At 40.5% G+C, this 144,179-nt stretch overlaps 1 protein-coding gene across 1 annotated transcript; it reads right to left on the bottom strand.

Moving 5' to 3' along the window:
* Positions 1–25,336: 25,336 nt before the first annotated feature.
* LOC124722272 (glutaryl-CoA dehydrogenase, mitochondrial-like) lies at positions 25,337–68,839 on the bottom strand. Its single transcript, XM_047247459.1, has 6 exons — positions 68,826–68,839; positions 67,798–68,017; positions 49,541–49,770; positions 40,631–40,791; positions 40,423–40,545; positions 25,337–25,399 (listed from the first exon to the last, which is right to left on the bottom strand). Exons 1-5 carry the CDS (start codon positions 68,837–68,839, stop codon positions 40,481–40,483), a joined length of 690 nt encoding a protein of 229 aa, XP_047103415.1. The 3' UTR covers positions 25,337–25,399; positions 40,423–40,480.
* Between the last annotated feature and the right edge of the window lie 75,340 nt (positions 68,840–144,179).

Genomic DNA, 144,179 nt, shown 5'->3' on the forward strand with positions numbered 1-144,179 from the left:
TACATATAGGTATGTACATATACAATGGTGATAGAATAGCGTACACAAGGGCAGTGCATTGGCCCAGATGTCATAAATTAACAGACTTTCAACGCGGAATGGTAAATGGAGCTAGACGCATGGGACACTCCATTTCGGAAACCGTTAAGGAATTCAATATGCCGAGATCCACAGTGTCAAGAGTGTGGCGAAAATACAAAATTTCAGGCGGGAAGTACGACGATCTTCTGCGTTATGACAGTGCAGCAAAATTTTGTGCAAGCTGGTGGTGGCCCCGTATTGGTGTGGGCTGTGTTCTCATGGAATGGACTGGGTCCTCTGGTCCAACTGAACCGATCATTGCCTGATTATTGTTATATTCTGTTACTGGGAGACCATTTACAGCCTACATCCAGCCATCCTGATTCAGGTTTTCCGTGATTTCCATAAATCGCTTCAGGCAGATGTCGGGGTGGTTCCTTTGAAAGAGCATAGCCGACTTCCTTCCCTACCCTTCCCTAATCTGATGGGACCGATGACCTCACTGTTTGGTCCCCTCTCCCAAAACAACCAACCAACCATTTACAGCCATTCATGAACATCATGTTCCTAAACAGCGAGGGAATCTTTATTAACGACAATACGCCGTGCCACCAGGCCGCAGTTGATCGCGACTGGTTTGAAGAACGTTCTGGACAATTCGATCGAATGATTTGGCCACCCAGATCACCTGACATGAATCCCATCGAACATTTATGGGACATAAGTGAGAGGTCAGTTCGAGCAGAAAATTCAGCGCCGGCAACACTTTCGCAAATATGGATGGCTATAGTGGCAGCACGGCACAGTATTTCTGCAGAGGACTTCCAACGACTTAAAAGGAGGTCTGACACGATATTAGGAGGTATCCCATGATTTTTGTCACCTTAATGTATAATGATTGCAGGTTGTAGTGGAAAATAGCAATGACACGGAAGCAAGCGCCTCTTCGTGATCACATCTGTTGGACTCTAGACAACTGCAAAACCATGGCCTGGTTAGGTGAGTCCCGATTTCAGTTGGTAAGAGCTGATGGCAAGGTTCGGGAGTAGCGAAGACACCTCGAAGCCATAGACCCAAGCGGCCAACAAGCGCTGTGAAAGCTGGTGGTAGCTCCAAAAAGGTGTGGGGTGTGTTTACATGGAATGGACTGGTTTCTCAGGTTGAAATGAATCGCTCATTGACTGGAAAGGCTATGTTCGGCTACTTGAAGACCATTTGCAACCATTCATGGAACTTCATGTTCCCTAACAATGAAGGAATTCTTATGATGACAGCGTGCTATGTCACCAGGCCGCAGTTGTTCACGATTGGTCTGAAAAAACTTCTGGGCAATTTGTGCGAATGATTTGGTCACACAGATGACCCGACATGAATCCCATCGATCATTTGTGGGACATAATCAAGAGGTCAGTTCGTGCACAAAATCCTGCATCGGAAACACTTTCGCAATTATGGACGGATATAGAGACAGCGTGGCTCAATTTTTCTGCAGGGACTTCCAACGACTCCTTCAGTCCATGTGACGTCGAGTTGCTGCACTATGCCTGGAAAAAGGAGGTCCGACACGATATTAGGAGGTATCCCGTGACTTTTGTCAGCTCAGTGTACGTAACATTACGTTTATTTAACCTCATAGACATTTGTGTGTGGTATACTCATACACTGAAGAGAGTAGGTCGAAGAGTATTCAATTAAGCATTTAAGGTTCAAAATGGTTCAAATGGCTCTGAGCACTATGGGACTTAACATCTGTGGTCATCAGTCCCCTAGAACTTAGAACTACTTAAACCTAACTAACCTAACATGCCCGAGGCAGGATTCGAATCTGCGACCGTACCGGTCACGCGGTTCCAGACTGAAGCGCCTAGAACCGCACGGCCACACCGGCCGGGAAGCATTTAAGGCATTGCAAACATACACCAACTACTGATGAGCTAGTTTGTTAATACTACTTACATATTAACATTTCACATAACGACGAACACAAGATGCATCCATTATGCAACATTAATAATTCAATTAGATACAGGTCGCATTTTATGATTACTGTATAACATTAATGGAAACACAGACAGACACACTTCAGTCTAACCAACTCTGAAAGTTATTAGGTAGTGATCTTACAGATAACATAATCATGACATGCAGTGTCAATTAAAACTAAATTATTTTTTTATTCCCACGTGGATGCGTATCAACATTTGGTACATAGTTCAATATTTATTATAAGTGATTATAATCATTAGTTTTGACAGTTCTGGTACCTTGTCTGTTTAACATAATACTTATTTATAGTTGTATAGTATATTACAGAAAAGGACGTTTATGTGCTACCATACCATTTACTGTTCCTGATCTTTGTCATGAAAAGTTATGTAACTATGGATGATTCGTAAATAACACAGTCAGTGCGCCCGTTAGAGGTAACCAATAGTCATAGATATCTACATTACAAAAATTGTGAGAACACGTGGTGCCCTGACCAATTCTTTCTTTTATGCTCATAGTATCAACTATATCTATATTAACATGTCATTATTTATAAATCACAATGATATATAGTACAGAAACAACACGTAGACTATTAAGAAAATGGAAATGGAAATGAACGTATGGCATCGTTGGCCGGGAGGCCCCAATCGGGGAAGTTCGGCCGCCAAGTGCAAGTCTTATTTCAGTCGACGCCACGTTGGGCGGCTTACACGCCGTTGATGAGGATGAAATGATGATGAGGACAACACAAGACCCAGTCCCCGGGCGGAGAAAATCTCCAACCCGGCCGGGAATCGAACCCGGGCCCGCTTGTATGGGATGCGAGCACGTTACCACCCAGGTAAGCAGGCGGACATTATGTTAATGTCACAAAGACAGCTGTCATACATTGGCAGTCTGGAGGTTTAGTAAAAAATGTGATGATCTGTAAACCTCTGTATGCATTTGGTACAGCTGTGTATTGCATAATGTAGTTCTTAATATTTATCAGTAGTGTTTCCCGAAAATAACGTCATCTTCCCTCCTAGGATTCCCATTTGAGTTCACTAAGCATCTGCGTAAGACTCGCGTGTTGATCCATCCTACCAGTAACAAATCTAGCAGCCCACCCCTGAATTGCTTCGATGTCTTCCTTCAGTCAGAACTGGTGGAAATCCCGAACACTCGAGCAGTTCTTAACTATGGGTCACAGTACAGCTCTATACGCAGTCTCCCTTACAAGTGAACCACATATTCTTAAAATTCTCCCAGTAATCCGAAGTCGACCATTCGCCTTCCCTACTACCGTCATGACGTTCTAGTGTCATTCAATGTCGCTTTGCAACGTTACACCTAGATATTTAATCGACGCGACTGTGTCAGACAGCACACTACTAACACTGTATTCGGACGTTAAGGGATTGTTTTTCCTACTCATCTGCATTAGCTTACAATTTCCTACATTTAGCGCAAAATGCCATTCATAACACCAACTAGAAATTTGGTCTAAATCATCTTTTTCCCTCCTACAGTCACTCAACCTTCCCGCACATCACAGCCTCATCAACAAACAGCCGCAGATTACTACTCACACTGTCCGCCATATCATTTACGTATATAGAGAATAAGAGCGATCCTATCACACTTTAAAAAAAATAAAAATAAAAAAATGGCTCTGAGCACTATGGGACTTAACTTCTAAGGTCAACAGTCCCCTAGAACTTAGAACTACTTAAACCTAACTAACCTAAGGACATCACAAACACCCATGCCCGATGCAGGATTCGAACCTGCAACCGTAGCGGTCGCGCGGTTCCAGACTGTAGCGCCTAGAACCGCTCGGCCACCCTGGTCGTATTATCACACTTCCCTGGGAGACTCTTGTTGATACAGTTGTCTCTGATGAACACTCGCCGTCGAGGACAATGTACTGGATTCTGTTAGTTAAGAAGTCTTCGAGCCACCCACGTATCTGGGAACCTATTCTGTAAGCCCGTACCTTCGTCAACCGTCTGCTATGGGGCATCGTGTCAAACGCTTTCCGGAAATCTGGGAATATGGAATCTGCCTGTTGCCCTTCATTCATGCTTCGCAGGATATCATGAACTGAGTTCCCCACAAGTGATACTTTCTAAATCCGTGCTTGTTTGTGGCCAGAAGCTTTTCCGTCTCAAGAAAATTTATTATATTCGAATTGAGACTATGTTCAATAGTACTGCAGCAGACCGAGGTTAAGGACATTGGTCTGTAACTTTTTTGCAGGTCTGTTCTTTTACCCTCCTTATATACAGGAAGCATCTGTGGTTTCTTCCAGTCGTTTGGGACTTTGCGCTGGGCGACACATTAGCGATAAATGCAAGCTAAGTAAGGGGAAATTGCCGTGGAGTACTCTTTGTAAAATCGAATTGGGGCTCCATCGGACCTGGTGGTTATTGGTTTTCAACACTTCCAGCTGCTTCTCAACGCCAGGGATGCCTATTTCTATACCCCCATATTGGAGTATGTGCGACGGTCAAAAGACGGTATGTTTGTACGAGCTTCCTTCGTGACTGATTTCTTAAATGAGAATTTTAAAACTTGAGCTTTCTTTTTGCTGACTTCTATTGCCCTACAAGACTGCTCAATAAGTGACTGTATGGAAGGATTCGGCCTGCTTCGCGGTTTTTCGTAGGTTCGGGATTTTCTCTGATTCTCAGGAAGATCTTTTGCTAAGTTATAACGGTGGTAATAGTTGAATGCTTCGCTCGTCGTTTTTTCGTCCAAATTAGATGCTACCAGTGTAAATACATCTAATAAAAAAATATGAATCGAAAGAAGGAAGTGCTATTTTCTTTAGCGAATATCTTTCAGTAAGCACATACTCAACTTAGATACTTAGGTATCAGTAGGTCACAAAAGTCACTCAGAAGTTAAGTCCCATAGTGCTCAGAGCCATTTGAACAAAAGTCACGCACGCAATACTTCACACCGAGCGAGGTGGCGCAGTGGTTAACACACTGGATTTGCATTCAGGTGGATGACGGTTCAAGCCTGCGTCCGGCCATCCTGATTTAGATTTTCCGCCCTTTCTTAAATCACTTCAAGTAAATGCCGGGATGGTTCCTTTGGAAGGTCAAGGCCGATTTCCTTCCCCATCTTGCCGTAACACGAGTTCGTGCTCCGTCTTCACAAAGACTTAAAATCACTTACTTTAGTTCAAAAAGGGGTCCACTACTCAGGAACACTCATCTTCAATAATTTGCCAGCAAACATAAAAAATTTAGTTACAAATAAAGATCAGTTTAAAAGGAGCCTGAAAGACTTACTAGTGGCCAACTCCGTCTACTCCATTGACGAATTTTTTAATAGAAATAAATGATGTATTGTGTATATTCATACTATTAGTATTGTTATTTCAGCAAAAAAAAAAAAAAAAAAAAAAAAATTGAAATGTTCCACATCCACGAGGATCTCCTCAGCATGGATCTATGGAACGAAAAACTAATCTAATCTAATCTAATCTCTAATGACCTCGCTGTCGACGGGACATCAAACATTAATCTCCTCCTCCTCCACAATATTTCAGATTTACATGCCATTTCACCTAGAAATAAAAATAATATATGACCCCTCCTTTAGTGTGTTTGTTTTGATGTACTGATCACTGAAAGGATCATAGCTCTCTATAACTGCATTCGTTCCCTATCCCCGTTGTGTATTCGGTGAACATATCACTTAATGGGATTGCTGAAGTGGATGGGGGGGAACTCAGCTGATTGGAACGGCGCAAGAATGTTGTCAGCAGTGTTATTACTCGACGTTTACCATAGTTGAAAGTGAGCAGTGATGCATGAATGTGGTTTATTTAGAATATTATGAGGCGTAAAAGCATAGTGAATACAGTGAAAAAATGACCAATATTCGTAAGTTTTTGTACCTCATAAACGAATAAAAGCCGAAAATGAGCGTGAGGGAATCGAAAATTATATTACCTGCGACGAAATATCAAAAGACAAGGGCGAGCCAGACTCAGATATATCTATTAAAAATTCCAGTTATTGCACTTATGAAGGAAATACAGACATAGCCAGTACTTCTACTGGCTTCAGGTGCTTTGATGGACGGGATAGTAGTCTCCTGGTCAATATTTCCGACGTCAGAAATAATGTTGAAAGAAAAGGTTGATGATTCCCTGAAGTATAACGTTATATTGAATCCATTGTCACCTGACGAAATTATAATTTCAGGAATGATGTAGACAGCATAACTAGATTTTTTCGGTACGGCTGCCTGTCATTATACCCATGGTTAGTTTATTCTAGCTCAGTTAAGGTTGTGTCCTTCCGGCCACGTATAACGCATGGCAGTTATCAAAAGGTTTCACGCATCTGCAAAAAGTGCATATCAGTTCCAAATGGCATAAACGTGCAGCTGAAAACTCAAAAAAAATTGTTAACGTCATGTCAAACAAAACTAAGGGTGCAGAAGAAATCACGAAAGAGAATGTTACAAAATTAGTACAGACTGATTGTGCTAGCATTAAATCAATTGTTTCTTGCATACTGTTCTGTGCATTACATGATTTGTCTTTAAGAGGGAAAATAAAATTCAAATTCTGTTTCTAAAGATTTATTGCAGTTTACAGTTAAGTCAGGCAGTGGCAGATTAATGAAATTTCGTTGGTGAGAGCGGTTTCCTAGAAGAGAAAGAAAATCCAGGGTTCCTTCCCCTGAAAGCGTATGGAAAAAACTTCAAAAACTGCTATTTTAAGTAGTTTTTATTATTAACAACATCGAAGAAATTCTAAAATGTGCTTTGTCGTAGACCAACAGGTTTTTAATTCCTTGGAATGTGTAGCATTCACATCTTTCTTCTTACTTCTACACATATATATCATTGTTAACATGAAAACCTATTTTGTCAATTAAGAGCTGCTAAGCCAATTAAAAGATACGAAATTCAGATTAGAATGAAATACTCTTAAATTTATAGTTTTTGATATGTTCACAATTACATTTTTGCCAGTTTAGTTCAGAAATATATACAGGGTGGTCCATTGATAGTGACCGGGCCAAATATCTCACGAAATAAGCATCAAACGAAAAAACTACAAGGAACGAAACTCGTCTAGCTTGAAGGGGGAAACCAGATGGCGCTATGGTTGGCCCGCTAGATGCCGCTGTCATAGGTCAAACGGATATCAACTGCGTTTTTTTTTAATAGGAACCCCCATTTTTATTACATATTCGTGTAGCTCGTAAATAAATACGAATGTTTTAGTTGGACCACTTTTTTCGCTTTGTGATAGATGGCGCTGTAATAGTCACAAACGTATAAGTACGTGGTATCACGTAACATTCCGCCAGTGTGGTCGGTATTTGCTTCGGGTTACATTACCCGTGTTAAAATGGACCGTTTACCGATTGCGGAAAAGGTCGATATCGTGTTGATGTATGGCTGGCTATTGTGATCAAAATGCCCAACGGGCGTGTGCTATGTATGCTGCTCGGTATCCTGGACGACATCATCCAAGTGTCCGGACCGTTCGCCGGATAGTTACGTCATTTGAGGAAACAGGAAGTGTTCAGCCACATGTGAAACGTCAACCACGACCTGCAACAAATGATGATGCCAAAGTAGGTGTTTTATCTGCTGTCGCGGCTAATCCGCGCATCAGTAGCAGACAAATTGCGCGAGAATCGAGAATCTCAAAAACGTCGGTGTTGAGAATGCTACATCAACATCGACTGCACCCGTACCATATTTCTACGAACCAGGAATTCCATGGTTACGACTTTGAACGTCGTGTACAGTTCTCCCACTGGGCACAAGAGAAATTACGGGACGATGACAAATTTTTCGCACGCGTTCTATTTAGCGACGAAGCGTCATTCACCGACAGCGGTAACGTAAACCGACATAATATGCACTATTGGGCAACGGAAAATCCACAATGGCTGCGATAAGTGGAACATCAGCGACCTTGGCGGGTTAATGTATAGTGCGGCATTATGGGGAAGGATAATTGGCCCCCATTTTATCGATGGCAATCTAAATGGTGCAATGTATGCTGATTTCCTACGTAATGTTCTAAGGATGTTACTACAAGATGTTTCACTGCATGACAGAATGGCGATGTACTTCCAATATGATGGATGTCCGGCACACAGCTCGCGTGCGGTTGAAGCGGTATTGAATAGTATATTTCATGACAGGTGGATTGGGCGTCGAAGCACCATACCATGGCCTGCACGTTCACCGTATCTGACGTCCCCGGATTTCTTATGTGGAGAAAGTTGCAGGATATTTGCTGTCGTGATCCGCCGACAACGCCTGACAACATGCGTCAGCGCATTGTCAATGCATGTGCGAACATTACGGAAGGCGAAGTACTCGCTGTTGAGAGGAATGGTTCAAATGGCTCTGAGCACTATGGGACTTAACATCTATGGTCATCAGTCCGCTAGAATTTAGAACTACTTAAACCTAACTAACCTAAGGACATCACACAACACCCAGTCATCACGAGGCAGAGAAAATCCCTGACCCCGCCGTGTTGAGAGGAATGTCGTTACACGTATTGCAGGTAAATAAGTATCGTAGAAACATAAAAGACAATTATTTTCACAGCATCGAGCAAATCATACAGATGCTGAATTTTTACATTTGCTACTGTACCATTACAATATGAACCCAACAGGACTGATCTGGGGCCAAGTTGCGGGATTTGGCCCGAGAAGTAACAAGACTAAGCTGTCAGACGTACTGGAACTAACGCACGCAGCTTTTTCGCGTCACTGCCGAACGCTTGCGGGATATAGAAGGGCTCGTCATAAAAGTAGAGAAAATGCTGCGCCTGGTTGGCTTCGTGGATTCTGTTGTTGATAGGCTCGTTGTCAACGCAGCAGGTGACACTTCCAGAACTGAAATGCTGAGAGATTACCAGACGACTGACTGTAGGTAATACCTTCAGTGGCTTCAATATTTAACTATACGGTGAAATCCTTCAATACTCTCTGACGTTACACACAACTTATGCAGAAAAATTGCCCTGCGGCTAAGTCAGGAATTTTCATCATTCTTGTTTTTAATTACAACAGTACGTTAGCTGAAAGAGGATAACCTGTTGCGGTTTTCGTCTAGTCGTCTAAGGAACGTATAGTGTGAGATTTGCAGTGTATTATTTCATTCTGCTTAAAATTAAATGACATTCGAAGCTGTATTGCTTCTCTGCTCGTCCCTTTTTACGTGTGAACTGCACCTGAGCACGTCACTGCAGGTTAACTGTACCACCTGACGGGTAAGTCGATGTGCTCGTAATGCACAGCACAAAAGTACCCTCATTATCGCACTTGACAGTACTCGAGACAGCTTGGCTGCAGTCCCACGTGAAACGGAAGTCCAAAGAGATTCCAGCAAACGTGAAAGAAAACATAGTGCTATGTGTTGTGTCTAGACAAGACAGCCTAGACACAATGAGAGGAAGCCGAAAGGCACGCGCTGAAACTCACGCAGGCTGGCGTGAGGTCTGAAACAGGATACGTAATGAATGCCATAAAGAAAAGTGCGTAGCTTCGGGAATACTTAACTTTAATCCATAATTGTAGAACATCGCTCTTGATGATACATGCTTCATATAATAAATTATGAAAGCTATGGCGCCTTGCTAGGTCGTAGCAAATGTAGCTGAAGGCTATTCTAACTATCGTCTCGGCAAATGAGAGCGTATTTGTCAGTGAACCTTTCCTTGCAAAGTCGGCTGTACAACTGGGACGAGTGCTAAGACGTGTCTCTAGACCTGCCGTGTGGCGGCGCTCGGTCTGCAATCACTGACAGTGGCGACACGCGGGTCCGACGTATACTAGCGGACCGCGGCCGATTTAAAAGGCTACCACCTAGCAAGTGTGGTGTCTGGCGGTGACACCACACTATGTTTCATCAGTTTTATTCTTATGATGAACGGATAATACATATATGAGTATCCCAGTTGCAAAAGCGGCTAAGTCAGTTTTAAAAGATTTTTGGGAAAAGCAAAAAAAAAAAAAAAAAAAAAAAACGTAGCCCTGCTCTCACAGCAGTACTACAACGGTAGTTAATATCTAAATAAAAAAAAGAGAGAATCATAGCGACCACATCATAAATGTCTCTATATTCCTACATTAACCCCTTATTAGTATTTTTATGTAAAAATTTGTACTTACCCCGTTTTGCAACCGAATGGGCCAGTTAGCTGCTTCTGCAACACCATCGGCGGCCATGATGGAATGCAGTCGGTTGCAAGACCGGCCGAAATATTAATTCCGGTGTTTATCTGGCTATGCCGGTAAGAATGGTAGACTACGGTAGTTTACTAAAATAATGCGAAAGGAAGAAAATTAAACGAACAAAGTGCTGAAATACTGTTTTATTTTAGATATTTAAAAAGATTGAAACCTTTACAAAAAAAAAGAACTAAACACGAACTACTACAAGGTACAATATTAACATCACATAGATTTAGTCACTGAATTCAGTCTTAACACCTGTCATGAAAATGAGAAATCTTTGGAAACAAATCTTGGAGAAATGAAATACTGCAAAGAAACGATCACAAGGTAAAATGAAGTGTACAGCGCTTAAGCTAAGTTCGGGGAATCGTCATGTAAGAGCTCAAAATTAAGTCATTCGTCCTCGTCGTTTTGACATTCGTCTGTTTCCATGATCTGCTGCTGCTCAAAAACATCAGTGTAGAATTTTAACTTTTCCTCCTCGGGCCATGTCTCTCCCCAGTGTAGTTTTAAGAGCCGCTCGACGTCTGTAATTTTAGCTTTTTTTCAATGGGACGCCTTTTGGAATCTCAGGAAGAATTTCTTTCGTGATACGTTTGCCTCTTTTAATAATTGAAGAATGCTTCTCCTTGCACAAGACATAATTTTCTGTTTGTTGCCTTCGTGATGATAACTATCTTCGACTTTTGAAACTGGAAGTGCCAGGATTCAGGAGCTTTGATGACGTCAGTGGCGATCTTCCTCCAGTCTCTCACTTTGCACTCGTCCAACCCCAAATGCACCACTGTGCCGAATTTTTCCATTATGCCGACGTATACTGCAAGGCTTCGATTACGCTCAATTTTGAAAATTTTCTCTCCATGTTTCCAAAAACTGTATCAGGGTGTATAAAATAATAACCGACGATCGTGAACCAAACTTCAACGCTCTCTACGTGTACTGGAGCAGCGTACAGGAACCAGTACATCAACATCCCAATCACTGTTGTATTCTTGTTTTGCCCGCCGCATCCATCCGAAAAGAGGTGTAATTTGGTGACACCATGCAAATTGGAGTTAAGCAATTAATGATGAAGAGGTGAAGCAATCTGATTCGACCCTTTACAAATTAGTTCCCCAGCCAAACATACGAGGTCACATTGTCTTTCGTCTGACTGCTCGTAGAGGAACCTCGGCAAACCGTGAAATTATATAAGTACATCTGTCTGGAATAATAAGCCGCCTGAACTGGGACTTTTGGAAGGACTAAATTTTTCTAGTAGTCGTAACTTAAAATTAGTTGACCTTCGATGTCGTCCTTCAGCCTTTCATAAAAAACATCGTTCCGAACTTTGTGAGCTGTAAGCAGATGTTCCAAATTTTTCTTTTCCTTTGGCCGATTTTCCAAGTAAATCATGCTTTGTAAGGACGAGCATGTAGAGCATGTGTCAATAGAAAGTGCTCCGAAGTCAATATTTAAATTATTGTAGAATATTGTCCGGTAGTAGTCATACTTTACGTCCAGACCATGATATTTGTCACAGAACATTTCCAACATTATTTTTACATTTAATTCACTGGACAAACATTGGCGATGTAGCATTTTCCCTCTAGAATAGTGACTTTCGATCGGCTTGAATTGTTCAATGTGTCTGACAACTGCATTTTTCCTATCTTCGCACAGCTTCGTTCTTCTGTCACATCCTTTTCTTTCAGCGGTTGCAGGTGAGGAATTGTTCATTATACTCTGACAAATTTTGTTGAGTCTCATTTTTTTATCTGCAAAATCCCATGAAAGCCGCTCTGCAAACCCTGATGTTTATAGAAACTCCTTCACTTTTTTGGGAGCACAAACTCTGTAATTAGTTGCTTTCTTGATACTTTGTCTGCTGTAGGCTTAGAATCTTAGATGCTCGAGGAGATGACACAGTGACATGCTGTCGAATGTAATTGTTCTGCCATTCTTGGTTATTTTGTTCGTAAAAGTTTTGATAGGTCCGTCTTACGTCCTGCATAGTTAGTTCTTTACATTTCAGCTTTCCAGCAGGATGTTTACAGTTTGAGATATGTGGAAACCCTTTTGGTTGGTACCTACAGATAAATGAAACTGAAAGCCAACTGATAGTAGTTTTATTTCAATGCAATCAGAATTTCGGTGTTTCTATTTCCAAATACGTTGAATTTACAAGAAATGTGTTCCAGAAAAGGTTAGGTAATGTTGCCAGGGCATTAATTTCAACAACATAAAATTGTAACGAATATTTGAATATTACTCTAAGCAGTGGTCTTTCTTACCTCTTTCTTTTCTTGACGATTCGTTTCCATTGGTTTACATTCCGTCTTCTCTTTCTAGAAGTAGAGTTTCTCGTGGCATCTCCTCACTCATCATTAACGCTAATATCAGCTCTATTGTCGTCGGGTTCGTCGAAATGTACTACAATAGTAGAAATTTCCTCTTCATTATCCCTGTCCATTTCGAACTGTGCTACAATGAAACTGCCTACAAAGTCGTTTTAAAATACACAGTGGACCGAGTGTGCTGGTAGGTATTTCTATCGTATAACAATGCCTTTTCGCACTTATAGCAATGGAAGCAAAAACATATGAGAATCTAGAATGAGATTTTCACTCTGCAGCGGAGTGTGCGCTGATATGAAACTTCCTGGCAGATTAAAACTGTGTGCCCGACCGAGACTCGAACTCGGGACCTTTGCCTTTCGCTGGCAGAAGTAAGGCTGTGAGTACCGGACGTCAGTCGTGCTTCGGTAGCTCTGATGGTAGAGCCCTTGCCCGCGAAAGGCAAAGGTCCCGAGTTCGAGTCTCGGTCGGGCACACAGTTTTAATCTGCCAGGAAGTTTCATATCAGCGCACACTCCGCTGCAGAGTGAAAATCTCATTCTGGAAACATCCCCCAGGCTGTGGCTAAGCCGTGTCTCCGCAATATCCTTTCTTTCAGGAGTGCTAGTTCTGCAGGGTTCGCAGGAGAGCTTCTGTAAAGTTTGGAAGGTAGGAGACGAGGTACTGGCAGAAGTAAGGCTGTGGGTACCGGGCGTGAGTCGTGCTTCGGTAGCTCAGATGGTAGAGCCCTTGCCCGCGAAAGCCAAAGGTCCCGAGTTCGAGTCTCGGTCGGGCACACAGTTTTAATCTGCCAGGAAGTTTCATATGAGAATCTACCCAGTACTGCCAACCCAAACGTTTTAGTCACAAATGGTTCAAATGGCTCTGAGCACTATGGGACTTAACTTCTAAGGTCATCAGTCCCCTAGAACTTAGAACTACTTAAACCTTACTAACCTAAGGACATCACACACATCCATGCCTGAGGCAGTATTCGAACCTGCGGCCGTAGCGGTCGCGCGGTGCCTGACTGAAGCGCCTAAAACCGCTCGGCCACTCCGGCCGGCAAACATTTTAGTCACATGTAGCTAAAAATCGGAACTTTTTAAAAGTTTTACGTGTGAGAAGATAATATGCCCGGGTCACCAACAGCACCCTTTGTCGGCAGCCATTATCCCATTAAGACTGCCTCTTATGTAACCGAATAGGATTTGGCCGCTTTTGCAACCTAACGTGTAGAAAACATAGCCGCCTTTGCACCCGTACGCGATTTTCGCACATTTTAAAATACTTAGGACCGTTTTTGAAGCCTGATCGATACATTATTACATAGTCCGTGAAAACCTGTACAAGAAAGTGCCTCTAACTCAATTTTCGATGCTTTTGCAACTGGGCTACTCGTATAAAGGGTGATCACCTAAAACCTGTACCGCAAATATTGCGGAAATGGAAAGTGCTACTGATGCGCTGTTCTCACAGAATGGATTGGTAATAGGAGGTTCGTATTGTTAGCCAATAAACAGGTCTTAATAATAATTCGAAAGAGTATTTTTTGTGCAAGCATAGGTTTTTTTAAGTGGGACAATGGCTGTGGGTATTAACATATTAAAAGTAAGGTAAACTAGGATGTCACTGGTGTTTGTTGCAAGATTCTAGTGCGAGTCGCTTAACGAGATATCGTATTTTGAAAAATTCCCACACTGATACTTGTTTGTGCGATTCAGCTTGCATAGTTGCTAGGTATGATGTTGTTATGTTCCCTTACAGTGTACTTGTGCGTTCCTTGAATGCACTGCGACTTGCTAGTCAGTCAGTGTGTGTCAATCCAAGTGTGAGTGGACGATGGTATTTACCAATGCAGAAAAAGCCGCCATGCTCATGGTGTATGGGGAGTGTGGGATGAATGCAGTTCGTTCTTGTACAGTGTATGCGGCAAGAATCATCTCTGGAATTATTTATCAACCTCTTCAACCAGTTACGTGGAAGTTGTACACTACTGGCCATTAAAATTGCTACACCACGAAGATGACGTGCCACAGACGCGAAATTTAACCGACAGGAAGAAGATGCTGTGACATGCAAATGATTAGCTTTTCAGAGCATTGACACAAGGTTGGCGCCGGTGGCGACACATACAACGTGTTAACATGATGAACGTTTTCAACCGATTTCTCATACACAAACAGCAGATGAGCGGCGTTGTCTGGTGAAAAGCTGTTGTGATGCCTTGTGTAAGGAGGAGAAATGCTTACCATCACGTTTCCGACTTTGAAAAAGGTCGGATTGTAGCCTGCGGTTTATCGTATCGCGACATTGCTGCTCGCGTTGGTCCAGATCCAATGACTGTTAGCAGAATATGGAATCGGTGGGTTCAAGAGGCTATTATGGAACGCCGTGCTGGATCCTAACGGCCTCATATCACTAGCAGTCGAAATGACAGGCATCTTATCCGCATGGCTGTAACGGATCGTGCAGCCACGTCTCGATCCCTGAATCAACAGATGGGGAAGTTTGCTAGGCAACAACCATCTGCACGAACAGTTCGACGACGTTTGCAGCAGCATGGACTACCAGATCGGAGACCATGGCTGCGGTTACCCTTGACGCTGCATCACAGACAGGAGCGCCTGCGATGGTGTACTCAACGACGAACCTGGGTACACGAATGGTAAAACGACATTTTTTCAGATGAATCCAGGTTCTGTTTACAGCATCATGATGGTCGCATCCGTGTTTGGCGACATCGCGGTGAACGCACATTGGAAGCGTGTATTCGTCATCGCCATACTGGCGTATGACCCGGCATAACGGTATGGGGTGTCATTGGTTACACGTCTCGGTCACCTGTTGTTCACATTGACGGCACTTTGAACAGTGGACGTTACATTTCAGATGTGTTACGACCCGTGGCTCTCCCCGCCATTCGATCCCTGCGAAACCCTACATTTCAGTAGGATAATGCACGACCGCATGTTGCAGGTCCTGTACGGGCCTTTCTGGATACAGAAAATGTTCGACTGCTGCCCTGGCCAGCGCATTTTCCAGATCTCTCACCAACTGAAAACGTCTGGTCAATGGTGACCGAGCAAATGGCTCATCACAATACGCCAGTCACTACTCTTGATGAACTGTGGTATCGTGTTGAAGCTGCATGGGCAGCTGTACCTGTACACGCCATTCAAGCTCTGTTTCACTCAATGCCCAGGCGTATCACGGCCGTTATTACGGCCAGAGGCGGTTGTTTTGGGTACTGATTTCTCATGATCTATGCACCCAAATTGAGTGAAAATGTAATCACATGTTAGTTCTAGTATAATATATTTGCCCAATGAATACCCGTTTATCATCTGCATTTCTTCTTGGTGTAGCAATCTTAATGGCCAGTAGTGTAGTATAACCACTAGACAATGTAACAGAAAGAAACAGGTGATGACAGAAGAGGGGGAAATTAATGTTCTTGCTGCTGTTGCGGTTGATCCGCACGTTGGCTACCACTCAATCGCACGAGGAAGTGGCAAGAGTCAGGCAAGTGTCCTACGCACTCTCCCTTGATATAGGTTCTCTCTATCAAGAGGTGCGCGGAAACGATGATGAGAATCGTGTCAACTTCTGTACAGGGGCATTAAGACAGGATACTCCAGATGTATCAGTATCTTGTTTAGTGATGAACTCAAAGTTACCAATCATGGAAAGGTAAACTGACGAAACTTGCGCTACTGGTCTATTGACAATCTCCACTAGCTTCGTCAGGTGGAACGTAAACGTGTGGTGTGGGATAATGAACCATGAGCACATTGGCTCGATTTTCATAGATGGAACACTGAAAGCACATAAGTGTTGCAGCCTCCTAACAGACCATGTCCCACGGATGATAGAAGATATTCCACTGCAGACTAGAAGGAACCTGTGGTACCATGTGATGACGGTCCAGCCCATAGTGCACGAAGTACTACAGCATGTCTTCACAAATTGTTTCCAGGTCACTGGGTTGGACGTAGAGGACTTGTGCCTCGGCCGGCCCATTCCCCGGATTTGATGCCTGTAGACTTTTTTCTGTGGGGAAAGCTGAAAGACGCTATCTAAAAGGACATACCAGTTACACACAATGATATGCAACAACATATTACTACAGCCTGCTTGGACATCTCCGCTGAAATGCTAGCATGTGTGCAGAAGTAGTTACATACCAGACTGGAAGTGTGTATTGCCGCTGCCAGTGGTCATTTTGAACACAGCCTGTGATGGCCAGTTGTCTCATTACTGGTCATAATCCACATACCTAGTGTATGCACTTGTGTTGTTCTTTAGTGTGTGCTACCACTGGCATTGTACAAGAGTCAAGAGTTGTAACTTTTCGAAATACGATATTTCGTAAACGACTCACTAGAATCCTGCAAAAGAAACACCACTGACATTCTAATTTACCCTTCTTTTAGATCCTTAATCTCAATAGGCACTGTTCCATTTAAAAAGTGTATGTTTGCACAAAAAATACAATCTCTAAGAATTATTACAATCTGTTCATTGGCTAACAATACGAGCCCCTGATTACCAACCTATTCTGTGAAAACTGCACGTCAATAGCACTTTCCATTTCAACAATATTTGTGGTGCAAGTTTTAGGTATTTCGCCCCGTATACTATCGTATGTTGTGGGTCAGAGCAAACACGATTTAGTTTCGCCAGAAATCAATTTGAAAACTGATGTTGAAGTTTGGGGTAGTGATTCAGAATTGTTAAGTGAGGGAAATTTTTCCATATGAAATTCTTAATTGCAGGAAAAAATTATTAATTGAGAGAATAGGGCCTATGATAGGACCAACTGAACATAACGGGAAAATGCAAAATCTGGAAATGTAAAAACTGGTTTTACTGTGAAGTAATTATATTGTTAGTTTATATGTGTTTATAGCATTGACGAGGTACTAAAACGGCGTTGTGACGACCCGAGCAGATAACAATGTACTCAAAATGTCAAAAATCATGTTTATGTGGAAAATATTTTCCTCCTACTGACAAAAGAACCAGGGGTCACCTTGAGGTACATGGTGCACAACCACGCATGGGCAGCACAAAGTGGTCTACCGGCCTTATCGCTTCACACAGTTACCAATTGACTCATGCGGCCATCGTGGCGGCTGGTCTTGCTTTTAGTCAGAGCTGTTTCCACGAAGAGGTTTTTATGGTAAGAAAGTTCTTTGGTAATATCTTCAAGCTGTACTGTGCAATCACTGATACTCCCAGAGAAATACAGTCTGCTGCTCTTACAATTGCCAATTCTGCACAAGCACAGATTGAGGTTTGATCTTGGAGGGGGGGTAAAAAGTGCAAAGTGCGTGGCTTGCTGTCTCTGCAGACACTCCCCCCCCCCCCCCAATTCCCTTCCGAAACTCATCTTGCATAAGCCACTTTTAATGTGCCACATATGTCTGTGATTTTAATAACAATAAAATATAGTAATGTCTTTAAAGTAATAATAATAATAATAATACACTCTACAATAAAACAAAAAAAGACCCACCCTGAAGAATTATCTGAATGGGACAGAAATTTGTAGACATGATATAACGTACAGACAAATAAATTATTGCAATTTTAGATAAACTGGATGATTTATTCAACGGCAAGAACTTCACAAATTGAGCAAGTCAATAATGCATTGGTCTACCTCTGGAACTTATGCAAGCAGTTATTCAGCTTGGGATTGATTGACAGGGCTGAAGGATGTCCTCCTGAAGAATATCGTGTCAAATTGTGTCCAATTGGTGCATTAGAATGTCACAATCCAAAATGGTTAGAGGGCCCTGCCCGTAATGCTCCAAATGTTCTCAACTGGGGAGAGATTTGACCACCTTGTCGGCCAAGGTAGCCTTTGCCAAGCATGAAGATGAGCAGTAGAAACTCTTGTCATGTGCGGGCAGGTATTATCTTGCTGAAATGTAAGCCCAACATGGCTTAAAGTGACAGTCAAGTTAGTATCAGGTGCCCTGATGAACAGACCATTTGGAGGCCGCTGCAGCACTTTCAGGTTTATTCTTATTTTATAAGACCTCTGTTAACATAATTTGGCGAGAACAAACAGTACTGTTCTGCAATACTGAACATACAGCCAGTGTTACACAGATTCAAAAACATTGTGTCATTTGTTGCAGTATACAGAAGTCACAGCTGCACTCCATCTCAGTGGTAAAATCATGGCTAATCATGCTCATATAATTGGCTTTGCAGGAAGCCAGAACATTTTGTTTGCGATCATACCTTTGGCAACATTAAAAATTGTCTATAAAAAAAAAGCAGAAATCTTCAAGTATCCTGTTCTGTTTCTTTGGTATTTTTCATAAGACAAGCCTTTGTTTATGGAAGGAATTTTACCAATTTACCTCTAGTTTTGGTAAATTTTTGTATGTCAGAAGCAGTACTCAAATGTGATAAGCTGTTGAAGAGGTAAAGGTAAGAATGTTCATAGTCCTGCACACAACAATAATGTTCCTTAAGTTTCAAGTCAAATAAGTAACTTAAAAATAGGTATAAAAATAAACTTCTTAAGCATTGTGCATTGTAATACATTATTTATTACATATTCAGAAATAAAAAATTGCATTTAACACATGGAACATGAACAGTTAATTACAAAACAAAAAGACATCAGGACTTTGACTGTTTCTGCCAGCTGTGGAGCATAATTAATTGACAGGTCATCAACATTCTTAATGTCATCTTCATCTCCTCATCCAAACCTTGGGCAGGAACCAGTGAATCACAGAATTCTTGAGGATTGGGATTGGTCAAGATTGGTTTTAAATGTAGTAGATTCTTGAATTTTGCAGGTTTAAGGGGCAGTTTGCCATTGTAAAGTTCTCTCAGTATGTTTAGATCACTTTGATTGTTACACTTTCTTGTTTTCTGTGCCTTGATTCTCAGCAAAAACAGCTTTCAAATAGTTTTAAAAGTAGTTTGTCTTGTGAAGCACCAATCTTGCCTCCTTTTGGTCAACTTTAAATTTCTAATTGGTGGTGTTGCCACAAGGCACTTTTTAACATAAAACACACATAAAAAGTCTGTCTAAGTTTCAAATTTGATGTCTATGGCACAAATGATGTTAGTGAAAGGTCATGGTTTGATTCTGGTATTTCTGATGACATCCCTCCAGTCATCGGATGTCTCAGTGTAAGATTTCGCATTGACAAGACCTTTCATATAACAGTGGCCTCTTATAGCGAAAACTACTTTTACAGATGTACGTTGTTTCTGTGCATGAGCTGTGTAGTGCAGAAAATGCATAACCATGAAATTCTTGTTCTGACTTGCATTTGAGTTGGGAAAAAAGAATGATGTGTTTTACTATTGGGCTGAGATTGTTCTCATCATATGTCCTCTTCCAGGTGGCACTTTCATCATACATGTAAAATACTGAAGTTTAGTCTGATGATACGTGTATATTAAAAGTTATGAAATTCAGTTGACGATGACTGTATACATCAGGTGTGGTTACATTAAGAGTAGGCAGATTCTTTTTTTAATCAACAATAATTGCCTCAATTTCTTCATGTTTTCCGGATTCTTATAGCAGTTTCTTTTGACTGAATAAAACTTCACACTTCTCACCATATGATCTTGTCTTTTCTTTGCCACAAAGCCTTCTTAGCCTTAAACGGTATTATAAATTGCCATGTAGAGACTTTAAAGAAACACTCTGAAATCTGTGGCTCTCAGATAGATGGTTGAAGTAAATATAAAACCAAATAAAATCAACTGTGTGAATAAACTAAATCCATTTTTTTTCCTTCATGAAATCTACGAGAGGAAGTCATCTTTGTAAGTAAGGTAGGTCCTGGGCTAATGAGGCATGTTCTACAGTAGTATCAGTAATGACACTGATACCTATGATTTCAATCAATTACAACTGTATGTGTCTTTTTCAGGGTATCCAAAAATAAATATTGAAGTTTCCATCAAAAATTTCTTGGAAAGTTGTTGAACCACCAGTATGTTCTTTGTTAGACTCAGTATATATTACATATAGTTTGGCTTCATCTAGCCCTTCAGGTAAGCACACTCTTGATGTATCCTTTAAAGAATAGTGATATTTCCTTCCTCTCATAGATTTCATGAAGGAAAAAAAATGGATTTAGTTTACCCACACAGTTGATTTTAGTTGGTTTTATATTTACTTCAACCATCTATCTGAGAGTCACAGATTTCAGAGAAGTGTTTCTTTAAAGTCTCTACATGGCAATTTATAATACCGTGTAAGGCTAAGAAGGCTTTGTGGCAAATGGTTACATCTGGCAATAAATCACTACCATAAACATGTGCACGTGCCTGATAACAATAAGACACACAATCACTTGCCACTGCATCATACTTTCTGTTGCACCACTGCTGAACTGGAACAATTGTGATCAGTTCACTCAAATACTGAGTCTGTTTGTTGCAACACCCAAGTTTGTTTACGTTAGATATAATGTGTGGAGTGCCACTATGAGGACATGACCGAGCACCTTAAGATTTTGCATGAACCGAGGACTGGCAGCCACGTAACACGAGAAAATGTGAAAAGTGTTAATATGTAGTAAAAACCTAAGAAAATGTCCCGTTTCCGTCATTTACTATCGAATCGACCTGACACCAGATCGTCTCATTGGTCGCTTTTCTCTCTGAAATGGTTACATTTATCGTCTGCAAGCCCTTGTCGCATGCTGCGGTATGCGGAGACACTACAAGCAGCACAGTAGAACACAGAAGACGCATCTAAGTTGATGCAATCGGCCAGTAAGAAGAACAACATTTCAAGTTTTAGTTATCGATTATTGATTTCCATTTTCATGGAAAATTGTACTGAAATGCAGGAGGATCTGCAGTGAATTGACGCATGGTGCAGGGAATGGCAATTGAATATCAATGTAGACAAGTGTAATGTGCTGTGAATACATAGAAAGATAGATCCCTTATCATTTAACTACAAAATAGCAGGTCAGCAACTGGAAGCAGTTAATTCCATAAATTATCTGGGAGTACGCATTAGGAATGATTTAAAATGGAATGATCATATAAAGTTGATCGTTGGTAAAGCAAATGCCAGACTGAGATTCATTGGAAGAATCCTAAGGAAATGCAATCCGAAAATACACTCCTGGAAATTGAAATAAGAACACCGTGAATTCATTGTCCCAGGAAGGGGAAACTTTATTGACACATTCCTGGGGTCAGATACATCACATGATCACACTGACAGAACCACAGGCACATAGACACAGGCAACAGAGCATGCACAATGTCGGCACTAGTACTATGTATATCCACCTTTCGCAGCATTGCAGGCTGCTATTCTCCCATGGAGACGATCGTAGAGATGCTGGATGTAGTCCTGTGGAACGGCTTGCCATGCCATTTCCACCTGGCGCCTCAGTCGGACCAGCGTTCGTGCTGGACGTGCAGACCGCATGAGACCACGCTTCATCCAGTCCCAAACATGCTCAATGGGGGACAGATCCGGAGATCTTGCTGGCCAGGGTAGTTGACTTCCACCTTCTAGAGCACGTTGGGTGGCACGGGATACATGCGGACGTGCATTGTCCTGTTGGAACAGGAAGTTCCCTTGCCGGTCTAGGAATGGTAGAACGATGGGTTCGATGACGGTTTAGATGTACCATGCACTATTCAGTGTCCCCTCGACGATCACCAGTGGTGTACGGCCAGTGTAGGAGATCGCTCCCCACACCATGATGCCAGGTGTTGGCCCTGTGTGCCTCGGTCGTATGCAGTCCTGATTGTGGCGCTCACCTGCACGGTGCCAAACACGCATACGACCATCATTGGCACCAAGGCAGAAGCGACTCTCATCGCTGAAGACGACACGTCTCCATTCGTCCCTCCATTCACGCCTGTCGCGACACCACTGGAGGCGGGCTGCACGATGTTGGGGCGTGAGCGGAAGACGGCCTAACGGTGTGCGGGACCGTAGCCCAGCTTCATGGAGACGGTTGCGAATGGTTCTCGCCGATACCCCAGGAGCAACAGTGTCCCTAATTTGCTGGGAAGTGGTGGTGTGGTCCCCTACGGCACTGCGTAGGATCCTACGGTCTTGGCGTGCATCCGTGCGTCGTTGCGGTCCGGTCCCAGGTCGACGGGCACGTGCACCTTCCGCCGACCACTGGTGACAACATCGATGTACTGTGGAGACCTCACGCCCCACATGTTGAGCAATTCGGCGGTATGTCCACCCGGCCTCCCGCATGCCCACTATATGCCCTAACCCAAAGTCCGTCAACTGCACATACGGTTCACGTCCACGCTGTCGCGGCATGCTACCAGTGTTAAAGACTGCGATGGAGCTCCGTATGCCACGGCAAACTGGCTGACACTGACGGCGGTGGTGCACAAATGCTGCGCAGCTAGCACCAGTCGACGGCCAACACCGCGGTTCCTGGTGTGTCCGCTGTGCCGTGCGTGTGATCATTGCTTGTACAGTCCTCTCGCAGTGTCCGGAGCAAGTATGGTGGGTCTGACACACCGGTGTCAATGTGTTCTTTTTTCCATTTCCAGGAGTGTACAAAGGAAGTAGGTTACAGTACGCTTGTTTGCCCACTGCTTGAATACTGCTCAGCAGTGTGGGATCCATACCAGATAGGGTTGATAGAAGAGATAGAGAAGATCCAACGGAGAGCAGCGCACTTCGTTACAGGATCATTTAGTAATCGCGAAAGCGTTATGGAGATGATAGATAAACTCCAGTGGAAGACGCTGCAGGAGAGACGCTCAGTAGCTCGGTACGGGCTTTTGTTGAAGTTTCAAGAACATACCTTCAGCAAAGAGTCAAGCAGTATATTTCTCCCTCCTACGTATATCTCGCGAAGAGACTATGAGGATAAAATCAGAGAGATTAGAGCCAACACAGAAGCATACTGACAATCCTTCTTTCCACGAACAATATGAGACTGGAATAGAAGGAAGAACCGATAGAAGTACTCAAGGTACCCTCCGCCACACACCGTCAGGTGGCTTGCGGAGTATGGATGAAAGATGTAGATGTAGAAGGTGACAGAGACTCCATGAGTTGTAATACAGCTAGGAGAAGCTGGATGTTCTTTCTGCAATATTGCAGAAAGACTTGGCAGGAATGTAGCCACTTTGCATGACTGTTGGTAGTGGTGCTCACAAGAATGTAAGGTCGCATGAAGACCGGGTTCTAGACGGTCATGTCACCCTCCAAGAGGGAACATGTTTCGCACATCATACTGCATCTGCAGCTACAATTTGAGCAGCAGTTGGCACCACAGTGACACAATGAACTGTTACGTATCGTTTACTTCAAGGACAGCTTCACACGAGATGCCCTGTAGCATGCATTCCACTGACCCCAATCACTGTCATTTTTGACTTCAGTTCCATTAAGCAAGAGGTCATTGGAGGACATGGTGGAGGTCTGGTTCTGCCTTGGTGCCAGTGATGGCTATGTGTTGGTTAGGAGGAGGTCAGTTGAGGATCTGCAGCCAACCTGCCTGCGTGCTAGACATACTGGACCTACACCTGAAGTTAGGATCTGGGGTGCAATTTTGTATGACAGCAGGAGCACTCTCATTGTTATATTATGCATCCTGACTGCAAATTTGTTTATCAGTCTGGTGATTTGACCTGTTGTGCTGCCATTCATGAACAGCATTGCAGGGGGTGTTTCCTGAAAGGATAACACTCAACTACATACCTTGTCATTGCACAACATGTTCTACAGAGTGTCAAAATGTTGCCTTGGCCTGCTTAATGACCAGGTCTGTCTCCAATTGAGCACACATAGGACATGATCGGATGAGAACTCCAGCAGCATCCACAAACAGGATTAACCATCATTTACAGCATCATCCACAAACAGCATTAACCATCCCTGCATTGACCAAACAAGTGCAACAGGCGTGTAACTCCACCCCACAAACTGACATCCGGTACCTGTACAACACAATGCATGCATGTTTGTATGCAACATTCTGGCTGTTATAGTGGTTACCAGCACTTCACATTTGCAATGGCTTATCTCACACTTACGTGAACCTGTGATCTTTCAATGTTAATATAAGTCTCTTAGTATCATAGTCATTTTACCAGAACAGTTTTTCTCTGTGACTGTTTCTCTAGAAAGCAAAACAGGCGTACACTATTATTGCATATAATACTGAGGTAAATGTTTAGAAATCACTCCTTTTCTCTTCTTCATATCTTTCAGGCAACTATTGCAATATTACCATATTGTCAACATGCATGTGTGGGCATTTTGACTGTTACCTCTTACACCAATCACAAAGTAACTACTGGTGTTACCTTTCATTTCTTAATGATGTAATTAACTGTGTGTGTCATGTTGATAAATATAAAACAAAACTAGGTCCCAGCTCTCTGGCAGAAACGTGGCATCTTTTTGACAATATTCAAGCTTTCATTTCAACAGAGTCATATAATAATATAGAATAAAATTTTTAATATGATGTTTTTGGTATTGCACTTTATTGAGTAAAAATAAAAATTATTTATTAACAAATGCATCATGAAAGCATTTTTAGTTCATACAATACCACAGCAACTTTGGTGTACAGAAAATATCATAATCTGCAGTCTTCAGTATTAGATTCATAGTTACAGACTAGATGTTAATTACTTAAAGCTACAGGACACTCATTATTCCAAAACTTGTGCACAAATGTCTGTGTTGCATCTTCTGATACTATGCTCCATGTGTATTGCATACCTGTACACTGATTTTTAGACAGTATGGATTCTCACTGTAGTTTTTTCCATGTTGGAGGACGATCACAAACTTTCACCATTCATGACACAAATTGGCACTTTTGGTACAACCTAAAATAAAAGAGTATTTATCAAGAGTGTTTCCAAACTGCTTACATTTATATGCAGTACACTGACACTAATAAATTTTGTTCAAAATATTAGATATTTCATTGAGTTTGATCCTCCTAGTTGTGTCTCTAACAGAAATATGACTTTCAAATAATAAACTTTCTTCCAGACAATGTAACTGCCATATAAGAAACAATATTATATTATTAATACTGTGGAGAGGCCAGAAAAATGTGGTTCCAGAAGAGGGGCAGCAGCCTCTTTAGTAGTTGCAGGGGAAACAATCTGCATGATTGACTGATCTGTTACAATAATGTCAGACAATATGGTCTTGCTGTGCTGGTACTGTGAATAGCTGAAAGCAAGGGGGAAACTATAGCCATTACTTCTCCCAAGAACATGCAACTCTACCATATAGTTAAATGATGATGGGATCCTCTTGCATAAAATATTCCGGAGGCAAAACAATTTCCCATTTGGATCTCTAGGTGGGGACTACTAAGGAGAATGTCATCATTAGGAAAAACAAAACTGGCATTCTACGGATTGGAGCATGCAGTGTTAGATCCCTCAACTGGGTAGGTAGATTATAAAATTTAAAAAAAAGGAAATGCTTAGGTTGAAGTTAGATGGGATGGGGATTAGTGAAGTTTGGTAGCAGGATAAAGAGAACTTCTGGTCAGGTGAGTACACTGTCATCAATAAAAAATCAAATAGGGATAATGCAGGTGTAGGTCTAATAATGAATAAGAAAATATGAGGGTTGCCCAGAAAGTAGTGCACCACATTTTTTTCTTCAACAATCCTTTATTGAAGATAACAAGAATTACACACATGAAAGAATGGTGTTTCATCTACATACCCTATTTTTCCACGTAATCTCCATCCCATCCTATGGCCTTCCTCAAGCGCGAAACAAGGGCGTGTATGCCCTGTCAGTACCAATCCGGGTCCTGGTGGTGGAGCCAATGCTTCACTGTGTGAATCACCTCCTCATCAGCAAAATGTCTTCACAAATGGCATTCTTTAATGGCCCAAACAAGTGGAAGTCCAAGGGGGCTAGGCTAGGTGTGTCAGGTGTGACAGACACTGCTGCAAATAATGGAGCTCCACCAAATCACCTTCTGACGACCTCACCCTCCATGCCCAGCAACTAACTGTACTTCTGTTGACAGCATATGCTCCATAGACTGTGCACAAGCATTTGTGAATATTCACCACAGTTTCTTTCTCTGCAGTGAGAAATTCAATGATGGCATGTTGCTGTAACATGCATCTCCTACAGATGCCATTTTGAAACTGTCCTGCGGCTACACTATCTGTCAGAAGTGACAGAATCTTGACGCGCTCTCTCTCTCTCAGGAGACTTCAAATAATACATATGGAATATTCTGCATTTGTAGCATTGTTTTTGGCTGAGAAAAAAAAATTGGTGCTTTATTTTCTGGGCGACCCTCATAGCAATGTGGGTAAGCTACTATGCGCAGCACAGTGAACACATTATTATACACAGGATAGGCATAAAGCCAACACCCACAACAATAGTACAAGTTCATATGCGAACTGGCTCTGCCGATAATGAGGAGGGTGAAACAATGTATGATCAGACAGAATAAATTATTCAGACACTTATGGGAGAGAAAAATTTAATTGTGATGGGTGACTGGAATTCAGCAGTAGGTAGAGGAAGAGAAGGGAAAATAGTAGGAAAATATGGACTGGGGGAAAGGAACAAAAAAGTAATCTGCGTGGTAAAATTTTGCTCAGAGCATATTTTAATCATCATCAATACTTGGCTCAAGAATCAACAATCATGGAAGACACCTGAGATAATGGGAAGTTTCAGATGATTACATAACAGCAAGACAGAGATTTTTGGAACCAGATTTTAAACTGTAAGACATTTGCAGAGCAGCTGTGGACTCTGACCATAACTTATCGGTCATGAACTGTGGATAAAACAGAAGAATAGATTGCAAGAACAATGGAAATGAACACGGTAGAAGACAAATTGATAGCTTGAGAGATGAAATAGTGAAGGCAGCAGAGGGTCTAATAGGTAAAAAGACCAGGCCTGCAGAAATCCTTGGACATCACAGGAGATACTAAATTTAACTCATGAAAGAAGAAAATATAAAAATTCAACAAATGAAGTGCCAAAAGAGAATACAAATGTCTAAAACATGCAATTCACAAAAGTACAAAATGGCTAAGCAGAATGATAGAGGAAAAACGTAAGTCTATAGAAGCATGTATAACTAGGGGGAAGATAGGTACCACCCACAGAAAAATTAAAGAGGCCTTTGAAGAAAAGAAAACTAGCTGTATCGCTATCAAGAGATCAGATAGCAATCCAGTACCAAGCAAAGAACAGAAAGGTAGAAGGAGTATATAGAGGGTCTGTCCATGAGAGATGTACTTGAGGGCAATGTTATAGATATCAAAGAAGACGTGGACGAAGATGAGATGGAAGATATGACACTGTCAGAAGAATTTGACAGAACACCAAAAGACCTAAGGAGTTGACAACGTTCTGTCATAACTACTAATAGCATTGGGAGAACCAGCCATTACAAAGCCCTTCCATCTGGTTTGCAAGATGTACGAGACAGGCAAAATACCCTCAGACTTCAAATAATAAATCTAATTCCACAGAAAGCAGGTGCAGACAGGTGTGAATATTACTGAACTATCAGTTTAATAAGTCATGGTTGCAAAATACTAACATGAATTATTTACATAAGAATGAAAAAAAACTGGTAGAAGCTGACCTCGGAGAAGATAGGTTTGGGTTTTGGAAAACATTGGAACATGTGAGGCAATATTGACCCAACAACCTATCTTAGGTCTTGTAAATAGGTTGAGGAAACGGAAACCCATGTTTACAGCTTGTGTAAATTCAGAGAAGGCTTTTGACAATGTTGACTGGAACACACTCTTTGACATTCTGAAGGTGACAGGAGTAAACTAAAGGGAGTGAAGGATTATATGGAACTTATACAGATATCTCAGTTATAATAGACCAAGGGCATGAAAGGGAAGCAGTGGTTGAGAAAGGAGTGAGACATTGAGAAAGGAGTGAGACAGGGTTGTAGCATATCCACAATGTTACTCAATGAAACTTTTATTTTAGCAATTGCCGGGGCGGGAGCTGCAGTCACTGAATGTGCTGCACTCTAGGTGACTGTTATTCTATGAATACTTACCTCTCTTGTGCACAGAAAATAATGGTGTTTCTTCAAACCACAGTAAATACTCACTTGCAGAAATAACAACTGTTTAAAATTGACCACTGCATATATCTTCAAAGGAAAAGGAACCAATAATGAAACGTTCTCTGAATGTGCACCACACCTTTTCACTGCTAATACAAAGGTATTTCCACAATTAATCAAGCTATATGTATACACATTTCAATTACTTGAAAAGTGTATCTCATCTGCCTGCATGACATTTGTTTGATTGGTTGATTGATTTGGGGGAGGGAACAAACAGCGACGTCATCAGTCCCATGCATGACATTTATGTCCATCCATATTATTTTCCATTTGTTGTGTGTTGGCCTGATGCAGCTAAGTTTATTGCAGGTCACTCTAAACAGTATGTATTGTCAAAGTTTTTCATCATCGTTATCACTGAGAAACATGGCACCACACCCTCTCAGCTACTGTTCAAAAACAGTATGAACAATAATGGAAATTCATAAACTGTGAGTTACCTTATTACATTATGGTATGGGAAGATTTCAACTTACTAACTATAGGCTGGAAAACTCTATAATGATTATGGCAAGCAATAACAACAGGGATTTGTGTGATATTGTTATGAATCCTTATCGAAAATTTACCTTGAACAATTAGTAAGGGAAGTGACTTATAAGGGGAAATGTCTTAAATCTAGTTACAAATTGGTCATAACATTTTAATTTAGTTAACATAAAGCAGAGAATCAAAGCTGATATAGCAGTTATAGCATCACCACCATGAGTGTTATTAGATAGGTTAAGAAAGGCAGATAGATATTTCTCATTAATAAATGTGACAAGAAACAGATTTCAGATTATCTGAGCAGACAACATGAAACATTAATCATTCTGCTGTTAGCTGCCCTAAATGGTTGGTATTCCACAATTTTCACTCTTATAAACGACATAAATTGATGTTACAGTATTCATCTGTGGCATGCTAGTGTAGAATATGTGACAAATTCAGCTAAGTAAAAAGACCCAAACATTGCACATGTTAATTTAAATATGTAAACTAACTTTCAGTTTTTCCATGGTGTGAGACCACGTCATGTGTCAGGTAAAACTGATGCAGAATTCTAGAAATATTTTATTGTTTGTATTAAGGCTTGTGTGTATCATAATATATTGTGTATCTTCAAACATCTGTGAGTGCTGCAAAAGATCTGTACTACAATGTCAATTGCAAACTACATTCTGGCAGCAGAACCCATCATTTAGACAACCACTGCCTCCTGATTTCAGTTGGTACACGTGTGATAAATGATACATTTTTCAGAATTTTTGGAAGCTCTGAGTACTGTGTGTAACATATTTGACAATAAATCAATGGTTTTGAGCTATAGTTGTGTACTCTGCAAACTTTAGCAGCAATATATTTTTGGAAAATCATTTCCCCACATGAATCTGTTAATGAAGATGATTTCAACAGAAGTTTGAGACAAAGTAATCTTCAACAATTCACTGATATTTAACAAAAGCCACTTTCTTGGGTGTTGAAACTTCATATCTTAAAAAGGAACTTGGAGGCCTTGTAGGGTAATAAATCACGAAACTAAAAAATCCAAGATTAGTTTAAAGTTACTTGTTTATTGTTCAACAAAAACAATCAGTTTTTGAAAAAATAATTTAAATTTAATTGGATAAATAAAAAAAATCTACTCACCAAGAGGTGGCAGAACACACACATAAAAGAAAATTGTAATTAAGCAAGCTTTTAGAACCAGTGGCTCCTTCTTCGAGCAGAAGGATTGAAGGGGAAGAAAGAGGGGTGAAGGAAAAGGACTGGAGAGGTCTAGGAAAAGGGGTAGATTTTGGGAAAGTCACCCAGAACCGCAGATCAGGGGAGACTTACCGCACAAGATGAGAAGGAAAGACTGATTGTTGGGGACTGCATCAGATGATATTTGAAAACCTGAGACCTTAAAGGTGGAACACAGGGTAATATGCAAGACAGAGATTACTGCTTACACATCATGCACGAGTTAATAAGAGCAAAAAGATAAGTACATTGTATGTAAAAGATGTGGGAGGGGGTGGTGAAAAATAGATATGTAAGACAATGAAAGATGTAGAAAACTAAAGTGGAGTGAAGAGAAGAGTAGTTACTGTGAAGAAATACTGGGATGGAAGAAGTTAACATATATTAAGGCCAGATGGTTCGCGAGAACCAAGGACATGTTGTAGTGCTAGTTCCCACTTGCAGAGTTCTGAGAAACTGGTGTCTGGGGAAAGAGTACAGATGGCATGTGTGGTGAAACAGACTCCGAGGTCATGGTTATCATGTTGTAGAGCATGCTCTGCAACAGGATATTGCATGCTCCCAATATACACCCTCTGCCTATGCCCATTCATCCTAATTGATAATCTGGTGGTTGTCATGCAGATATAAAAGGCCAAACAGTGTTTACATACCAGCTGGTACAAGACATGTCATTTCACAGGTGGCTCTCCCTTTGATAGTATATCTTTTGCCAGTTACAGGGCTGCTATAGGTGGTGGTAGGAGGGTGCATATGGCAAGTCTTGCAGTGAGGACGGTCACTGGGCTAGGAGCCATAGGGTAGGGAGATGGGTGCAGACGGAGCACAGGACCCGACAAGAATATTGCAGAGATTGGGAGGGCAACAAAAAGCTGTTCTAGATGTGATGGGTACAATTTCAGACAGAATGAATCTAATTTCATGGTATGTTTTTAGGAAGTCATGGCCCTGTTGAAGTAGCTGATTACACATTAAAGACCAGGATAATACTGAGTCACCAGTGGTGTGCTTCAAAGCTGTTTTTACAGTGATCAGCAATACCAGGATTGGATGGGATGGCCCAGGAAATATGCTTTTGAACTTGGCTGGTGGGGTAATTAAGTGCAGTGAAGGCTGAGGTGAAATTCTTGGTGTATTGCTCTAAAGAGTTTGCATCTGAACAAATACATTTGTCTCAAATGTCAAAGCTGTATGGGAGGGAACATTTGACATGTCAAGGCAAACGTATTTGTTCAGATGCAGACTCTTTACAGCAATACACCACCAGTCTCACCTCAGCCTTCACTGCACGTAATTACTTCACCAGCCTAGTTCAAAAGCAGATTTCCCGGGCCATCAAATCCAATCCTGGTACTGCTGATCCCTCCAAAAAAACAGCTTCAGAACACAACACTGGTGACTCAGTTTTGTCCTGGACTGGAATGCATAAATCAGTTACTTCGACAGGTCAATGACTTCCTAAAATCATGCCCTGAAATGAGATGCATTCTGTCTGAAATTTTTCCCACCACATCTAGAACAGCTTTTCGTCACCCCCCCTCCCCTCACCCCCTCCCCTCCCCTCCCCTCCCCTACCCTCCCTCCCCCCCCCCCAACCTCCACAATATTCTTGTCAGACACTATGCTCCTTCTGCACCCATCTCCCTACCCAATGGCTCTTACCCCTGTGACCATCCCTGCTGCAAGACTTGCCCTATGCACCGTCCTACCACCAACTATAGCAGCCTTGTAACTGGCAAACATATACTATCAAAGGGAGAGCCACCTGTGAAACAACACGTCATGTACCAGCTGTCATGTAAACACTGTTCGACCTTTTACATCAGCTTGACGACCACCAAATTATCAATTAGGATGAATGGACAAAGGCAGAGGGTGTATACATGCAACATGCAGGCTCTACAACGTGACTATCGCGACCTCGGTGTCTGTTTCACCAAACATGCCATCTGGATTCTTCCTCAGACACTAATTTCTCAGAACTCCGCAGGTGGGAACTAGCACTACAACATGTCCTTGGTTCTCACCACCCACCTGGCCTTAATTTATGTTAACTTCTTCCACCTCAGCATCTCTTCACAGTAACTACGCTCTGTGTGCTCTCAGGTTTTCAAATCTCATCCAATGCAGTCCTCAATAATCAGTCTATCCTTCTCGTCCCGTGTGGTGAGTCTCCCCCAACCTGCGGTTCTGGGTGACTTTCCCAAAGTCTACCCCTTTTCCTAGACCTCTCCAGTCCTTTTCACTCACCCCTCTGCCTTCCCCTTCAACCCTTCTGCCTGAAGAAGGAGCCACTGACTCTGAAAGCTTGCCTAATTACAACATTCTTTTATGTGTGTGTTCTGCCACTGCTTGGTGAGTAGATGTTTTATCTAGCCAATTAAATTACTGTTTGTTGTTCAGATAAACATCGCACCACCCACATGCAGCCCCACTGTGAATGCTGCTCTCAGGCACTGGGTGGACTACTTGGTGTTTGCAAGTAATTGGAAATTGTCCAGACTGCTATCAAGCATTTGAAAGCCGGTGTGAATGGATGGTTGGGTTGACTTCTGTCAAAGGAGCGTGAACTACTATCCTCTCCCACGGGTACTGTTCCTTCTCCAGGAAATACAAGATGTCGACAACTAGACTTTGAGTGGTGAGTCAATGGTTGGTCCAGAGGAAGGCTAGGACTGGGAAGAACTTCAAAGTTCTACACTTATCACTTTTACCAACAGGTTTAAGGTGCTGTCTCCCACTGGAATGATAACTGTTGGGGCAGTAGGACTAAAAAAAAAAATTGTTCATTGTTCATTGGTAGCATAGTAGGATAATGCAGTCAATCTACACAGGAAACTGCTTAAAAACACTTCCACATTCCATTTCAAGTGTATGGGGCCCATAAGAATTAGTACTGACATGTATATTGAATGTAAACAAGTAAAAGTAGTATGAATGGTCACAGGTTTGTTTGACTCACAGGAATGCTGAAAACCTTAAACTGGCACACACTTGAATATAGATGCCATCTGTTACTGGTAGTGGTGCATACACATCTTGCTGCCAGCCACAAGCACTAGTCATTTTTTTAATAGAATAATTCTTAGTCTCGCAGCCCAACCGAGATGATGCAGCTGTGCCAAATGAGGACACCACATGGCCTTGTCAACAGAGGTTATTAGTCGAGGCCACTGCAGGACAGCAGTTTTGCACACTACATCTCTCCACAGACTTATGGAGGCATGACACCACTGGCCACTCATGTACATCCCCGGCAGCACAGCCAACTCCTGCCCAGGGGGCAGGAGGTTTCTTCCCATGCACACCAGCCACTGCCAGACGGGGGGTCTAGTGTGGTGGGCACCCCTGCTGTGATGTCAGCAGATGGTACTTGGGGCCACAGAAGCCATAGCAGCATAAAATTTGCACAATGATGGTGCAGGGTCCATGCAACCAGCTTATGTAACAAGGTCACTGGCACGATGTAGTGTCGCACCGGCAACAAGGGTTGTGCGGGCAGACAGCCAAGCAGAATTCGGCAGCCAGCTGGACACTGACCCTATGCATCAAGCAGTTCAGATGTGTCAATAAAAGAACTTGTTACATTTGCAGCTGCCGTCCTCTGCCATCTGGGCTCGACCTCAGCTCCACCACCCATTTGCAGCATCCTGGCTTCTAGTCACCGCACCCTGCACCACGAGCACTGTACCTTAATCAGTCCCACAATCAGCAATTGTTTTGTCAACACATCAGTGAAAAGATCTGTGCTCAGCTGTGAAAATAAACGTGTATGAACTTCCTTGTGTAGTCAGTCAGTGATAGGTGTAAATATCGATAAGTGAGACATGATTGTTGAACCTGTTAGAGCGCTATCGATGAGTTATCCTGCCACTGTTAAAAGTCCATTATATTCGCTAACTAACTTGGCCAACTAGTGTTATTATCTGGAGAGAAAGTGGACTGATTAGATGAGTATTACTAATGAAATTATTTTTATAAACTGCTGATACTACGAAAAAGTGTGAGAACTGGTCATCAGTTGCGTGCAACTTAATCTGAATAAATAAGGAAGAGTATCAAAATTAAATCAATGGTGTTACATTCGTCCCTGAACTGTGAGAACACCAACTAATACAATTTCAGGATCTGAGACTAAATTATTCATGCACCACTGAGGACTTGCAGCGACACTGCCAGATTGGTACCTTAGTAAGGTGGACTTTATTATTATTATTATTATTATTATTATTACTACTACTACTACTACTACTACTACTATTTTTATACGCAAACTATCAATGAACTGAAGTGACATGTAAAGGAAACGGGTCAATGCTGGCACATCAAGAGTCCCAGAATCACTCCTCATCAATACGTACTTGTCAGAAGTACAAACAATGGCTGTACTGTGTTCAGGTGTGTCTTTATTGTTTCTAGATTGTTTTTGTTGTGAAAAACTGTAGACAATCATTTCATTTCACACTGACTTTATAATCTGCAGAATATACCAGCCACAAACAAGAAATGCATGATAATATTCTTCAAATTACATAGACGTACACGACTGCTGCATTTGTCTCCCTGTCTGGAGTGCGGAGATTCCTGTGCCTACATGGGGCAGCCTGTGTGCACAAATCAGAAGCCCGTGTGACTCTGTGAAGTTGCATTCACCCCCTCACCTCTCCGTTCAATGGCTACATGCACCTATAGTGCGCGTCATTTATGTTGGCGGCCATGTTTAGGTTCGTTCTGCGCATCTGACATCACAAAACACAATCAGCCAATGAACAGAGAACGACGTTGCCAGATCTCGACTGCAGTGCAGAGCATGGATGAGTGGTTTCAGTTTTAGAAACGTTCAGTCATAAATAAAGTAAAAGAACAAAATCAATGTCTTGATAGCAGATTTTCATTTATATAAAGTTTGGGAAAAACATTCTTTATACCAATTGCTTCATATTCTATTAATTAATTAAACCTAACAAGTAATAAGACTCCTAATTCAGGCGATAGCAAGGAAAGGTGTTTGTATCAATCTCACTAACCGCTTTTTCGCAATAAAGAACGGCGGTAAGTCATACCAACAGTGTTTGTCAGTATTTTGCATGACGTGTTAGACTCCTCATGTAGTTACATTGTAAGATGAGCTGCGTTAGCGTAATGGTTAAGGTGTTGGGCTACTAAGCAGAAGGTTGTAACGGTTAAGGTGTTGGGCTACTAAGCAAAAGGTTGTAACGGTTAAGGTGTTGGGCTACTAAGCAAAAGGTTATGAGTTCAAACCTTGTGCGGTGCTTAATATTTTCTTTATTTAAAAACAATATCGCAGTGTCTTACTTCACGAATTTTATTCGTTTGAATGCAATTTTTTGAAATTTCTAGTGCTTTGTCTCTTCATTAACCCTTTCGCTGCTGCAGACATGTGCTCCTCGAATTCCATGCTGTGCATGATTTTGTCATCACTGGACTGCTAGCCTGTGTAGACACATGGTGTTCCCACTGCTTTGACACACTTATCATTCGATTTCACAAAAACTATTTGGCACAAAAATTAGATTTTTACACATCTTCTTGACTGATATCTTCCCCTCATAAATGACTTAATTTTGTTTCGATGTTCAACACAGTTATTGTGCAGCAAAATGTAGTAAACCATTGCACGAAATTTTGAAGAGTTTGCAGAGGTAAAAGTCCATAGAGTATACTTTCTGTATGGTCGATTTTAGTTGCCACAATGTTGAGATTGAAATGTGGACAAGATACCTAAATTTCATATAAAATTTACTGTATAACAATATCTCATTTAATTTAAGTACCACATAGGTGTCATATGTAATATTGAGAAATATTCCATCTTTCGCGACTGTAACAAAAGTTTTATTTACACTGGGCAAGTTTGGCTTTATTTTAAAGCACTTCAATCAACAAAAGGTATGGCACATACACAATGGTACTCATGTTCTCTTTCTTGTTTTTGTTCCACAGTTGCAGTTTTACCAATGCTACTGAAATATATTCCTCTTCTGCAACTGTAATAAGCGACTTATTTAGACCAGACGCATTTCTCTCTTTTGAAGCATCTTCAGAGGACAGTATTTTGTCTCCTCCATTGCCAAGTCACCTTTCATAGTTTTGTGCTGCGGTAACACAATATTCAATGTTTGTGTCGGCTGATCAGTGTTTTAGCAAATAAATGCTGTTTGTGTGTGCCACACACAAAAATTATATTTGACATAGCTCAGAACACTTCACTGATAGATGGAGTCCTAATGTTTTTGTAAGTCCACAGTTTTGTATAATGTATTTTGTCTACTTCCTTTTGATCGCTTGAAGTACTTTTAAATAAAGCCAAACATGCCCAGTGTAAATAAAACTTTTGTTAGTCACGAAAGATGGAATATTTCTCAATATTACATACGACACCTATGTGGTACTTAAATTAAATGAGATATTGTTATACAGTAAATTTTACATGAAATTTAGGTATCTTGTCCACATTTCATTCTCAACGTTGTGGCAACTAAAATCAACCATACGGAAAGTATACTCTATGGACTTTTACCTCTGCAAACTCTTCAAAAATTTCGTGCAATGGTTTACTATATTTAATGCTGCATAATAACTGCATTGAACATCAAAACAAAATTAATTCATTTATGAGGGGAAGGTATCAGTCAAGAAGATGTGTAAAAATCTAATTTTTGGGCCAAATAGTTTTTGTGAAATCGAATGATAAGTGTGTCAAAGCAGTCAGAACACCATGTGTCTGCACAGGCGAGCAGTGCAGTGACAAACGCGCACAGCGCGGAATGCAGGGAGCACGTCTTTGTATCAGCGAAAGGGTTAATGCGGCCGTGGTAGCTTTACTTCATGAACTGCGCGCTCGCCCCTAAATGTAAGCTTAGGAACTATTCTATCCTATGGCACTGCTTCTCTTGGTGCGTGCATCGTGTGCAACTGGCAATGCAGCAATCTCCCGCATCTGGGCGGGCATGCGCGAGCCGCCAAGATAAAAGAATTGAACTATCGTGCACACATAAAGTTACACAGATGTAAACACACCTTTACAAGCAGGTTAGTTTACATGCATCTAGCAGTAGTTTTGTCAGAGAAAGTTGTTGTTGCATCAAAAGAAAACTTCACCTGATAAAACAATAAATTATGAGACAGAATTTCTTCCCAGTGCCTATTTTCTGGGGGCAAAACTGTTAGTACGGCCAAAACATATAAAATTATACAAAAATACTCTAGCTTTCAAAACTATCTGCTGCTACTGCTGCTGGTGTGTGTGTGTGTTTTGTATGTTCCACATCTTCTCCTAAACCAGTGGACCAATTTCAACCAAACATGATATACATATCCATTACTGTCAAGCAACAATTGCTGAGGGGTAAGAACCACCTACCCACCACAGTTCAGGACATATGACTTCATTAACACTGAGATGCATGAAAAACTGCTACATTGTGCATGACATTTACATTTTTTCTCCTTTGCTACTAACTCTATTCACAACACATTTTGCAGACACTATCCACAAAAGCTGCTGAATGTAACTATAAAATTATATCATTGTATGATATACAGATCAGGAGAAACTTTTGCATCATGCATGACATTTAAATAAACTTGTTCTTAAGTACTAAAACACTCCTAGTCAAGTCAACTTAAGGTAATCCCTTACACCTGCTTGTGCTTTTGGCATGTTTGAACTGTGAAGCACAAACGGCATTAGACGAAAACTATAGCTGCCTACAGAGATATGGAGAGGCATTGCCATAGTGATGTTCACAAAACTGCACATCTCACACCAAGTATACTGCTCAAATACATACAAGGTTTCATTTCTAATAGAAAATTGGCAAAATTAATATCCACGCAATGCTGGGTTTGTCAGCTAGTAAGTCTATAAAAATCAGCAGCAGGGTGCAGTGCTGTTTATGAAAGAAGACAGTATATTGAACATTTCAGAAACAGAAGTCAGTGTTTCCAGTAAATGTTCAGTATTTATGAGAAATAACGTGTTCTTACGTAGTACTTGAAAGTCAGTAATAAAAGTTAGTGTGATCTTATAATCTTTTAAATGAACAGATGCATCACCCATGGGGCAAGTGAACAGCAGATCTATTTCCTAATTCTTGTCAGTAAACTTTTACTTGTGTTTTCTCTTTGTATCAAACTGATGTTAGACATATGATTTATCTATGGATAAACAATAAACTAAATAATTGTGGCTTCATACTTCTACAAACATTATTCATTGTATAGGAATCATAGCCAGAGTTAGGAAATTGTATGTCCTGTTTTCCTCATTATACACTCCTGGAAATTGAAATAAGAACACCGTGAATTCATTGTCCCAGGAAGGGGAAACTTTATTGACACATTCCTGGGGTCAGATACATCACATGATCACACTGACAGAACCACAGGCACATAGACACAGGCAACAGAGCATGCACAATGTCGGCACTAGTACAGTGTATATCCACCTTTCGCAGCAATGCAGGCTGCTATTCTCCCATGGAGACGATCATAGAGATGCTGGATGTAGTCCTGTGGAACGGCTTGCCATGCCATTTCCACCTGGCGCCTCAGTTGGACCAGCGCTCGTGCTGGACGTGCAGACCGCGTGAGACGACGCTTCATCCAGTCCCAAACATGCTCAATGGGGGACAGATCCGGAGATCTTGCTGGCCAGGGTAGTTGACTTCCACCTTCTAGAGCACATTGGGTGGCACAGGATATATGCGGACGTGCATTGTCCTGTTGGAACAGCAAGTTCCCTTGCCGGTCTAGGGATGGTAGAACGATGGGTTCGTTGACGGTTTGGGTGTACCGTGCACTATTCAGTGTCCCCTCGACGATCACCAGTGGTGTACGGCCAGTGTAGGAGATCGCTCCCCACACCATGATGCCGGGTGTTGGCCCTGTGTGCCTCGGTCGTATGCAGTCCTGATTGTGGCGCTCACCTGCACGGCGCCAAACACGCATACGACCATCATTGGCACCAAGGCAGAAGCGACTCTCATCGCTGAAGACGACACGTCTCCATTCGTCCCTCCATTCACGCCTGTCACGACACCACTGGAGGCGGGCTGCACGATGTTGGGGCGTGAGCGGAAGACGGCCTAACGGTGTGCGGGACCGTAGCCCAGCTTCATGGAGACGGTTCCGAATGGTCCTCTCCGATACCCCAGGAGCAACAGTGTCCCTAATTTGCTGGGAAGTGGCGGTGCGGTCCCCTACGGCACTGCGTAGGTTCCTACAGTCTTGGCGTGCATCCATGCGTTGCTGCGGTCCGGTCCCAGGTCGACGGGCACGTGCACCTTCCGCCGACCACTGGCGACAACATCAATGTACTGTGGAGACCTCACGCCCCACGTGTTGAGCAATTCGGCGGTACGTCCACCCGGCCTCCCGCATGCCCACTATACGCCCTCACTCAAAGTCCGTCAACTGCACATATGGTTCACGTCCACGCTGTCGCGGCATGCTACCAGTGTTAAAGACTGCGATGGAGCTCCGTATGCCACGGCAAACTGGCTGACACTGACGGCGGCGGTGCACAAATGCTGCGCAGCTAGCGCCATTCGACGGCCAACACCGCGGTTCCTGGTGTGTCCGCTGTGCCGTGCGTGTGATCATTGCTTGTACAGCCCTCTCGCAGTGTCCGGAACAAGTATGGTGGGTCTGACACACCGGTGTCCATGTGTTCTTTTTTCCATTTCCAGGAGTGTATTTTCCACACACAGTCAAACATCAGTTCAGTGTCAGTTATTATTAATAAATTTTATGGACAGAAAACTAGAACTTACAGTGTTGACATAAAATTTACACTTCATATTGCAGGTAAGTGTGGCTTGGTGGTAAAGTGCAATCTTTGGATTGGTGACTGATTTACTTTTTCTATTCCAGGTAAACTTTGAGTAAAACACACTGGATATTCTCATTCAGAATACAGCAATAAATAAATAAATATGTACAGTATGATTTACATATTTTAGAATCACAGTGAATAAGTATTGTCACACATACCTCAGAAAATACAGCAATGCATAAATATTCAGTAGCAACACAATATTTAGTCCAGTTTTTAGCTAAATGCTTGTATTCCAGTTATAGCTCTCCCAAGAATGAGAGCATGGATATCGTGAGTACCTATAACAGATTGATCAAGTGCAGTTGTCCATTATTTGCATTCAGGAAACAAAGAGGAAAAAGACAGAAAAGTATATGACCTTACCTTCATATGTATTGACTGATTCCAGATTCAGAACATGTCTAATAATATGATATTCATCAGAAATGCCATTCCCACCCAACATGTCACGGGCAGTGCGTGCAATGTCCAAAGCTTTTCCACAGGAATTACATTTCAGTATTGATATCATTTCTGGAGTACACCTTAAAATAATATGTACAAAATGAAACTTTACTTATATGGAGAAAATGAAGATGGTTTAATATGTAAGTGAGAAAGTGAGGAATTTGTGTAAAATCTTGAGAACAGCTATTTTTATTATATTATTATGAAACACGCAATAACAAATGGCTTTTCATGTAAGACAACTTTTGTTGGTGAAACTGAAGCATATAATTAGGAGGCCACTCTTGCATCACAACATCCAGTTTCATACTACACCTAGTCACCTAATAGATAGCTGCCTCATCTTGACATACAAGACAGCTGCACATTATCAGAACATGGAGTCTCCATGTCCCCAATGCATGGTTAATGACACCCCAGACCAATTCAACTGGGATTATGTGCAATCAGGACATCAAATATCCCTCAAACCACTGTAGCGTGATTTTGACCTGTTGGTATGGATTGTGTTTTCCTGGGAACGCCACATCTGGTAGGGAGACCATAAACTATGAAGGAGCATATGTGACTAATAAAAATACTGGCATATTCCACAGCTTTCATAACGCCTTCTATAACAACCGCAGGTCCCAACAAGGTCCATGTCACCTTTTCCGAACCTTCATCTGAGTTGCCACTCTGCTACTAGGAAATTCATATTTCAAACTCTAATATCTAATAGGTTACAATATAATTAGTTTGCTTTTGATAAATATTAGTGATATCAGAATATGAACATCCAATAACCTATGCTGCTTTTGCAGTAATCATTTCTAGCTTCTAAATTATCAAAATGTGACCTCTGTTGAAGTTGATCAGCAGTTTTCTGTAATCTCAGAATACGGAGTACACTGAATGACTTAGTTGCACTCTTGGCACCTGTCATGCCATGAGTACATTAATTTGAGATAGTTGCTGTGTAGGAAAGAGAGTGGTCCTGTTTTCAAAGTGAACACTTCGGCATGCCACATGACTGGCAGTCATCAAATTTTGTACTGGTCATTGGCATAACAGTTGAGAGCAGGATGTTAAAGATATGCAATATTAGCATATTTTATCAAGATCAGATCATGTGTATATGGCAAGTGAGACACTCCATTTGAGGCTATGCAATTGATGGGCTTTTCATATGCCACTCTTTCAAGGGTGTTCCTGAGGACTTGCTTATAGGGAAAATAACTACCACCAATGTCATAAGTCATGAGAAATAACACAGTGATGAAAGAGATTGCCACTAGCTCCTTTAGTTAGTGCAGGTTGTAAGATTTAAGTGGTGGGCCACAGCCAGTTCAATGCAGAACAACAACAATGTCATTTTTTCCTCTGTCATTCCTTAGTTGCTTCAAATTTCATGGAGGTACGTTTCAAAACTGTAAGTCAATGAAAGTTAGATTGTTTATGCCATATACGTTTCACTTCTTTTATTCATGAAGCATCTTCAGTGGCCTTTAATACATTTTTCTTTTTATACATAAAATAAATGTATTATGTAATAGTTACAATACGTTACTATGTTACATTTCGCCATGTCTTTCTCTTGTTTTTTAGATTACAAACAACTTTTATTACACAGATCTTGTGAGGTTCAATTATCATTTGATGTTACTTCCGATTTTCAGTATTGTTAGTCCATATGTGTGGTCCTGTAGCTGTGTTCGTTTGGTCCCCATGCTCCAGCTCGCCGATTTCTGGCAGTTTTTTCACCCACATTTATTACAACACATTACTTGCACTTTTCATTTTGTGATCAATATGTGCTTGTTTACAGTATGTGGTATTGCCAACTATCACCATGTGGTTTATCTTTTGTCTTTTATGTGTGGTTTCATATTTTTCATCTGTTTTGTGTGTGTGTATTTTGTTATGTGTAAATGTTACATTATTTGTGGGAGCAGTCTTCTTTTTCCTTAAGTGAATAAGTGTGTGTGTGTGTGTGTGTGTGTGTGTGTGTGTGTGTGTGTGTGTGTGTGTGAGTGAGAGAGAGAGAGAGAGAGAGAGAGAGAGAGAGAGAGAGAGAGATGGGGAGGGGGGGGGGAGAAAGAGTCATCAATTATTTACTCTGGTTAATGTTTCCGATTTATGTTTATTATTGTTTTAGTGGCTAACTTGATCAGAGAGTTATTGATTACATTAATTAGGTCATTAATTACTTTCTTTTTCATTGCATGGGCTCTTTGTATGTGAAAGTTTTCTCATAATGTCAGGAGTTTTTTGTTGTGACTGTTCACTCTTCTCACATAAAATTATTAGAGTGAACGATCACAACAAAACTCCTCATATTAGAAGAAAACTTCCACATGCAAAGAGCCCTTGCAATGAAAAGGAAAGTAATTAATGACCAAATCAACACAAGCAATAACTCTCTGATCATGTTAGCCACTAAAACAATAACAAACAGAAATCTGAAACATGACAAGAGTAAATAATTGATGGATCTCTCTCTCTCTCTCTCTCTCTCTCTCTCTCTCTCTCTCTCTCTCTCTCTCTCTCTCTACACACACACACACACACACACACACACACACACACACACACACACACAATATTCACAAAACACACACTCTCACAATGAACAACAAATTTACATATAACACAACACACACACACACACACACACACACACACACACACACACACACACACACACACACACACACACACACACACAATAAATGAAAAATGATAAATGTGAGTGAACAAACACCAGAAATCGGCCAGCTGGAGTATGGGGACTGAATGAATACATCTCCAGAACCACATATGGACTAACAACACTGGAAATCATAACACCAAATGATAATTTAACATCACAAAATTTGTGATACAAACGTTGCTTCTAATCTATAAAACAAGAGAAAAACATGACAAAATGTTACATACTTACATTCTGCAACTACTACATAACACATTTATAAAAACTAAAACTTTGTGTTCTGCCTTATGGCAGGTCTTGTCATGGAGGAAGCCTCATCAGAGAGGTCCACCCCATGAGCGTCTAGGGAAGTGATTCCAGTGGTGGTTTCCTTTTGCCTTCCACAGATGATGATGAAATGATAATGAGGACAACAAAACACCCAGTCCCTGGGCGGAGAAAATCTCCAACCCAGCCAGGAATTGAAACCGGGCCCCATGACATGACAGACCGCCATGCCGACTTCTCAGCCATCAGGGCAAACACACATTTATTATTTGTAAAAAAAAGAAATATGTATAACATGCCACTGAAGATGCTTCACAGACAAAAGAAGCAAAAGGCATATGGAGATAAACACACTGCCTTTCATTTAGTTGCATAGATGGAACATACCTCCATGAACAACAATGATGATTGGTCAGCACCCACAATCATCCTCTCACTATAATGTGTAGAAGTCACCACTCTCACATGCTTATTGAACATCAAAGAGCATGGCTATTCATATCATCACTGGACACTGACAGTAAAGAAAGTTACCTGAACTGACGAGCTGCAGAACACACTGGTACACTCTTATGGCGGGGTACAATTACACCAAAAACCAGGTGAGCTGTTTTTCCAAAAGAACACCATTCAGGCCAGTAGCAGTGGTATAACCATATGGTGGACATGTACGTGGAATGAAATGTGGTTCCTGGTATGACTAACATTGTTCCTCACTGGTGAATGATACAACCACCTTCAGCCCAATCAGGTGCACACTAAATCTCTCACCTCCCTCTCCAGGTGACTTGTACCTTTAGAAAGACATTCCCTTATCTAGTTGCTCCCAAATTGGAACACTGCATGAAATGAGAAAGTTTTCTGGTCCTCCAGGTCACCTGACCTTAATCATATTGAGCACATATAGGACACCATATGTATGTTTCTTGGATCCATTTCTGGCCAGTTTCTGTGTGTTGTGGTCAACAGTTGAGTAGTTACGGATCAGGGTGGCTATCTACACACACTGTTTCACACAGCCCGAGCAATGACATGTCACTGCTGTCATAAGGCCAAAACGTTTTGCTAGATGCTATTAGGTTATATTCCTCATTACTCCATAATACCTCTGGTATTATGACATCCCCCCTGGGTTATTAGGTGAGCTCAATCTTGACAGAAGGATGTTCATAATATTAATATTATAGGCAATCAGTGTGTGAGGAATTTTCTTAAGCTTGGTCTTCAGTTTTTCCCAATACCCACCCGTCATCTGTTTAAATTTGTTGAAATACTCCGAGACAGTCACTGTGTGAAATGTACTAACTTATCTCATGTTTAAAACAATTTTATTTTAATAGTAAAAATTGCACAATTTAAATGAGTTTGTTGTATATAAATCAATGTCTTGTAGGAATGAGTCATTTTACATCCCATCACAAATTATTTTGTGAATATTGTTATGGCATCAAAATTTATAAGTGTTTTTTTTTTTTTTTTTTTTTTTTTTTTTTTTTTTTTTTAAAAAAAAAAAAATATGCGGATCTGATTTGGCAATTCTTACCCATCACCTTTAACACATTAGAATTACATAAATTCTTCTATAGAATAGAAGGACGTGTCAAGGAGAAACTTTCTCAGTTTGTCCTCAAATTCTGCTTTGCTGGCTGCCAGACATTTTATATGCCTCATTAAGTGATCAACAATTTTTGTTGCAGCATTACACCACCCTTTCTTTTGCTAAAGACAACCTTTATGGGGAGTATTGGATGTCATTTTTCTTTGTGGTATTGTAATTATGTACATCATAATGTACTGTAATGAACTGCAATGGATTATTTACAACAAACTTCATGAGGTAATAAATATACTGTGAAGCAGAAGTGAGGATGCCCAACTCCTTAAACAAATGTCTACAAGGTGATCATGGGTAAGCTACCACACATTATTCTTGTTGATAAATAATTAAACTTTAAGTGTTTCATGATACAACACTGGAAAATTCTTACTCTCATCAGTAAGTATGACAAGCACACTTTTAGGATCCATTTTAGAAGTTCTGGGCATGTTATTCATCTGAAAATGTGTCACATGACACACGAAAGTCATGTTTTTTTATCAGCAATCACATTAAAGGACTTCTTGAAGTTTTCAACCTCAGATGATTTTCACGAGTATTATACAGGGTGATTATAATTACAGTTAAACTTTCAAAACACTGTAGAAATAACACCACTAGTCAGAATGATGTCAAACTGCAATGGAAAATTATTGGAGAAGGGGAAAAACCTATGGCAGATGAAAAATATAGTATGAAAATTGATCAACAGATGGTGCTTCATGTGACAGAATAGGTAAATGAAAACACCTGTCATGCGCACGACACATTGAAGTTGGTATAAACACTCCAGGTACACGGCTTTTCCTCCTTTCGCATCTGCGATGTTCGCAATGACTGTCTCAATGCAGAATCACGCTCTGCTTGTGAAGCTGTATTACAAGAACGATGACTGTGCACACATCATTCTGTGGAAGTACTGGACACTGTAGGGTTTTAAAAAAGGTGTTGGTCCAATGACTGCCGTGGGTCTGGAGAAAATTATTCATAAATTTGAAAAGACGTGTTCTTTTGGTGAGCAACCTGATAGACAGAGGAAACAAATTGATTCGACGTCAGTGGAAGCAGTGGCCACAGCAGTGCAGGAGGAGACAAGTAGTGGTGTGCAAACGTGTAGTGCATGGAGAATTGCCTGAACATTGGACATACCCATGAGCATTGTGCGTAAAATCCTACAAAACACTCTTCTTTGCGACACATTCAAAATTACCCATGTGCACGAGTTGCTTCCTGTTGACCTGCCAGCAAGAGAGACCTTTGCTTGCATGGAAGTGGACAATGATTGGCCAGGGAAGATTTTGTGGAAAGATGAAGCCCACTTCCATCTGACAGGGTATGTCAATACACAGAGTTTTCGAATGTGGGCAAGAGAAAATCCACACGCAAATCAACCGATTCCATTTCATCCTGAAAAGGTCACTGAGTGGTGTGGGTATACGGCATCATTTATCATAGGGCCATATTTTTTAGAAGAGACAGGTGCTTCTGCTAAGTGCTATGAGTGTCTCTTGCGCAATCTAGTTATTCTAGCTCTCCAAAAGCCTGGATGTGTGGATGGGATCATTTTTATGCAAGATGGCACACCTCTGAACATTGCAAATCCAGTTAAGCAGCTGCTGAAATGCCATTTCAGAATTGCTAGAATTATCAGCCGCCATTTTCTTACAGCCTGGCCATCCTGATCACCTGATCATAACCGTATGACTTCTGGCTGTCCGGCAGCCTGAAAGATGATGTGTTCAGTGTTCCGACTGCAAACTTCGCTGCATTGAAGGCACGCACTGCGCAACACATTCTGAATGTGATTCCGGAAACACTTCCATCAGTTGTGTAACATTCTGTTCCTCAATTTCAACTTGTTGCAGAAAATGGTGGACAGCATACTGAACATTTTTTGGACCAGTCACACAGAAATTAATAATGTGATCTGATTTTGATTGATACTTTTTGTACGGTTTTTGGTCTCAGGACAATTAAAAACTGATGTAAGTGATGCTTTTTATGTGATTTTTGGCCTCAAGACAATTAAAAACCAATTTTTCCCATCCAATGTGATATGAACTTGCCGTGGTGGATGGGCTTACGTAACTAACAGTATCACACCTGTACACGCATGCAAACTGAGTAGTTAAGTTTGTTTAACGTCAAACGTACACCTTAGGCATTGTTGTATGATTCATTTGTCATTTGTAGTCGACCACTATTAAATTATAATGCTTACAGTGCCATATATTGCTACATATTGTAACTATTTATTTTCCGTCTGCCATATGTTTTCCCCCTTCTCCAATAACATTCCGTTACAATTTGACGTCATTCTGACTAGTGGTGTTACTTCTACAGTGGTTTGAAAGTTTAATTTTAATTATAATCATCCTATATTATATCTTGCGTGATTGCCCAATTTTGGCCTTGCAGGCCATTTTCAAGCATTGTAGGTGTTAATGTGTTGTGCAGTTACCCTGTTATTAAACAGTGCATACAGCCGATCTGAAAGCCAGCACATGACGTGCAAGTATGGCTGTGGTACCCCATGTGAACCAAATACGCAGTTACATCAATTAAATATCTAGGTGTAAAGTTGCAAAGCAATATCAAATGTAACAAGCACATGACATCAGTTGCACGGAAGGCAAGTGGTCAAATTTGTTTTATTGCAAGAAGTCTTTTTAGTATGGCTCATCTCTAAAGGAGGCCACATACAGAATACTTCTTGAATACCACTAGAGTCTTTGAGACTCTACCAGGTAGGATTAGAGTACATCGAAGCAATTCAGAGGCACGTTGTTAGATTTGTTATTGATAGGTTCAATCATTATATGAGTATTATGGAAATCCTCTGAAAACTTGAATAGGAGTCCCTGGAGGAAAGACGACATATTTTTAGTGAAACACTATTGAGAAAGTTTAGAAAACCAGCATTTGCAATTGTCTGCTGAAGAATTTTACAGCACCCAATGTACATCTTGTGTAAGGAATATGAAGTAATCATAAGGTAAATTTGGGTTCATACACAAGCAATTAGACAGTCTTTTCCCCCTCACTCCATTTGCGAGTGGAACAAGAAAGAGAATGACTCGCTGCTGTGCAAGGTAACCTCTGCCAAGCACCATAAAGTGGCTTGTGGAGCATGTATGTAGATGTAGATGTCTACATCAATTTATGGAAGTAAAGGAAAACATAAATAACTTTGAGAGGATCTGAACTCTCCTCCATCAAATTTGTGTCCAGTTCCTGTAATTAGTACTCTTCCTTGGGAACTTTGCAGTGTAATAATGAACCTCAGAATATACTGTAACTAAGTACATGATTTCACAGTACTCTAATCAAATGAGTCATTTAGTTTACAAAGGACTTACTCAGTGAAAAATATAGTAACATGCTAACCATTTATATGATCGTCCTTTAATTAATATTAAGCTATCTTTAATCTCTATTTTTCAACATACATTGATTTATACTTCACTATATGTGCAATGTCACATACACTTTACAGTCTTGTACATTCACAAATTTTTCAATTGTATACAAGCAAAATGGCACAGTGTAAGACACTCAACTCATTCGGTTCAAATCCCCACCTGGACATCCTGATTTAGGTTTTCCTTGATTTGTTTAAACAGTTTAAGGCAAATGCTGGGAAAGTACCTTGTAAAGGTACTTTTAAAAGGGCACAGCTGATTTCCTCTCCAACCTATTTCTAATGACCTCATCATTGACAATGTTAAGCTCTAATATTCCATCCTTTTCCTATGGAGATGGAGATGTCAAGCAGACATGATTTCAGTTTGCGTTTGAAGTTAATTATATTGTATATTAGATTTTTCACATACTTGGATAAGGGGTGAATTAATTTTGGGACTGCATAACCCACTGCTTTCTGCATCACACTAAGCCTGAGTGAGTTTTGTTACCAGGAATTTCTGAGTTGAAATTGAACAGCTTCATTCCCAAATGAATTACATAGCATTTCTTGTGTAACTTTGAAAATTATGACATAAAAGTAGTTACAAGTCAATGTGTCTTTATAGAGGCAGTTAATACCACAGGACAGAATTCTAGGATGAAAAATGTTATTTTTCTTTAATATACCTTATATTTTACCCTTATTTAAAAAAATTATTTTCAGTAATGAACAAGTTTGGATTATCTAAGTTTTTTTCAACATATTTCAAATTAAGTTTTGATTTGATTGAATATGTTGTTTTCTCTTTGTGATTAAAATCAGCAATATTACAAATTCTTATTCCTCAAAAATTAGTACACTTACAAATTCTTATCCTTCAGGCGACCCACATGAAGACATGCTTGAAGACCTATTGATATTTCTGTAAGCATATCTGCTAATTTCTTCTGAATGAGCTGGGTGGCTGCTAAAGGCCGTCCAAACTGGTGACGCTCTAGTGTATATCGACGTGCTTCTGCTAAGCAAAACTCTGCTGCACCCAGGGCTCCCCAGCCAATACCATAACGAGCATTACTAAGACAGGTAAAAGGTCCCTGGGGAAAAAGGGCACAAAAAAAGAACCTTAAGTTACAACAGATCCAACACTTACAATAAAAATGTGAAATATGGAAGAGTTTATTTTGAATATAAATAGAACACACAGAAAAACTTTATCATCTTCACTTCAAACATCAGGCCTTTTTTAGTTTTGCCTGTTACAGTATGCATCAATTCCTCAGTATTCTTCGAGTTCATTATATCCACATTGTGTAAACTGTATGAACCAATGAGTATTGATTATATAATCCAATGTGCCTCAACTAAGAATACATTTGCCATGTTTACCAAGATTCATCCACAAGATAACAGATCGTAGGGATGAGAGGTTTTTTTTTTTTTTTTTTTTCTTTTAGGCTTTGAAGAATAAATTGGATCAGCCATCATAAATGAGTGTAATGAATACAACTTTAATCTACGTGACAATCTGATTGTTGATTTGGAAATTATGTAAATATCTGGAGATGTGTATTAAGGTCAGTGAGAACCTAGGGATGAGAGTTACTTTTTTCTTCTAGGCATTGAAGAATAAATCGGATCAGCCATCAGACATGAGTGCAATGGATACAACTTTAATCTGTGCGACAATCTGATTGTTGATTTGGGAATTATGTACATATCTGGAGATGAGAATCTAGATTATTCCATGATTGAACTTAGAACATCCAAAGTGATTGTGTCAACAATTTGCTTACAGTACTTCATGAAATCGGTGCTCAGCTGCAGGATGATTTGCCTCATAATGGGGAAGAAGAAGATAATTTGAAAAAGAGTAGCAACATAATTGTACAAATTTTCTCACTTTAGATGAAAGAGTAGTGTCTCAAACTACTTGCATTTTCTTAAAATTAGTAGAAATGGTCATACATATTGCAAATCTTTAACTGGCAATACAATTATAGAAAATAATTAGTTTTATTTCCTACAGATGAAATTATGCTGTTTTGATATCAGCCTGTAAAAGCAGACATAAGTTTGTATCTTTCAACTTTAAACCTGCCTATCTCCTACCACTTACTTTTCAAAATATTTTGGAAGACTATTTATGATCATATTTATTGACATGTTGCAATTCCTTTCTGATTCCTTCCCAATTTGGTTTCCATATAAGATACTTCACAGAGGATGCTATAATCATTTACAGGAATAAAATACTTTGTTAACAGTATCCTCTGAGAATCTTTTCGAATTTTTGGACCTCTTCCAGGTTAGACTTACAAAATTAATACAGCATGGGAAATCAGATAGTATAGACTCTTTCAGTGTTTTACCCTCAACCTATTCTTATCTTGATTTTTCATTAATGGCTTTCCAATGATGGTAAATAATCAGGCAGCAATGGTTGCCAATAAAATAGCTGTACAGATCAAGTATTACTACTACACTACACAAGCCACAAAAATGTCAAATTTGTTAATACTATTTTATAATAGTGAATGACACTGCAAGTCATTGAAATGAGATAAATGTGCTGGAAATTCAGAACATCCAACATGTAAGGTTCCTATGTAGCCAAACAGACAATTAAATTGGCAGCTTATTGATAACTAACTGAAGCAACAAAGTTTGCTCCAAAACTTATTTTCTGACAGTATGACAGACAAGTGATTCTGTTATATTCTTTGTGTATTTCTATCATCTGCACCAATGAAAAGAATTTACATTTCATAGGCTATAGTTAAACAGAAGAGGGAAGTTCCACGATTGTAATAGGCTTGTCTCTCTCACACACATGGCAAACATGAAAAAGCCAACACACATTACAAAAAGATTGGTAGAAAAGGACTCGCCAAAGGTGGATGTACCAGAATTAAATGATGCTAAATATACAATTATGTACCAGTTTCTGAGAAGACATAAGAAAGGAAAAGAAATACGCCTGATTGGCTGACTTTGAAGTAAAGATGCTGTAAATACAATAAATAGCTACAAACCCACAAATGAATCCATTTCAAAAATTTACAGTCACAATGTACTATCTTTGCATGACAAGACTATGAAATACACAGCTCTTGTTTTCTTTTTATTTACACATCAAGTTCCGTAGGACCAAATTGAGTACCAAATCTCCAAGGTCATGCAACATGTCAGAACATGAAATTACAACATACAAGTAATAACAGATAAAATAAAATCTATATGAACTCAAAAAAAGACAAGCCATAAGTTTGAGTAAGCACAATCAACAATATAACATAGGAATGAGCTTAATTTTTCAAGGAACTCCTCGACAGAATAGAAGGAGTAACACATGAGGACACTCTGCAGTTTCAATTTCAAAGTGCATAGATGACTGCTAAGATTTTTGAACTCCTGTGGTAGCTCATTGAAAATGGTTGCAGCAGTATACTGCACACCTTTCTGCACAAGGGTTAAGGAAGTGCAATCCAAATGCAGATTGGATTTCTGTCTAGTATTAACTGAGTGAAAGCTGCTAACTCTTGGGGATAAGCTGATATTGTTAATAAGAAATGACAGTAAAAAATAAATATACTGAGTGGCGAACTTATTGCCCAAACTGTGCATTTCTGAAGCACAGATATCTTTTGAGAATGATAAGAGTTACCCCAAAATATAATACCATATGACATAAGACTTATGTCATAAGTGAATGAAAATAAGCAAAGTAGACTAACTTTCATGTTGAACGATCACTTACTTCAGATACCATTCGAACAGTAAAAATGGCGTCATTAAGTCTTTGGACAAAATCCTGAATGTGGGCTTTCCATGACAGTTTACTATCTATCTGAACACCTAGAAATTTGAACTGTTCAGTTTCATTAATCATACGCCCATTCTGTGAAATTAAAACGTCAGGTTTTTTTGAATTGTGTGTTAGAAACTAAAAAAGCTGTGTCTTACTGTGATTTAGAATTAGTTTATTTTCTACAAGCCATGAACTTATGTCATGAACTGCACTATTTGAAACTGAGCCAATGTTGTACATAACATCCTTTACTACCAAGCTAGTGTCATCAGCAAACAGAAATATTTTAGAGTTACCTGAAATACTAGAGGGCATTGCATCTATATAAATAAGGAATAGGAGTGGCCCCAACACTGATCCCTGTGGCACCTCCCATTTGACCGTACCCCACTCAGACTCCACATCACCACTATTCTCAACACTGTGAATAATGACCTTCTGCTTTCTGTTGCTAAAGTAAGAAGTGAACCAATTGTGAGCTATTACCCACATTCCATAATGGTCCAATTTCTGCAGCAACATTCTGTGACCAACACAGTCAAACACCTTGGTTAAATCAAAAATATGCCTAGTACTTGAAACCTTTTGTTTAACACATCAAGTACCTCACAGAGAAAAGAGAATATAGCATTTTGAGTTGTTAAATGACTTCTAAAGCCGAACTGTACATTTGATATCAAAATGTGTGATATAAAATTATCAATTATCCTTACATACAGAGCATTTTCAATGACTTTAGCAAACATTGATGGCATAGAAATAGGTCGAAAATTGTCTACATGATTCCTTTCTTCCTTTTTATAAAGCGACTTTCCTACTGAGTACTTTAATCATTCAGGAAACTGACCATTCCTAAACAAAAAATTAGAAATATGGCTAAATACAGGGCTAACATGTGCAGCAAAGTACTTTAATATTCTGCTAGGCACTCCATCATATCCATGAGAGTCCGTAGTCTTCAGTGATTTAATTATTCACTCAATCTCCCCCTTGTCTGTATCACTGAGAAATATTTCAGACATCAATCTCGGAAAGGCATTTGCTAAGATTGTTATATGATTTCCTGTAGAAACTAAATTTTTATTTAATTCACCAGCAATGCTCAGAAAATGATTGTTAAATACTGTACATATATCTGATATACAAGTAACAGAATCTGACTTTATATTGCCAACCTTGTGCTGCTGACCGGACACTTACTTCACAACTGACCATATGGTTTTAATTTTATCCTGTGAATGAGCTATTGTATTTGCATGCCATGTACTCTTTGTCTTCCTAATAACATTTTTAAGCACCTCGAAGTACTGTTTGCAATGCACTACTGTACCTTGATTGTGACCACTTCTAACGTTTTGATATAATTCCCGCTTTGTTCTACATAATATCCTTACCCCACTAGTTAGCCACCGAGGCTGCCTTTTACTGCTAGTACCCTATTTAGCCCCCCCTCCCCATGAACCATGGACCTCCCAAGTGGGGAGGCTTGCGTGCCTCAGCGATACAGACAACAGAGGGGTATCTGTCGAGAGGCCAGACATATCTGTGGTTCCTGAAGAGGGGCAGCAGCCTTGTCAGTAGTTGCAGGCGCAACAGTCTGGATGATTGACTGATCTGGCCTTGTAACACTAACCAAAATGGCCTTGCTGTTCTGGTACTGTGAACGGCTGAAAGCAAGGAGAAACTACAGCCGTAATTTTTCTCAAGGGTATACAGCTTTACTGTATGATTAAATGATGAAGGTGTCCTCTTGGGTAAAATATTCCGAAGGTAAAATAGTCCCCCATTCGGATCTCCAGGCGGGGACTACTGAAGAGGATGTCATTATCAGGAGAAAGAATACTGGCATTCTATGGATCGGAGTGTGGAATGACAGATCCCTTAATCGGGCAGGTAGGTTAGAAAATTTAAAAAGGGAAATTGATAGGTTAAAGTTAGATATAGTGGCAATTAGTGAAGTTCGGTGGCAGGAGGAACAAGACTTTCTGTCAGGTGAATACAGGGTTATAAATACAAAATCAAATAGGGGAACTGCAGGAGTAGGTTTAATAGTGAATAAAAAAATAGGAGTTCGGGTAAGCTGCTACAGACAACATAGTGAACGCATTATTGTGGCCAAGATAGACACGAAGCCCGTGCCTACGACAGTACTACAAGTCTATATGCCAACTAGCTCTGCAGATGACAAAGAAATTGAAGAACTGTATTATGAGATAAAAGAAATTATTCAGATAGTGAAGGGAGATGAAAATTTAATAGTCATGGGTGACGAATTCGATAGTAGGAAAAGGAAGAGACAGAAACGTAGTAGGTGAATACGGATTGGGGGTAAGAAATGAACGTGGAAGCCGCCTGGTAGAATTTTGCACAGAGCACAACTTAACCATAGCTAACACTTGGTTCAAGATCCATAAAAGAAGGTTGTATACATGTAAGCAGCCTGGAGATACTGATAGGTTTCAGATAGATTATATAATGGTAAGACAGAGATTTAGGAACCAGGTTTTAAATATTAAGACATTTCCAGGGGCAGATGTGGACTCTGACCACAATCTATTGGTTATGAACTGTAGATTAAAACTGAAAGAACCAGAGGTTGTACAGAGTTTCAGGGAGAGCATAAGGGAACAACTGACAGGAATGGGGGAAAGAAATACAGTAGAAGAAGAATGGGTGGCTTTGAGGAATGAAATAGTGAAGGTAGCAGAGGATCAAGTAGGTAAAAAGATGAGGGCTAGCAGAAATCCTTGGGTAACAGAGGAGACACTGAATTTAATTGATGAAAGCAGAAAATACAAAAATGCAGTAAGTGAAGCAGGCAAAAAGGAATACAAACGTCTCAAAAATGAGATCGACAGGAAATGCAAAATGGCTAAGCACGGATGGCTAGAGGACAAATGTAAGGATGTAGAGGCTTATCTCAGGAGAGATAAGATAGATACTGCCTACAAGAAAATTAAAGAGACCTTTGGAGAAAAGAGAACCACTTGCATGAATATCAAGAGCTCAGATGGAAACCCAGTTCTAAGCAAAGAAGGGAAAGCAGAAAGGTGGAAGGAATATTTAGAGGGTCTATACAGGGGCGATGTTCTTGAGGACAGTTTTATGGAAGTGGAAGAGGAGGTAGATGAAGATGAAATGGGAGATATGATACTGCGTGAAGTGTTTGACAGAGCACTGAAAGACGTAAGTCGAAACAAGGCCCCGGGAGTCGAAAACATTCCATTGGAACTACTGACAGCCTTGGGAGAGCCAGCCCTGACAAAATTCTACCATCTGGTGAGCAAGTTGTATGAGACAGGCGAAATACCCTCAGACTTAAAGAAGAATATAATAATTCCAATCCCAAAGAAAGCAGGTGTTGACAGATGTGAAAATTACCGAACTATCAGTTTAATAAGTCACAGCTGCAAAATAGTAATGCGAATTCTCTACAAATGAATGGAAAAACTGATAGAAGCCGACCTCGGTGAAGATAAGTTTGGATTCCGTAGAAATATTGGAACACGTGAGGATATACTGGCCCTACGACTTATCTTAGAAGAAAGATGAAGGAAAGGCAAACCTATGTTTCTAGCATTTGTAGACTTAGAGAAAGCTTTTGACAATGTTGATTGGAATACTCTCTTTCAAATTCTGAAGGTGTCAGGGGTAAAATACAGGGAGCGAAAGGCTATTTACAATTTGTACGGAAAGCAGATGGCAGTTATAAGAGTCGAGGGGTATGAAAGGGAAGCAGTGGTTGGGAAGGGAGTGAGACAGGGTTGTAGCTTATTCCCGATGTCATTCAATCTGTATATTGAGCAAGCAATAAAGGAAACAAAAGAAAAGTTTGGAGTAGGTATTAAAATCCATGGAGAAGAAATAAAAACTTTGAGGTTTGCCGATGACATTGTAATTCTGTCAGAGACAGCAAAGAACTTGGAAGAGCAGTTGAATGGAATGGACAGTGTCTTGAAGGGAGGGTATAAGATGAAGATCAACAAAAGCAAAACGAGGATAATGGAATGTCATCGAATTAAGTTGGGTGATGTTGAGGGAATTAGATTAGGAAATGAGACACCTAAAGTAGTAAAGGAGTTTTGCTATTTGGGGAGCAAAATAACTGATGATGGTCGAAGTAGAGAGGATATAAAATGTAGAATGGCAATGGCAAGGAAATCATTTCTGAAGAAGAAAGATTTGTTAACATCGAGTATAGATTTAAATGTCAGGATGTCATTTCTGAAAGCATTTGTAGGGAGTGTAGCCATGTATGGAAGTGAAACGTGGACGATAAATAGTTTAGACAAGAAGAGAATAGAAGCTTTCGAAATGTGGTGCTACAGAAGAATGCTGAAGATTAGATGGGTAGATCACATAACTAATGAGGAGGTATTGAATAGAATTGGGGAGAAGAGGTACTTGTGGCACAACTTGACTAGAAGAAGGGATCGGTTGGTAGGACATGTTCTGAGACATCGAGGGATAACCAATTTAGTATTGGAGGGCAGCGTGGAGGGTAAAAATCGTACAGGGAGACCAAGAGATGAATACACTAAGCAGATTCAGAAGGATGTAGGCTGCAGTAGGTACTGGAAGGTGAAGAAGCTTGCAGAGGATAGAGTAGCATGGAGAGCTGCATCAAACCAGTCTCAGGACTGAAGACCACAACAACCCTATTTAGGACATTCTAATGGAAAGCAGCTCTCAAAGAGCATCAGAAATGTGTTAAGGAAAGCATTATATTTGTCATCTATGTTACCAGCACTATAAACATCCTGCCACTCTTGTTCCTCGACAAGGTTTAAAAAATTCTCAATTGCTTTTGGATTAAATGGTTCAAATGGCTCTGAGCACTATGGGACTTAACTTCAGAGGTCATCAGTCCCCTAGAACGTAGAACTACTTAATCCTAACTAACCTAAGGACAACACACACATCCATCCCCGAGGCAGGATTCGAACCTGTGGCCGTAGCGGTCGCACGGTTCCAGACTGTAGTGCCTAGAACCACTCGGGCACTCCGGCTGGCTTTTGGATTAACTTTCCTGCATAGTTTGTAATTATATGTGACATTTGTTTGAGTACAAAATCCTTTTAGTGTTAAAATTGGTGCATCATGGTCTGAAAGGGCATTGACCCTTTTACTAACAGAATGCCCATCTGGTAATGAAGAATGAATAAAAATGTTGTTTATGGCTGTGCTACTGTTCCCCTGCACTGTAGTTGGAAAAACACATTCTGCATCAGATCATATGAATTTAGGAGATCTACCAACATCATTTTTCTTGCACTATCATGTACAAAATTTATACTGAAGTCACCACACACAACTAATTTCTCGTACTTCCTATAAAGTGAACAAGAACCCCCTCTAGCTTGGGCAGAAATGCTCTGAAGTCAAAATTAGGGGACCTATAAACAAAAACAATTAAAAGTTTAGTTTCACTAAATTCAACTGCAACTGCACAACATTCAAATATCTGTTCAGTGCAGTGCCACGATACATACCTCTATGGACGCAAAAGGAATACTGTTTTTTACATACATGGCCATTCTCCCACTCCACAATGAAATCCTTGAAAAACAGCCAGCTAACCTGTATCCTGGTAAAGGAAGCCTCTGAATCGTCAAATTATTTAAGTGGTGCTCCGATATACGAATAATTTCATAGTCAACATCTATAAGCAGTTCACTAACTTTATCTCTAATAGCTTTAATATTCTGATGAAATATGCTAACTCCTTCTCTACTTGGAAACATGACATCCTCTGAAGGTGAGCCCTTAGAGGGACTTCCTTTAAGCAGGTATATCCATCAGCTGACTTCATTCAAAAACGGTGCAGCTCTAACACCAACTACTACAGGAATTTTTCCAAGAGTGTCCTACCACCACCCACTACACTTGCACCTATAAGCTTTGCCAGTATCCCCTTCCCAAACCTGTTGAAGTGCAGGCCATGCCTAGTGAAACCTGATCTACTGATAAACTCAACTGGCACCAATGCAATGTGACCCATGCCCTCTGCCATCAGTGCCCTCTCCAGCCCAATGTTAACGTGCTTAACAGCTGCATTAAGATGAGGCTGATCATGATGCTGAAACAGTTGCATGAAATGCAGATTGATGCCATCAGTTTGAGTAGCTATCTTTATCAGGTCACCACCTACATCACATTCCCTGTCCCTATCAAGGCTATTCCCTGCACCAGGTCTAATTTGGTGCGTAGCTTTGTGTATGTAATTAATTTCCTAATTTATTTTGACCATTCCTAGTTAATATCTTTTGTTATGGAGTGAAATCAGTAATTTTTTCAGGACTTAAATTCTATTGTTTACTTATAAACAAAAATAAAATCTGTAATAATTATAAACATTTGGAAGAAGAACTACTAGAATCCTTTAATTATTTACTTGGCTCTATTCGAAAACATGTTAGCAAAGTCAGCCCTTATTTAATTCCAAAATAATTACCAGATTGGTCAAAAGCATTGTTTGCATAACTAGATCTGCTAATTTCATTATTTAAACAAATAATTTGGCCTAATCTTTGTGGTAGAGAGAACTGTTAAAAAGGAGGAATTTTTCGATCTATTCATATAATTGAATGAGTTATGTTTTAATTGTAATTTCTGTAACTTAAAACATCAAAAAAGTATAGTCTCAGTGCCTATTTACTGTGAGGATTTATAAAGGCCCTATGTTTGGTCCTGAGACAGTCCGTCCACGGCCAATTTTCAGAGGGAAATTATGTACTGCTTCAAGTAACAACAATGCATCAAATTTAACAGTGGAATTAGTGTAACACAAATAGGCCATGTGTTAAGGCAATGACAATGTCTGTTCAAGTTATTTGAGAAATAGTGTCACACATACCTTATTCTTCTGCAAGAACTGCGAACTGTGTGGTTAGGTTTATACTGCTCATAGATGTTCAACAGCAAACTATCATAGCAGTATGCTGATGTTTGCCTGCAACCTATTAATGAGGCTTACCAAAATTTACCAATAGTGAGCTATGTACTGTTGGGGGTTGTGGACAGTGACAGTAAAGAACTGTGAAACACAACTGTGCAACTGTTAGCTACATTAATTACAGTAGTCAGTGTTGAACTTCCACCCTCCAACCCCCCCCCCCCCCACCCCCTATTTTTTAGCCAGTATAACAATGCAGTACGTCGACACCAAGGACAAATGAAGAAACAAAGCAGGTGAACGTCACAAGCTTTCAGCCAAGTGCTCATTGGCCTTTTTCAAGAGGTATGACTGCCAGTGGGCTGCTGGTACACCCTTATATATGCTAGCTGCCAGCTGATATCACTGGTGCTCACAGCCTTGCCATATATGGGCATAATTTGACTTGGCATTCAATATGCCCACTTCAACCATGTGATCCCTGGATTCCACATCATTCTGAGCTGCAGGAGGCCATCTCCATTAAGGGCGTTATTGATGATTTTTATTTCAGTGGCTTATTTAATTACACAGTCCCAAAAGCCATTAGTGTGAGCCACAACAGTGGTTTCATCGAATTTGATCAAGCGACCGTTTTCTAAAGCATGTTCAGCTAAAGTCGATTTCTCAAGGTAGTGTATGCGATAAAGCCTCTTGTTCTTCTGTCTGCATTGTTCTACCATTCATACCGATTTCCAACATATGACTGGCCGCACTCACAAGCCATCTTGTAGACCCGAGGTATTCTGCGACCTACTCCATCTCTAACTGGTCTCAGGACTTCCGAATATTTATCAGAGACCTGAAGATCAATTTGATTTTGTGTCTTTTCAGTAGGTGGCATGTCTTGCTCAACATGGACCCACAGAATGGCAAGAAGACATGTTTCTTTTCCCACTTTTTGTCGGTGGTCTTATTGTGATTCTCACTTGAAAGCACTCCATTTATTTGATGAATGTTGTAACCGTAGTTCCTGAAGACCATACTGTCACCCTCATTAAGATGAAGATGGTCAGTCTGGTTGATAAAATCATTAGACCACAGAGCTGTGGTCAAAACACACAATAACCCTGAAAGAGTGGTTTGGTGTGGGGCGGTAGAGGGGTGACGAGGACCGCGGTGGCCATCGTAGGGTTGTGGACCACTCTGGCTGCGGCATGGATGGGGCCTCTCCGTCGTTTCTAGGCCCCCGGTTAACATACAATACAATACAATACAATACAAAACAACACAATGATGATCATTTATGAGTCACTGCAAGCTTAATATCAGTAACATGTATTGTTTTAATACAACTGGCCAGAGCCAATAGTTTTTCTTATTGCACAAAAAAAGTATTTCATTCTCCTCCATCTATTTTTCTCCTTTTCACATCAAAACTAAGAATATTCCTGTTACTGTCAACTGGAGATACTACAAACACATTTTTTGTGTTTTCTTGATTTTATAAAGTGTGGTCAGTTATGTTGTTGTTGTTGTGGTCTTCAGTCCTGAGACTGCTTTGATTCAGCTCTCCATGCTACTCTATCCTGTGCAAGCTTCTCCATCTCCCAGTACCTACAGGAGGCTACGTCCTTCTGAATCCGATTAGTGTATTCATCTCTTGGCCTCCCTCTACGATTTTTACCCTCCACGCTGCCCTCCAATACTAAATTGGTTATCCCCCGATGCCTCAGAACATGTCCTACCAACCGATCCCTTCTTCTAGTCAAGTTGTGACACAAACTCCTCTTCTCCCCAATCATATTCAATACCTCCTCATTAGTTGTGTGATCTAACCATCTAATCTTCAGCATTCTTCTGCAGCACCACATTTTGAAAGCTTCTATTCTCTTCTTGTCTAAACTATTTATCGTCCATGTTTCACTTCCATACATGGCTACACTCCATAGAAATACTTTTAGAAACGACTTCCTGACACTTAAATCTATACTCGATGTTACCAAATTTCTCTTCTTCAGAAACGCTTTCCTTGCAATTGACGGTGTACATTTTATATCCTCTCTCCTTCGAGCATCATTAGTTATTTTGCTCCCCAAGTAGCAAAACTCCTTCACTACTTTAAGTGTCTCATTTCCTAATCTAATACCCTCAGCATCACCCGACTTAATTCGACGACATTCCATTATCCTCGTTTTTCTTTTGTTGATGTTCATCTTATATCCTCCCTTCAAGACACTGTCCATTCCGTTCCACTGCTCTTCCAAGTCCTTTGCTGTCTCTGACAGAATTACAATGTCATCTGCGAACCTTAAAGTTTTTATTTCTTCTCCATGGATTTTAATACCTATTCCAAATTTTTCTTTTGTTTCCTTTACTGCTTGCTCACCTCACGAAAAGTCTTGTTCCTCCTGCCACCGAACTTCACTAATTCCCACTATATCTAACTTTAACCTATCCATTTCCCTTTTTAAATTTTCTAATCTACCAGCCTGATTAAGGGATCTGACATTCCACACTCCGATCCGTACAACGCCAGCATTGTTTCTCCTCATAACAATGTCCTCCTGATTAGTCCCCGCCCGGAGATCCGAATGGGGGACTATTTTACCTCCGGAATATTTTACCCAAGAGGATGCCATCATCATTAACCATACAGTAAAGCTGCATGCCCTCAGTAAAAATTGTGGCTGTAGTTTCCTCTTGCTTTCAACCGTTCGCAGTACCAGCACAGCGAGGCTGTTTTGGTTAGTGTTACAAGGCCAGATCAGTCAATCATCCAGACTGTTGCCCCTGCAACTACTGAAAAGGCTGCTGCCTTTCTTCAGGAACCATTCATTTGTTTGGCCTCTCAACAGATACCCCTCCGTTGTGGTTGCACCTACGGTACGGCTATCTGTATCGCTGAGGCACGCGAGCCTCCCCACCAACGGCAAGGACTATGGTTCAAAGGGGGAGGTGGTTGGTTATATAATTGATATCAATGGGTTTCTGTATATCATTCAGGTTCTTAAGGGCAATTGTAGCCTCAAAATGAATGGAAATCGTGTTTATGACATGTTTTAACAACATTGTGTGTAAAGTTACTCCATTCAAAGAGTACATGCATATTCAAATGCAGAGATATGTAAACAGGCAGAATATGGCACTGCAGTCGGCAATGCCTATATAAGACAACAAGTGTCTGGTGCAGTTGTTAGATTGGTTACTGCTGCTACAATGGCAGGTTATCAATATTTAAGTGAGTTTGCACGTGGTGTTATAGTCGGTGCACAAGGGATGGGACATAGCATCTCCGAGGCAGCGGTGAAGTGGGGATTTTCCCATATGACCATTTCACGAGTGTACGGTGAATATCAGGAATCCAGTAAAACTTCAAATCTCTGACATCGCAGCAGCTGGAAAAAGACCTGCAAGAACGGGACCAACGACAACTGAAGAGAATAGTGCAGCGTGACAGAAGTGCAACCCTTCCACAAATTGCTGCAGATTTCAATGCTGGGCCATCAATAAGTGTCAGTGTGTGAACCATTCAATGAAACATCATCAACATAGTCTTTTGGAGCCGAAGGCCCACTCGTGTACCCTTAATGACTGCACGACATGAAGCTTTACACCTCACCTGTGATCATCAACACCGACATTGGACTGTTGATGACTGGAAACAAGCGGATGGATGTGTAAGGGTATGGAGACAACCTCATTAATTCATGGACCCTTCATGTCAGCTGAGGACTGTTCAAGCTGGTGGAGGCTCTGTAATAGTGTGGCGCGTGTGCAGTTGGGAGTGCTATGGGGCCCTTGATATGTCTAGAGATGACTGTGATAGGTGACACATGCGTAAGCATCCTGTCTGATCACCTGCATCCATTATTCATGTCCACTGTGCATTCCAACAGATTTGGGCAATTCCAGCAGGACAACTCGACACCCCATACATCCAGAATTGCTATAGAGTGGCTCCAGGAACATTCTTTTGACTTTAAACACTTCCACTGGCCATCAAACCCCCCAGACATGAACATTATTCAGCATATCTGGGATGCCTTGCAACGTGCTGTGCAGAAGAGATTCCACCCTCTCATACTCTTATGGATTTATGGACAGCCCTGAAGCATTCATGGTGTCAGTTCCCTCCAGCACTACTTCTGACGTTAGTCGAGTTCATGCCACATCATATTGTGGCACTTCTGCATGCTTGCGGGGGCCCTACACAATATTAGGCAGGTGTACCAGTTTTTTGGCTCTTCAGTGTACTTTGCAAGATATTTGGCAGTATTGCCTTATAATGGATAACTTTACACACGTCTGGAAATTTTAAATGGAAAGAAAACAGAAATCTGAAGTGGCATGACACTTTTCATAGCTTTATTGACTTGTTGGAACCTATTACAAGGATAAATGCAATATGGCAAGTCATTTAAATTTTAAGTTTTTATTATGTAAATTGAAAATAATGCTTCTGCTGTGTCTGGAGCACGAGTTTCTCACCTTCACTTTTATAGTATTTCTATAGCAGGATGAGGCACTACTAACCTTGATTTCACTTCAATAAAGACTGGATACATACATAAAAGATTGCAGGTGTTCTTTGAACTACAAAGATCATCTTTGTAATACCACAGGTTCATCAAGTAGCCCCTAGTTATTGATTTTGGAGATATCTCCAACATCAGGCCATACAAATGTCTATGTTGAGTCACCTGTCATCTTCACGAACTTAACTTGAATCTCATCATAAGATAGCACTTGTCCAATAATTTCCTAAGTAACCTTATTTTCTGCTTTTGTTTGCAGTCGTCGTAAAGTTACCCCCACCCAAGCAAAAGTCACACACCTTTGCTTGTTTTCAGCTTGCTAGTAAAATGTCTCCACTAAAAAAGTGTTTCACCTACTGTTCCACATAACTATGACATGGCAATGACAGTTTCTAAGCAATGTAAAAATACGTAAAGATGCTCACATCCAATTAACTGCATTTATCATCCTGCATCATGATGTATGAACAACACTGTCATGATTTTTCAATCCAGTAAAGTTCACTATGTCTTATCTAAGCAGCCATTTTACTCAGAATTTCCAAAACAGGCCATGGGCGGCACCCCACAGAACTTAATGGAAAGTGTGTAAAGTAACCCAGGTTGCATAATTTAACCCAGTTTATGGTACATCAAATTCAGTCGTTATCTTAAAACCATTGCAGAGTATACCCTTGTACGTTTCATCCTCTCAGAAACTAAACTCTGCTTATATTCTGCTAAACACAAAAATAGTTTTATACATAATCACTATTATGAATTTGAATATTTTATTTCCATGCATTCAAAAGACAGCAGTAGATTTTAAGCAACTTTCTTCTTCTCTGAATTTCTAATTCTTCTGAAGCACACATAAATTTGATAATTACTGAAGATTTTTGTACCCAAATGTACAAAAAACTTTGGACAAAAACAGAAGGCATTCAGCCTGATCCATCTATTTGCCATGCTTTCTGTCAAACTACAGCAAGCTGTAGTCTCAAAATAAAATGGCACAAAACCTACAGCACTGCTCCCTGTCTAGCACTGCTGCAATTGCATTCTCACAATGAGTGGCTTTTGGATATTAGCGAGATCATGAAAACCAATCCTCTGCAACAGTTAACATGTTCATCTGATGATTAGATTATAGTGTATGTTTTAGAGTTCAGTTGTTACATCATATTTCAAAAGAAAATATAAAACTGACAAGAATATTTAGAACATACAGAGTGAATATCGAACACACACAGAGACTGGCAATAGCAAGAAAAACTTTCCTGAAAAGCAAGATGATGTTAACAACAAATACAAATTTAAGTGTTAGGGAGCCTTTTATGAATGTATTCATTTGGAGTGTGGTGTCATGTAGAAGTGAAATGAAGAAAATAAATGGTAAAGAGAATATAAGCATATTTGGTGCTACAGAAAAATCCTGAAGATTAAATGTATAGATTGGATAAGTAACAAGGAGGTACTGAATGGAATTAGACATCAAAGAGCTTAACATCAAAACTTGCCTAACAGAAGAAAGAGATTGATTAGACACATCCTGAGGCATCAAAGAATAGTTTAATTTGGCCTAGAGGAACGTGTCAGGGGTAAAAATTGCAGGGGGAAATCAATGTTAAATACAGTAGGCAGGTTTAAATTGATATAGGGTGCAGTAGTTATGCAGGTAGTAAAAAGTTTATACAGGAAAACAAGTCAGTCTTCAGACTGATGAATTCAACAATTACAATAAGCACTCTGTATTACTCGGCAAGGTGAATCAGTTACCTGGCTGTAATGGGAACTACTTGGCGATGTGACTTGTTACAGTAATGTTCCAGTCCATCTCAGAGTGTGAGCACAAAAAGGGACTGCAGAAAATACCTTTGTGGAAAGCCATGACTACTTGCTATTAATATCGTTAATATTACAGGCAATGAAAACAAGAAAAGTGTGATAGTGCTGACACAGAAGGTGATAAAAGATGCATTCAGTTAGGGAATGGTGTGCAAATTACAGAAGGAGGGATATGATGCCAAGTGGAGTAGGACATAAAGTATGTGCTCCAAAACAGAATTAGAGAAATGCATACAATAAATATTTCATTGGTGATCTAAATAAATTGCTGCAATATTATGGCCATGGAAGGAAATACAATCTTTGCAGAAATTTCACAGCTGTTGTTTCACTGAATTAGCCTTCCCTACTAGAAAAGAAACTCTAAGAAAAACTGTTCCATCTATGGGATTTGATTTTAGAAGTTGCTAGAATGAATGAGTCATGAACATACTAGCAAAAAAGCCCATGATATCAGACTTTTAAAAAAAATTTATAAAATGAAGCATTAGCATAAAGTGACCAATGGTTTACTTAGATGAGCCATGGATCGAGACACACTACACTGTGAAAAATATTGCAAAGTGGCAATGTGTGAACAGTGTCATCAGACAACAGTGCCAGAGAGCGTTTCATTGTTGTGACTGCAGAGTTTCATTTTTTGTTCACATATTCTCTGTGACAACAGGAAAACTTCAGACTATCATGTAGAAATGGCAAAAAAAATACAAATCTGTAGAGACAAAGAAAACCAAACTTTCACATTAATTATGGAGCAACAAACACTTTCTCTTTATTCAATTGGTAAACTCTTGCAAAAAATGTCCCTTCTTACTGCTGTCATGCCATCTAGACCTAAATCCTACAGAACTATTATGAAATCTTGCAAAGATAATCGTGATACATCACACATCTTACTCTCTAACCTGAAAAACTTAACAGCTCATGCCTCTGCTGCTAATAAATAAATGTTGTTTGTCATCTAGCTTGGTGCATACCTTTTGATGTAACACTACTTTGGTGATTTATGCATCAATTTTTCTGGTTATAGTTGGCATTACAAGGCTAAGTGGGTTTCCTTCCAAACCTTTCCACCTACGAAAAATTTGAGATGGTCACTGGGAATCAAACACAGGACCTTGGCATTACTAGGCACAAATGCTAACCACTAGACCACAATGTCACTTTGCTTATGTGGCTGTGACATTATCTTTTACTGCTGTGTCCTTAGGAGACTTGAAAGTATACGTATCATGCCAAAAAAGTGTGTGATGATGAGTGGAGGAGACACACTTTGATGGCCAAGGAACTGAAAATATAAATAAAATCACTCAGCACAGATTCAAACAAAAAGTCAGCATTGTCATCCTCCAATGAAACAGCAGCAAAGAATCAATAGATACACACGTAGAAAATAGCGATGTCACAGGGGAAGATAGTTTTCCAGATATTGCCCTTCTTACTGCTGCCCACTGTGAGCAGCCAAGGTGAGATATACTATGTGTCCCAATTCTGGTCTTATTCTAAATGGGTACTTCATTTAGATGTGAGTATAGACATTTAGCGTGCGACAGCACTCCTCTTGTAACAGTACTAGAAGGTACACAATTACTACCTCCCCTCCTTGCTTATAGGGCATGAACACAGGGGCACCGGCACCCTGGCCAGATAATTGGATTGCTTTGCTGGGTAAAACTTCAGCTAAGGGAATTAAAATACACTCATCTATGGAATCTAAAGGAAGTTCTAGACATTACAGGCATAATAAAGAAGAAAATTGTAGAAAATAAAGTAACTTTTGCATCTGTTGCCTAAAGATGCTTCTACTAGAATAAAGAAATTTTTCTTGCTGTTCTGAGTTAATGCATACACAAAACATGACACTTTGCCCTCACTTGTTCCTACCAACACACAATTCTCATTTAACAAAGAATTAAATACTGCTCTTGGTGGGTGTCGCAACGTAGTTGTCAGTCTCACACATTGCAATTCTTGACTGAATTACTCTGCCCATATTCAGTATGTTCTGGTATAAGATTAGGGATCATGGTAGTGAGTTATGGTGACACATGACAAAAACAAAATTCAAGCTTACTTTGAAACTGGTCACACCAGGAAGAACGTTTTCCTCTGGAACTTCAACTTCATCTAAGAAAATCATTCCTGTAGCAGATGCCCGAAGTGAGAATTTGCCTTCTATTTTGGGTGTTGCCAATCCTTTAGCTCCATTCCATTCCACAATGAATCCTCGTAACTTGCCGTCTTCACATTTTGCCCAAATAATTAAAATATCTGCAACTGGGGCATTGCTTATCCTGAACAGACAATAAGTTACATAAACATAGATGCAGTATTACAAGTACACTTTTCAAATCAAAAGAAATCAACACAATGGAAACTTATCATAGATAGTATTAAGGAACAAGCATATGACAATATGATGTGTCTGAAATACCCAAATATAGCTACAGGTATGTACTATTATGCATGCCCACTCGGTTAGCTGTGCAGTCTAACGCACTGCTTTCCAGGTAGGAGGCATGCCGGTCCCCGGCACAAATCCATGCAATGGATTAGTGTTGAGGTCTGGTGTGCCAGCAAGTCTGTGGATGGTTTTTAAGGCGGTTTTCCATCTGCCTTGGCAAATGTGGGCTGGTTCCACTTATTCTGCCTCAGTTACACTATGTCAGCGATTGCTTCACAAACACTTTCTCCATGTACGCATACACCATCATTATTCTACCATGCAAACATTGGGGTTACTCTCGTCTGGTGTGATATGTTCCTGGGGGAGGGGAGGTGTCCACTGGGGGCTGAACCGCGCAATAACCCTTGGTTCGGTGTGGGGCGGCGGTGGGGTGAGTGGACTGCTGTAACCTGTTGTGGGATTGTGTACCACTGTGGGCTATGGCAGGGACGAAGCCTCTCCATCATTTCTAGGTCCTCAGTTCCATACAATACAATATTATTATGCATGATTATTAACATAGAAAAGCACCAGTGTAGGATTTTTATAACATAAGAAATGATATTATTATTATTATTATTATTATTATTATTATTAACCTTTATTTGTCTATGATACCTTTACAGCCTTGAACATTGTAATTGCTGCACACTTACAATGATGATATCATGTCGTACATATAAGGAATACATAAGCTAAAATAGAAGCACATTAGATGCCATTATATAAACATTCAACGCCACTAATACACTGCAACATTCAAAAGTAATACTACTGATAATGGAGTTCAGAAATGTCTGAGTGGATATAAAAGTCTTTTAATTAACAGCTGTTTCAACTTGCTCTTAAAGAAATTTCCACAGAGCTGCTTCACATTATTTGGCAACCTATTATAAAATGCAAGTGGACTTTCATTTGTAGCACTTTTGTTACTCAGTATCATAATAACAACACCTTATGAGACCTTAGTTTCTCCCAGTGTATAGAATGTCGTCACCCAGCTGCATTCCCCTAAGTTATTTGAATACACCTTGTTCATGTATTGCATTAATAAAATCTCTATTCATTATGCTTATTGCATCATTCTCTTTTACAAATATAATTGTCATAAGCATATACCTTTATTGTATAGTCAATAAATTATACTTAATATAGTCCCAACACGACTAGTGTTTGCTTACAGTAGTAATAACCATAACTAGTATCTTCTGAAGCCTGAATATTTTATCCATGTAGACTGTGGGTGCTCCACCCCAAATTTCAGTCTCGTGTTGTAAATGAGAAGGGATTAATCCATAGAGCATTTGTTTAATAATAGGAGGAGTTATATATTTTTCAGGTGTTTTAGCAACCAAATATTTCAGCTAGTCTCTTTACAGATGTAGCTGACAGACTCTTTTCATGTAAGACACTCATCAATAACAATGTCTAAAAATTTATGTTTATTGGATGTTTCAACTGTAGACAGTGATTCAATATTTATATACACTTGAGACTGGTTGCAATTGAGCACCAACTTTATCACAACAGTCTTGGCCTTATTCGGTATAAGTTTATTCATGATCAGATGTTCCATGATTAGTTCAAAGTTGTCTTTATTGTTTTGGAATGCTATCTGCTCATTGCGGCTGAGGATAATAAATGCTGTATCAGCAGCATAGTTCACTAGCTTTAAGTTTTATGATCTAAGAATACTTCCCTGGGAACTCCAAAGTTGAGAGTCTTGTATACTGATTTTACTGTGGGGCATTCTTACTTCCATTCTTATAAGATAGTTTAGCATACTGTCTCCCATCTCAGAGATAACTTATGAATTTTAGTGATACTGCTATTATACCGCTAATTTGGATAAAAGTACTGTATGATTTATAGAACCAAATGCCTTATGCAAATCTAGAATTAATACTTGCAACACTTAATACAGTGAAAAACCATACTTCAACATAATTGTTTCTTTTGTATCTGCACAGGCACGACAACGTTGCAAAACATAGCCATCAGCACAAATGTCACTAATCTAGCCAACTGTGGGCACTCAACCCAGGAGCCTGGAAGCTGGACCGCAGAAGAGGATAAACTCAATGTGCAAGTTGATCTATGGGGGAACAGGGAGTCCAAACACCATGTAGAGACACAAGGAGAAAAGCACAAAATGCAACCAGCATGAATTACCAAACAAATAACATGTGGAAACAAGAGCATGCTGCAATGTGGAAGTCAGGTCAGTGTTAATCAATCACTCCATAGGAACTCACTGGCCCAACCTATCGTCCCTGGCAAGTAAACACCTGAGTCAGCAGTTCTGCCCATATGACACTCCACACATGACGTCCATGATAGCTTCTGCACTACTCTACCACAGAACCCACTGCAGTTCATCTGTGTCCATACATTTGTCTGCTGGTGGGGATACCAAAATTTCAATTGAGCAACACATTATTGGCTAGTTCTACAGCCCTGAAAGTTCTCCTTGGTACCCAAGCCACAAAACATAATATCTTTATTTATGCCAATGCAATGTTCTTCTACATGCACATTGATACAGGTATTTCAACGATTGGTGGTCCATTAAAGGTTCCCTTGCCTGAAGTGAAGTTCAGTACATTTCTATCATCTGTTCTATGCAAATAATTGAGGTTCAAAAAATTTTGAACTCAGGTCTACATTATTCATGTAATGTCCTGACAAACTGACAATTATTCTGGTATATGTTTCAAGTTTCCTGTTGTTGTTGTTGTTGCTGTTGTTGTTGTCTTCAGTCCTGAGACTGGTTTGATGCAGCTCTCCATGCTACTCTATCCTGTGCAAGCTTCTTCATCTCCCAGTACTTACTGCAACCTACATCCTTCTGAATTTGCTTAGTGTATTCATCTCTTGGTCTCCCTCTACAACTTTTACACGCCACGCTACCCTCAAATGCTAAATTTGTGATCCCTTGATGCCTCAGAACATGTCCTACCAACCGATCCCTTCTTCTAGTCAAGTTGTGACACAAACTCCTCTTCTCCCCAATTCTGTTCAATACCTCCTCATTAGTTATGTGATCTACCCATCTAATCTTCAGCATTCTTCTGTATCACCACATTTCGAAAGCTTCTATACTACTCTTGTCCAACCTATTTACCGTCCATGTTTCACTTCCATACATGGCTACACTCCATACAAATACTTTCATAAACGACTTCCTGACACTTAAATCTATAATCGATGTTAACAAATTTCTCTTCTTCAGAAACGCTTTCCTTGCCATTGCCATTCTACATTTTATATCCTCTCTACTTCGACCATCATCAGTTATTTTGCTCCCCAAATAGCAAAACTCCTTTACTACTTTAAGTGTCTCATTTTCTAATCTAATTCCCTCAGCATCACCCGACTTAATTCGACTACATTCCATTATCCTCATTTAGCTTTTGTTGATGTTCATCTTATATCCTCCTTTCAAGACACTGTCCATTCCGTTCAACTACTCTTCCAAGCCCTTTGCTGTCTCTGACAGAATTACAATGTCATCGGCGAACCTCAACGTGGGCTACAACCCCGTCTCACTCCCTTCCCAACCACTGCTTCCCTTTCATGCCCCTCGACTCTTATAACTGCCATCTACTTTCTGTACAAATTGTAAATAGCCTTTCGCTCCCTGTATTTTACCCCTGCCACCTTTAGAATTTGAAAGAGAGTATTCCAGTCAACATTGTCAAAAGCTTTCTCTAAGTCTACAAATGCTAGAAATGTAGGTTTGCCTTTTCTTAATCTATTTTCTAAGATAAGTAGTAGGGTCAGTATTGCCTCATGTGTTCCAACATTTCTGTGGAATCCAAACTGATCTTCGCCGAGGTTGGCTTCTACCAGTTTTAATCTACAGTTCATAACCAGTAGATTGTGGTCACAGTCGACATCTGCCCCTGGAAATGTCTTACAATTTAAAACCTGGTTCCTAAATCTCTGTCTTACCATTATATAATCTATCTGATACCTTCTAGTATCTCCAGGATTCTTCCATGTATACAGCCTTCTTTTATGATTCTTGAACCAAGTGTTAGCTATGATTAAGTTATGCTCTGTGCAAAATTCTACCAGATGGCTTCCTCTTTCATTTCTCTCCCCCAATCCGTATTCACCCACTATGTTTCCTTCTCTCCCTTTTCCTACTCTCGAATTCCAGTCACCCATGAGTATTAAATTTTCGTCTCCCTTCATTACCTGAATAATTTCTTTTATCTCATCATACGTTTCATCAATTTCTTCATCATCTGCAGAGCTAGTTGGCATATAAACTTGTACAATTGCTGTAGGCGTGGGCTTCGTGTCTATCTTGGCCACAATAATGCGTTCACTATGTTGTTTGTAGTAGCTTACCTGAACTCCTATTTTTTTATTCATTATTAAACCTACTCCTGCATTACCCCTATTTGATTTAGTATTTATAACCCTGTATTCACCTGACCAAAAGTCTTGTTCCTCCTGCCACCGAACTTGACTAATTCCCACTATATCTAACTTCAACCTATCCATTTCCCTTTTTAAATTTTCTAACCTACCTGCCCGATTAAGGGATCTGACATTCCATGCTCCGATCCGTAGAACGCCAGTTTTCTTTCTCCTGATAACGACATCCTCTTGAGTAGTCCCCGCCCAGAGATCCGAATGGGGGACTGTTTTACCTCCGGAATATGTTACACAAGAGGACGCCATCATCATTTAACCATACAGTAAAGCTGCATGCCCTCGGGAAAAATTATGGCTGTAGTTTCCCCTTGCTTTCAGCCGTTCGCAGTACCAGCACAGCAAGGCCGTTTTGGTTAGTGGTGCAAGGCCAGATCAGTCAATCATCCAGACTGTTGCCCCTGCAACTACTGAAAAGGCTGCTGCCCCTCTTCAGGAACCACACATTTGTCTGGCCTCTCAACAGATACCCCTCCGTTGTGGTTGAACCTATGGTACGACCATCTGTATCGCTGAGGCACGCGAGCCTCCCCACCAACGGCAAGGTCCATGGTTCCTGTTAATAAGTCGTAATTCTTTCATAAAGTACAATGTATTCCCTTCCACAGAGAAGAGCAAGCAATAAGAACTGAAATAGACCAGCAATAACTTCAGCAACACCATCAACTACTTCAGTAACAACTAAACAAACAGGAGAGCCAATAAAAAAGTTTGGAATAATGCAGTCACCAACAGTCTTAGGAGATACACGCTTTAGTGTCCCTACTACCATGTCCAGCGTCATTTGTGCCATTCCAAGAAACACAGGGGCTTGAGACTCTTACAGGCAATACCAAAAGCAACATTTTGAGGTGTTCCAGGTGCATTGTGTGAATGTATGTAATTCACTTTTGTAATGGTTCTGCCACACATCTGTCACTGGCAGAAAACTTGAGAGGCTATCATTTCTTATACCAGGTAAACTCTTATATTATTATGTTAATTGCTAAATAATATTTTAACATTTTATTTTAGACAGCGAAAATAACCACTAAATTTTTGTACTATTCTGAACCACACAATGATAAAATTACTGTCATAACAAAGCAGCAAGAATGGGGACCAATGAGAATATGTTGGGGGCAACAGAAAGGGAGAAAAGACATGGGAGTGTGTCCTCTGTGACAGAAACAAACAGAAGGCTGTCAGAGGTGGGAGCTTTCCACTGTTTATGGTCAAGATACAGGACAGCAGTAGCAGCCAGCAGGGGGTCTTCAGCATGGACTGGTGAAGAAGGACATGGCACCTGATCCCACATAACGCTGCCATTGTAGGTGATGCAGCCACTGCCATTATGGACACTCCATCCAGAATTAGGAGCTCATTCAATTGTTAAGTCCTAGTCTCCAAGATTACAGGGGTAATAGTCTCAAAAGGCCAAAATGGCTGTCATTTGCTATGCTACACAAAGGAAGCATCAACTACCATTTTGTAAAATGATCCCTGTTGCTTCAGAGACTTGCTGTAAGGACATTTTATTAACTGAACTTAATGCTGTAGCAGTGGTTCAGAAATTCATTTATGTAAGCTACCATGTTTGCTGAGAATACGTAAGTCACAAGATATTTGAACCTGTGAGTTATCATCTCCCAAGTCACCGTAAATTAGTGACTCAACCCCTTTTGCAAAATTTCTTCTAAAAAATATAGTACGGAAAGATATCACAGCAGCTATGGAGTTTAGTGGCATCATCTTGCCAAAAGTGCTATGAAGACATCACAACTAACTGAACTTTCCAACTACATAGAACTGTAACCACAATAATTTAAAAAAATAGAGTTTACTGTTTCATTTACCTTTCACTTGATTAACTCTGTCACTATTAACTTTTTACTGGACTGTATACTGAACTCTTATTTTTTCTCAATACTATCTCAGAAGCAAAACTGGTAAGAAACTTGTATTTTTCATCTTATTCATGTATATGTTTGGACTCAACTTTTTCCATGAAGTTGAGTGTCACCTGTCAGCACTGTTGGCCACAGAACTCAGGTTACTGTGGAGCAGAGATATGAATGTATCAAGTTTTCCTTTGCAGGAAAACAATTTCATAACTACTATGACCAAATGTGAGAAGAGCAAGGGAGGTTGTAGAGAGTGAAAGTGCTGGAGGTTGAGGCCAGCCTGTTGCCAGGGGCAGAGAGGTTTTTGTATGGGCATTTATGAACCCAGTGTAGTGGGAACACAGTATAGCACATATCTATGTAGAACTAGCATTTCTATTGTTAATAACTTTTCTCATACAGCTCAGGATAATAAAAAAATAACTACTAATTTTCTGTCTAAAATAAAACATACAATCTTATTTTGTAGTAAATATTATCTTAATTATCTCTTTGTCTGCAGTGTAAAAGACTCAAACTGTTGTGACAGTGCCATGACATTTAACAGTGCCGCCACGACAGTACGCGCAAATGGCGATAGAGGCACTCCGCAACTCGGCTGAGCGCGGGAGTGCCACCTAGCTACGAATGGCGGCGGCCGCATGTCACGGCACGGCAGTCGAATAAGAGATACTGAGTTGTTATCATGTAACCAGCTATTGCTTCTAAGTGAGTGTGTTTGAATATCCACGCAATTATTGGGGATTAAAGGTTATAACACTTTTTGGCAACGAGGTCGGATATTTTCACTGCGTTGTGGATTTGTGTGTTCGTGACGGGGCAGACATGGAACAGCTTATGCAAGCGCTCATTGAACAACAAACACAGTTGACGGCTGCTATTCAGGCATTGTCGACATCGCTTACTCATCGTCTGGCTTCCTCTTCTCCGCCTCCATTCTCTCCATACGATGAGGCCGCTGAAGACTGGGATGATTATGCGAAGCGTTTGCGGCAACACTTCTTGGCTTTCGGCGTTGTCGACGCTCCTATGTGTAAGTCGTTATTTCTATCTTGGATTTCCCCACGGATCTATCAGCTGCTATCTCAGTTAGCCCCTCTGCGGGAACCTGCCTCTCTGTCCTTCCAGGAAATGTGTGACTTATTGTCTAACTATTACCGAAAAAACACCCACGTCGTTGCCACCCGTGTGGCGTTCTACCAGTGTCGTAAACAGCCCCATCAATCTTACCGGGCTTGGGCGGTGGAAGTACACGGTCTGAGTAGGAAATGTCAGTTTGTCACGGACACTCATCATGAGTCTTATGCTGATTCAATGGTTAGGGATGTTATTCTACGGCTTGCTCCTGATAAAGAAGTTCGGCAACATGCCCTACAACTGCCAAACCCGTCGTTGTCGGAAGTTCTAAGCATCGCTCAATCCTTTGAAGTGTCTCACACTGCTGGCGCGCAAATAGATGTGTGGTGTGATGTAGGCGCTGTACAGTCAACTTTCGACCCGGACAATTTGCCTGTTTTACAGGAGAACGAAGATGTGGCGGCGGTTCACTCGCGTAAGCAACGTCGCGTTGGGCCGCAACGCTCGCAGCGACAACAGCAACCACGGAAGCAGGTTCGTTGCGCACTTCCTTCTTGTCCACATTGTTTCGTACAGCATGACAGGGCCGTGTGTCCAAAATGTTGGGCCACGTGTAATTCATGTAGGAAAAATGGCCACATTGCTTCTGTGTGTCAGTCCCCTAAAGTTCCTGTCAACGAGGACAAGGCATCGGACATGGATGTTAACTGTGTGCTTTCTCAAACAAATAAGTTGTTTGTTACTGTTCGTGTTCTGGATAAAGACATTCGCATGCAAGTGGGCACTGGCTCTGCAGTAACTCTCATTAATTCTCGCACGTATTTGGAGTTGGGCTCCCCTCTCTTGTCTCCAGTTACGCGAAATCTGAGAACTTATAATAAACAGAAAATTCCCATCATTGGCCAGTTTGATGCTTCCACTGCCTACAAGTCTGTTGTTCGGCCCCTCACATTTTATGTAGTGGATCATGCGGGCTGTAATGGAACTGACGAATAGACGTCATTTTATGTTATGATACTCTATTAGACGTCACTTTATTTTATTATTCACTAAAGTCGTGTTATAAAAGTTTTTGCTTAAGATAATACTAACTTAGGTGTTGTGATCAATAATCGATATTGGAATTGTATGTTCTTTGTAGCTTATGACCGTGTTCTTTGGTCTACTACGGGCTTTCAGCCACTTGTGTGTTGGCTGCGGTTGAGTGTAGTTGTGCATATAGTTCTTGCAATAAATGTGTTTGATACAAAGAAACCGTGGAATACTGCGTCGTTTTTCGATAGTCCAGTAATAATTAAAAAACCCGCACCTTTTTCTTGGACCCAAAGCAGCCAAGGAATCATCGCCTAGACAACAAGAAGCCACAAGGACAACGCAGACACAGCAGCATCAACAAAGGAGACATCATGGCCAGCTCTACTAAATTACTTTACAGCCATTAGCTACACCGTAACGGTGTCCTTATGGAGTTAACTTTTCCTGCACAGTAGAGCTGGTTTGTGACAGGGCACTGAAAACCTGTTCGGTTATGATGCTTTCCAGTTGTTCGGGTTCTCCGTTGATGATGATGTGCACCTCATATCTGAGGATATTCCGTATCAACAGCTGGATGGATTGGGTTCTGAATTTTTGTTCGTGTTCTCTGCTGGCCTAGGTCGTGCCAAGGATTTTGAAGCCCACATTACTCTTAAACCTACAGCTTGCCCTAAGTTTTTCCTGGCACGCCCTATTCCGGTAGCGTTGCGTGCACCTGTCAAGGCTGAGATAGACAGGTTAACAGCTTCGGAGATTCTCCTTCCTGTTACCTCCAGCGAATGGGCATCACCAATCGTGGTGGTTTCTAAACCAAACGGGAGTCTGCGATTGTGTGGTGATTTTAAAGCCACTGTCAACGCTCAGAGCCTCATTGACACTTATCCCCTTCCCCGTCATGAGGAGTTATTTACCAAGCTCACTGGGGGCCAGTTCTTTTCCAAACTTGACTTATCGGAGGCGTACCATCAGTTGCCATTGGATGCTTCTTCTAAGGAATTTCTCGTCATCAACACTCCTTGTGGGTTGTATCAGTACCAGCGGGTACCATTTGGCGTCGTTCACGCGCCGGCCACTTTTCAGCGGTTTTTGGAACAGCTCACGGCTTCCGTTCCTGGCTGCATAAACTATCTGGATGACATTGTTGTCACGGGGGCCTCCACTGAGGAGCACCTTCGCAATTTGCGTTCACTGTTTCGGGGTTTTGCATTCGGCTGGGTGGAGGTGCAATCTGGACAAGTCACAGTTCTTCCAACCCTCCATTGTGTATCTTGGTTTCCACTTGTCCCGTGAGGGTATACGTCCTCTACGTCAGCATGTTGCGGCCATTAACGCTCTACCCCGGCCGTCTACGGTCAAAGAACTTCAGGCGTTTCTAGGCAAGATTGCTTGTTATCACAAATTCATTCCATCCGTGGCGGCGGTCGCTCATCCTCTGCATCAGTTGTTATGAAAAAACGTCCCTTTCTGCTGGTCCGACGAGTGTGAGCAGGCTTTTGTCCGCCTGAAGGCTCATTTGCAGTCAGCGCCTTGTCTTGCCACATTCCGTCCGGATCAGCACTTGGTTCTGGCGACTGATGCGTCACAGTATGGCCTAGGGGCTGTTCTCGCCCATCGGTATGAGGATGGGTCGGAACGACCCATTGCCTATGCTTCCAAGACCCTCAATGATGCGCAACGGCATTACTGTCAAATCGAAAAGGAGGTGCTCGCTATCATTTATGCTCTAAAAAAGTTCAGCATTTTTTTGTATGGTTCTAAATTTCACCTCATCACTGACCACAAGCCGCTGGTCTCTCTGTTCAGCCCATCGGCGTCGCTTCCGGATAAGGTAGCTCACCGCCTGCAACGTTGGGCCTTATACTTGTCTCATTTTCACTATGAGATTCACTATCGCCCCACGGCCCAGCACGCCAACGCTGACGCATTGTCGCGATTGCCGATGGGCCCCGACCCAGTTTTCGATCGTGATGAACTACTCTGTTTCCACATTGATGAGGAAGAACGTCGTGCAGTCGAGGGTTTTCCACTCACAGGTTCGCAGGTCGCGTCAGCTACTGCGCAGGACATGGTCCTGCGTCAGGTGATCGGTTTTGTTCAACGGGGTTGGCCGGACAGGACCCAGGGCCGGGCATCGGATCCCCTTCGCAACTACCATGCCTTGCGCCTTCGTCTGTCTGTTCGTGATGGTGTTGTTCTTCTGGCCATGGATGGTGCATCTCCATGGGTCGTGGTGCCAGCTTCTCTTCTCAAAGATGTTCTCAAACTGTTGCATGAAGGCCATTGGGGTATTTCTTGGACTAAGTCCCTGGCCCGCAGGCACATTTATTGGCCCGGTATTGATTCGGACATCGCCCACATGGTTGCTGCGTGTGGTCAGTGTGCTCAACAACTGGCTGCACCTCGTACAATGCCCTCTCCGTGGCCTGATCCAGCGCAGCCATGGGAACGGGTGCACGCTGACTTTCTCGGCCCCTTCCTCGGTATTTATTGGCTACTGTTGATTGACGCCTTCTCGAAGTTTCCGTTTGTTGTTCGATGTTCGTCAGCCACCACTGCGGCGACGACGCTGGCTTTGTCCAAAATCTTTGTGCTAGAAGGTCTTCCATCCACGATCATCACAGACAATGGCCCTCAGTTCTCTTCACAGTCCTTCTGTGATTTTTGTACTGGACAAGGGATTCATCATGTTACAGCACTGCCCTTCCATCCGCAATCGAATGGGGAGGTCGAGTGCCTTGTCTGCAGTTTCAAAAGCCAGATGAAAAACTTCCGTAGTGATTTATCCACAGATGACGCTCTGCTGCAATTTCTGAGTTCTTATCGCTTCACGCCTCTGGGTGATTGCAGCCCTGCTGAACTCTTGCATGGCCGCAAACAGCGCACTCTACTGCACCTGCTTCACCCTGTCAGGCCTTGTGCTGTGTCCCCTAGTGCGGGAAAATACTTGGTGGGTGCCGACATGTGGGCATGAGAGTATGGATCTCACCCTAAATGGATTCCAGGGGTGGTCAAGGCTCTTCGCGGCCGCCGGCTTTGTGAAATACATACGGACGACGGCATGGTTGTTCGTGATTACGACTAGATGCGCCCACGAGTGGTGGCCACGCCGGTGCCACCACCCCTTCCTTCTCCTCCACCAGCCCGAGAAGCCAGTCCTGTCGCTGCTGCTGATCTACCGTACGTGTTGATGGAGCCGCCGTCGCTACCATTGCCGAGTACGCCGGAACCGGCCCCAGTTGCGACGCCGCCTTCTCCGGGACCCATCTCGCTGGAGCACAGCCCCAGGTCCACGACACCTATGGATTCTGCTCCGGAGTTTTCACCCATCTCATCCATGAGGCACGTTCCACGCACGAGCTCCTGTCCTGGACATTTTCGACCATACTCTCGTGTCTCTCCGCAGGATCTTCTCGGGGCCTCACAAGAGGCCATGGATGTCTCCGTACTGTCCATGTCTGCAAGGAAGTGAGTGTTTTTTTTTTTCTTCAAGAGGGGAAAAGTGTTGTGACAGTGCCATGACATTTAACAGTGCCGCCACGACAGTACGCGCAAACAGCGATAGAGGCGCTCCGCAACTCGGCTGAGCGCAGGAGCGCCACCTAGCTACGAACGGCGCCAGCCGCATGTCACGGCACGGCAGTCGAATAAGAGATACTGAGTTGTTATCATGTAACCAGCTATTGCTTCTAAGTGAGTGTGTTTGAATATCCACGCAATTATTGGTGATTAAAGGTTATAACACAAACCCTTCCATCTTCATACTCTTCATCAATATTTTGCCACATTTGATAACTTTTGAGACAAAAATTAGGTCAAAATATAACAGAACCGTTACAATTTCTTGTCATGGATAGAGACACAAATATTTAAGGTACTGAGAAAATATACGCCATTAATGAACCCAGTCTCGTTGCCTATGGCCCATTCCAGTCATATGTCAACAAGGAAAGCCACTTTGTTGTATATCAGTGCCAGAAGCATCAGGGGCAACTTTATGAGGTACTATATTTGTGGTTTGACCTGTAAATGCCATTTCCATGAAACAAATGAAGATCTTTGTATAAAATGTTTTCAGTTTTCTTGCCATGTGAAATCAGAGTAAAATCTAAAAATTTTGATGATTATATCAATCGACTTCATCAACAGTACCTAACAGCAACCACCTGATGGATGTAATCATTAAAACCTAAATGTTTTACTATAATTTCAAGCAGCAAAAAGACTAAAAACACCAGATTCTATATGTTTAAATTCTGAATTTGAACAGTCGTATACAAACTTCCTAATGCACAGTGGTACTGTCCATTTTAGGAACTCTGTTGTGAGTAATTAAAACTAGATGATCACACAGTAGAAGACTATCATACAGATTTGGAAGTTGCAATGCCAGGAGATTTGAAAGTAGAAGTGCCGTACAGCTCAAACTGCATCACTTCCCTCACGTTCAATACCATCAACAGCCTATAACAGTACACACCCCATTGGCAAGCCATGTGGGTTGATCATTCATAGCAAAAGAGGCTACTCCCAAAGAAAGCAACAGAGTGACAACACAGCAAAACTGGTTTGTCACTTATGTACATAGGATGTGACAATCTAACTTGAAGACATCTGTAGGCCACATAAATTTAAAAATCCTCAGCTATTTGTGATCTCAGCCAGTGTGGACATAACGCAGTCACTTAGTCAGCTTTAATGATTATTGCAAACACAAAACTATGTTCCATTTGGAAACTTCATTTCATTTGACCCCATAATTAGGGATGCTGTTAAGTCAGTGTCCAATGCAATTCCCTACTAAGTATTCAGAAACCTCTGCCATTAATTTGCTATGATTTTCTCACCTGGATCAGGGTGTGCTACAAGTTATGAAGCCAACCATGGACCTTGGTGCAGTGGGATGGCTTGTGTGCCTCCAAGATACAGTTACCTGCACGATAGGTGTAACCACATGTGAGGGGTGTCTGACTCAGATTAACATAGGCCTCCTGAAGAGAGATAGCAGGTTGTTCAGTAGTTGTTGGGATGATTGATTGATCTGGTATTGTAATATTAACCAATATGGCCTTTCTATGTTGGTACTCCACTGGCTGAAATCAAGAGGAAACTACAGCTATTAGATTTGCTGAGGACACACAGTTCTATTGCATGGTTTAACGGTGCTGGTATCCCCTTGTTTAGAGGGCCAGTAATTTGATAGCAATAAATGGGAAATGGGAAAAATAGTGGGAAAATATGGACTAGAGGAAAGGAATGGAAGGGGAAGCAGCCTGACAGAATTTTGCACAGAGTATAGTTTCATCATTTCCACACTTGATTTAAGAATCATGAAAAGAAATTTGTATGCAAAGAAAAGACCTTAAGACACAAGACGGTTTCAAAGTGAAAAATATTTCAAGGGACAGATGTGGACTCAGACCATATTATAGTGGTTACAGACTGCAGATTAAAACTAAAGAAATTGCAGAAAAGCAGGAAATTAAGGAGATGGGGCTGCCTAAGTTAAAGGAACCAGAGGTGGTTGAGAATTGCACTTGGAGCATTACGAATTAACTGAAACAGGCAGAAGGAATACAGTAAAAAATGAAAGGGTAGCATAATGAAAGCAGCATAGAATTATAAAGGCAAGAAGAAAGGCCCAGTAGAAATCCTTGGATAACACATGAGATATGGAATGTAACTGACCGAAAAGAGAAAATACAAAAATGCAGTAAATGATGGTGTCAAAAGGGAATGCAGATGTGTAAAACATCTGACTGACAGAATTGCAACATGGTAAAGCAGGAATGACTAGGGGAGGAATATGAAGCTGTAAAAGCATGCATGACTACAGGAAAGACATATGCTGCCTAAAGAAAAATCATAGAGACCTTTGCAGAAAACAGAAGCAGCTGTATGGATGTCAAGAGCCCAGTTGGCAAGCTACTACCAAGTTAAGAAAGGAAGGCTGGAAGTTGGAAGGAATATGTGGAAGGGAAATAAAGTTGAAGACTATATTATAGAAAGGGAACAGGAAGTAGATGAATATGAGATAACACATTTGATTCTGCAATAAGAATTTGGTAGACAGCTGAAAGAGCTAAGACAAAACAAGGCACGTAGGGTGGATGACAATCCCTCAGAATTACAAAGAGCCTTGGGAGAGCCAGATATGAAAAAAACTAGTCCACCTTGAGTGCAAGATTTGTAAGAAATATAAACTTATTTCAAGAAAAATGTAATAATTCCAATTCCAAAAAAGGCAGGTGCTGGCAGGTGTGAATATTACTGAACTATCAGATTATTATTATTATTATTATTTCTTTCCTTTCTCAGACATTATGTATGGTTAAAAATGGAAAGTGACGCGGACCTTGATCAAGTGTGACTTCCTTTTAACTGTACGGTATATGTTACATTGCATTTAGGAACTTTTGGGTAATTGAACATGTATCAATAATTACAGATTTCTGTAGTTGTATATATACATTTGGATGTAGCAGTATTGCATCGATGTACTGGTGGATATTGTGTGGTATGACTCCTGTAGTTGATAGTATAATTGGTATAATGTCAACTTTATCCTGATGCCACATGTCCTTGACTTCCTCAGCCAGTTGGATGTATTTTTCAATTTTTTCTCCTTTTTTTTCTTCTGTATATTTGTTGTATTGGGTATGGATATTTCGATCAGTTGTGTTAATTTCTTCTTTTTATTGGTGATTATGATGTCAGGTTTGTTATGTGGTGTTGTTTTATCTGTTATAATGGTCCTGTTCCAGTATAATTTGCATTCATCATTCTCCAGTACATTTTGTGGTGCATACTTGTATGTGGGAACGTGTTGTTTTATTAGTTTATGTTGTATGGCAAGTTGTTGATGTATTATTTTTGCTACATTGTCATTTCTTCTGGGGTATTCTGTATTTGCTAGTATTGTACATCCACTTGTGATGTGATCTACTGTTTCTATTTGTTGTTTGCAAAGTCTGCATTTATCTGTTGTGGTATTGGGATCTTTAATAATATGCTTGTTGTAATATCTGGTGTTTATTGTTTGATCCTGAATTGCAATCATGAATCCTTCCATCTCACTGTATATATTGCCTTTTCTTAGCCATGTGTTGGATGCGTCTTGACCGATGTGTGGCTGTGTTAGATGATACGGGTGCTTGCCATGTAGTGTTTTCTTTTTCCAATTTACTTTCTTCATATCTGTTGATGTTATGTGATCTAAAGGGTTGTAGAAGTGGTTATGAAATTGCAGTGGTGTAGCCGATGTATTTATATGAGTGATTGCTTTGTGTATTTTGCTAGTTTCAGCTCGTTCTGGAAAGTATTTTCTTAAATTGTCTACCTGTCCATAATGTAGGTTTTTTATGTCGATAAATCCCCTTCCTCCTTCCTTTCTGCTTAATGTGAATCTTTCTGTAGTTGAATGTATGTGATGTATTCTATATTTGTGGCATTGTGATCATGTAAGTGTATTGAGTGCTTCTATGTCTGTGTTACTCCATTTCAATACTCCATATGAGTAGGTCAATATTGGTATAGCATACGTATTTATAGCTTTTATCTTGTTTCTTGCTGTCAGTTCTGTTTTCAGTGTTTTTGTTAGCCTTTGTCTATATTTTTCTTTTAGTTCTTCTTTAATATTTGTATTATCTATTCCTAGATATTTATAGGCATCTGTTTTATCCATTGCTTCTATACAGTCGCTATGGTCATCCAATATGTAATCTTCTTGTTTAGCGTGTTTTCCCTTGACTATGCTATTTTTCTTACATTTGTCTGTTCCAAAAGCCATATTTATATCATTGCTGAATACTTCTGTTATCTTTAGTAATTGGTTGAGTTGTTGATTTGTTGCTGCCAGTAGGTTTAGATCATCCATGTATAGAAAATGTGTGATTTTGTGTTGGTATGTTCCAGTAATATTGTATCTATAATTTGTATTATTTAGCATGTTGGATAGTGGGTTCAGAGCAAGGCAGAACCAGAAAGGACTTAATGAGTCTCCTTGGTATATTCCACGCTTAATCTGTATTGGCTGTGATGTGATATTATTTGAATTTGTTTGGATATTAAGTGTGGTTTTCCAATTTTTCATTACTATGTTTAGGAACTGTATCAATTTAGGATCTACTTTGTATATTTCCAATATTTGTAGTAACCATGAGTGGGGTACACTATCAAAAGCTTTTGGTAATCAATGTATGCATAGTGTAGTGACCTTTGTTTAGTTTTAGCTTGATATGTCACCTCTGCATCTATTATCAGTTGCTCTTTACATCCTCGTGCTCCTTTGCAACAGCCTTTTTGTTCTTCATTTATAATTAACTTCAGTCATTACACAGAAATTAATAGCACATACAACACAGAACAAAATTATAAATGAAGAACAAAAAGGCTGTATAAGTGGGAATGCATTTACATCGATTGGACGAACATTATGAAAACAAACACTCGAAACCGACGTTTCACGTAAGTCACATGCAACGAAAAACCTGTAACGCAACCATCTGTGTGTGGCGTGTTTATAATTACGTTTTATTTATATTTTAGGACAATTCATCTATAAAAACACACCAAATGTCAGAAATAAAATCGTGTAAACCGTCTGATGATGAGTCACAACGATTCGAAACCGGTAACGGTTTCCTTTGAATAAAGGAACTCAAAGTAAATTTGTGGCTGGTTGCTGTCCTAACACCATCAACATTTGTCTTCAAACAACAGCCACGGTCTCCAACATGTCATCATATGACAAAATTTCATTAAGCTGAAATTTTTCTTCTATATGTAACATGTGTGTCACTTCGTGTTCTATTTTTGCTTGTTCTGGTGGTTGTCTTAAGATTTCGTTTTCCTCTGATTGTTTAATTGATGCATGTTGTTCTTTGTTTATTTGCTCTGGGATGTTTGAGTCCATTACTGTATTTTCTTCTTCTTCTGATTCCACATTATTTTGTTCTAGTATTTGTTGTACTTGTTGTTTGATGTTTTCTAATTCTGACTGCGGTATCCTGTTATTTTTCATTATTACATGGATCTGATCAGCTAGTCACTGTTCTGTTAAAAATTTTAATTCTGGGTATCTGGTAATAAATGTTGCATATACTTGTGATCTGTATCCAGTTGTGTTGGTTCCTAAGTTTGTTGCTTGGTAATAACAGAACATGAGGTGTCGGTTAACTTTAACTGACCATCTCATCCTCTGTCTTTGTTTTCCTTCTAGACTGGTTGGAGGAAGCATATCCTGCAAAACACCTCTATTTGGATTTAAATCATTTTCCGTGTGGCTAGCAGTGTCGTTACCATTGTGGACGGGCATAGGGTTCAAGCATCGTCCCCGACCATGACAGCGCTTGTTTGAGGCTTCATTAGTTCTGTCCTGAACCAACTAATCACACTAAAAGGGGGGTTAGCCCAATTAGTGGTTTGTTCTTTTTGTCGCCTTTTACGACTGCCAGAACATACCAGAGGCCTATTCTTTCCCCGGGCCTCCACGGGTTTTATTATTATTATTATTATTATTATTATTATTATTACTATTATTATTCATGTATGGGCCCAATAGGACTACGCAAGGTACAATCCATCAATGTCACTTTTGATGGTTGGCCTCCCCTTTTGTGTGTAAATTTGTTTCATCCTTTCAGAATGACGTCTCTTTCTTTCAGCAGATCACGATGTTGCAGTCCATTTTCTAATTTCCCTCTGACCAACTTTCCAATCAAATATCTTTTGCCTGAATGTTTCTCTACATGTAATGTCTGCCTGAGTTATACCAGCTACTTTAAGATCCTCCTTCATTGCAGAAATCCATTTAATTTGGTCAGTTATGGCCTTATTTCTGTTTTTGTAGAGTTCTACTATTTGTTTTGTCAACCTAGTGGGTGCCATTCTTTAAATGTGTCCATAAAATTTAAGTCTTTGTTTTCTCATGTCACCATGTATGTCTGTGTATTCTTCTATTGCCTTATTACTTCTCAGCCTATAAATATCTCCAGCAGTAATTTTGGGCCCTAATATTTTCCTAATAATCTTTCTTTCTTTTGAATTTCTTCAATGTCCCTCTTTCTATTTAAAATTAACATTTCCGCCCCATAAAAACATTCAGGTTTGACACAGTGCTGTAATGCCTAAGTTTACTGAATTTAGAAAGTGATTTTTTTGTTATAAATATTTTTTGTTAATCTGAATGCAGTTGCCATTTTTTGACAGCGATCTTCATTTGCCGCTTTTTTCAGATTGATTTCTTCTATGGTTTCCCCCCAAGTATTTGAACTGAGAATTCCTTTTTAATTTTCCATCTTTTGTGGTCACAAATTTTGGTGCTAGTTTCTTGCATGTCATATATTCTGTTTCTTCAAATGATATCTGTAGTCTTACTTTTTTCTACAACTTCGTTAAGAATTTAAATTTGTTTTTGACCTGTGGTAATATCACTAGTTAAAATTGCCAGATCATCTGCAAAAGCGAGGAAATCTACTCTAATATTACTTCTACCTAACTTGATTGATTGATCTATATTTTGACTTGATGTTTGCTATCGCCATTCTGTATTTACCAGTTAAACAGTAATTGGGAGAGTCCAGCTCCCTGTCTAACACCAGTTGTTATATCAAATGTTTCAGAAATTTCTCACATGAATTTAACTTTAGAGCTAGTGTCAGTTAATGTTTCCTCATTAAGTGTGAGAGTTTTATTATCTAGCCCTTCTTCCTATAAAATGTGGAAAAAAAGATTCACGATCAACTGAGTTGTAGGTCTTTTTAAAATCCACAAATGTACTTACAATATTGTTACCAGAAATTCTTTGGTGCCTAAGGATTAGTTTTAAATTAGGAATTTGTTCTGGACAGGATCTGTCTGGTCTATAGTCTCTTGGTATTCACCAGTTTTAGGTTCTAACTGTCCTTGGGCTCAATCAAGTAAACATTGCGAGAGAATTTTGTATGTGACCAGAAGCGGAGAGATTCCTCAGTAATTATTAACATTGGCTCTATCCCCTTTTTTATGCAATTGATGAATCAGGGCAATTTTCCAGTCCTCAGGTATTTCCTCAGATTGCCAGATATGTCCTATTAGTTGAGTGATCTATTTTATAGTGTTAGGACCAGCTGATTTTTAGTAGTTCTGCAATTATACCATCTTTTCTGTAAGCTTTATTGTTCTAAGTCTGTTAATTTGTTTAATTATTTCAATTTCATCAGGTTCTTTAGAATTAGCATTGGTGTTATTTTGCTGTGGTTGGAATTTATTCGGTGGTTCTAGACAGCTTAAAAGTTTTAAAATAATTAGCAAGTGCCTTACAATTTTCCTGGTTGTTAAGAGGCAAACTGCCAATTTCATTTTTGAAGCAAAGACTTTGAGGTTGGTAACCAGTTAGTATTGTTTTGAATGTCTTATAAAAGTTTGTTGTATTGTTCTTTTGGAAGTCTTTTTGATTTCTAAAAGTTGGGCATTTTCACAGTTTCTTTTAGTCTGTCGGATTAATTTAGATGTTCCTTTTATTACAGTTAGAAAGGTGTTGCACGTATTTTCAGTTTTGTTACTATTTCAATTTTTAATGCCTCCCACCAAGGGTGTTTTTGTTTCTTTTGAAGTGGAATTAAATTTTGTGCTGGTTTGATGAACTTTTCTTTTAGGCTTTGCCAATTGTTGGATTGTTTTTTGTCAAGTTCACTTGTTAGGTTTGAGGTTATTTTAGCAGTGTCAAATTTTGGGATAACATTTTTTGTTTTGAAGAGTTTTTGAGGATGAAGTTTTACTTTTATTCATGTTAAATAATGGTCAGAATCAAGATTAGCCCCTTTCCTAACTTGGAAATTTAAAATATCTTTGTCGTTAGGGTATGAAATTGCTACATGATCGATATGAAATTCCCCAATAAATGTATTGAGCTCCTGTCAAGCTTTTGTTTAGAAGGGTTCTTTTTAAAATGTGCTGATGTGATTTTAAGGTTAAAATTTTTGCATGTTTCAACAAGTCTTTGACCATTTTGGTTTGTCTACTTATGAGCAGGAAATCCATCCACCATTTTCTTATATGTCCTTCTCTGTACCTAGTTGAGCATTAAAAGCACCCATTAAAATTTCAGCATGGTTTGAGGGAATTTTCAAGATGATACTTTCTAACATTTCCCAAGCTTCATTAACTTATTCACGTTTTTTACAGTTATCTTCGATGACTGGCATATGGCCATTAATTAAAGTGTACGCTTTATTTGCACATTTAAGAGAAATTGTTATTAGTCTATTATTAATAGGTTTTACTTCCGTCATTGAATTAAAAATATTTTTGGAGACTGAAAAAGTGACTCCCAGATGTGGTGTATTCTTTTATCAGTTTTACTTTTAAAGAGACAATAATTGCTAAAATCCATGGTGTTATTGTTTGTCATTCATGTTTCTTGAAGTGCCAAAATTGGAATCTTCTGTTTTTTTAATGTATCTCCCAATTTATGAAGTTTACTTGGTTGCAAAAAATGTATTTGTGTTGGTTTTAAGATGGTGAGAGGACTCTGACTTCCTCTGTTGAATCACACTGCATTTTAACCTGGCTACCCCAGAATCTGAAAGACCAGTCATGCTAGAAATACTGTCAGTGGATTGATGACCTGGTGTAATATTGTGATTATCAAACTGCTCCATGATGATTGTACCTGGAATAAGATGGGGTTGAGTAGACTCACTGAGTGAACTCAAAGTGTTAAGACTGGAAGGGTTAGTTCCAGAATATAAATTTCAGCCACACCACTGGTGAGCAGACACTGACCACTTTGTGCTTGCTACAGGACAAACACACAGTGGACTTAATTTTATTTTGCCTTGGTCCAGGACTGCTTATTCTGCATTCACAGCTGTCTACCATATCTGATGGAACGTTCACTATCCGCCACCTGTGACCTGTCCAATATCGTAGGCAAGGTTGGCTTCTTAGACTTTTAGTTACAGTCTTGAAACCTGAAAATCAGCAACTGACAGTGGCTGAAGGAGAAAGAATATAAAATGCAGACTGCGAAAAGCAAGAAACATGTTTCTGGAAAAGAGAAATTTATTAACAACAGATACAAATTTAAATGTTCAAAAATCGTTTTTAAGTGTATTTGTCTGGAGGGTAGCCTTGTACAGAAGAAGAGAACAGAAGCTTATGAAATGTGATGCAAAAGAAGCAATATTTAATTTGTAAAAAAAAATGTTATTTTAACATTTTTCTGACCATTTTAAAAGTGCGAATACAAGTTTTGCTACAGCTGCAATAAAAGTTCTGTCATAGCAGTCTCAAAATCTGTGGTTCTGACCTTTTTTTTTTTTTGCCACATGTACCAGTACAGAGTACTGGTACATACCATCACAAATCAAGCACTGAACAGATGTATACTGAAAATTAGATGGATAGACTGAATAACAAATGAAGAGGTACTGAATCAAATTGGGGGTCGGGGGAGAAATCTGTAGCACAACTTGACAAAAAGAGGGGATCAGATGATACATTATACCCTGAGGTATCACGGAATTGTCAATTTGGTAATGGAGGGAAGCATGGCGTGTAAAATTTTAGGAGACCAATGCTTAACTACAGTGAGCAGGGTGAAAAGATTTAGATCGCAGTTTATGTAGAGATGATGTACAGGTGATCTAATGACATATAAATTATGCTTATTTATATTTACAATGAAGCACCTTTCACAATAGGCCTACACAGATGAACAACTGCTGTGTACTGGATACCACAGATTTTTTAAACTATATATAGAGATGTAATAACAGTGGTGACAAACTGTAACATTCATACCACAAAAACAGCTTTTATTTTGATATGAAAGAGCAAGATTTAGTTTTGATGACTGTAAGAAAATGGAAGACAGTTTCATGTAGAAACTGTTTCGATAACTGTCATACATTGATTTATCCATGAATATAAATTGGAAATAAATACAAATGTTCCCAATGGAAAAACCAAGACTCAAATTGCTCAGAATGAAAATGCTTAAGAAAGAGAGATGGGACCCAGGAATCTAGTTGTTTCACATTCTACCGAAGAGTGTATAAGACATCAAACATTAGGAGATTTTCTCAAAGACACTAGAAATTATTTAATGCAGAAATAACCTTATACTATTAAGATGGTGTAATAAACTAAATTAACTTGTGAGGAAGCAAGCTGGTTTCAATTCCCCTCTTGTTTTGCCATCTGCCTCCTTAAACTAATTACCATTAACATACACGAGTATAATCTGTATTTTCATATAAGAGAACAGTTGGCCCTCAGTTTTAAAGAATTTAACACCAGATCTAATTCTGGGCTTAGCTTTAGGTATGTAATTGATTTTCTCATTTATTTTGACTATTCCTAATTAGTTCTTTTGTTATAGGGTAAAATCTGTAATTGTTTCATAACTTAAATTCTACTGTTGAAATATTAACAAATATAAATTCTGTAATAGTTGTAATCATTTTGAAGATGAAATGCTAGTATTCTTAAAGTATTTATTTGGCAAAACCTGCCCTTCATTAATTCCAAAGTAATTAACAGTTTTGTCAAACGTATTGTTTACATAACTATATATGTTAATTTCATCATTTAACCAAATAATTCGACCTAAACATTGTAGTAGAAGAAACTGTTAAAAAGACAGAATTTTTCAATTTATTCAGTTAATTTAATGTGTTAAGTTTTAATTGTAATCTCTGTAAATTTAACTTCGAAAAATGTGTAGTTTCAGTACCTATTATTGATAAGGACCCGATTTTTGGTCACGAGGCAGTCAGTCTACAGCCGAGCTTCAGACGTGAAACCTATGTTGGTTAAAACAACAACAATGCTTCAACTTAACAATGAAATAAGTGTTACACCAATAGGCCATGTGTTAAACCAATGACAGTGTCTGCTCCATACGTACCTGATTATTCTTCAAGAACTGTGGACTTTGTGGTTAGGTTTGACTGCTTGTAGATGTTCAACAGGAAACTATTGTAGCAGTATGTGAATGTTTGCCTGCAACCTATTAATGAGGCTTATCGAAGGTTAAACAATAGTTCACTGGCCATATCACTGTGTTTTACTGGGAGGGGGGGGGCTTGTGGGTTGTGAACGGCAAAAGTAAAAGACTGTGAAAAGTAACTATGCATCTGTCGGATACATTATTTACCATAGTCAGTGTCCAAATTACAAACGTCATTTTTCAGCCAGTGTAGCAACACAGTATGTCGACACCAAGGACAACAAACAAAGAAATAAAGTAGGTAGAACCGTTACAAACTGAGTAGTCATTTTATTCATTAATGTGTATATACTGAGTTAACATTTCCACATGAATGAGACCAAATTAAAAATAATCAGTCACTTAATCAATCAGTAGAACCAATTTAAAGCTAATGGATTTCCTAGGAAGTCAAATCTCACCAATATATTAACACACACAGCTCAAAAACTCTTTCTGAGAATGGAAACTGAGCTGCAATTTAAACACTGCCTAAGAACCACCAGTAGAAACTACAGTAATGAAAATATAAATCACTTTCTCCATTACTTCAGGAAAGAAAACTGGAAAAAGATTTACAACTCCAAACACACGGATGGAAAAATTAATATAAAACTTAATCAGAAATTTTTCCTACTATTTTTAATTGTGCTTCCGTCCAACACAGAGCAAAATATACGCAAAGAAAACAAAAAATAAATGGATCACTTCTGGAATTCCGGTATCCTCAAAAGATATTACTACACAGGTTGTCCCAACAACTCACGTCACCAGAATTTGATACTTACTGCGAAACCTATAAAAATATCTTCAAAATGGTTGTCAAACAATCAAAAATAATGGCAAATGACAAATACATAAAAAATTCCACCAATAAGATGAAAGCCATATGCCACTGGCAGTCCCAAGCCCGGGGGCCTCATGTTGCAAGTGATGAGGAAGGAGGAGGGGGAGGAGTAACACCTCGTTAAAAAAAACCTGTGTCCATCTGGCTCCAGATGGTAGAACCCTGTAAGTGCCCCTGCCTAAGGTTCCTCTGTGAAACCTGGTCAACGCTCTCGAAGGTGGAAGAGGAATCCGATTCCCAATGGCGGAGAGAGCAGAAGAGCCTAGTGGAGTTAACCGTGAATTAAAAATCAAATCAAAATCCAAAAGCGTCTGTTCTCAAATTGGGCACCTTTTGGTCAGCGTCTGTCTCCATGTAAGGGGCAGCTGTAAATAATCCTCCAGGGTTAACAACCTTGGTTGTAAAAAATGGTGGCTCTAGAAGTCACCATCAGGACTCAAAGAATTATCAATCATGAAAAAGTGTGATGTGAAACTAATTAGCCCAGGTGGTCAATCCATCGCACATTAGTGCGCAAGCAGACATTTTGATTCTGATGATTCTGCAATGTCACACAAAGATGAATCGGAACGTCTTGGAACCTCAAACAAAATAAAATACAGGAAAGCAAACTACTTAGCAACTTTTAATGCAAATTCACTTTAGAATGTGGGGAAACTTAAGACTCTAATGTACACATTAAATGAACATAGAATATTCATTATGGCTGGGCAATGGACCAGGTTCTTGGACGAGGACAGCTTTGAATCAGGAGGATTCAGGATACTTAAGGAGAAGACAGGGACAAGAGTTATGAAAAATGTTCCCCACCTTGGGACAGGTTTCGTAATTAACAAGAAAGTATAGGCTCCATTATAAGCTTTGAGTCTGCCTCTGAAAGGCTATCCACACTCACGTTTAAGTCAACCACCAAAGTATATACCATTGTAAATGTTCATGCCCCTATAAACATTGACAACAAAAAGAATAAGAAGAAGGTGGAACTATTTTGGAACAAACTAGATGACATGATCCAAAAGGATCCCCAAAAAACATATCATCATCTTTCTAGGGAATTTTAACGCCTATATGTGGAGAGAGAAAAGGTTGAGGAATATAGTGGGGAGATACCTGGCACATAACAGGATGAATCAAAATAGTATCAGGCTCATCGAATTATGCCAGGCGCACAATTTGGTCCTGAAATCAACTAGCTTTAAGAAATTACCAAGAAAGCAGAAGACATGGGTTTCACCTAACCATCTCCTGGGAGAATTCCAGTTAGATCATGTTGCAATAAAGCAGAAATTTCGTAAGGAAATCCAAAATGTTGGGGTTCTCAAAGGGGCCAACCTCGATTCTGACTACTATCTATTTAAAGTGAAACTGAAGATCATCCCCAAGAATAACTTTCATAGCAAAAACCTTGCATGAAGGACATATGATCCAGAGAAAATAAAGGTGAAGAAGGAGGAATGGGGCAAGTTAACCAGTGACCTAGAAGACCAGGACTGGAAACAGATGGAGAAGAGTCTTATAACCAAGGCAGAGCAGCTTGGTCCTGTTACCAGGATGAAGAAGCACAGGTGGTGGAATGATGAGTGTGATAGACTACTTGATCTGAGGAAGAAGACGTGGCACATCTGGCAAACCAAAAAGGATGAGAGTGCCTGGCAGCACTTTGTGGAAACTAGAAAGATGGTGTCCAAGGAGGTCAAGAAAGTTAAGAAGGAGCAAGAAGACCAACTGCTCAGGAAGATAAATGACGAATTTGCTAAGAACAACATGAGAAACTATTATTGGATCTTCAGGGAGAAGCTAAACAGATATACCCCCCCCCCCCCCCCCACCACAGGACAAAAAAGGGAACACAGGATAGTAATAGGGGCAACTGTAAGATACTAGCAAAATACTTCAAGGAACTTCTAAACTGTGAGGAACTACACCAAAAGATGGCGTTCAATGGTGGACCGAAATCATCCCCCAACCCAGGCTCTAAACCCCCACCTGTAAGTGAGATCCAAGCAATACTAAATCATATGGAAAATTTCAAGGCATCAGGTGAAAATCAGATAACAGCCCAATTATGGGAGTATGCAAGCAAAAATGAAATTGTCTTACTCCAGAAACTTTTTGAAGAGATATGGAAGAAAAGAATCATTCCAGAGGAATGGAAAATGGCCCTGATACACCCTCTTCACAAAAAAGGTCCTTTATCTGACCCCAATAACTACAGATTGGGGAGTATCAAGCAGGGTTTAGGAAAGGAAAATCTTGCCCTGAACAGATCTTAAACCTCAGAAACATTTTAGCATATCAGAAGCGGAGGGCAAAACCATATATGTTGACTTTTGTAGTCTTCCAAAAAGCTTGTGATTCCATAGACAGAGAGTCGTCGTTCAATATTTTGGAGGAGTTTAGCTTGGATGACAAAACTCTAAATATCATCAAGGAGACACTAACGAATACGTCCTCTAAAGTCAGATTCGTGGGCGAATTGTGAATTTTTGTGAATTGTGTTTTAATCATCTCATGACGTACATTTGCAATCCATTTGGTTTGCGTACAGGAGACATGTCAAAAATTTATAAAACAATTACAATGATTTTTACATTAATAAGTAATAGCACTATAATAAATAACAGCACTATAAGGATAACACATTGTACCCAGCTCAAATTTCCCATTTGTCCTGCATGAATTCATCCACTGAGTAATAACACTTCAGTGTCAGTACCTCATATAGTTTTCTTTTAAGTGAACCTAAATTCACCTGCATCAACTTGTTCCCTTTTAATTTATTACAAATTTTCATTCCCATGTAGTGAGGTCCTTGGGCATACAGTCTGAAGCGGTGGATGGGGAGCATAAAATTTTCTTTGTTTCTGGTATCATGTGAATGGACAAAATGGTTTCCCTGAAATAATTCATGTCTGGTGTACAAAAATATAATAATCTCATATATGTATAAGGATGGCAGAGTTAATATTTTAAGTTTTCTAAATAATGGTCAACATGATTCTTTGTGATTTGCAGTGCACATATTTCATATGATTTTTTTTCTGTATTTTTAGTATCCACACTATGTTTGTCGAGTTACCCCAAAAAACATTACCATACCTATTAATCGTTTTTGAAGTAGCTTGTATATGCTACTTTTCGTGTGTCCATGTCAGTTGCATTGCAAATGCAAAGCTGCTCAGTTTATTTGCCAGGTATTCAATGTGTGCCTGCCAGCTCAAATTTTTATCTACATTTAAACCTAAGAATTTGACTGAGTCAACTTCTTGCATACCTTGGTTGTTGTGTACAACCTTAATCTGCTCACATTTTGACTGTTTGGTTCTGAACTTTATCATGTGAGTCTTAGATATGTTTAGATTCAACCCATTTAGCTGAAACCCAGTTTCTAAGGTACTGAGGGTACTGATCACAGATTTGGGAATTTTTTCCGAGTCCTGATCTTTAACTAAGACAGAAGTATCATCTGCGAACAGAACTGATGGGGAACTGATATTTAATGGTAAGTCATTAACGTAAAAGATAAATAGGACTGGGCCTAACATGGATCCTTGTGGAACACCCTGAGATATTTTTTTCCAGTCAGAAAAATAATATGTGCCATTTGAAGAAATGCTAACTCTTTGCTTTCTGTTGGATAGGTAGGAGTTAAGCCATTGTAGGGCACTGCCGCTAATGCCATACTTTTCAAGTTTGTAAACAAGCAATGCATGGTTTACGGAATCAAATGCCTTTGTGAGGTCACAGAAAATTCCTGCCACCTTATTTCTCTTGTCTAACGATGTGCTTATTTTCTCAATGAAACTGTTTACTGCATTGATGGTGTTTTTACCCTGCTGAAATCCAAATTTATTGTTTAGAATAACAGAATATTTTGCAATGAAGTTTTGGATTTGTGCAACAGCAAGTTTTTCAAATATTTTAGATAGGACTGGGAGAATGGAGATAGGACAATAATTTCCCATGATCTCTCTTGATCCCTTCTTGAAGAGTGGTTTGAGTTCAGCATATTTCAGTACCTCTGGGAAACAGCCCTCTTCAAAACACTGATTTATTGTCTGAGATAGTGAGTTTGCAATTCTATTGTGTACCACTTTAATAACTTTGGTGGGTATTCCATCCCAACCTGCAGATGTTTTGTTTCTTAATGTTAGAATAGCATTTTCTACATCCTCCACAGAAACTTTTGAGAATTTCATAAAGTTTTCAGAGTTTTTGCCTAGGCCAAAGGGATTTACTTTGTTGTGATAATCTCTTACATCTACATTAGACTTTGCTACATTTATAAAAAAATTCATTAAAGTACTCTGGCATTTGAGCTGGATTTACAATAGTATTTCCTTCAATGTCAACTTTTGAAATTTCTTGGATACAGGCTTTAACACCTAACACAGATTTAATGACAGACCACACAGCCTTTGTCTTATTTTTATGATTTAAACTTAGCCTGTTATTTACCAGTTGTTTTGCTGCCTTGACAACTCTTTTAAATATAGTTTTATAGAGTCTAACATATTCAATGAAAGCAATATCTTCATTACATTTTAGTTCTCTGTGCAGTTGCCTGTGAACTGTCAGAACCTTTTGAGATGAGAACAGGGGTCCGACAAGGGGATGGTCTCTCACCAGTGTTGTTTAACTGTGCACTCGAAAACGTTGTGAGACAATGGAATGCAAGAATGAGAGGGGAATAAGACTTGGAACAAGAAACAAAGGAAGCACGATTAAGTGTTTGGCATTTGTTGACGACATGGCGCTGCTTGCGGAAACATGGGAGGAAGCTAAAGAACAAATCGCCAAGTTACAAGAGCAGGCAGGGAAGATAGGACTTAAGATTTCTCACGAAAAAATGAAGATTATGACGAATATAATGGTTACTCCTAAGAGAATTAAAGTAGGGGCTCAAAAAATAGAGTTGATTAGGAGTTTCAAGTACCTAGGGGAATGGACTAAATGGAACAACCTTGAAGGGAAAGCAATAGAAGCAAGAAGGAATAAAATGGAACTAGCTTTCTCGAAAACCAAAAACACATACAATAAGAAAGCCCTGTCTTGGAAAATCAAAATAAGGCATTATAGCACAGTAATTAAGCTGGAAGCACTCTATGCAGCAGAGACACTAGTCATAGGGAGGAAAGGGCAAATGGAGAAATTGGAAATCAAGGAGAGGAAAATTTTGAGAAAGACCATGGGTCCCAGATTCTGAAATAACAAACAAGTTTTCTATAGAAACAAAGCCCTGTATGCAAAGTCGGATAGACTCTCAAAAACCATGAGGAAAAGGAGGATTGATTTCTATGGACACATACTCTGAATGAATCCCAACAGACCGTCGGTCCAGGAAACTACGCACACGACGACTGAAATGTGCTGGTGCCCCATCATGTTGGAACCACATGCGTTGTCTTGTAGGGAGCCGGACGTCTTCCAGCAATTCTGGAAATGCTCTGCCGAGAAAATTGTAATAGTGCCTGCCATTTAATAGCTTAGGTAGCAGATACGGCCCAATTAAACAGTCCCCAACAACACAGACCCACACATTAACGAAGAAACGCACTTGATGAGCGCTAATAACTGTGGCATATGGGTTATCCTCACTCCAAACATGCGAATTGTGCATGTTGAAGACTCCATCGTGCCCGAACGTTGCTTCAACGTTGCTTCAACACAGAGGATGGAAATGTAGGATGCGTTTCACACTGCTCCAGGTCCACTGCGAAAACTGTGCTCTGGGTGGATAATCAACTGGTTCCAGATTGTGGACACGCTGTAAGTGAAGTGTACATAACAATTGTTCTAGAAGGACTGTTCTTACATTCGTCTGATTCGTCCCCATGTTACGTGCAATTGCACGAGTGCTGATTGAAGGATCCCACTCCACATGCTGCATGACAGCTTCCTCAAATTGCAGCGTTCTTACCGTGCGACGGCGTCCCTGTCCAGGTAACCTGCTAAATGACCCTGTCTCACGCAGACGTTGGTACACAGCAGCAAAGGTCGGGATACGGCGACTAGGATATTGTTGTTGATAAACCCGCTGTGCAGCTCGTCCGTTGTGGTGCGCTACGTAGTACGCACCAACCATATCAGTGTACTCACTCCAGGTGTATCGCTCCATTAGTAAACAGAGACAATGCACTACTACACTGGTGGACAGCAGTTGCCTGCAACTGAAGAGCGTAATACGCCCTCTAACAACTGAAGATCGTAATACGGCCTCTAACAACTGAAGAGCGTAATACGGCCTCCACCGGTTTAAATAATCCTCATAGGAAAAAATGACATTAGGGAAAAATATTTGTATTGAGGTCCCCTAGACCTCTCAGAGTTTGTCGGTTTAAATACTTTTCACCCTGTATGACAGCGACCCAGTCCAGTTATCAGGATAAAATATGATGGGTAGCTCTCCAGAAAGTGTGTTTATTATGTTTTAACCGGTATAATGACGTATATCGACTTAAAAGTTTAATGGTATCCATTTTATCCGAAATCGTCGGCTACAAATTTCCTCTGTGTGGATCCACTTTTGTAAATAGCTCTCCTACTACTTAAATAGTATAGTTAACGAGTTCAAATGTGTTTGCGAGCGCTTATTTTCTCGTGTTTGGTGTACGGTAATTTTTGTACCGTGCGGCGGAGCCACACGGAAGACAATTATTGTGCAATAATGCATATTAATTAATATTTCAATTAACAATCAATTAAGTAATTCCTTAACTACTGACCTGAAAAGTAATCAATAAATTGTGTGCTGTGGATAATTCTGCAATGAGCATTTTGAATGATTTCTTTTTCAGCATCTACTTCCCGTTCTAAAGCCTGCACACATATGCAAATATTTGACTTTGTGGCAAGATGTACAGCGCCAGACACTGACAGTCACCTTGCGGCTGTACAGTCAGAATTGTCTCAAGTCGTAGGCACTCCGTTTCAGCTGACTGCTGAAAATAAAAAGCAATTGCAATTAATTTTGTCGAAACTGTGGACGAGGTGGTACCAGGCTCAACGGAAACGCTACCTATTTTGACATTCCCCATAAACAGTGATTGGACAGATCAATTACATTTGTTGTGGGTACCGTCAGCATTCATGCTATCGTTCATTTCGACACTTTTTGCTTTATAGTAGTGTGATAATACTAATTTTGCATTGTAGAATGGCGTAGCCACAGAACAGCAGCTCAAACAGAAGACTGAAAGAAATACGTCTGGTCGGATTCGTTCCTTACCTGATGACTTTACGGAAAAAAGGAAGCGTCACAGGATGCAGGAACTCAGATCATCGACCAGCAGAGCCGAGTTGGTATACGCTAGATAAATGAGTCTTCGTTCGGACAGTGAGCGTCCAGTTTATTGAAAGTGGCTACAACAATTTCACCGGAGCAAGACATCAAATACCAGAAGGCGCGAAGCACAACACCGATGCTGAACGAGATATCTGGCAACTTAGCTCTGAACGTCATTGTCTCGGATAATATTACTAAGGCAACATATCTCATGGTACGAGATGTGACGAATAAAAACCATCGTTCGTCCATGTATCCATCGTATACCAAAATATTGTCAGATAACAAACGTTGTTATCCACCAAAAACGAGTATAACTGAGACCACAGGCATATTTGAGAGTGAGACTGATTGGCGTGACAAAAAAAAAAAAAAAAAAAAAAAAAAAAAAAACGCAACGAGAACAGTAGTGATGCAACTGTGTTCTTCACTTTGTTCGCACCTTTGGAACTACATCTACATCTAAATCTAAGACAATATCAGCAGTCCACCTTACGGCGCGTGACGGAGGGTATTCCTGACACTACTAGTCGTTTTCTTTCCTGTTCCACTGGCAACAAGAATAAGGGAAAAACGACTGTATATGTATCTCCGTATGAGCCCTAATTTCTCGTATCTTTTCTTCGTGATCCCTACGTGCGATGTATATTGGAGGCAACAGAATCATTCTGCAGTCAGCTTCAAATGCAGGTTCTATAAAATTTTCTCAATAGTGCTCCTCGAAAAGAACATCACCTTGCCTCCATGGATTCCCATTTGAATTCCCGAAGTATCTGCGTAGCACTTGCGTGTTGTTCGAACCTACCAGTAACAAACCTAGCAGCCTTTGAATTGCTTCTATGTCTTCCTTAAATACGACCTGATACAGATCCCAAACACTCAAGCAGTACTCCAGGATAGGTCGCACTAGCGTCATATATGCAGTCTCCTTTACAAATGACCCGTACTTTCCTAGAATTCTCCCATTAAATGGAAGTCGACTATTCGCCTTTCCTACCACAATCCTCGCATGCTCGTTCCATTTTGTATTGCTTTGTAACGTTAAAACGACGTGACTGTGTCAAGCAGGACACTACTAATGCTGTATCCGAATATTCCGGGTTTGTTTTCCCTACTCATCCGCATTAACTTAACATTTTTCTACATTTAGAGCTAGCTTCCATTCGTCACGCGAACCAGAAATTTTGTATCCTCCTGCAGTCGCTCAACTTGGACATCTTACCGTACACAACAGCATCATCAGCAAACAGCCGCAAATTGCTGCCCATCCTGTCCGCTGATCATTTATGTATACAGAGAGTAATAGCGGTCCTATCACACTGCCCTGGGGCACACCTGACGATACCCTTGTCTCTGATGAACACTCGCCGTCGAGAATAACACACTGGGTTCCAACTGCTGTGTCTGACAAAGGAGATAAAAGTCTCATTTGGAAAAATCCGAATCCATCATCGACACGTTTTTGCAGACCGCAAAGATTCCAAGTTTTGAAAGAGTCTGTTCAAATGGCTCTGAGCACTATGCGACTTAACGTCTGAGGTCATCAGTCGCCTAGAACTTGGAACTAATTAAACCTAACTAACCTAAGGACATCACACACATCCATGCCCGAGGCAGGATTCGAACCTGCGAGCGTAGCGGCCGCTCGGCTCCAGACTGTAGCGCCCAGAACCGCACGGCCACTACGGCCGGCAAGAGTCTGTTGACAATATTCGTATTGATAAACAATATGTGAAAAACCTGATTCAGTTTCTTGTCAATGACAGAAATATGGTGGATAAATATCACTTGGTTTTGACTGCGGTCGATAGCACAGTGAAAACTGCTGTGACGGACACTTTACTGTTGGCCATCGTTGTTATATTTGTAAGGCGACATCCAAACAAAGTTGATTCACTTGTGGATAAGTAGATCAACTCCGCAAAACTTACTCTTGGAGTGTCTTCACTCCAGGTCTGGATAAAGTTTAAGGATTGGTTTACACACTTAGATTGCAGAACTGCTACGACGAAACGGAGAAAACATGGAAGGCTCGGTCTCTAGAGCGGAAATAGCGTCTCGCGGCTCTCGAAGGGAAAATTCAAAGCGGTTTCAGACACAATTTCGGTTGGCTTATTGACGTTCCCAAACAATGACTGGGCACATTGGTGAAATATATGGTAAAACTGTTAAGCGCATTTTGACGATGTGCCATTAATTGTACAGATTTTGGGGATTGATGAATAGCTTACGGTGAAAAGCAAATTAATCTTGCAGACGATGTCAAGCGGGTGTGCCACTGATGTTGAGAAATTTAAACCGTACTGCTTTAATGTCCCCAGACGCACCATTACGTTTATTAAACTCATGACTCGCGATGCTGACATCTGTCCAGTTTTGATTCACAGATATGCCATAATCTAAGTGCTCCGTTGCCGATTAGCCTGCTGTCTGCAGATGCGGAGAGACCTCGACATAAGTATATCCTGTATCGTCGAGAATGTGTTACACGCAAATGGGCCCATGAAAAAACGATGTATGAGGTATGCCATCGGCTTCTGGCGTCTTCAGATCCACTCATCTCAAGCTTTCAGAAAATTACGGGAGAAGATAAACGAATACCATCTGAGGTAAAGGATCTTGTTTTCGAACCATGTCTCAGTGAATAAACCAACAACGACCCTCATGACAACGATAATGACGCAAGCCCACCGTGTAGTGCCCGGAGAGCACTTGTTCATTTCCGCTACTGCGAAATATATTTCTTCTACTTCAAGCTCTTTGATATTACGAAAGACCTACAAAATGCATGAACAAATGAGGGAACATTCATCTGTTGTTGTCTATGAACACAATATGCAGTAAAAATCTATTAGTATTGTTATTGCGAACTGTATGCGCTGTTCTGTGTAAGTATAGCGCTTACGTTAGTTGTAATGGGACCAATTTATGTTGTATTTGCGAAATGCTTCTACACTCCATTACTGAACACAAAAATTCTTACGACTTCAACAAAAACATTTGAAAAAAAAAGCGAAGCGATATCGTTTTCGTTCAGGCACAAAACTATAGCGCTGGCGGTGAGATAAGTAGGAAACGAACTTGAGGGAGAGAGGGAAGCATTTACAGACAAGGACAGAAATGGATATCGTCCCGTAATACAAAACATTCTCCGCCCTTGGTGGACAATACCGACAACGCAACGGCAATACGGCGGCAACTATCTGCAGCAGCATTCAATATGAGCAATACTGCGCAGCCATAGCGCGTAACTGCTGTCTGTTGCAAGCACATAACAGCAAAGTTGACGGCAACGCTATTCCGGCCAAATATTGCCGTCAAATACAGCCCATCTAAACGCACATTAACGCTTGGCGGCGATAACTGCTCACTAGACTGGGCCGTGGTCATACTCCAGTGGCAGTAAGGTTTTATTCACTGTTGTCCTCAGCAACGCTTTGTAACTATTGGCAATGCGGAATGTTGCTCCCTGTTTCTTCCACCACGCCTAAGCGCAGTCACGTTGGTATCCCACCGACTCGGGACTAACCACTGAAGGCGATTCTACTTCATCACATTGCAGTGGTGCCAGTTGAATCTATCAATAGATCGGGTTTCACTAGGCATGGCATGCACGTCAAAAGGTATGGGAAGGGGAGGCTGGCAAAGCTTATAAGTGACAGTGTAGTGGAGGGTGGTGGGATCACTCATAGAAAAATTCCTGTAGTAGCTGGTGTTAGAGCTGCACCTTTTTTAGATTACAGACAGCTGGTAGGTATACCTGCTTAAAGTAAGACCCTTTAACAAAGGAATCACCTTCAGAAGAGGTCAGGTATCTAAGTAGAGAAGGAATCAGCACATTCCATCAAAATATAAGAGGTATTAGAGATAAAGTTAGCGAACTGCATATAGATGTTGACTCTGACATTATTGGTATATCGGAGCACCACTTTAATAATTTGACAATTCAGAGGCTTCCTGTATCAGGATACAGATTAACTGGTTGTTTTTCAAGGACTTCCTTCGGGAGTGGGGGAGTGGTCATGTACGTAAAAAACAGTATTCTATTTCAGTCCGTAGACGTATCGCGGCACTGCACTGAACAGATATTTGAATGTTATGTAGGGGCAGTTGAATTTAGTTACTTCTAATTGTTGTTGTTCATAGGTCCCCTAACTCTGACTTCAGATCATTTCTGCTCAAGATAGAGAGGGTTCTTGGTTCACTTTGTAGGACGTACCAAAAATTAGTTAGTATTAATTTCGTATATGATTGTGCAAGAAAAAGGATGTTGGTAGATCTCCTAAACTCATATGATCTGATGCACCCTGTGTTTTTCCAATCAGGGTGTAAGGGAACAGTAGCACTGCCATAAACAATATTTTTATTCATTCTTCATTGCTAGATGGGCATTCTGTTAGTAAAAAGGTGAATACCCTTTCAGACCATGATGCACAAATTTTAACACTAAAAGGCTTTTGTGCTAAAACACATATAATTACAGACTATTTAGGAAAGCTAATCCAACGGCAATAGAGAAGTTTTCAAACCTAATTAAGGAACAAGAGCGGCAGGATGTACATAGTGCCGATATCACAGATGAAAAATATAATGTTTTCCTTAACACATTTCACATGCTCTTTGAGAGTTGCTTTCCAGCAAAACGTTCTAAACGGGATGCTAGCAGTAAAAGGCAGCGTGGGTGGCTGTCTAGTGGGATAAGGATATCATGTAGAGCAAAGTGTGAATTATATCAAAATGTTAGAAGCAGTCACAATCAAGCTACAGTAGCCCGTTAAAAACAGTTTTGTAAGGTGCTTAAAATGTTATTCGGAAGGCAATGAGTATGTGGTGCGCAAATAGAATAGCTAATTCACAGGATAAAATGAAAACCATATGGTCAGTTGTAAAGGAAGTCTCTGGTCAGCAGCACAAGGTCGACAATATAAAGTCAGTTCGTAATAAAAATATTTGTGTTACTCAAAATGGTTCAAATGTCTCTGAGCACTATGGGACTTAACATCTGAGGTCATCAGTTCAAATGGTTCAAATGGCTCTGAGCACTATGGGACTCAACATCTGTGGTCATCAGTCCCCTAGAACTTAGAACTACTGAAACCTAACTAACCTAAGGACATCACACACATCCATGCCCTTGGCAGGATTCGAACCTGCAACCGCAGCAGTCGCGCGGTTCCGGACTGAGCGCCTAGAACCGCGAGACCACCGCGGCCGGCAGGTCATTAGTCCCCTAGAACTTACAACTATTTAAACCTAACTAACCTAAGGACATCACACACATCCATGCCTGAGGCAGGATTCGAACCTGCGACCGTAGCAGTCTCACGGTTCCGGACTGAAAGGCCTAGCACCGCTAGGCCACCGCCGCCGGCATTTGTGTTACTGGTAAGTCAGATATACGTACAGTACTTAAAAATTATTTTCGGAGCAGTGCTGAGGGAATTAAATAAAAACTTAGTTTCTGCCGGGAATCATATAACTCTCTTGGAAAATGCCTTTCCGAGATTGATGTCTGAAATACTCCTCGGTGATACTGACACGGGGGAGACAGAGTCAATAATTAAATCACTGAAGACTAAGTACTCTTATGGATATGATGGAGTGCCTAGCAGGATATTAAAGTACTGTGCTGCACATCTTAGCCCTGTATTTAGCCATGTTTCTAATTTTTCCTTTAGGAATGACCAGTTTTCTGAACGATTAAAGTACTCAGTAGTAAAGCCGCTTTATAAAAATGGAGAAAGGGACAATGCTGACAATTTTAGACCTATTTCTATGCTATCAGTGTTTGCTAAAGTTATTGAAAAGGCTGTGTGCGTAAGAATAATTGATCATTTTACATCATATAATTTACTATCAAATGTACAGTTCGGCTTTAGAAGTCGTTTACAACTGAAAAATACTACAATCTCTTTTCTCTGTGTGGTACTGGATGGATTAAACAAAAGGTTTCGAACGCTAGGCATATTTTTGATTTAACTAAGGCGTTTGAGTGTGCTGATCACAAAATATTGCTCCAGAAGTTGGACCATTATGGAATACGAGGAGTATCTCACAATTGGTTAACCTCTTACTTTAACAACAGACAGCAAATGGTCATTACTCTCAGTGATGAGAAATGGTTGTGATATGGGGTCTGAGTGTGGTACAGTCAAATGGGGGATGCCCCAGGGATCAGTGTTGGGGCCACTCCTGTTCCTTATTTATGTAAATGATATTACAAGTAATTCTAAAATATTTCTGTTTGCTGATAACACTAGCTTGCTAGTAAAGGATGTTGTGTGCAACATTTGCTGTGTTTCAAGTAGTGCAATTCATGACATAACTTCAAGGTTTGTAGAAAGTAAACTAACGCTAAATCACAGTAAGAGTCAGTTTTTTATAGCTTCTAACACACAAATCAACAAACCCCGACTTTTTAATTTCACAGAATAGGCAAGTGATTAGTGAAAGTTAACAGTTCAAATTCCTAGGTGTTCAGATAGATAGTAAAGTGTCGTGGAAAGCCCACATTCTGGATCTTGTTCTAAGACCTAATGCTGCTATTTTTAACTATTCGAACGGTATCTGAAGTAAGCGATAGTTCGACACGAAAATTAGTCTACTTTACATAGTTACATTCGCTTTTGTCGTATGGTATTATATCTTGGGGTACTTCTTCCCATTCTCAAAGGATATCTTTGGTTCAGAAACAGGCAGTTCGGGCAATACGTGGTGTAAGTTCGCGAACCTCTTGTCGACCCCTGCTCACTCGTCTGGGTATTCTGGCATTGGCCTCTCAATATATATATTCTTTACTGTCGTTTCTTATTAACAATATCAGCTTATTCCCAAGAGTTAGCAGCTTTCACTCAGTTAATACTAGACAGAAATCCAATCTGCATTTGGATCGCACTTCCTTAAGTCTTCTGCAAAAAGGTGTGCAGTATACTGCTGCATCCATTTTCGATAAGTTACCACAGGAGTTCAAAAATCTTCAGCAGTACTGCACGTGCTTTCAAATCGAAACTGAAGAGTTTCCTCATCGGTCACTCCTTTTATTCTGTTGAGAAGTTCCTTGAGAAATTATGTCGATTCCTATGTTATATTGTTGACTGCGTTTACTTAAACTTATGGTTTGACTTTTTTCGCGTTCATAAACATTTTATTTTATCTGATATTACTTGTATATCGTAATTTCATGTAGTGACCCGTTTGACAAGCTACCCTGTGCTTACCTTTCAGCAAGCTAATTCGCGCCAGCACATAGCGAAAGTTTCTCCTGCTTTTCTTCGTCCGCGTCAACCATGGATTGGCAGCAAGGTCGCCGGATCTCTCTCCAATTGAGCAAGTTTGGAGCATTATGGCTAAGGACATACAACCAGCTCGGATTTCGAAGATCCAACGGTCCAGTCGGACAGAATTTGGCACGTTATCTCTCAGAAAGACATCCAACAATTCTGTCAATCAGTGCCAGGCCAAATAAATGCTTGCATAAGTTCCACACGTAGACCATCGCGTTGTTGACTTGCTTATTCAATTTTTCTGAAATTGCAATCATTTTTTCATCTGTATATGTACATCACATCTACCAATTTCCATGCCATTAGAATAATTCTTTCATGGTGTGTCGTTTTTTGTCTTATCCATCTAACTGACATTGTATTATCCATCTAACTGACATAATATTCCAATTCGCAATGTTATTTTCTTTTTTGGGGGAGGGGAGGGGGGAGATGGGCAGTACTAAAAGTGGATGACGGACAGGAGGTTGACGTATGAAATGTTTGGCTACAGTACCAGAATACTTAGAGCTTTCACTGTGTCTACATACTCACAATCGTACTTTGAACCAAAGAGGTATACACAGCTGCTCGTGAAAACTGCAACACCACAAACATAGCATGCAACAAACACCACATTGGAATGATGTGTACAATATACTTTGCTACCGAATTGGTTAACATTTCAGCACAACCACACAACTGTATGGACCACTCTCTAGTAGCACCTCTGTAGGGGCTGGAGCGTATTTGTTTGGTGATGGTGTAGGTGGTAGTGCACCAGTGGAAACGCTGTGCACAATTAAACAATATAACTTTATTTCATCTTCAATTCTACATGAAGCAGGCACACCTCTCCTCGTGAGCTCCGGACGGTGCAGCTGGCTTTGGCTGCTAGGACGGCGCCCAGCGTTCCTACGTCAGGACTCTGTCCTGATTGCGAAGGCGAGGCCACGGCCTATTGTGATGGCGGCGCTTCCCCGGCGGAGCGACACTCCAGGGTGCCTGTTCTGTATCTTTCCCCCATTGTGCCGATCGTTTCGGTACTCAAGAGCACCGAACGGTCTAGTACTCGAATTAGAGTCCCTGCATTATTCAGTATGCATTTCGGTAGCGATACCATTCAGGTCTAGAGAACTGAAGCGCTGTTGTCGGTGCGTGTCGCGCAAGCCAATCAAAAGCAAGCGGCCGCAGATCCGCGCATGCGCACTGCAGCGCGCACAGCGCCACAAACACAAAGCGGCTAGCAGACGACACAGGCGCGCTATTCTTCCAAGTACCGAAAATTGTGATTACCTTGCCATAACGCATGCGCCGCATTCCATCAAGCCGACGTGCCCGCCTTCATCGCCCTTGCCTCCTCCTTAACAGTACCAGGTGCAGTATATCCATTTCCATGATTCTCAGCTGAAATGCATATGAATTTTTACAGCTTCTCTGACCGCATGTTTCCGTGCATGCATAATAACGATAGCGTATTTGACTGTATTCTGCAGATTGTCGTAAATGCCGCATTATGTCATCTTATTCTCATTCACACTGACATCGTGTTTTGGATTTTACGTTTCGGAAAATGAGTTAGGAATAGTGCGTAGTACCACATTGTACTAATACATCTATAAAAACACCCGAAAAATTGATTCTGAGAGTTTCAAAGAATAAGAAGATAAACAGAATGTGATTATAACTCGCTCCTAGAGATCCAAATGATTACGTAGCCCACTTCCCTATATGATACGTCAACGATTTGGGTCTTAAAAACAAAATTGAAAAAACGCATTTTCGAGGTCTCCTGTTTATAACATGCATCTCACGAATGAAAATGTTTCGTATATGGTGCCACAGTCTAAAAATATTACGGCAGATATCTTTCATCTCTGTCTACTGTGGCTGAGGATTCGATCGCAGATAAATACTTGTGACAAGCAAGATTATGAAGGTGACTGCTGCTAGTTACATTCCCAGTAATTTAAGTTGTGCTCTTAGATTCCTGTCTAACTGCATACTCGGAAATCGCTACATATTCGGAAAAAGTGGTGAATTATTTCTGACAAGAAAAAATATAAAGGTCACTGTCGGTTGTTTCACTCACAGAAATAGCCCAACTGACTTACTTCATATCGTGCCCACCAGAGGGCGCTACCTTGAAGTTGCGTGATTACACAGGATCGTCTGCTCTCTCTCGCGCACGCGCGTTATAACTAAACACACGCCGCGCCACCGGCCCGCGGGCGTCCGACAGCTTAACGTCGCACACCCTCGGCCTCCACCTCCATGCACACGCCGGACATAGTCTTCTGTAAATATGCTAACTAAAGTAACACCCACATCGCGCATATAACCTATCAATTACCCAAGTACTTAATTCCATTTCAATTTTAATCATATTCAATTTACAATTTCAATATTCAATGATCCAATGAGAAGTTCCACAATTTCCCACTATCAGCACGGTGTTCATTCACGACCTAGCACCCCCAGCCCTAGAATGCTGCACTACTACTGGCTACTGCATTAGTCACGTGATTCGACTATATTGGTAGGAATAGGTGTTCACTATACTTTCAATTACCTAGTTTCATCTACTTTTCAAAGTCCAGACCGCCACCTCTTTCTAGGAACCGGCGCCGATTTTGAATTCTGGCAGTAAAGAAAGGTCACTTGGGCTTTCACTACCAACCTAAAAAAATGGTTGCAAACAAAACTCACTGCCATTAACCTAAGCCTCCAGGGCAACCTCTTCCTAGGGGTTGCTGGTAAAAGGACTCAAGCCACACTAGGCTGATGGAGAGAAGAAGGAGTGTACTTTATTTGTTTGAGAGCAAAAATGGCTCTGAGCACAATGAGACTTAACATCTGTGGTCATCAGTCCCCTAGAACTTAGAACTACTTAAACCTAACTAATCTAAGGACATCACACACATCCATGCCCGAGGCAGGATTCGAACCTGCGACCGTAGTGGTCACGCGGTTCCAGACTGAAGCGCCTTTAACCGCACGGCCACACCGGCCGGCTATTTGAGAGCAATTTATTTAGGGATGGAGTATATGTATCACAGAACACACGCTCTGACATGCCCCACAGCATACAGACCTGCAAACTACTCCTACATAACTCACGTATAACGCTCTACACACACTCTTGCTAATTGTAAACCGTCAAAAATAACATATTGCACAACCTACAGACATGCGAACCACTCACAAACAATGCAATGCATTTACGTCAAGATAGCCAAACAACTCCTAAATTGTCAAAATAATAATCCATCTAAAACACTCTGCTTGCTAATCGTCAACAGTCGAAATCATACACCAGTCTTTATTTAAGCAATTAGAGCCAGCACCACCACGAAGTGCATTCGCCACTGAGTCCATAGCCCAACTGACTTAGTTCATATCGATGCTACTAGACGACGCTGTAGTGACGTCAGGTGATGACGCAAGTACCATAATCTAAGATGGCTGCACCTAGTGGGTTCACCACGACTCCAGACCCCAGCTGGCTTAGTACATTTCGTCGCTGGTAGAGGACGCCACCGTGACACCAACTGATGACTCAAGTACAGTTATCCATGACAGCGGCAAACAATGTGTTCTCCACGAGGTCTAGTACTCAGTACCACAAGCAGAGGACACTGTCGTCCGTTTCCTGACGTAAACCGAGATGGTCAGGGAAAATGGTGGCAAAACGACTCAGCCTGCTCTGTGCTGCTGGGCACAGTAAGGATAGAGTGCACTCTACTTATTTTCAAACAACTTATTTAAGGATACAGTATATCTATCACACTCACACAAAACATCCACCCCGATGTGCCTGGGGTCATGTTCACTGCCCACAGACACGCAACCAACTCGTAATTTCAGTACACAATAGCAAACTGCTCCTAAATAATTCTTCACACTGATGTGTAGACACGCTCAGTACTCGTAAACTGTCCAAATAGCGCACAGCAGGTACTACAGAGCCACTTGCGAATTAATGCAATCAACGCACCCAACACAGTCCACTGCCCCCTGTTCAATAGAGAACACAGGAGGTAGCGATAAGTGATGCATCCGTCAGATGAGAAACCGCGTACAGCCCCTGCTCGGCTTCCGCAAGCATGGGGTAGATGCACCCCCATTCATACGTAACACATGAGAAATTACTATCCACTAAACACCGATGATGACGCAATCGCACGTACGGTCGACGCGGCTGTCAACTGTCAAACCACGCACAGGCCCCATGCCCACGTCCCGCATGTAGCGGCACCCCCATTCATACGTAACACCTGAGAAATTTCTATCCAAATACGTCTTCACCTACACACACGTGCTGACGTGATCGGGCGGAAGCGCAACCGCGAGCTGCAGCCGAACGCAGGCCAAAGTTGTATGCAGGCGCTGTTAATGACCGAGGTCTTATTTACAGTGCGCGCACTCCAAGCAGAGCCGTGCGCGTTCGGCATTCCTTGCTACCCTCACTCTAACTGCAGTCCGGCGAAGGCGCTGCAGAATTCCGTTCCACAGTAGCAGAACCTGCTTTCTCCTTAGCAATTCTAATGGACCATACATGACGTTTGACTCACGCTTCACCGCGTGTAGCTATATACCTTCGCAAACGCATCTAGCAACGTTATCAATCTTATACTCAAGTCACATTGCTATCTAAAATAATAACCAAGTCTAACTCTACTAAATTCTATGGCCCTCCAGAAATAGTTAACACTCGCTTTCTTATTGTCTCAGCTTGTATGTGCCAAAATTCCTGCCCTAACGGAACCTATTTACCAAAATATCGCCGAATCTAGTATTCCTCCCAGACATACAGTGATAGCGTTCCTGCTCTCAACATACGCAAATGTTCTGATCGCTCCTAAATCCCACCACAATCAATCGAGCATTTTCTTCCTGGGGCTTTCAGTCGTTATTTTGCAAAGATTGCTAAATTGCACCGACAGTTCCCTCAATCTACACACGCCCAACCTGTTCTTTCTTTCTACAGACGCTACACTGATTGGTAATAAACTATTTTATACTGATCACCATTTTGCACCAACAACTAAACATCGCAAAGTTGTCTGCATCAAATTCATACGATACTCGCAAGAATATTGGAGCATCAAACCGATCTCCAACCAGGGAATATTTCACCGAGTACTGTCTCGATCTAGTAAACATGCAATTCATATCCCCCACCATACCAAATCATCCCCTTTACATTAGCGAACCGAAGTCACTCCCTCAGAACTGATGTGAAAGACAGGCTCGTTCCCCCCGGCACAAACGCGTTACTATTTCCGCTTTCTTGCTCGCATTTCTACAGACATCTCTAGACTCTTCGATTAATAGAACAACCATATTTTCGCCATAATATTACACAATTTTCGCCGTACTTCCCGATATGAAGAGGACAGCAGTAGCCTCCCGATCGCTAACGCAACATAATGCACAAGATATAGACTACACATTATTTCTCCGCAAACACCAAATTTTAGCGAGGTGTAGCATGCTGTAAACCATTGACTAACTACAAACAAATAGAGTAAAATAATATTTGCACATTCGAATACCGAAGTCGGTGATGTAACAGATTCCAGATGATTAATAATGCTTACAAGCCAACTAGGGTCTTTCCCACGTCTAGAGAACAGGTAAACATGTGTCCAACACACCGCAATCGATATTCCCTCAACTAAATAAAGGCACCAAATGTGCAGAAGCAGTCGACCGAACAATTTACAAGGGAGGGAATAACACTCCACTGCAAACGCACCATCTTCTCAAAGTTACACTTGATCACGAAAGTCGCCCAGCACATACTTAGTTCGCTATTCGGTCGTCTAGAAGATGGTAAAGTTAACTATGATACATTCCTACAATCCAACAGGCCTCTGCATTTGAAAGACTGCTACCATTGACATGGGAACGCGTATCAATACCACCACAGACTTTGCATACACGAACACATTCTAGAAAACCCCTCACATATTTCTCGGCGCTGTTACCTAGGAAGAGGAGGCGGTCTGGACTTTGAAAAGTAGTTGAAAGTATAGTTAACACCTATTCCTACCTATATGATGCCGAATCACGTGACTAATGCAGTAGCCAATAGGAGTGCTAGGTCGTGAATGAACACCATGCTGATAGTGGGAAAGTGTGGAGAGAGAGCAGACTATCTTGTGTCATCACGCGACTTCATGATAGCACCCTCTGGTGGGCATGATATGAACTAAGTCAATTGGGCTATGGAGCTCGCGGTGAACACACTGGGTGCCGTCATCTTGAATACCGGTACTTGCGTTGTGATCTGACGTCAGGTGAGCGCCCTCCTGTGGCACCAATATGAACTAAGCCAGTTGGGTTCTGGAGGTCGTGGTGAACACACTGGGTGCAGCCATCTTCAATAACGCTACTTGTGTCATCAACTGACATCAGGAGAGCGCCCTCTGCTGGCACCGATATGAACTAAAGCAATTCCAGTCCAGACCCAGTGGAGAACACACCTGCCTGAAATTCGTTAAATAATAAAGACAAGTCCTTTTCCCCACCATTTTCGCTGCTTAGTAGAGGTAGTGGGGGTGTCATGCATTATCATGGTGGAATTTGAACTTCGCGGCATTTTTTCTGGGCGACAGGGGCATGGCACTTTCTCGCCCACCAAAATTCAAACTTCCCGACAAAATCCACCATCTTGATAGACGTCATCGCTGCCATCTTGGATGACCTCATCGCCGCCATCTTGGATAACAGTACTTTGGGGTGATGTCACCTTTGTTCCAATACTCTCATAGTCGTTGTATTTCCGACTACTTAAGGACAGTGAATTGCCTTATCTTTGATGTCTCCAAAACTTTATCTTTCCACAAGATGATGCAAGACCACACGTAACCACACTGCACAAAATGTTCAAATGCATGTGAATGCGTATGAGACCAAACTGCTGAGGTCATCGATCCATAAACTTACACCCTACTTAAACTAACTTACGCGAAGGACGACACACACACCCATGCCCGAGGGAGGACTCGAAACTCTGGCAGGAGTAACCGGCCTGTTCATGACATGGTGCCTCTAACTGCACGGCCACTCCGCATGGTCCACGAAGTCCAAACCTACCTCTATACAGATGGTGTAAAACTGTAGTCCTGCCCAACACATTCTCGAGATCTCTCGCCCAATGAATACATTTGGTCACCGGTTGCGGAAAGACTAGCATTTTTGCACTTGACACTACGATTGGCATGTAACTGAAGGAGCATAGCGTGCTGAACCCATGCCTCTCATACAAGCTCTGTTCAACTCAATGCCCAGCCAAATAAGAGCCATCATTGCTGCCAGAAGAGGCAATTCCGTGTACTGCTTGGGCCACTCATGTTAATGTGACCACCTGACAAAAGCCTGAAAGACCACCTTTTGGAATGTGAGATGTGCAGAAAGAGTCAGTGACGTTCTACAGATACAGAGAGGGATGTTGAGTCATGCCTATTCCAGGGCCGTTGCCAGCTGAGCTAAGTTTCTCGGTTGAGGCTCCATGGTGGGATCGAGCTGGTCCCACAGATTCTCAACTAGGTTCAATCCGGCGAGGTTGGCGTCCAGGGCAGTACAGTAAACTCATCCTGGTGCTCCTCGAAACACGCACATACACTGCAAGCTATGTGACACGAACTTTGTCCTGCCGGTAGATGGCATCGTGTCAAGGAAAAACAAAATTCATGTATGAGGCAGATGGATATAAGTATTTTGTTGAAATATTGTGCATCCAGAATGATGAGATTACCCAGGGAATGTCATCGAAAACATTCCCCAGATCATAACGCTCCCTCCTGGTTGCAGGGTGTTTCCTTTCAGACATTCCTATGGAACATAATACGTGATTCATCTGAAAAGGACAGCTGTCGAGACACTCAGTGGCCGCCAGTTGAAGTATTGGCATGCAAATTACAGCCTTTTCCGCAGTCAGCATGGGTTCATAAACCAGAGACCTGCAGCAGAGCTCATACACATCGAATTTCACTGAGCGATCGTAGAGGAGACACTGTTGATACCTCCTTGGGTCATCTAGGTGGTCAATTGCTTAACAGTTGCACGTCTATTCCCCCATACACATCTCCGCAGCCGTCGTTCACCCCTGTTATCTATGGCCCGAGGTGCACCACAGTTGCCTCAGTGCCGGTTTTGAATGCATGGTATACTTTAACCACAACGGCACACAAACAGTTTACAAAAATAGCCATTTCGGAAATACTTCCACCCTTGGTCCAAAAGCCAATTATCATGCCCATTTGGGCATCATATAAATCACTCCATTTCCGCATTATGATAACGACTGCATTGTTTTCCGCATCCCCCCGACACTGCTGGTGGTGTCACCTGTCACGTTATGTCTTTGAGTGGTTATTGCATGTTGACATTGAACATAGGTGGTGGTCACATTAATGTTACTGGACCGTGTAAAATTCGGAACCTGTATACTTCCAAATCACCTACAGATTTATTCACGCATTCTTTCTACTACACCGTATGCGCACTATGAGTAAAATGTCATTATTTTCCATCGTTCCTCGTGAGCAGTTTCAATGGCCAGTAATGTATTTTCGATCGTTCTTGCAATGTGCTACAAGGGTATCATCAACGATTACCACTGACGGCTTCTGATTTCTATTCCAAAACAATGTTTGCATATAACTCCTTATCTTGCAGGATTTGCAAGTCTTAATCTAGTAATGGTTTTCCATGAATTTCAGAACGTAATGTGTCATCTAACACTGCAGTTGTTTCCTAACTTGTGGAAGTGGAGCGTTCTGGTTTTGCACAGATATTAATTAGACAACAAAACTAATGTTCGTTATAACAAGAATGATAGAAAGAAAGAAGGAACATTCAACAACCCATAATACTTGAACTCTGCTTCTACTGAAAGCAAGTCTAGTATCTTAAGCAGAAATAAATTATTGTTCATTTAACACATCAGACTGAAGAAGGCAAATCTATATTGGCGCTTTGCACACCTATTATCAACATTAATAATTGTACACCAGCCTACTGCAACGTTACCCTGTTTTAAAATACTCAAAGTAAACTAGAAATAACTACACAGGCCAACAACAAACAGTTGTGAAATCAGGTTTCCTCTATCCGCTATTATTTTGTTGATTATTGTTTTTTAACATGCACTTCTACACGAAATATGTAGTTTCATCTCTGATTTGTGCGCTTTTAAATCGCGTGAATGAGGATTGGTCCCTGTGTGTTTGCCCTATTGTCAGTCTGCTTCCTAATTAGTTCCAGAAATATCCACCAGATAGAGTTGGAGGCTACTGTGTGAGCTCCCGCGGTACCAAACAGAGCGAGGATGGGCTTCGCATGATAGTTTGGTTAGGAAGCATCTCCGATGTAGATTTTTGCATTTGTATTGCCGAATAGATATAAAATAACTTAAGTAAAGGAAGTTGCGTAAATCACCTTGATGGTTTTTGCTACATATGCAGAAAATAAACGTTGAAAAGAAACCGAAGACCTATAATTGACTTTGTAAAGACTTTCGCAATAAGTCTGTAAAACTTGTACACAACATTTACGATCGTGGGCTACCGGGAAACGAAAACGTGTGAAACAAAAGCCACTCCGATAGCTTTTGTTTGTAAGGACTAGTGTTGTCCCTCTGATACTAATGAAGATGACAGTGATTATGCGGGTTTGCAATGAATTGCTTAAAGATTAAACTGAGATGAGTTAATAACTCACCAGATATCTCTGTCAAAAGAAGCTTCTGAATTACTGACTTCCAACAAAAATGTACTCGATCAAGGAACCAAAGCTACCTTTTATCATATAACAGAAAAAGGTCTGCTACTCTTCTTGCTCTTGAAATTGTCCATCCGAAAAAAAAATCCCCGATGAGCCATTCCAGTTGTAATAAGTCTCTACTGTTACTACGTAATAGCGCACCTATTCGAAAATGTTATGCATCTTTATAGCTAAAGTTCTTTTCTGCTATTTTAGTCAACGAAACTTATGAGAAAAAGGTTCTTTCTAGATGTGATTTAACAATTTGTATAATAAAGGTAAATACTTATTTTGTTTCAATGAGAAGCGGCAGCATTCGTCTAATTTGGGTATGAATAGGTCCTCAGATTGTTTACTAGCTAGTGAAGATACTACTTCTTAATATTTCTATTTGTTTTATTTCACAATTAGTTTGTCACCCATAGTAAAACACAACACACAGTTATTTATTAGTGTCAACATTTTTACCAATCAACAAGACAACAAAAACGTAGTTTCATCACCAAAACCTCTTTTTACATGGAAGGAGCTCATTTTCAAGCGTTTACACACGATGTGTCATGTACAAAAGCCTATAAGTTAAATCAGCTAACTATTATGTCCAGCCTAATTTGGCACACATCTAGTTCAGTATAACATAGAATTGTTGTCCAAAATGTTCTAGAATTTTCTTTGTCAAAATAATTATTACAATGACATCTGATTTTACAAACAGTGTCAATTTATGTAAAAATTGTATCTTTTATGGTTACAAAAATCTGAGTTACAAAAGAAATTTTATATACCTGGAATAAAATTTAGAACTATCAAGATACGGCACATCCCAAGATTTGTTTACATATTGCAAAATTATATAATTTACGTCATCCGAAATTGAAATTAATTACGACTTTTCAGTGTACTGAAGACTATTTTCTGATGAATGATAATTACGATTTTCTACAGCTCATATGAGATTCGGAATTTTGTTGAATAGATGTGATTTACGGGAAAAACTGCATATATGAAACAAAATCTAATAAAAACCTTTGAAGTTAACAATTCTTTTTAAACGTAGACTTCGTAAAGCAAAATCTGTAGGATGACCAATTTTCGTAATTTTATGTTCTCATGTTTTAGCTCGCAATGAAAAGGTAAATTTGGAAAAGAATATTATTTCATAAATACTTCGTAGTATTGCATACCTATACAAAAGTCGTAAATCCCATACTTTACGATCTAAATCGGAATAAATGTTACCCAAATGGGTGTGGAATCGTATCTTTCGGTTTACCCAGGCTTGTGTCGTAACGTCTTTTCGAGCCAGAAATCCCTTAATTTTGATTTGTTATACTCTCAAGAAGACAATCTCGTGTTTTGTTCCGAAATTAGAGGACTGCTGAGAATATGGGTCTTCTTGGATGTTTTCTAGATGATTTTCTCTTTTCTATGGGCACCTCAACGCAAGTTTAGAATTTGTACTTATACACAGTGGTAACAAATATAGTTCAATATCAGCTGCTCACTCAATGAAAATGAAAGAAGAACATTAAACCGTAGCTTTGATTTTTGAAATGATTAAGTATCATAAACATCAATGGGTGGTTTGTCTAGACTTAGGTAAACATTCTCCTTGGTTATCAAAGTGGCGTCACTAAATAAGCTTGCTTCTTGTGCCTCTGGAATAGAAGATCCAAAGCACACCACTGGGTTAGAAAAAAATGGTCTAAGAGAGAAAACATGGACGCTAGGAGGAAGAATGTCATTAGTTGGACGAAAGAAAATCATCTTTTCTCCACTGCATATGAAGTTGCGCCTTTTGAAACAGTTTGCAAATTCTTTTGATAAGAATGGATCACGCCTTGTACATACAGGGAAAAACGTTGGAGTTGAGTATGGAATAATCAAAGCAGGACTATGTGACGATCCACAAATAAGGCAATTCTGCATATGAAAACTGTGGAGGTCCGCTACCAAGGAAGATCGGATATGCACGTGATGGCAGCCTACTGCTGGAATTTAAAAATGGACTGCTCCAAAATCTCCTGAATCTTCTGAAGTGTGTAGTGACTAGGTGGTTTCATGAGTGACTTTTTTCCTTTATTACATATAAAATAATAATTCTATAATACAATAGTAAAACTATTGTTTCTATCTTTTATCCATGGATTAAAATTAAAATAGTATAACATATATTACACTAAAATCTTGTATTTTAGAATTTAAGATTCTAGGAAAATTATTAATGAAATGTTTGAATTCAGGGCATCAAATTCTTAGAAAATCAGCTTAAAATACTTCGGCACCAAAGCAACTATTCATCTGTGGTACGCAAATAAATAGCAATCTACACGAATCTTAATGCTATCGTTTTCAGTCAAGACTAGTTAATGCAATTATAGTAAGAAACAGCAAAGTCGGAGCATTATTAAACATTTCATAGGATTTTTAGCCAGCTCATTGTTATACTGATAATAATTCTATGCTTTTCCGTGTGAGTATTATCATGTGCTCTGTGGTAATGAAGGTTAGACTTTAATGTACTTTGAATCAGAATTATTACAAAGGAGAGCTATCTCACGTGAAAGGGCAGTGGGAAAGGAACTGGGCATAATCATGTTTAAGGAGCCATCACATAATTTGCATGAAATGTGTGGTGTCACCGCCAGACACCACACTTGCTAGGTGGTAGCTTAAATCGGCCGCGGTCCATTTAGTACATGTCGGACCCGCGTGTCGCCACTGTGTGATCGCAGACCGAGCGCCAACACAGGGCAGGTCTCGAGATACGGACTAGCACTCGCCCCAGTTGTACGGACGACATTGCTAGCGACTATGCTGACGAAGCCTTTCTCTCATTTGCCGAGAGACAGTTAGAATAGCCTTCAGCTAAGTCAATGGCTACGACCTAGCAAGGCGCCATTAGCCTTACATAGTTTGATAGTTATTGTATGAAATGTCTCATCAAGAACGATGTATACAACAAGGATTAAAAGTTAAGTATTCCAGCAGCTACATACTTTTCTTTATAACATTAATAAGTATCCTGTTATAGACCTCTATCTAACCTACGTGAGATTACGCGTGCCTTTCGACTACTTCAGTGTGGCGTAGCTGTCTTGTTACGTCACAATAAAATGAGTCAGAGAAACACTAGGAATTGTTAATCTTTTTCAACGAGAGCCCAACGATTCCATGGGTGCGCCACATCGCACATAAAATACAATGTGGACTGCTGATGTGTTGCAGATATTGTTAACTATCTCTGTTGGATTCTGCTGAAAGAACAAGTTTTGGGAAGTACTCGAACATGTTAGATAGGCTGCACCAAAAATAACTATATCACGTGAACCGGCCAATGCGAAGGCCCTCGTGATAAAATAAAACGTTATAAACTACACAGAGGGCATCAACCTCATTCACCAAATTTCATTAATAAAACCCAGCGGGGTGACGAAGTGGGATGACCCAGAAGTCACAGTTAGGAGATCAGTGGTTTGTATCTCTATCAGTCCATCCACATTTAGGTTTCCTGCAGTTTTCCAAGCATAAGCTTGGACAGGAGACTGCTGAGAAAGAAACCTAAATGTGGATGGCCTGACAAAGATTCGAACCACTGCCCTCCTGACTGTGAGTCCTGTGTCTTCCCACTTCGCCACCTCGCTGGGTTTGAGCTTCTGTTTACGGAGAGGAGTTTTGTCCTACACAGAAATATGGAAGTGTATGCGCATGCGCAAGTGCCCATGTGTGTGTGTGTGTGTGTGTGTTCAGTGAAAGGCGGGTTGGGGCGACGGTAGGGGCACGCAAAGGCGTACTTCCAGGAACATTGCAACGCTTTGCCACTCGAAAAACTAAGGTGGCAGATACACACATTCCGCATTTACTGTTGTTCCTGTTCGCCTGAGCAATGTCGTATGTCGCAGCCATCTCTATAAAAGTATCGTGCAACAAGCAGCCTGTAGGGCAAACCACACGAAGGAGGAACTTCGTCACTAGGTCACTTTCCGACATCTGTATATTTTTACATGTACAGGGCATGAAAAAAATATGGAGATACCAAAAGCACAAACCCTTACCATACCTAACGCGGTGTAGGAAAATCGTTGGCGTGCTAAACAGCTCCTGATCATCCTGGAATGGCTAAATACGGGTCATGTACAGTTTTCACTTATACCATTCTTCGTGCAAAATAATGCCAACTTCAGCTAACAATGATGGAAATGGATACGAATCACGAACGCTTCTTTCCAAATTTGACCGTAAAAGCTCAATAATATTGAAATCTGTGACTGTGGTGGCGAGGGCAGTCGCGACAATTTTAATTTTATCTCCTCATCACAAACCAGTCCTGGACGATGCGAGCTGTGTGAACGGCAGCCATGTCTTCCTGGAACACAGCATCACTATTGGAGAACAAATATTGTACCGTGAAATGGATCGTTGAATGGATCCGCTCAGCCAAAATTGTCACACAATCTTTGGCAGTAATATGACCGTGCAGAGTAAGCATGAGGTCCAAGGAATACCAGGGTATGGCTGCCCAAATCATCACCAAACCCTCGCAATGTTTCGCTCTTGGCAGCAAGCTGTCTGTACCATAGGCTCACGACATGGGTATACAAGACCTAAATTCGGCCAGATTGGAAACACTGTGAAATAAGTCTCATCTGACAATATGGCTCTCTTTGATTGCTCAATAGTTGAGGTTTTATGGCTTCAGTACCACGTTTTTCTGTTACGGCTATTTCAATTGCTGATGCTTGGTTTTGGAATCGACCTGCAATCCCTGCTTATGAAAACCCCTTCCTGTTGTTTTGATGCTGACAGTGTTCTCGAGTGCGACATTGAGTTCCGCAGTGACTTTTATAGCTTTTGGCCTCTTACTTTTCGTCACAGTCCCCTTAAATAATCATCTGCGATGGTTACTCAACACACACTTTCGTCTGCGTTTGTGACTCAAGAGGACGCGTTTCCGCTCTCATTGTATTCGGTATAAATCTTTGATACCGTGCCTCATGAAACACCAACCACTTCAGCTACTTGGTAACAGAAGCAAATACTATAAAAACACCAAAAACTTGGCCATGTATGAATTCACTTACCTCTGACATAACACACTTACAGCTACATAGAACAGTGTTCTGACCACGACTGACAGAACACATTGACGATATTGTACTTTTCCTGTTCGTGATCAAATACAACACCACAACCAGCAGGTTTTGCTAGTAACTGCATTTATGTTCAGGCAATCAATGCATTTCTCGCAGTGTTCCCATATTTTTGTCCAACCCCTGTATATCTACATCCATTGTGTGCAAAACCATTATGAAATGTATGGTAGAGGATACTTCCCACTGTACTAATTAGGCTTCTTTTCCTTCCATTCATGGGCATCGTGCGAGAAGAATGGCTGTTTATACAATTTTGTACTCACTGTAATTAATCAAATCTTGTGCTATGGGGGCGTTGCAGTGTATTCCAAGATTCGTCATCCAAAACTAGTTCCTGACAATTTATATGTAGATTTTCCCTGAATAGTCTGCGTCGTTCTTCAGGTGTCTGCCACTTCAGATTCTCCAGCATTTCGATGACACTCTCCCACAGATCAAACTAACCTGTGATCATTCCTGCTGCCCTTCTCTGTATACGTTCAATACTCTTCTTTGTCCTATTTGGAAAAGGTCCCACACACAAGAGCAATATTCTAGGAAGGGTCCCACAAGTGTTTCGTAAGTAATTTCTTTTGTAGAATGAGCACTTCCCTAGTATTCTACCAATGAAACGACGTCTGCCATCTACTTTACCTACGGCTGAGCATATCTTCCCTAGAACACTTGAACGATTCTGCTGTCTAAATGATGTGGAATAATTCAGTTTACAAAGTACGTATATATGAAGACTTTTTACATTAATGAACACATTGTTTTTTAGTCCTACTCACTCAACTACACTTAAAAATATTCCTTTTCTCAGCCTACCAGTTTTAAAATAATATTCGCCCAAGAAGTAGGAGGGGTTGCTCAGGAAAAGTGATCTTGAGTTATATTTAAAACTTGATACGCTACCTGTCAGACGTATTACTTTAATGGGCAAATAATCAAACAATTTTTTTCTACGTATTGAACTCCTTTCTGAGGCACTCACAACCTAATAATGAGCAATAAGTTCAGTTTTTCCTCTAGTGCTGTCGGTGTGGAAATCACTATTCTTCTCAAGTTGTAATGGATTATTTATGACAAATTTCATTAGCAGATATATGAATTGAGACACTACAGTTAAAATGCACAGCTCAGTGAAGAAGTACCTACATGACGACTGCAGGTGAACACCACATACTATTCCTACCGCTCTCTTTTGGCAATCATTACTCTGTTTCTAACTAGTAAGTTCGCAAGAAATTTATTCCATGGGTCATTATTCAGTGTAAATGCGCAAAATATTTTAGGATGTTTGTTCGCTTGTTTCCAAGGCTAGGAATTATACGAAGAACAAAATTAGTTGAACTTAACTGTTTGAGAAACTCAGCAATACGCTTCTTCCAGTTCAAGTTTCATCAGTATGAAAATCCAAAAATTTGGAGCATTCTACCCTTTTTACTGACTCCTGTTCTTGTGGCACGTCAATTATTGATATTATTTATTGTACAGAACTAAATATAGTGTCTTTTCCCAAAAATTTAAGGAGAGTCCAGTTTCAGAGAACCAGTTAATCACCCTTTGAAAAAGTATATTAACAATGTGTTCTGTTGCTTTCCCTTTAATAACATTTCTTAAAACAAAAGCATCATGTGTAAAAACGTACCAGTTCTGCGATCAACTTGGATTCCACAAGGAACTGTTGTGCGCAGCGACCGTAGACTATAAAGAAGGAGAGAGGCACAGCATTCAATAGCAATTACATTAGTTTTATTACTCTTGCATATGTGACGCCGGCTATTTAGAGAGGAAATCTAGATAGGCTAGAGTAGTAAAACTAATGGTTTGCGAATGATTGCTGTGTGCTTCTCCTTCCTTAAATTCTGCGATCATTCCGTTTCATGCCTTCAAAAACTGTTCCATCCAAGTATTTGTATTTGTTGACAGATACCAATAAGGACTCGTTAATATTGTTGTTATGAGATACTACATTATTTTCGTTTTGCGAAGTGCATACTTTTGCGTTCTTAACATTTAAAGCAAGTTGCCAGGTTTTGCATCATTCTGAAATCCTACAAAGATTAGGCTGAATGTCTGTGGACCGTATTTCAGGTAGCTTTCTATCGCAAAAATAACTACACCATCTACAAAAAGTTTCAGGTTACCATTAATATTTTCTGCACTGCCATTAATATTCAACTTGAACAGCAAGGGCCCCAACACACTTCCCTTGGGAACAGGGTGTCCCAGGAGGAATGGTCTACATTCATTAACGTCACAGGAACGATAGTTTGAAGCAAAAAACTTCATACAGACATATGCCCTATTCCGAATGATTTTCGAGGCAGAACACATTTAATGTACGTCTTTATTTATTTTCTGTATCCTTGAATAAATTGCCAGATTCACACATGTACACATGTACAACAGTTAGTAAATATAACAATATTCTTTGATTCATTATTCATTTACCATCAGCTTTACTTATTCCATAACTCACTTACGCATCTGTATTGTGCCCTACTTGTCGACGTAGCATGGCAGATGGCCAGCGCTGTCACTATAATTCTCCGTGGTGGCCTCCAAGCTACTTTCAGCACTTATATTAAAGATTTAATACTTTTACCAGAATTCTGCGTAGTGTCACTACGCAGTGTAGTAGGAGTACCATCACCTTCAGTAGATTCCTATTCAGCGACATCAGCGATCGCAACAATCACGTATGTCTGGAGCCCAAGGGACAGACATGTTCACTCAGCTGTGCAGGATCACAAAGTAACGTTACAGGACAAGAACCATAAACGGAATTGTTTGCTACACGACAAGTATCCACGCGGAGAGTGAGGTGACGTCTCGGGCACTACGGACTATCAGTGCAGAAACCATTGCTGCTGCAACCCTTGACACAGCAGCAGAGGGAGGCTTGGTGGCAACCCTAACACAGGATTGGCAGCATGACACTCTCTCTGCGTATACCATCACGGTTTCCAGCTGTCCCATCATTGTCATACATGCCCCAATACCTGGCATCATGCTATTGAGGGCCAATGGGTACAGGACATGTCCACTTCTGGTTCTCACAGCCGGTAACTTGGACAGCAGTCGTTACATTTCCGACTCCTTAAGCCCAGTGATATTGCCTTATATTTGAGGATTTCAAAACGTTATCTTTCAGCAAGATGACGGAAGAGCACATGTAACCACACTGTCCAAACCTACCTCTATACAGAGGGTGTGCAACTATAGTCCTGGCCAACATGTTCTCCAGATCTCTCGCCCATTGAATACATTTGGTCACGGGTTGCCAAGAGACTAGGATGCTTGCACTCGGCACAACGATTGGCATGTAATTGAAGCAGCATAGCGTGCTGCACCCATGTCTGTCATACAAGCTCAGTTCAACTCAATGCCCAGCCAGATTAGAGCCACCGTTGCTGCCAGAAGTGGAAATTCTGCCTACTCCTTGAGCCACTCACATTAATGTGACCACCTGACAAGAACCTGACTGACCACCTTTTGCAGTGTGAGATGTGCAGAAGGAGTCAGTGAGTTTCTAGGGGTACGGAGAGGGATGTGGAATCATGCAGATTCCAGTGCCATTACCAGCTGAGCTAGGTTTCTTCGTTGAGGCTCCACGGTGGGATCGAGCTGGTCCCACAGATTCTCAACTAGGTTCAATCCGGCGAGGTTGGTGGCCAGGGGAGCACAATATACTCATCCTATAGCTCCTCGAAAGACGCACATACACTGCAAGCTATGTGACACGATGGTTTGGCCTGCTGATAGGTGGCATCATGTCATGGAAAAACAAAATTCATGTAGGGGACAGATGGATATAAGCATTTTGTTGAAATATTGTGCCTCCATAATGATGAGATTACTCAGGGAATGCCACTGAAAACATTGCCCAGATCATAACGCTCCCTCCTGTAAGCAGTGTGTTTCCTTTCAGACATTCCTATGGAACATAATACGTAATTCATCTGAAAAGGTCAGCTTTCGAGACACTCAGTGGCCGCCAGTTGAAGTATTGGCGTGCAAATTACAGCCTTTTCCGCAGTCAGCGTGGGTTCATGAACCAGAGACCTGCTCCAGGGCTCATACACAGCGAAGTTCTCTGAACGGTCGTTGAGGAGACACTGTTGCTACCTTGGGTCATCTAGGTGGTCAATTGCTTAACAGTCGCACGTCTATTCCCTCATACACAACACTGCAGCCGTCGTTCACCTCTGTTACCTATGGCCTGTGGTGCACCACAGTTGCCTCAATGCCGGTTCTGGATGTGCGGTATATGGTCCAAGTGGCTCTGAGCACTTTGGAACTTAACTTCTGAGGCCATCAGTCCCCTAGAACTTAGACCTACTTAAACCTAACTAACCTAAGGACATGACACACATCCATGCCCACGGCAGGATTCGAACCTGCAGGCGTAGCGGTAGCGCGGTTCCAGACTGTAGCGCCTAGAACCGCACGGCCACTCCGGCCGGCTGTGCAGTATACTTTAACCACAGTGGCACATGAACAGTTTACAAAAATAGCCATTTCGGAAATACTTCCGCCCTTGGCCCGAAAGCCAATGATCATACTGTTTTGGGCAACACATAAATCACTCCATTTCCATATTGCGATAACAACTGCACTGTTTTCCGCATCCCCCCGACACTGCTGGTGGTGTTACCTGTCACCTCTTGTCTTTGAGTGATTATTGCATGTTGACATTGAACATAGGTGGTGGACCGTGTAAAATTCGGAACTTGTATACTTCCAAATCACCTACAGATTTATTCACGTATTCTTTCTACTACACTGATGCGCACTATGAGTAAAATGTCATTATTTCCTATCCTTCCTGGTGAGCAGTTTCAACGGTCAGCAACGTATTTTCGATCGTTCTTACAACGTGTTACACGGGTGTCATCAACTGTTACCACTGGCGGATTCTTATTTCTATTCCAAAACAATGTTCGCATATATCTGCACATCTGTCAGGTGTTGCAAGTATGAAGCTAGTATTTGTTTCCCTCGAATTAGCATTTCAGCACGTAACGTGTCATCTAGCACTGCAGGTGTTTCCTAGGTAGAGGAAGTGGAGCGTTCTGGTTTTACACAGATATTAATTATACAAAGAAATTAATTTTCGTTGAGAGAAGCGCAGTAGAAAGAAAGAAGAAAAGTTCAACAGCCCATCATTCTATTTTGCACAGCGTGGTCACCAAAGATATTAACTAAACAACGAAACTAGTCTTCGTACAACAAAGACGATGGAGACGAAACAGAATGTTGGGGCTCAAATCCTGCACGACGATGGTGTGATTATGTACAGAATACTTCCTCAGTGGGAGAAGGATGGGGAAGAAATTCGGCTGCGTCTCATTCAAAGAATCGTCCTGGAAATTGCTTGAGTTGATTCAAGTGAACCATAGACAACCTTAATCTGAGTGCCAGATCTTTTACTCGAACTCTATTTCTATTGGAAACAAATCTACTATCTTAGCAGAAATAAATTATTGTTCATTTAATGCATCAAACTGAGGAAGTGAAATCCATATTGGCGCTTTGCACACCTATTATCAAGATTAATAACTGTTACGCCATTTTAAGATCCTCAGGAAAACTAGCAAAGAAGTAATTACAGAGGCTATGAACAGTTTTTTTATATATCTGAGATTTTAGAATTTATGTTAGCTACAGTTGGGGCGTTGAATCAAAAAGTGAAATCAGTCTTCCTCTATCCACTCTTATTTTTTTTATCATTGTGGTTTAACCTGCACTTGTACATGAAATATGCATTTGTAACTCTAATTTGTGCACTTCTAAAATCACATGTACGAGGATTGGTTCTTGTAGGTTTGCCCTATTGCTGGTCTGCTTTCTAATTAGTTCCAGGAATATCCACCAGATGGAGTTGGAGGTTACTGTGTGAGCTAGACCGAACAAGGCTGAGCGGGAATGACATCACATGATAAATCAGTTATGAAACGTCTATGCTGTAGTTTTTTGCACTTGTGTTGTTGAACAGAAATAATATAAGTTAAAGTAGAAGAAATTGCGTAAATCACCTTGGTCATTGTCGTTTAACATGTACTTGTACATTAAATGTGCATTTGTAATTCTGGTATGTGCACTTCTAAATCACACATACGAGGATTGGTTCCTGTAGGTTTGCCCTATTGCCGGTCTGCTTTCTAATTAGTCGCAGGAATATCCACCAGATGGAGTTGGAGCTTACTGTGTGAGCTCTGGCCGTCCAAGGCTTACCGAGGAAGGTGTCAGATGACAGTTCTGTTAGGAAACATCGATGTTGTAGTTTTTTGCACTTGTGTTGTTGAACAGAAATAATATAAGTTAAAATATAAGAAATTGCGTAAATCACTCTGATGGTTTTTACTACATATGCAGAGAATAAACGGTGAAGGGAAACCGAAAACCTATTATTGACTTTGGAAAGACTTTTGCAATAAATCTGTAAAACTTGTACAAAATATTTACGATTGTGGACTACCAGGAAACGAAAACGTCTGAAACCAAAGGCATTCCGAAACCTGTTGTTTGTGAGGAGTGGTGTTGTCCCTCTGATACTAATGACGGTGACAGTGATTAAGCATGTATGGCATTAATTCCTGAAGGTTTGAAGTGGGATATCTCAAGCTGTCAAAAGAAGCTTCTGAATTACTGGCTTGCAACAAAAATGTACTCGATCAAGCAACCAAGGTTATCTTTTACCATCATCATCATCATCTTCATCAGCCGAATCAATCATTAGATGATGTGGCCTCTGCGAGTCATGGATTCAGGTAGGCTTTCAGAAGTCTTCTCCAAGTGGGACGGTCTTGGGCAGTTCTCTGTCAGGTGTTACCAGCGATCTTCTTGATGTCTTTGTCCCATCTGTCTGGTGGTCTTCCTCTAGGCCTCCGGTGCTCTCTCGGACTCCACTCCAGTACTAGCTTCGTCCATCTGTTGTCTTTTCTTCTTGCAACGTGGCCAGCCCACTGCCATTTCAAGGAACCTACTCTCTCTAAGGTGTCATTAACCTTCGTCACAGACTGGATGTCATCTGCCCTTTTCCATTCCTTTCTTGAATAGCCCAGCATTGATCTCTCCATGGCTCACTGTGTTTCCCTTTTGTGAATGAGTTCAGTGTCCATGTCTCGCAGCCATACGTCATCACAGGAAGAATGCATTGATCAAATACGGCTTTCTTCAGATTTACTGGCATTTTTGATCTTAATACTTTTGAATTCTTCCCAAATGGTTGCCAGCCAAGCTTGATGCGTCGATAGATTTCTGGCCTTATGTCTCCCTTCATATTTATAATCTGGCTAAGGTAGACATATTCACTGACCTCTTCTAGTAGACTGTCCTTAACTTTCGCATCTCCAGCTGGGACCCATTTGTAGGATATTACTTTTGTTTTGGAAAGGTTCATGTTCAAGCCAACCAGCTGACATTCTGATGCAAGATCTGCAACCCTTCTTGCTACTGAAATATTCCATCTGAGGCAAAATATCCCTGATGAGCCATTCCAATTGTAATAAATGTCTACTGTAACTACGTAATAGTTTTAGTTGAACGGAACGTCATGAGAATAAGACTCTTTCAAGATGTGATTAAACAATTCGTAGAATAAAGGTAAATACGCATCTTGTTTCAATGAGAAGCTGCAGCATCCGCCTAATTTGCGTATGAATAGGTTCTCAGATTGTTTACTAGCTAGTGAAGATACTATTTCTTTATACTTTGTCTTGATTTACTTCACAATTAGTTTGTCACCCATAATAAAATACAAAACACAGTTATTTCTTAGAGTCAACATTTTCAATAGTCAAGATGACAACTAAAAGGTATTCTCATCATCAAAACCTCTTTTTACACAGGAGCAGCTCATTTTCACATGACTGCTGATAACAAAAACATTACACACGATGTGTCACATACAAAAGCTTAAAAGTGAACTCAGCTAACTAATATGTCCAATCTGATTTGGGATGCATCCAGATCTATATAACACAGAATTGTTGTCCAGAATGTTCTAGAATTTCCTTTGTCAAAATAAATATTACATCGATATCTGGTTTTACAAACAGTGGCGATTGATGCAAAAATTATACCTTTTTATGGTTAAAAAAATGCGATTTACAAAAGAAATTTTATGTATTATTGAAATAAAATTTAGAAATACCAAACTAAACCACGTCCCGAGATTTGTTTACATACTGCAGGATTAAATTATTATGTCAATTGGAAATTTTCTGGTAAAGGTAGTTACGGTTTTGAATACACTGAAGATTATTGTCTGATAAACAATCAATTACGTTTTTCTACAGATGATACAACATTTAGAAGTTTGTTAAGTACATGTCATATATGGGAAAAACTATATATATGAAATGAAATCCAATAAAAATCTTTAAGGTTAACAATACTTTTTAAATATAGAATTCTGTACAGTGAAATCGGTAGGATGACCAGTTTTCCTAATTTTATGTCTTCATGGTTTAACTCACACTAAAGAGGTAAATTTGGAAAAGAATACTATTTCGTAAATACTTCAAAGTATCGTGTACCTGCATAAGAGTCGTAAATCTCATACTTTACGACCTAAATCGGAATAAATGTTAGACAAATGGATGTGGTATCGTATCTTTTGGTTTGGCCCAGGCTGGTGTCGTAACGACTTGTTGATCCCGGAAGCCCTTAATTTTTATTTTTTATACTCTCAAGAAGACAATCTCGTGTTCTGCACGAAATTAGTGGGCTCCTGAGGAAATGGGCATTCCTGAACGTTTTCTAGTTGATTTTCTCGTTTCTGTGCACAGCTCAAGGCAAATTTGAAATTTGTACTAATACACAATGGTAACAAATTTAGTTCAATATCACCTGCTCCCTCAAGGGAAGTGAAAGAAGAACATAAAAACCTAGTTTTGATCTTTGAGAAGATTATGTATCATAAACATCAATGGATGGTTTGTCTAGACATATGAATGGTAAACTTTCTCCTTGGTTAGCAAAGTGCTTCTTGTGACTCTGGAATAGCAGAGAAAAACACACCCCAGTTGGGCCTTTTGAGGCAGTATGTAAAGGTTTTTGATAAGAATGGATCACACTTTGCATATATAGGGAAAAATGTCTGAGCTGAAAGCGGAAAAATTAAAGCAGAAATATTTGACGATCCACAAATGCCAATGCAAAGGCCCTCGTGATAAAATAAAACGTTATAAACTACACAGAGGGCATCCACCGCATTCACAAAATTTCATCACTAAAACCCAGCGACGTGACGAAGTGGGATGACCCAGAAGGCAAGCATAAGCTTAGACTGGAGAATGATGAGAAGGAAACCTAAATGTAAATGCCCTGACTGAGATTCGAACCACTGTCCTCCTGACTGTGAGTCCTGAGTCTTCCCACTTCGCCACCTCGCTGGGTTTGAGCTTTCGTCTACGGAGGGGAGTTTTCTCCTACACAGAAATATGGAAGTGATTGCGCATGCGCGCGTGTCTGTTTGTGTGCGTGTGTGTGTGTGTGTGTGTGTGTGTGTGTGTGTGTGCTCGGCGCAAGGCGGGCTGGGGCGACGGTAGCGGACTACGAGAAGGCGTACCTCCAGGAATGTTAGGACGCTTTTCGTGTGTCGGATAGCCAGATGCCGGATTTACTACTGTTCCTGTTCCCTTGAACAATGTTATAACGCACAGCCATCTCTGCAGAAGCATAATACAACATGCGGCCTGTAGGACGAACCCCATGAACGAGGAACTTCGTAACTTGGTCATTTCCAACAATAGTCTATACCTACATCTACAGGGTGTGGACACAAATACGGAAAAACCAAAAGTACAACATCTTACCACGCCTAAGGCGGTGTAGGAAAATCGTTGGCATTCTAAACAGATTCTAGTAGTCACAAACTGGCGAAATACAGGTACTGTGTGGTTTTCAGGGGAATCTTATACCATTGTTCCTGAAAAATATTGGGAACTTCAGGTGGTGATGATGGAAGTGAGTAGTGATCACGTACACTTCATTCCCAATTTGACGATGAAGGCTGCATAATGCTGACATCTGTCACTGTGGTGGCCAGGGGAGATGCGACAACTCTATCTCTTGGTCACAAACCAGTCTTGGACGATGTGAGCTGCGAACAGGAGCAATGTCTTCCTGGAACACAGCATCTATATCTTCATGATTACTTTGTTATTTACAATAAAGAGCCTGGTAGTGGGTTCAATGAACCACTTTTAAGCTGTCTCTCTAGCGTTCCACTCAGGAACGGCACACGGATAAAACGATGACTTAATTTTTCTGTGCAAGCCCTGATTTCTCTTTTATTTTGTCGTGATGATCATTTCTACCTATGTAGGTGGGTGCCAAGAGAATTTCTTCACAATCGAAAGAGAAAACTGGTATCAAAGTTTCAAGAGAAGATCCCGTCGCAACGAAGAACGCCTTTGTTTTAATGATTGCCACTCCAATTCACGTATCATGTCTGTGGCACTATCTCACCTACTTGGCGATAATGCAAAACGAACTGCCCTCCTTTATACTTTTTCGATCTCATCCGCCAGTCCCATTTGATGCGCATCCCGCGCCGCACAGCAATACTCCAGAATGGGGCGGACAAGCGTGGTGTAAGCAGTCTCTTTAGTAGACCTGTCACACATTCTAAGTGTTCTGCCATCGAATCTCAGTCTTTGGTTATCTGTACAAACAACATTATCTATGAGATCGTTCCAATTTAGGGCATTTATAATTATAATCCCAAAGCATTTAGTTAAATTTACAGCCTTCAGATTTGTGTGACTTACCGAGAATCGAAATTTTGCGGTTTTATTTAGTGCACATGTGAATAACTTCACACTTTATTTAGGGTCAATTGCCACTTTTTGCACCATACAGATACCTTATCTAAATTATTTTGCAGTTCGTTTTGTTCATATGATGACTTTACAAGACGGTAAATAACAGCATCATCTGTAAGCAATCTAAGACGACTACTGAGATTGTCTCCTTTCTGTTGAACTTTTTTCCGGCTTTACCCAGCTATTTGATATTCAGTGCTGGCTATTTGGGCTTGGAGATGTGGTTCTTTCCCAACACAGCTACAACAATTAACAAGTATAATACCCATCGTTTTTACAACTAACTGACTGTGTTTTACCTACCCCCTTTTAGACGGACGCTCTTTCTGTCGTTCCTTGAGGCCCACTAACCCAAAAAACCACCCAGTCCCTTCCACACAGTCCCCACTACCTGTGTAGCAGCTTCCTGTGTGTAGGGGACTCCTGACCTATTAAGCGGATCACGGAAACCCAGCACCTGATAGCGCGAGTCAAGAAATCTGCAACCTACACCGTCACAGAACCGCCTGAGCCACTGATTCAGACCCTCCACTCGGCTCTGCACCAAAGGACCACAGTCCATTCTATCGATGATGCTGCAGGTCACTATTGGAGAACAAATATTGTACCATGTAGTGGATCTGATCAGACAAAACTGACACACAATCCTTGGCAGCAATATGACCTTGTAGAGTAACCATGGTGTCCAAGGAATACCAGGGTATGGCAGACCAAATTAGCATCGAACCCTCACCATGTTTCGCTCTTTGCAGCAAGCAGTCTGTAACATAGGCTTGGAACATGCATATGCCAGACATTAACTCGTGCAGCAATTGGAAACAATGTAAAACAAGACTGACCCAACCAAATGACTTTCTTCCATTGCTCCGTATTTAAGGTTTTATGGCTTCAGCACCGCATTTTCGTTTTCCACCCATTGCAGTCACTAATGCTTGGTTTTGAAATTCCATATCGGCCTGCAGTTCTCTGCTTATGAAGACCCCTTCCTGGCTTTTGGTGCTGACAGGATACTCGAGTGCGACATTGAGTTCTGCAGTGACTGTTATAGCTGTGGTCCACTTCTTTTCGTCACAGTCCTCTTCAGTGATCATTTGCGACAGTTACTCAACACACACTTTCGTTCGCATTGTGACTAAGAGGGCGCGTTTCTGCTCTCTTTGTATTCGGTATAAATCTTTGATACGGTGCCTCATGAAACACGAACCACTTCAGCTACTTGGTAACAGAAGCAAATACCATAAAAACACCGTTCCTCACAAGCGACTTCTAATCAAGCTGCGGATCTATGGGGTATCGTCTCAGTTGTGCGACTGGATTCGTGATTTACTGTCAGGAAGGTCGCAGTTCGTAGTAATAGACGGCAAATCATCGAGTAAAACTGAAGTGATATCAGGTGTTCCCCAGGGAAGCGTCCTGGGATCTCTGTTGTTTCTGATCTATATAAATGACCTGGGTGACAATCTGAGCAGTTCTTTTAGGTTTTTCGCAGATGATGCTGTAATTTACCGTGTAGTAAGGTCATCCGAAGACCAGTATCAGTTGCAAAGCGATTTAGAAAAGATTGCTGTATGGTGTGGCAGGTGGCAGTTGACGCTAAATAACGAAAAGTGTGAGGTGATCCACATGAGTTCCAAAAGAAATCCGTTGGAACTCGATTACTCGATAAATAGTACAATTCTCAAGGCTGTCAATTCAACTAAGTACCTGGGTGTAAAAATTACGAACAACTTCAGTTGGAAAGACCACATAGACAATATTGTGGGGAAGGCGAGCCAAAGGTTGCGTTTCATTGGCAGGACACTTAGAAGATGCAACAGGTACACTAAAGAGACAGCTTACAGCACACTCGTTCGTCCACTCTTAGAATATTGCTGCGCGGTGTGGAATCCTTACCAGGTGGGATTGACGGAGGACATCGAAAGGGTGCAAAAAAGGGCAGCTCGTTTTGTATTATTACGCAATAGGGGAGAGAGTGTGGCAGATATGATACGCGAGTTGGGATGGAAGTCATTAAAGCAAAGACGTTTTTCGTCGCGGCGAGATCTATTTACAAAACTTCAGTCACCAACTTTCTCTTCCGAATGCGAAAACATTTTGTTGAGCCCAACCTACATAGGTAGGAATGATCATCAAAATAAAATAAGAGAAATCAGAGCTCGAACAGAAAGGTTTAGGTGTTCGTTTTTCCCGCGCGCTGTTACGGAGTGGAATGGTAGAGAGATAGTATTATTGTGCTTCGATGAACCCTCTGCCAAGCACTAAAATGTGAATTGCAGAGTAATCATGTAGATGTAGATCGCCATTTATGAATTCACTTACCTCTGAAATAACACACTTACAGCTGCACAGAACACTCTCCTGACCACGACTCATACTTGCAACGTATTGAGGGCATTGCACAGGTGCCGTTCGTGATCAAATACAACAGCGCACCCAGCAGGTTTGATAGCATTCGCATTTATGTTCAAGCATGCTTTGTATTTCTCTCAGTGCTTCCAAGTTTTTGTCCAACACCTGTATATCTACATCCATTGTCGAACCCCTGTGTATCTACATACAGACCTTGCAAACCAGTATGAAATGTGTGGTAGAGGGTACATCCAACTGAACTAATTAGGGTTTCTTCTCCTTCCATTCACGTACGGGTTTCATGAAAAATTGCCATTTGTATGCCTTTATACTCGCTGGAGTTAACTTAATCCTGTCCTCTCGATTGCTGTAGAGGAGTTGTAGTATATTTTAAAATTCGTCTACTAAAACTGGTTCCTGACACTTTGTATGTAGATGTCTGCCAGTCCAGTTTCTCCAGAATTTCCGTGACACTGTCCTGTAGATCAGACAAACCTGTGATCGTTGCTGTGTCATTTCTCTGTATACGTTCAGTGCTCTTTTTCGTCCTATTTGGAACGGATCACACACACTAGTGCAATATTCTAGGAAGGGTCGTGTGAGTGTTTTGTAAGCAGTCTCCTTTGAAGACTGAGTACTTCCTAGTATCCCGACAATGAAATGTATTCTGCGATCTTCTTTCCATACTGCTCAGCAAATGATATGGAATTATTCAGTTTACAGGGTACGTATATATGACGACTGTTTACATTAATGAACACATTTTTTTGTCCTATTCGCTCAACTACATTTAAAAATATTTTCTTTCTCAGGCTACCGGCTTTTAAAGAGAAGGTCGTCCATGAAGTAGAACTGCGTTGTCCACGGAAAATGATTCTAATATATATATAAATCTTGCTGCGCTACCTGTCAGATATAGTACATTATTGTGCAAATGATTGTTGTAACTGCGACCGGAAAGGTCGTGGGGTTGAAGTGACGGAAAGTGCGGCGGGACCCGTGGAGCAGTCCGCGAACAACAACACAACGGGAGAGGATGGACACGACCAACGAAGGACAGAACGAACAACAACAAGATCGAAACAACGGAGCCACAAGGAAACCTTACAACCACATCCACTCGTACACGGAACAAGAAAGTAAGTAAGCTGTCTGACGCGAAGTGATGTGTCCACAGACGTACGAAAGATTAGACTCGTTGGCTGAGTGAGAGGCAGGCGCTTAAATACTCTATCAGGGCAACACCGACTCTAAAGGAAGGCCTCGGCGCTTGTTCGTGACGTGACGTCAGCTAGGCACGGCGAACGCCAGGTCTGTTGCAGGCATATTCATAATGGTGGTGTCTCCCTGTCTGACACAGGAAAATCTGAAACTATTGGCGGTGGTTGACCAACACACATTGTTCTGAGAGATTTCTGCAATCAATTAATTCCGCAATTCATTATACACTTCTTAACAAATAGTGAACTACTGAACTTAAATTTCCACCTGTTTTAAGGATTGACATACAAAAACAACTTCATGGTCTAGCAGCAACAGAAATGGTGCTTCTTTACCTTATTTGTAAATCTGAGGAAGTTACGTTTGTACTGGGTTGCTTTTACAACAAACTGTGAACATATTGGTGCTCTTCTTTAGGTATCTTGGTTGAATATGGGGTGGAGAACACTGAATGTTAATGAAATATCTTGCGATTGTACACGTTGGGAGAGGGGGTGGGGGACAGAAGAAGAGGCAAAAGAAAGATACTTGTTATATCAAATAATTCTTTTTATTTTATAAAGTTTCTCCTTTCAGTTGCAGGAGGGGAATATTTATCTTTTCTAATGTGCATGTTTAAAAAAGTTTAAGCTCAGCAGTATTTTCGATGTATGAAGTTATTTTGTTTCCTGTTTAGAATTCCTTTCGTTGAAAACGACTGTAATCTAATGACTGGCAACAGTTGGACATTTACTCATGTAAATTAGTTAACATTTCCAGTGACGATGTCAAACTAAAATAAATAAATAAATAAATAAATAAAAGAAACGAGGTAATTGCAAGGGGTTTGGGGTACGTTTCGATAACAAAATGGATTAAGTAAATATAGTTACTTGAATGTAAAATTTCCGAAGCTTGCAGTGGGGCAAAGCATCTTCTCATATTGACCTACGTTTGTTTCGACAAAATTCAGTAATACAAAACTATGGTCTTCATTTGTAGCTTTCCGATAGTAAGAAAATCTTTCATCTAAATAAAACTGCAGAATCCAAAACAACTAGGTTCAAGAATCATAACAGAAGGTTGTATACATGGAAGAAGCCTGGAGGTACTGACAGGTTTCAGATAGATTATATAATGGTAAGACAGAGATTTAGGAACAAGGTTTTAAATTGTAAGACATTTCCAGTGGCAGATGTGGACTCTGATCACAATCTATTGGTTATGAACTGTAGATTAAAACTGAAGAAACTGCAAAAGGCTGGGAATTTAAGGGGATGGGATCTGGATAAACTGAAAGAACCAGAGATTATACAGAGTTTCAAGGAGAGCATAAGGGAACAATTGACAGGAATGGGGGAAAGAAATACAGTAGAAGAAGAATGGGTAGCTTTGAGGGATGAAGTAATGAAGGCAGCAGAGGATACAGTAGGTAAAAAGACGAGGGCTGCTAGAAATCCTTGGGTAACAGAAGAAATGTTGAACTTAATTGATTAACGGAGAAAATATAAAAATGCAGTAAATGAAGCTGGCAAAAAGGAATACAAACGTCTCAAAAATGAGATCGACAGGAAGTGCAATATGGTTAAGCAGGCATGGCTAGAGGACAAATTTAAGGATGTAGAGGCTTGTCTCACCAGGGGTAAGATAGATACAGCCTACAGAAAAATTAAAGAGACCTTTGGAGAAAAGAGAACCAATTGTATGAATATCAAGAGCTCAGATGGAAACACAGTTCTAAGCAAAGAATGGTAAGCAGAAAGGTGGAAGGAGCATATAGAGGGTGTATACAAGAGCGATGTACTTCAGGACAATATTATGGAAATGGAAGAGGATGTAGATGAAGATGAAATGGGAGATATGATACTGCGTGAAGAGTTTGACAGAGCACTGGAAAACCTGACTTGAAACAAGGCCCCAGGAGTAGACAACATTCCATTAGAACTACTGACAGCCTTGGGAGAGCCAGTCCTGATAGAACTCTACCATATGGTGAGCAAGATGTATGAGGCAGGCAAAATACCCTCAGACTTCAAGAAGAATATAATAATTCCATTCCCAAAGAAAGCAGGTGTTAACAGATGTGAAAATTACCGAACTATCAGTTTAATAAGTCACAGTTGCAAAATACTAACGCGAATTCTTTACAGATGAATGGAAAAACTAGTAGAAGTCGACCTCAGGGAAGATCAGTTTGGATTCCGTAGAAATGTTGGAACATGTGAGGCAATACTGACCCTACGACTTATCTTAGAAGCTAGATTAAGGAAAAGCAAACCTACGTTTCTAACATTTGTAGACTTAGAGAAAGCTTTTGACAATGTTGACTGGAACACTCTCTTTCAAATTCTGAAGGTGGCAGGGGTAAAATACAGGGAGCGAATGGCTATTTACAATTTGTACAGAAACCAGTTATGGCACTTATAAGAGTCGAGGGACATGAAAGGAAATCAGTGGTTGGGAAGGGAAAGATACAGGGCTGTAGCCTCACCCTGATGTTATTCAATCTGTATATTGAGCAAGCAGTGAAGGAAACAAAAGAAAAATTCGGAGTAGGTATTAAAATCCATGGAGAAGAAATAAAAACTTTGAGGTTCGCCGATGACATTGTAATTCTGTCAGAGACAGCAAAGGACTTGGAAGAGCAGTTGAACGGAATGGATAGTGTCTTGAACGGAATGAATAGTGTCTTGAAAGGAGGATATAAGATGAACATCAACAAAAGCAAAACGAGGATAATGGAACGTAGTCGAATTATGTCGGGTGATGCTGAGGGAATTAGATTAGGAAATGAGACACTTAAAGTAGTAAAGGAGTTTTGCTATTTGGGGAGCAAAATAACTGATGATGGTCAAAGTAGAGAGGATATCAAATGTAGACTGGCAATGGCAAGGAAAGCGTTTCTGAAGACGAGAAATTCGTTAACATCGATTATAGATTTAAGTGTCAGGAAGTCGTTTCTGAAAGTATTTGTATGGAGTGTAGCCATGTATGGAAGTGAAACATGGACGATAAATAGTTTGGACAAGAGGAGAATAGAAACTTTTGAAATGTGGTGCTATAGAAGAATGCTGAAGATTAGATGGGTAGATCACATAACTAATGAGGAGGTATTGAATAGGATTGGGGAGAAGAGAAATTTGTGGCACAACTTGACTAGAAGAAGGGATCGGTTGGTAGGACATGTTCTGAGGCATAAAGGGATCACCAATTTAGTATTGGAGGGCAGCGTGGAGGGTAAAAATCGTAGAGGGAGACCAAGAGATGAATACACTAAGCAGATTCAGAAGGATGTAGGTTGCAGTAGGTACTGGGAGATGAAGAAGCTTTCACAGGATAGAGTAGCATGGAGAGCTGCATCAAACCAGTCTCAGGACTGAAGACCACTACAACAACAACAGTGATAAGCACGCCCAGGCGTTTCTGCCTGCAGCAGACCTGGCGTTCATCGTGCCTAGTTGACGTGACGTCACCAACAATCGCCGAGGCCTTGCTTTGAGTCTGTGTTGATCAGGGGCGCCGCTATTGGGCGCTGGAACCACGTGGCGCCCTCACTCTAAATGCACGCCATGAGGCGCGCGCCACCACAACTTACAGCGCGATGGAGAACAAAAGTAGGTGACCTTAACTGTTTGAGAAACTCAGCAATTCGCTTCTTCCAGTTCAAGTTTTCATCAGTATGTAGACTCAAAAATTTGAAGCATTCTACCCTGTTTACTGACTCCTGTTCTTCGCCACGTCTATTGTTGATATTATTCTGTTTATTGTACAGTACTAAATATAGTGTATTTCCCCAACAATTTAACGTGAGTCCAATTTCAGAGAACCAGTTAATAAGCGTTATAGAAACATCATTAACAATGTCTTCTACTGCTTTCCCTTTAATGGCATTTCTTAAAACACGAGCATCATCTGCAAAAACATACCAGTTTTGCGACCAACATTGATTCAACAAGGAACTGATGTGCACAGGAACCGTAGACTAAAAGGAAGGAGAGAAACACAGCATTCAGTCGCATTTCCATTACTTTTATAACCCTTGCATATGTGGAGACGGCTACTTAGAGCCGAAATCTAGATAGGCAAGAGCAGTAAAACTAATGGGTCGCGAATGATTGCCGTGTGTCTCTCCTTCCTTAAATTCTGCGATCATTCCGTTTGATACCTACAAAAACTGTTACATCGAAGTATTTTTATGTGTTTACAGATTCCAATTAAGATGCGTTGATATTGTAGTTATAAAATACTACATTGTTTTCTTTTTGCGAAGTGCGTAATTTTGCATTCTTACCATTTCAAGCAAGTGTACACAATCTACAAAACGTCTGAGTTTACCGTTAATATATTCTATACTGTCATTAATATTCAACATGAACAGCAAGGGCCCCAGTACACTTCCCCGGGGCACAGAGTGTCCCAGAAGGAATGGTCAACATTGATGAAGGTCACAGGAACTATCGTTTGAAGCAAAAAACTTCATACAGACATATGCCCTATTCCGAATGACTTTCGAGACAGAACACATTTAATGTACATCGTTATTTATTTTCTGTATTCTTCAATAAATTGCCAGCTTCACTCATTTACAACAGTTAGTAAATATAACATTATTAGTTTAACAACATATCAGCAAAAAATTTGTTTTTTAGCACATTCATCTCCAAGTATTATCGTACACGTCACATCACAGCTGATGTTCGGTGTACAATCAGTGTTCGAGTATCCCAGCGCCAACTTCAGTGCATTTGGGCACTCTTGGAGAACATGTTGTGTTGTCTGTCTGAGTGCCTCAGCACTTTCCCTAATGAGGGCAGCAGTGTCCATGATGCGACCGTGCGGTTCATCTCTCGTACATATTTTTCGCTTGTAAACCACTGGCTGATTCTGATTTCTATTCCAAAACAATGTTTGCATATATCTCCACGGCTGTCCGGTGTTGCAAGTATGAAGCAAGTAATGGTTTCCCATAATATAGCATTACAGCACATAACGTGTCATCTAGCACTGGAGCTGTTTCCAAGCTAGTGGATGTGGAGCGTACTGGTTTTGCACATATATTTATTATACAACGAAACTAACTTTTGTTGAGAGAAGAGCAGTAGAAAGTAAGAAGGAAAGTTCAATACCCCATCTTCTGTTTTGAACAGCGTGCTCACCAAAGATATTAACTAAACAACGAAACTAGTCTTCCTACAACGAAGACGGTGGAGACAAAATGCAACGTTGGGGCTCAAATACTCAACGACGACGGTATGATTGTGTACAGAATACTTCCTCAGTGGGAGAAGGATGGGGAAGAAATTCGTCTGCGTCTCATTCAAAGAATCGTCCTGGAAATTGCTTGAATCGAATCAAATGAACCATAGACAACCTTAATCTGAGTGGCCAGATCATTTACTCGAACTCTATTTCTAATGGAAACAAGTCTACTATCTAAGCAGAAATAAATTATTGTTCATTTAATGCATCAGACTGAGGAAGTCAAATCTATATTGGCGCCTTGCCACCTACTATCACAATTAATAACTGTTACGCCATTATAAGATACTCAGGGAATCTAGCAAGGAAGTAATTACACAGGCCAAGAACAAACTGTTTTTTTTTTATATCTAGGATTTTGAATTGATTTTAGCCACGGTTGGGGCGTTGAATCAAAAAGTGAAATCAGTCTTCCTCTATCCGCTCTTATTTTTTTGATCATTGTTCTTTAACATGCACTTCTACATGAAATGTGCAGTTGTAACTCTGGTTTGTGCACTTCTAAATCTCATGTACGAGGATTGGTTCCTGTAGGATTGCAATATTGCCGGTCTGCTTTCTAATTAGTTCCAGGAATATCCAACAGATGGTGTTGGAGGTTACTGTGTGAGCTCTGGCCGTACAGGGCTGAGCGAGAATGACGTCGCATGATAAATCAGTTAGGAAACATCTATGCTGTAGTATTTTGCACTTCTGTTGTTGAACAGAAATAATATAAGTTAAAGTAGGAGAAGTTGCGTAAATCACCTTGATGGTTTTTGCTACATATGCAAAGAATAAACGCTGAAAGGAAACCAAATACCTATTATTGACTTTGTAAAGACTTTGGCAATAAATTTGTAAAACGTGTACAGAACATTTACGATTGCGGACTATCGGGAAACGAAAACGTCTCAAACAAAAGCCGCTCCTTTACCTGTTGTTTGTGAGGACTGGTGTTGTCCCAGATACTAATGATGATGATAGTTATTAAGCCGGTATGGCATTAATTACTCAGGGTTTAAACTGGGATGAGTTAATAACACACCAGAGATCTCAAGGGAAACTAGCAATAAGGTAAATACACAGGCCAAGACCAAACTGTTTTTTTTATATCTAGGATTTTAGAATTGATTTTAGCCACAGTTGGGGCGTTGAATCAAAAAGTGAAATCAGTCTTCCTCTATCCGCTCTTTTTTTTTTTGATCGTTGTTATTTAATATGCACTTCTACATGAAATGTGCATTTGTAACTCTGGTTTGTGCATTTCTAATTAACATGTATGAGGATTGGTTCCTGTAGGATTGCAATATTGCCGGTCTGCTTTCTAATTACTTCCAGTAATATCCACCAGATGGAGTTGGAGGTTACTGCGTGAGCTAGGCCATTCAGGGCTGAGCGAGGATGACGTCGCTTGATAATTCAGTTAGGAAACATCTATGTTGTAGTTTTTTGCACTTGTGTTGTTGAACATAAATAATGTAAGTTAAAGTAGAAGAAGTTGCGTAAATCACCTTGATGGTTTTTGCTACATATGCAAAGGATAAACGCTGAAAGGAAACCGAAAACCTATTACTGACTTTGTAAAGACTTTTACAATAAATCTGTAAAACTTGTACAGAACATATATGATTGTGAACTACCGGGAAATGAAAACGTCTGAAACAAAAGCCACTCCGAAACCTGTTGTTTGTGAGGCCTGGTGTTGTCCCTGTGATACTAATGACAATGATAGTGATTATGCGGGTACGGCATTAATTCCTCAGGTTTTAAACTGGGATGAGTTAATAACCCACCAGGGATCTCAAGCTGTCAAAAGAAGCTTCTGAATTACTGGCTTCCAACAAAAATGTACTGGATCAAGGAACCAAAGTTAGCTTTCACCATAGAACAGAAAAAGTATGCTACCCTTCTTGCTCTTGAAATGGTTCATCTGAGGCAAAATATCCCAGATGAGCCATTCCAATTATAATAAATCTCTGCTGTAACTATGTAATAGGTTTAGTTCAACGGAACGTCATGAGAAAATGACTTTTTCAAGATATGATTAAACAATTTGTAGAATAAAAGTAAACACTCATTTTGTTTCAATGAGAAGCGGCAGCATTCCCCTAATTTGGGTATGAATGGGTTCTCAGATTGTTTACTACCTAGTGAAGATACCATTTCTTAATATTTCGTCTTGATTAACTTAGCAATTAGTTTCTCACCCATAGTAAAACATAATACACAGTTTTTTCTTAGTGTCAAATTTTTACCCATCAATAAGACAAACAAAACGTAGTCTCATCACCAAAACCTCTTTTTACTCAGAAAGAGCTCATTTTCAATAGATTGGTGATAACAAAAACGTTACACAAGTGTCTCACATACAAAAGCTTAAGAGTCAACTCAGCTAACAACTATGTCCAATCTGATTTGGGATGCATACAGTTCTATATAACACAAAATGTTTGTCCAAAATGTTCTAGAATTTCCTTTGTCAAAATAATTATTAGTACAACATCTGTTTTTACAAACAGTGGTGATTTATGCAAAAATTATACCTTTTTATGGTTACAAAAATGCGAGTTGTAAAAGAAATTTTATATATTCCTGTAGTAAAATTTAGAGATATAAAAATCAACCATGTCCTAAATTCGTTTACATATTGCAGTGTTACATTATTTT

This window comes from Schistocerca piceifrons, chromosome X (assembly GCF_021461385.2).
Source record: "Schistocerca piceifrons isolate TAMUIC-IGC-003096 chromosome X, iqSchPice1.1, whole genome shotgun sequence".
NCBI classification, from domain to species: Eukaryota; Metazoa; Arthropoda; class Insecta; order Orthoptera; family Acrididae; genus Schistocerca; species Schistocerca piceifrons.

Bases quoted from the DNA above. Each gene is read 5' to 3' on its own strand.
- LOC124722272 (XM_047247459.1), bottom strand. The intron at 49,771-67,797 runs GTAAGCTTGAAT...CTTTTTCCCCAG, and splicing joins CTGGTGTGACCAGTTTCAAA to GGACCTTTTACCTGTCTTAG. The intron at 40,792-49,540 runs GTAAGTGTACTA...TATTATTTTAAG, and splicing joins CGCCTGAAGGATAAGAATTT to GTGTACTCCAGAAATGATAT.